General features: G+C 37.3%; 5 protein-coding genes, 2 long non-coding RNA genes and 1 pseudogene across 14 annotated transcripts in view; 4 read left to right on the top strand and 4 right to left on the bottom strand.

The window, feature by feature from the left end:
- The window catches only part of LOC114318290 (uncharacterized), a 13,604-nt gene extending 7,429 nt beyond the window's left edge, over nucleotides 1–6,175 (bottom strand). The window contains exons 1-7 of one of the 2 annotated variants that reach the window (XR_014364795.1): nucleotides 5,806–6,046; nucleotides 5,555–5,698; nucleotides 5,303–5,390; nucleotides 3,991–4,090; nucleotides 3,825–3,898; nucleotides 3,402–3,473; nucleotides 3,109–3,186 (exon numbers count right to left, since the gene is read on the bottom strand). Coding sequence is in view for 1 of the 2 variants with exons in the window: in XM_028265144.2 (XP_028120945.2) it covers nucleotides 3,109–3,186; nucleotides 3,402–3,473; nucleotides 3,825–3,898; nucleotides 3,991–4,090; nucleotides 5,303–5,390; nucleotides 5,555–5,640 (498 nt within the window). In the remaining variant the exon portion in view is untranslated. Of the gene's footprint in view, nucleotides 1–3,108; nucleotides 3,187–3,401; nucleotides 3,474–3,824; nucleotides 3,899–3,990; nucleotides 4,091–5,302; nucleotides 5,391–5,554; nucleotides 5,699–5,805 lie in introns of both variants that reach the window. The other variant, XM_028265144.2, reaches the window with a different exon arrangement.
- On the top strand, nucleotides 6,167–10,059 carry LOC114318293 (uncharacterized). The gene is made up of 3 exons (XR_003648973.2): nucleotides 6,167–6,341; nucleotides 9,482–9,646; nucleotides 9,740–10,059. It is a non-coding gene; the product is annotated as an uncharacterized LOC114318293 (long non-coding RNA).
- Nucleotides 10,060–15,273: 5,214 nt separating this feature from the next.
- LOC114257339 (uncharacterized) lies at nucleotides 15,274–48,353 on the bottom strand. 3 transcript variants are annotated; one of them, XR_014364801.1, is made up of 5 exons: nucleotides 48,073–48,353; nucleotides 47,710–47,986; nucleotides 47,181–47,212; nucleotides 31,330–31,448; nucleotides 15,274–15,603 (listed from the first exon to the last, which is right to left on the bottom strand). XR_014364801.1 is itself a non-coding variant. In XM_082921526.1 (3 exons), exons 1-3 carry the CDS (start codon nucleotides 43,972–43,974, stop codon nucleotides 15,490–15,492), a joined length of 378 nt encoding a protein of 125 aa, XP_082777652.1. In that variant the 5' UTR covers nucleotides 43,975–44,110; the 3' UTR covers nucleotides 15,274–15,489. The 3 variants fall into 3 exon arrangements, 1 of the variants encoding a protein (XP_082777652.1); XR_014364802.1 differs by lacking the exons at nucleotides 47,710–47,986; nucleotides 48,073–48,353 and having other exon boundaries at nucleotides 47,181–47,291; XM_082921526.1 differs by lacking the exons at nucleotides 47,181–47,212; nucleotides 47,710–47,986; nucleotides 48,073–48,353 and adding an exon at nucleotides 43,830–44,110.
- Nucleotides 48,354–52,858: 4,505 nt separating this feature from the next.
- On the top strand, nucleotides 52,859–57,436 carry LOC114259456 (protein SIEVE ELEMENT OCCLUSION C). 2 transcript variants are annotated; one of them, XM_082921522.1, is made up of 5 exons: nucleotides 52,859–53,769; nucleotides 54,395–55,182; nucleotides 55,486–55,613; nucleotides 55,915–56,404; nucleotides 57,044–57,436. In XM_082921522.1, the coding sequence occupies exons 1-2, from the start codon at nucleotides 53,605–53,607 to the stop codon at nucleotides 54,908–54,910; spliced, it is 681 nt and encodes a 226-aa protein (XP_082777648.1). In that variant the 5' UTR covers nucleotides 52,859–53,604; the 3' UTR covers nucleotides 54,911–55,182; nucleotides 55,486–55,613; nucleotides 55,915–56,404; nucleotides 57,044–57,436. The 2 variants fall into 2 exon arrangements, with proteins under 2 accessions (XP_082777648.1, XP_082777650.1); XM_082921524.1 differs by having other exon boundaries at nucleotides 55,915–56,400.
- Nucleotides 57,437–78,034: 20,598 nt separating this feature from the next.
- On the top strand, nucleotides 78,035–93,622 carry LOC114318254 (glycosyl hydrolase 5 family protein-like; annotated as a pseudogene). Its single transcript, XR_014363366.1, has 6 exons — nucleotides 78,035–78,318; nucleotides 78,525–78,662; nucleotides 81,033–81,569; nucleotides 85,092–85,339; nucleotides 91,568–92,088; nucleotides 92,960–93,622. The product of XR_014363366.1 is annotated as a glycosyl hydrolase 5 family protein-like (transcript).
- Nucleotides 93,623–98,291: 4,669 nt separating this feature from the next.
- On the bottom strand, nucleotides 98,292–101,169 carry LOC114318296 (uncharacterized). Of its 2 annotated transcripts, XR_003648975.2 has the most exons (3): nucleotides 100,998–101,169; nucleotides 99,105–99,173; nucleotides 98,292–98,562 (listed from the first exon to the last, which is right to left on the bottom strand). It is a non-coding gene; the product is annotated as an uncharacterized LOC114318296 (long non-coding RNA). The 2 variants fall into 2 exon arrangements; XR_014364805.1 differs by lacking the exon at nucleotides 99,105–99,173.
- Nucleotides 101,170–103,542: 2,373 nt separating this feature from the next.
- Nucleotides 103,543–105,790, top strand: LOC114318255 (glycosyl hydrolase 5 family protein-like). Its single transcript, XM_082918628.1, has 3 exons — nucleotides 103,543–103,816; nucleotides 104,073–104,240; nucleotides 105,002–105,790. Exons 1-3 carry the CDS (start codon nucleotides 103,543–103,545, stop codon nucleotides 105,535–105,537), a joined length of 978 nt encoding a protein of 325 aa, XP_082774754.1. The 3' UTR covers nucleotides 105,538–105,790.
- Nucleotides 105,791–106,822: 1,032 nt separating this feature from the next.
- LOC114318295 (proteasome subunit beta type-7-A) lies at nucleotides 106,823–119,992 on the bottom strand. Of its 2 annotated transcripts, XM_028265150.2 has the most exons (10): nucleotides 119,767–119,992; nucleotides 119,592–119,640; nucleotides 115,299–115,465; nucleotides 111,020–111,161; nucleotides 110,813–110,909; nucleotides 110,647–110,716; nucleotides 110,455–110,559; nucleotides 107,777–107,875; nucleotides 107,564–107,651; nucleotides 106,823–107,085 (listed from the first exon to the last, which is right to left on the bottom strand). In XM_028265150.2, exons 3-10 carry the CDS (start codon nucleotides 115,440–115,442, stop codon nucleotides 107,009–107,011), a joined length of 822 nt encoding a protein of 273 aa, XP_028120951.2. In that variant the 5' UTR covers nucleotides 115,443–115,465; nucleotides 119,592–119,640; nucleotides 119,767–119,992; the 3' UTR covers nucleotides 106,823–107,008. The 2 variants fall into 2 exon arrangements, with proteins under 2 accessions (XP_028120951.2, XP_028120952.2); XM_028265151.2 differs by lacking the exon at nucleotides 119,592–119,640 and having other exon boundaries at nucleotides 119,767–119,943.
- Nucleotides 119,993–122,774: the final 2,782 nt, after the last annotated feature.

Below are 122,774 nucleotides of genomic sequence, written 5' to 3' on the forward strand. Positions count from 1 at the left end.
TCTTTCTTTCTTCGCTTCGTTCTCTTTTTATTTTCGTTGGATTGAAACGTCCAGGAATGGTTTCCTTGTTCTTATTTCGTTCGGTGTTGAATTTCAGTTGTTCTGGAGGGTGTGCGGGGTGAGTCCGGGGTGCCCGGGGGTGAGGTTGAATTTTTGGGCTGTTGGGCCAGGGCCACACGTGCGGGGCCCTAGGCCGCACGTGCGGAATTGGCCCGCTCGTGCACTGGGAGGGGCCGCACGAGCGGTGGAGGCTGCTACCTAGAAATTGCATATTGTCTAAAGGCGCTCGAGCGGAGGAAGGTGGCCGCACGAGCGGCGGAGGTGGGCGCTTGAGCGGTGGGGAAGGCCGCACGAGCGGCCAACTGGGCAGTTCGTGCCCTGTTTTCTTATAACGTTTTGGTCCGAATATACCACCCATTATACACATCTCACTCTTACTCTAAACCCAATATTTCTCCCCCTTCTCTCTAGAAAAACACCTCGAACATCCAAAACACTTTGATTTTGCTAATCTTGAGTCAAGATCTTCATCTTCTCTCTCAAGATCTTGAAGATCCAAAGCTAGGGTTTCATTTGGTGGAGGCAAATCCAAGGCTCTCTCTCATCTTCTAACTCTAGGGTTTCATCTTGTTCCTTCTCAAACATTTGAGGTAGGGTTTTCTTGAGTCATATATACAAGTTTTACTAGATTAATGTTGATTTAAAAAGGGTTTTGAAGTTTTGTATTGATTTCTTTGATTTTGATTTCAAAATGAAGAGGGTCTTGAATGTGAGTTTGTATTTCAACCTTTTATTATTATTTTGTGGGTTTTCCTCTATTAAACTCATGGAAAATGGTGTGATGGAGTTTCTATTAGAAAATGATGAAAGTTTGTCATTGATGAAAACCCTAAAAATGGGGGATTTTTGGTAAAATGGAAAATGTCTTGAAATTTCTTATTTTCTTGTGTTAAAATGATGAATGAGAGGGTTTTTATCAATGTTTACCAAGATGGCAAATTTACTTGATGTATGAGAAGAAAGTGTTATTTAAATGTTATTGCTAATACTTAAATAATGCAAGTTTGTGTGTGATAAATTGTTGGATATCATAAATGGTGGGAAAATTGTAAATATTGGGGATTTGTGTTTGAAATATGTCACTTGTAGCCATGGAGAGACTAACTTGTTATGGCATATGAAATGAGAATTGTGGCAAGATGTTGATGATACATGTTAATTTTGTGGATGAATATTGAAAGGAGAATATGAGAATGTGAAAGTTGACATTGTTGTAGAGATATTTAAAATGGAGAAATGTTATGAGGTATGAAAAATATCTTTGCATTGCATGTTGCTTCATTGATCATTGTGCGTTGTGAACTTAAATCAAAGAGACTTACATCATGAAGAAAGGTATTATTGTAATGTGAACTATGAAATTGTGTAAGGGGTAAATACGGTGGTAAGTCCGGTTAAGGGATGTAGATGAATTTGTTAAGTTGGCCTGAGTGTTCATGGTGAAAGACCAGAAAACCGCGTGGATAGGTGTCGAACCTTTCGGTTAATACTGGTAAAAATGACAGTTTGGTAGTACTTGTAGAGTTTACTTGCAGACACCAGCCTAGGGATTACCAGTGTCGTATTTACCGCCGCTATTGAATTAATAGAAGTTTGAAATTGTTGAGATTACAAGATATTATTGAGAACATGGTGATTTTGAAATAGAGCATTGAAATGAATATTTTTTCCTCATTGATTAGCTTGGGCATGGCATTGCATTTATTTATTTTATGTTAAGGGAAATGCATAATTGTATATACTTTGTGACAATTCTCTACTTGGCTTTATGCTCACCCCTATGGGATTTGATGGAGGTAAAGATGTGGTGATCCGCTAAGTTGATGGCGTGGACGTGATTGTGAAGAGTATTTTGCTCTTATATTTTTGTGTAAAATTTTTGTAAAGCCAATGGCTAATGTGTATGGATCCGAGAGACCATTTTGTGTAACCGGACTATTGCCTTGGAATTTGTAAGCCCTTGAGGGCCTTATTCATTTTGATCTGATGATGTTACATGCTATAGATTCATGTACTAGTTTATCAATGAATGTATAACCGCATGTGAGATTATTTTTGTAAAACATTTGATCTTATGTAAAGGGTTCTGGTTGATATCCTATTTTGGAAGTGAGTTGATGTAATAGTTATGTGGGTAGTTCATGTCGAATTATTTCGGGGCGTTAAAATATTTTTGTACAATGATCTGAAGTCAGGATAATGGTATTGTATATTCATCTCATATAATTTTAGTAATAAGTTAATAACCATATGAATATGATATAGCTACCTCTTTGGAATAACAACGCAACCATCTTCCGCAAGCTTTTCTTTAATGTGTTGAATTTTGAACTGTATTGTTACTAAGGTGAATTACTTTGTAGTTCCTATATAACACCATCAAAGGGGCCAACAAAATGAAAGATGGAAAAGATATGCATAGAATACAAAAGTTACTGAAAAACAATGCATGAGTTGATCATACAGCTCTTTACAGATTGGAGTCTAGGAGTCGCAGAACAAATTTGGGCTACTAACCCCAAATAGTTATAAACTTAGAACAAGGTCCCCTGAAAACTAAACATTAATCCCAAAGGTAGACAAGATAGCCTGGATCCCATCTCAGGCAGCAGGAGTTAGTTCAACTCATCCCTTCAGGGCTACCTCAGGGGAGTTTTTTTTTTTGGGTGAATACCTCAGGGGAGTTATCCAGGCAATTAGTTGGTGCAAATGGAACAGGGGACTACATGTGTTCTAGGAGACAATTGTATGCCCTTTGAGGCCCAAATTCCTTGATGGCAAGGAAAAAAATAGAGAGAGAATGCAGAACATCATATAGATAGTTCACTTCACCTCTTAAAAACAAAGTGGAGTATTTGAAAACTAAAACCAATGGATGACCAACATCAAGTTCCAAAAGGCATTCAGATTCATATTCAATTAGATACACTTGATTAACAACAGCAGCACTAGAAAATTTGTCAATCTTATTAAAACATGACAAGCTACAGAAACAATGAAGTGATAACATATTATACTTGTAGAGTAACCACTCCTTAAAGGGCTTACCCGACGTTGTGGGAACAACTTGCATATCTGTTTGATAATAACTGACTGTTTGTGAAGACGTTCGGAGGTAATTGCCATCTGCAGTTCATAAATATCCTAAGCATCAAATACAATAAAACATTAAAGACAACAACAAATTACAAATACATCCCTACACAATATCTTTTGACCAGTTGAAGAATATAATGTTTTGGTCAGGGTCAGCCTCCAGTGGAGCACAACTCATATGATAAATATCACAGATAAGAGAAGTAACCAAAACATAAAATCTGACAATGAAAAACGATACTCACGTGCCCCAAGCTCTGCGTATAGATGAGATTAGGGTAGAACTTTTCCAGTTGTTCGACACGATTTCTTTCCAACTGTAACACGAAGTTCAAGACAACTAACATCACTAATGATCAAGGAATAGAATAACAACAAAAATAATATACCACAACCTTAACAATATGGATATATTGACAGATATCCCACAATATCGATATTGATTCACATAAATTGGAGAAATTAATAAAGTATCATAAAATATTGTGGATGATATCGACGTCTTGAAAATATGGATATGCCAATGGAATTATGAATACATTGCAAATATCATAGAAATTTTACACTATGTTTTTAATAGCAAAGAAAATTCACATCATGAGATAGAGAATAGTACTTATATTTTAATTAACCATATAATTACATAAATCGAATGAAAAATCTGTTACCGTAGTCCTGGCTGATTCAAGCAACTCATATTTGACTTTTAGATCATACGACATCTTCTCCACCTTACCCTTCCCTAAAAAAACATCAATTAGTCTAACAAGCTCAGAACGTAAAATCTGGGCACTGCTCAACCTAAATTGCAAGCAACAGTGCAAGGCAACCAACCTTGTGAATATTGTTCTCTGCTAGATTGGAGCTTCTCCCTCAATCCTGCAAGTTTCTCATTTTGAAGCACTCTCCAACTAAGCTGATCCTCTGCCTTACCCTGATGAAGGTTAAGAAATCAAACTTGAGAAGTAAGCATGTTAACCAGGGATGCACTGGACCAGAATGCGAAAGAATTTAGATTAATTGTGCATGCCATTTTATTATAATGCCAATGGAAAAAGCAGCAACAATGGAATGAACAAAATCAAACTAGAATAAAAATCAAAGACACCATATCTAAAAGGAAGCCATTGAATACGAGATGATCAAATAGAAGGAGCTACACATAAGGGTTAGATTTTTCCATTTGGGCTTTTAAAGCATATGAGATGATCAAGTAGCATTTACAATAACCCATTTGTTTGTACCCTCATTGTCCACATTGTGGGTAACTCTCTAGAGGACAACGAAGACCAATGTAGGCAGAGATAGTAAGGAAATACACGTTAACACATGGTTCAACTAAAATTATGGCCCTTGATTGAGCATAATGGCAAAATAGGATACATTTAGCTAACCTTAAATAACGCTTTGTTGAGTAGGCAAGTATCAATCTCAATTTAGATATATTGATAAATCCATTTTAAGCAAACACTTTGACTTACAACACCTTTCTCTAGTCTCCTAAAATGAGCCAAGTAGTCAACCATCTTAATTCAGTGAGCCCCTATTTCAAGTATTTGAAGCTGCAGCTATTTAGATTGTGGACTAAGGGTTCGCTTCGTATGTGAGAATTTTAGCCAAAAAACCAAAAAAAATATACAAAAAAGACAAAGATTCAATCCCATTCTCTCTACTTTTTGCACGTTTTTCCATGCGAAGCCAAAAAGCCATTCCCAAACATTTCAGTTTTTTCCACCTCATATTTTAGCCAAAAAGCTGAAAATCACTAAAAAAACCACTTCCCAAACGAACCCCTAAATGAGAGAACTCCCATATCCTTCAAAGGTTTTTGTAAGTCTTCCATGGAATCAATTATTGGATTTACTTTTTCATGATATCCACAGTTGTACATCTTATACATACCTTATGTTTCAAAGACAATGATCATACTTCCTCACAAAGAAAAATACATGAGACAGAAAACCGAATTAAACAGATTCACTAAAACTGACATTTCAATGACCAAAAGCCTCAAATATAAGTTATCACTGGATAAGTTCATATCCCAATGGTTATTGCACACGACGGAACAAGATAACCCACTGATATTGAAACAAACATAACAAGAGGAAATAATCTAACAAGTTCAAAAGGGACAGAATCAGACCTTTGCCACAAGCACTTCACTCAATCTCAAATAAAGTAAATCCCGTCGGCTCCTCAATGACTTCAAAGTAGTGCTATACTCATTTAATCTGTATATAACAAACAGCATACAAAATACCTCATAATTCGCCGGCCCATTGCACAAATGCTATGACTATGTTGGGAATAGTACCCAATTAAGAAAATTTTATGCTGTTTTGCAACTGAGCTCAACAAGATTATAGAATTTTGATATTGAATTTGGAGAAATCACCTGTAATTTACACAAAGGGCGCAAATGGAAGCAAGATTTGAGGTCTCGCAGACAGCACAGCTGCTGCTAGTTTTTCTCGTCATCATCTAACGAAAAATTCACAAACCCTTATTGACACCGTAACCAAACTCAGTCCCCAAATCGCTGTATAATCCAATAAATAAATAAATTACTCAGATTTTATTCAGGTTTCAGAAACTTTCAAGTTCAAAAGAAATTGAATCAAAAATTCTGAATTTGCTAAAACTCACTGGAGATTGTCGGAGATCACCGGCGGTGGTACACCATGTGCGATGTTGTGAATGTTGATGGATTTGTTAAGCGTTTTCTTCTTCAAACGTAAGATAGGGTTTGCAGAGACGTGGCCTTTTTGGTTTTTGATTTATAATAATTTTACTTAGTTTGTAAATTTAACCAAAAAAAATTAAACTGAAAATATGTGTTTTCAGTGGTTTATAAGAGTCCGGATCCTCTCATTGACGAGGTCATCCTGCTTGCAACGGCTCATGTGTTGGTCATCTAACGGTTGAGATTAAAAAAAAAAAAAATTAAAAGTAAAATGTTTTCGACTTTCCGCCCAAGTAAAACAACGGCACAGCTTAGGAGGAATTCATTTTCACTCTCACACAGCACTCTCACTCTCACACAGCACTCTCCTCAGTCGAACCCGTCCTCATCCTCATCGGCGAACCCATCCTCACCGACGGCGAACTCCTTAGAACCTAAGACATCTTCTGCCGCCAAAGCTTTCGACTGATGCTCTTTACAAATTACAGTCGACACTAAGGTCAGAAATCGAATACGAGTTTTCATTAATTGGTGTGTTTTACCTCTTTATGATTTCTTTAACTTTTCTCTAAGGTTCTGCTATTTGATTAATACACTGTAAATTGGATAAATTCAATAAATAAATAAATTCTCAGTTGGTATGTTTTACCTCTTTTGTTTTATTATTCAATCAATAAATTCTCTTTGTTTTACCTTTTATTAGAAATAGTAAACCAATATAGCACTAAGCTATGACTTCGAATCATAACCCAGCAAAACAAACAATAGAATTCAATTTTGATCTTTACATTAGAATCCATAAATAGTTGGTGTGTTTTTACCTCTTTTGTTGCTCATCTGATTGTTATTGTGATGTTTTGTTAAAATGCTCGTAAATTATCTCAGTTTTGCCATAATAGGGTAATGTTATGGGCCTTATCACAGTATGTCTCCTGGTTTTTGTAGACATGGCAGTCTCATGGGTCATGTAATTATTAACAGATGTCTAGATGTGTTATATTGAATCTCATGAATAATTAAATGAAGCAATATCTATCTATATTAATTTAATCTGGTTTTTAATAATTCAATTTCCTTAATTCCAGTAATTTTCCTTATATGACATATGGTCCTATCTATAAACCAGATAAATTTTATCTATAAACCAATTTCAATTCATTTTCTTGGCACTACAACCTAAGCAACCCTGCAATCTTATTAAGAAGCTCAACTATCATTAACTTAAGATTTTATTTATATGGGTTTTCAGTTGCATTTTGATATCGATATGGAACTTGAGAATGACTGTGATTGGAAGCCAAAACAAGGAATGATATTTGATTCTGAACAATGTGCGTATGATTTTTATAATACATATGGAGGAAGAATGGGGTTTAGCATAATAAGAGATTATTGTAGGAAGGACAAGTTCACTAATCAACTTATTCATAGACTTTTGGTTTGCAACATGAAGGGATTTCGAAAGGTTGACAAGCGAGACCCATTGTCAAAAAACTCTAGAGCTGAAACTAGGACTAGGTGTGAGGCTCGACTTTATATTAAATTACATGAGGGTACTGAAAAATATGTTGTGACTGATTTCAAAGAAAAACACAACCATGATCTTGTATTACCCGAGTATGCCCACATGTTGCCGTCACAAAGAAAGATATCCACGACCAAAGCAATTCAGTTAGATTTAGCGGCACAATCTGGTCTTCGTTTAGGCCAGTCTTTTGAACTCATGGGTAGGGAAGCTGGTGGAAGGCAATGTCTTGGTTTTACGAAATTAGATTCTAAAAATTATTTGAGAACCAAAAGACAACAAAGTTTAGCAAATGGAGAAGTAGGCAATGTGTTGCAATACTTTAAAGAAAAATCTTTGCAGAATCCTTCATTCTTCTATGCCGTTCAATTAGATAATGAGGAGCAAATAACCAATATGTTTTGGGCCGATGCACAAATGATCATGGATTATGCCCAATTTGTTGATGTTGTCACATTTGATACGACTTACAAGTTAAATAAAGAACATAGACCCTTCGCATCTTTTCTGGGATTCAACCATCATAGGGAAATAGTTATATTTGGTGCAACATTGTTGTATGATGAGATCGCCGAATCGTTTGTATGGTTGTTTGAAAACTTTCTAGTGGCTATGTCAAGGAAGGCACCAAAAACTTTGTTCACCGATCAAGATGCTGCAATGGCTAAAGCCATACCCATCGTTATGCCTGACACAAGTCATCGATTATGTACTTGGCATTTGATGCAAAATGCATTAAAACATGTTAACTGTTTGTTCCAAGATAAGGGGGTGAAGGGTGTACTAAATAAATTCTTCTTTCACATTGAAGATGCAAATCAATGGAAGTTAGAGTGGGCGGAAATGCTTGATAAATATGATGCGCGTGAAAATCATTGGTTGAAATTGACTTTAACAGTGAAAGAAATATGGGGATGGCCTTATGTTAGATCAACATGGGCTGCGGGAATGAGTACCACACAACTTAGTGAATCTTTTAATGCTTTTTTGAAGGATTACATTCGTTCTGATTTCAACTTAAATGAATTCTTCATGCATTTCGAAAGGGTACTTTATGAGAAGCGATACAAGAAGTTAGAAGCAGGCTATGCTTTGTGCCAAAGGTTGCCAAAGGTCAAAGCAACAATAAGAATGTTAATTCAAATGGGTAACGTTTACACAAAAAAGATCTTTGAGGAATTTCAAAACGAGTACTTTCAATCCATTGAATCGGACATAGAAGCAATTAAATATGGCGAGGCTAGTACCATTTACACAGTTGTTGATGTTGGTAACAAACATGCAAGGAAAGTGAAGATGGAGAGAGATGGCTCTTTGGATTGTAATTGTACAAAGTTTGAAAGGGAAGGAATCTTGTGTTGTCACTCATTGAAGGTCTTTAGAGACATATTGAAGATAAAAGAGGTTCCTCCACAATACATTCTAAAGAGGTGGACCAAACAAGCAAGAGCCGAAACTATGCAGCACATTAAGGAAAATGACATTGAAGTAGATGTGAAATTCCAACAAGCCTCGCAGTATAAGACATTGATGACCGCATTTAGAGCAGTAGCAAGTAGAGCTGCTGAAACTGAAGAAACTTATGATTTTTGTATTGCACACCTTGCTACATTAGGTGCAAATGTTGAAGGCAAGTTAAGTGCTCATTTGGTGTTGGAAATGAAGTACGTAATGATGATGACACCCAAAGCTTTGAAGTGGAATGCGAAGATGTGAATCATGTTGTGCAACCAAAAAGATTGAAGAAAAATGTGGCAACTAGTAAGGGCAAAAGGAGGGTCAAAGGTGGATTCGAAGCAGCGTTGGTAGCGAACTCCAAAAAAAAATCCCGTGCTAACAGCTTGGCTTCGTCACAATCTATTGCAAGTTCAACGGTTGCACCTTTTCCATTATCTGTTGGAGGAGATATATATGTTCGTGAACATGTTCCTCCGCTTCAACCTCTTCCTCCCTTTCATCCTCTTCCTCGATCTTTGCCCATGGGTGGTAATTACATTCCTCCACCATTGATGTATCCCACATATCATATAAGTCTTACTTTAACATTGTATTTTTTGTGTGGATATAATATGTGACTCAAACCATAACTGAAAGCATATATGACATTGTTGTAGGCGAACAATTTGTGGGAGATGTATGTGGTGCCAAATTATTTGCCAACTTCAATGGCTCAACGGCATTCTGCTCGACCAACATTCCAGTCACTACTACAAGGTTCATGTGGATATGACATTAGGTTTCGATATTCTCAAGAATCAACTACTCCAATGTGTAGTGAGGTTCGTCCTTGATGTATTTTTAGTTTATAGTTGCTAAAAATTCTGTGATATCATGTATTTATAGTTGCTTAAAAATTCTGTCTTTTTTTTTAGGCTATGGACAACCATCAACAGAACCAAACTAATGCTGAAATTGGGTTGCAACGTGAAGTCATGGCCTCTGAAATTGTGAAGCAAACTGCTGCTGGAAAGTGATGTTAAAGTACCAATGTGTCAATTTTTAAGGACCAATGTATTAATTTAGATGTTAAAGTTGTACTGGTTGATGTTCATTTACAGTTGATTTTAATTTATATGTTAAACCCAAGTGAACTGGTTATTGTTAATGTTCATTTAGCTTGGTTGATGTTGGTTGATGTTGGTTATTGTTAAAGTTGTACTGATTCTGTTATTGCTAATGTTTTTTTTTTTAATTTATGTGTTGGTTGGTTGGTTGATGTTCATGTTCATGTTCATGCTCATTTAAATTGGTGTCCATGTTGGTTGCTTGATGTTCATGTTCAGATTCAGGAAACTGGTATTGAACATGCTGTATTGAACATAACAAATAAGTCATGCTGTGTTGAACACTGGTTCTGAAACTGGTTCTGATGTTGAAACTGGTATGCTACTGAAGAAACTGGTTCTGAAATTGATCTGCATGTTGTGAAACTGGTTGTGATGTTCTGAAATGGATCTGCATGTTCTGAAATGGTTCTGATGTTCTGAAAATGGTTCTGAAAGACTGAGGTTGATTTCTGATCAGCTTTCAGTTCACTAGCATCTTTTGGCTTTGGAATTTCCATTGGGGAAGACTGAGGTTGATTTTCATCTGTACCAGTCCTACTCTCTAGTATTTCAAGTGTTTCTTTAGGTGCAGAAGAATCATTATCGGCCATAGCTGTATCTGCATTTTCTTTGACACTAGCATCCTTTCCATCATCACAGTCCATAAAAGAATCATCAATTGGCATTTGAACAAAATGCAAAATACATTGAGCTTTTGTTTTTGTAGCAACATGCTCAGCAACCTCATTCCAGTTCTCATTATAAAGTTCCAATGCTTCAAGGAGGAGAAGGGTCTCCTGATCTGTCCACTTCCCACCACTTACACCAGCAGCCTCAGCAGGCTCCATGAGAATGAAATCCGTCGGGGACCATCCAGAGTCAAGTTTCCCATTATTGAAGCATTCAGTACATAAATCATAATTTGCCTGTGCAACAAGAATAGAATCAGCAGACAAAATACCTTTCATGGTTCTGCACACAGCTGAAGCATTCATGTTGACCTCATATATTATAGTTACATAACATAACATTCCATCATTCATTCCAAAATTCCATCATTCATCATTCATTCCAACATTCCAAAATGAGATTGGCATACTGATTCCATAATTCATTCCAAAATTCCATCATTCATTCCATAACAGATAAGAAGTTTAATGTTTCCCAAAATTCATTCCATAACAGATAATAGATAACAAGTTGGAGTACATAAAACCCAAAAGGATACAAACTTCCATTAAGTTTCCCAAAAATACAATAAAGTCGAAAAGTTACATCATAAAGTACAAAATGATACAAAATACAATGAAGTACACCATCTTTTTGATATTATTTTCCATCATTTGCAGCCTTCGACCATAGTCATTTTCCATGTAATGAAGCCTCATCCTTACATCGTTCAAGTCTTCTATTGTTATACCAGCAGAATCTGTACTGTTGGAACGGATTCTGGACGTAACGTCTTCATCATCTTCAGACACGAACTTGAAGTAATTGCAATGGTGAATGGGAGTGTTACTCTGCAATGCTTGCGAATACATTAGTTTAATAAGACAAATATTAATGTGACTAATAAAGGAAGAAAATAGCTAGAATTACCAACTTACATATTTCGATGGGCAAACAAAGAACAAACGCCCTTCATTTCCATTCTCGTTGGTTCTTACAATATATATGGCAACCGTTCTTCCACAATTGCACATCCTCGGTACTAATCTTATGTCGCTAATGTTAGCAGAAGAACCCATTTTTTAAATCTGCATACATGAGGAGAGGAACAGAGTGTGAAGGCTAATGGAAGTTGTTCTAATGGAAGTTGGTGCTAATGGACAGAGTGTGAAGGCTAATGAGAGTTGGTGCTAATGGTGCTAATGGAAGTTGGTTCTAATAATATGTCCTATAGGAACAACTTGAAGACATTGTTACAGATACAAACGGGTTCTGATGTTAACAGATGCAAACATGGATATTAACAGATGCAATTGTATGGACTATGGATTGGTTACATAACAGATACAGATGCAAACTGCTATGCTTCTGACTCTGCATGGTTCTGCTTTGGTTACATAACAGATACAAACAGATTGAAGACATTGTTCCATGCAAACTGGTTCTGATGTTACAGAAGCAAACAGATTGAAGACATTGTTAATAACAGATGTAAACTGGTTCTGATGTTACAGATGCAAACTGGTTCTCATAGACATGGTTATTAACAGATGTAATTGTATGGACTATGGGTTGGTTATATAACATCAGAACTGTGGGTTGGTTACATGGCAAATGCAAACTGGTTTTGATGTTAACAGATGCAAACAAGACCAATATAGAAAATGACTTCTTTCACTCCATCTTTGACCAGAAATAAAAGAACTAAAGCAATATTGACTAGAAAAATTTTCAACTTATTTTACCCAAAAAAAGGGCTTATACCATACCTGCAGTGAGATATATTGAACAAAATGATGTATTCTATTCACTCAATCTTTTACCATGAATTTTTAAATAGATGGTCTGTAATCAGAGAGAACATTTTTTTTTTTTTCACAATAAATCTCAACTATTCACAAGCATCAAGTCAAATCAAAGCATAGAAAAAATAAATCAAGAATATGCCGGAGAAAAATGATTTCACTCAATGCTTATCAGGAAAACTCTAGATGGTCAGACCTATGAATACAATGTTAGCATACTATCTCAGAAAACACTACATTTTTTCAAATTCGTAATTAAAAGGTTCAAGAAAATAAAGTTTTACTGGAAAAGAATTCCATGAAAAGACCAATTGGATGAGCTTCAATTTTCATACATGAACAAAATTTTCAGTCATAGATGAACAAAGCACAGAGTCATAGATGAACAAAGCATAGTCTCAAAGCTATGAAATTACAAGATGACCATTTATTAGCATTCTCTTAAACAATCATCAGTCTTAGATGAACAATACAGAGAGTCTGAAAATGCTTTAAAAAAATCATTACCAAATCATCCTCAAATTGAAAAAAATTTCAGACGTTAAAAGCCCTAAATTTTTAGCCGTTCAAATAGAAATTCAAAGCCGTAATTTTCAAATTTTAAAAGCCCTAATTTTTCAAAACCCAAATCCCTAATTCTAAAATTCCTAATTTTTGTAAAATCCCTAATCCCTACTTCTGAAATTCCTAATTTTTCTAAAAGCCCTAATCCCTAATTTTTCAAAACCCAAAATTCCTAGTTTTTCAAAACCCAAATCCCTAATTTTTTAAATCCCTAATTTTGAAATTATAAAATCCCTAATTCTGAAAGCCCTAACTTGTCCATATCAATTCCAAACCCAAATCTCAATCTCAATCTCAGACGTTGGAAAACAAAAGATCTTTGTTCGAAGACCAACCTGGTTCGTGAAGAAGAGATCTTTGCTCAACCGATGGTGGTCGTCGCGGTGGAGTTCACGAAGCGTAGAGGCTGGAGCGGTGGAGTTCGCCGTCGGTGAGGATGCGTTCACCGGTGAGGATGAGGATGGGTTCGACGGAGGAGAGTGCTGTGTGAGAGTGAAAATGAATCCCTCCTGAGCTGTGTTGTTGTTTTGTTTGGGCGGGAAGTCGAAAACATTTCATTTTTTGATTTTTTTATTATTTTTATTTTTATAATCTCAGCCGTTGGATGACCAACAGCCGTTGCAAGCAGGAAATGAAGGATCCTCCTCAAGGTGAGAATCCGAACTCGGTTTATAAACTCAAAAACGGAAGTCACTGTAGCGGAGCTACAGTAATTAAAAGTAGGCAAACCGACAACGGTTCGAATCTTCAGAGGACCCAATTCATTCAATTTATTTTCTCCTAAAACTTGTATATAACCTTATCTTCTTCCTTTGCTTATGTTGAACAAATCATCAGGTTAGTCTCTCTCTTCTCTCTCTCTTCTTTCTTTCCCCTCTCTTCTCTGTGTTTCACCGAGCTTGATGGATTTTTTTTTTTCTAAAACAACAAATCTGTTGCAAATTTGCAAATATTTTGCAAATTTCCAAACCAAACTGATCTCAGGCCAGTCTCTCTCTCTTCCCTCTCTTCTCTCTCGGTCTTTGTTTCACAGAGAGCTTGAGCTTCCTTCTTTTTTTATTTTTATAACAACATATCTGCTGTTTTTTTTAATATCTATATAAATATTGTTGGGTTGTTTGTAGATCTATTATTGATCTGTGCTAGATCCCGTGTTTCCAAGAGAAAAGTGGGGCAAGTTTGATGATAGAAAGCTAAGGACCAGGTTTCACAAGAGTATAACTAAATAATGTTGTGATTGAGATACAATGTTGTCTCTATTGAGGTTATTTTGTAATATATCTCGTGATATTATTATGGTTTGTAAGTTGTTATGAACATTACAATTATAGTTATTTATGGTTGGTATTATATCAATATGGTTATTATAGATGTTTATTATAATGTGTATAATTTCATCGTCAAAAATTAAAAAATAAATAATTTTGGCCTTATCAAACATGTTTTTAGTTTATGTTTTTAAAATTTTTCAAACATTTTGTCTAAATCGAACGCGTTTATTATTTATGTTTTTCTAAAAATAAATAAAAACCAGTTTATAAAATTTTTGTAAATATAAACTAAAAATATAAACGTTACCAAACGCCACTATATATAGATACATATATAGTTGATCTTTTGAAGAAGTAAGAATTTCAAATGATGATTATAGTACATATAATTAGCCCTTTTATTTATTTATTCATGTACTTGTAATTAGCAACTCTTGGCCGATACAATAAATATTATTTCTTAAGAATTTTTTCATTGTTGGACACATTGTTGTTATGATTGTTCTGTTTAAAATAAATAAATAAATAAATCATAATTCTCATTCTTTAAAAGTTATGTTTTAATTTTGAATTTGTAGAATTTAATTGAAAAAGAAAAAGAAAAAGAAAAAACGAGAACAGAGAGAGAGAGAGAGAGAGTATTATTAATTAGTTTATACAGTCTCCCATGAATGATACATCATCATAAATTTTTAAAAGCCAGTGGTACATCATCATAAAATGTGAACTTCCATATAGCCAAACGACTAGCATTCCATGTCATACATAACAAAAGAAAGCCCTAATATACATTAATACTGTGCTTAGTTGGGAGATTTAGCAATAGATTTGGAAAGGCAAAGGAAAAAAGTGTATGACATTAGGTGAAATACATATATATTTTATTCACATTCTATCTACATTTTCCCTTTCTCTTTCCAAATCTCTCAACCAAAATGTCACGACCCAAGCTCGCCTCTATAAGTTTGGCACTGTAACCAGCCAATAATCTTGAGATTACCAAAAGCTTCTGAACAGATTAACACATAACAAGGGGTTGCGAAAGCAGATGTATAAAACATATAAAGTCCATTGAGTTGTGTAGACGTATATGGGACAGAAATTTCAAACCTTATACACAGACATGTGACGTCAGAATTATATTAGTCGTACATCACCTTCATATATAGAGATAAAACAAATGTGGAACTTAGCCCAGTACACAGATAAACAGACACTTGTTCATATTCCAAAAAAAAAAAAAAAAAAAAAAAGTCTTAAACTTGGTTCACAAAACTCGACCACTTGACTCATTCCGAAACCTTTTTAGGAGGCACAAAGCTTGGTCAACAAAACAGAAGTCCAGGCGATCATCACTAAGGCTGGTCATGTACCTGATCACCTACATACATAAATAATAGAATGAGCTAGAGCCCAGTGAATAATAACAGAGTAAAGGATTTAATGAGTGTTGTCTTTAACAAATACAAAAAACAGAATCCAATATTCATAATCAGAATTACAGTTAATCATACGTGGTACATCTATTAGTACTAGCAGAAATAGTTGACTTATAAAAAGACGGCCATAAAGGCATACAGTTGACTCACGTGCATGGAGACGGTACAATTAGCTCATGAGACGTACAATTGGCCCATAATTGGCACATAATAGAATAGATAACAGATGTCATCTGAAACTAAGGATGCCACAAATACATTTTAGAAACTTGGACAATTATTCATTCACACAAAGCATAGCATTTCAGAAAAACTGATCATTTCATATCATCAGAAAATAATTAAAGTTAAACATAACTTTACAGAGTTATTACTCACGATTGGCTCTAATAGCAGATAGACAGAATAGATAACCGGAGGCTCGTGACCTACACAAACACGGAACATATACACATTGAAACACATGCTTGGAATTCAATTAATTTATTTATTTCTTGTTTGGGTGTGTTTCAAATCCTTATCCTCACTATTATGTTTTAATTAGGGCTTAAGGAATGTCTAAAATGCAATGAGGATGCCAAAATGTGCTTTGAAACACTTAGCCAAATTTTCAAAATTAGGGCATTCTGTTCGAGCGCAACTTCTGCCGCTCGAGCGGTCTGTAAAGTCTGCATGAATTTTTCGCTCGACGGTCGTTCGAGCGTAAGACTGAGCAGACAAGGTCTTTGCTCAAGCTTAACTATTGTCGCTCGAGTACTCTGCAAAATTTTGTAAAACTTTTGAGAGCATGAATTTTACACCCGAACTTAGGCTTATTTGCTTGAGTGGATGTACAAAACACAAGGTAATCGCTCGAGCACAACTTTGGTTGATTGAGCGGAGATACAGAATTCTAGAATTTTTCAGATTGTTGTTCATGATGCAAAACTTAAATTCAAAGCCTCAAAACACGTCTTTTGAGCCCAAAACTTGATAAAGCACTTGTAAACTTACAAAACATCATGAATTAAAGATCATTACACAAAATCAAGGCCTAAAATCAAGTGAATTATTCAAAAACAACCTTGAATTATATGTATACATATCATGCATGTGTTGTTATGAACTCAACCTTTCAAAACATGTACAAATTGAGTGTTAAAGTGCAAAATCACAATGAGCTCCCATAATAGAACAAAAATAAGTCGTTGCATGTAAGAATTTCTTGAAATCAATACTCAAAATCCATGAATTATACATGCATGCATGGTATGCTCTTCCTCTCTATTTACCAAGCTCAATTCTCATGCTCAAACACCTAAACCTCTTGAATCTATGCATTAGTTGGTTCAATTTCATAACTAAAGACTTAAACTCTTACCTTAGCTACTCAATTGTGTTCTAAAATGCTAAACTCTTGGAGCTAGGAGGCCAAATTTCCAAGGTTCCTTCCAAATACTTTCTATCCTCTCTGGAGTTCAATGTGTTCTTCATTCTCTCTTCTCATTTATGTTTTGCTCTCAAAAAGTTAAAGAATGAGTAGGAATGGCAACGGGGCTAGGCAGGGCCAGGGATCACCCTCCCCGTCCCCGATGGTAAAAAATTCCCCGGCCCGGCCCCGATCCCCGACGGGGAACCTGTCACTGTCCCAATCCCTGCCCCCTAATGGGGATCGGGTTTCCCCGATCTCGAAAATTCTCCGTCCAAATCTATTTTAACATCATCAACAACTTTTAACATCAACAAAATCATCAAGAAAATCATCAAAAAAAAATCATGAGATCTGTGTGTGCATCATGCGATGGTGAACAGATCTGAGTGTGTGCATCATCAATCAAGAACATCATCAACATGCATCAACTACCAAAAAAAATAAATAGACAAATAGAGATAGATCTCGGTGGCTGCGACGAAGGTGGACCACGGTGGCTGTGATCGGCGATGGTGGCTGCAATTGGCGGTGGTGACTACGACAAAGGTAGACGACGATGGCTGCGATGGACGACAGCGATGGACGAAGGCGATGAACGACGGAGGTAGACGACGGTGGCTGCGATGAACAACGGAGGAGGACGGCGGTGCGAGGCGACAGATGTGGTGGCACTGAAGGGGAGGAGAGGTACGAGAGTGAGAGAGAGAGAGAGAGACTCTGAGTGAGTGAGAGGGAGGGAGAGAGATGAGAGGCTGTGAGAGGATGAGAACGAGAGAGAGAGAGAATAGATAGAAGAGAGAGAGAGTGTGCAAATGAAAGAGAAAGAAAGAGACAGAAACAAAATATATAAAAAGTATATTTTATATATATATACTAAGTCGGGGACAAACGGCCCGGGGCTGGGGATTCGGCATTAATCACCGTCCTCGGCCCGAAATTAATCGGGGATTAATTTTTAAATACCATCCCCTCCCCGTCGGGGGTATTTTTCGGAAAAAAACCGATCAAATCGGGATCGGGGGATCGGGTCCCTGTCGGGCCGGTTTCAAATTGCCATCCCTAAGAATAAGGCCTCTAGAAGTTATATAGGCGTTATATAGGCTTCTTTAGCACTCACTAATTAGGGATGGTTAAAACTAATCAAGTTATCTTAATTTAAGAAATTTTATTTTAATTATTTGGTTCTGAAGCGAATTTCAATTAAACTTACCATAATATTCTAAAAATTCCAAATGACACATAAATCAAGTCAATTTCATGATCAGATGCCGATAAGGCCTTCAATTCCCTGAACAGAAACATAGACAGATATTTCTATGGCAGACAGATATAAATGCAAACAACATATTACACATGCAATGAATATAGAATTTCATCTTAATTACTTATTAGGCATCCTTAATTACGAATTATAAGATAATTATAGGTCGGGATTGTTACACGAACACAGCGTAACACAAAACATAAACCTCTCAATAGATACAGTAAAAAAAAAAAAACTAAAATTATCATGCTATTGTATCTCAGTATGCAGTATTTCCAGCAAAGGTAAATTGAACATGTGCAACCTTTTTAGAGTTGACATTTAAACTTGGAACTTGAAGAAACTGACATGTATAAGCCCATAAAGGCCATGAATCACCTATAGCCCATCACTTGAAGCCCAGTGTATAACCCAGCTGACGAGGTCCAGGACAGCTGGAGTCCAACATGGCATAAAGAGCCAATGACATTCAGACACACGGCAAGGGAAGGACGAACCACATCAGCAGACAAACATCTGCAAAGTTATTACCACTGCATATCACTGTTAATGCAGCCCATCACAGCATTTATTACGACAATACCTCTCCGCCGGAACAGAACCCCCTTACCCTGAGCAAGGTAAGCTACAACATAGGCTTTCGGCAAGGAGAGCAGGTCAGAAGGGACATCGAAATGATTGTCAAAGGATATAAGCGAACGTTGTAGACAAGAAAAAGGTTAAGCTTTCTATCTCTAATCTTCTCCCACATACTCTACTTCTCTTCCTAACTTGCTCGTCGGAGGGTTCACTGGGGGACTACCCCGTTCCCCGTTGAACTTGTTTGCAGGTTATCCGGTGGGCTCGATCATTTGGGCTTGGGCTTGAGGAGCTTGGACCAGTTCGCTCTATTCACTGGGATAAACTGTATCAACAGTTAGCGCCGTCTGTGGGAACGCTTTACTCCTCGCGCCAGTTGTGTTCACTGTCGCCGAAGGCCCCGTTCCAACAACCTTTTTCTCCTACCCGTCAAAGTGCATGGTCACGACTAGATCTATGGCTTCTCACAATAATGCCGCCGACCATCAAGCCGCCCCCCCAATCCAAACAACCCACCACAGTATTTTATCGAGCTTACCAACAGCATTAACCGCATGGCCGAGCAAAACCAGGCCTTGATAAATGCTTTACTCCAAAGGAACCTTCCAATGCCTCCTCCCCCACCTCCAGATATTCCTCCCAACCAAGAAAGAGCCTCGAGCCATACTGCTCCATAACTCCATCCACCCAACTTGGAAGGTTTGCAATCTCCCCACCCACATATAAATCCACCACCACCCCCACACCCGTCGGTCGTAGCACCAGCCCCTGAAGGGGAGGCTAGCAGCGTCCAGCCTCCATTGACTGACCATGGTGACCACGTTCCCCTTTGGGACGCTGAGCTCCACGCAATGAAGCTCCAACTCCAAGGGGTCATGCAGAATATTCAGTATAAACCCTCTACCACGACAAATTCACCATTTGTTGCCTTCATCCGGGACAAACCCTTGTCTGCCAAGTTTAAGATGCCCACCATTGACTCATTTGACGGTACGACGGACCCAGTTGACCATCTGGAAACCTACCGTACCCTCATGATCCTCCATGCCTTCCCCGACGAGATCATGCGTTGGGCTTTCCCCGTGACACTGAAGGGGTCAGCTCGACTGTGGTTCAGTCAGTTACCAGTGGACTCTATCTCCACTTTCCAGCATCTCAGCGACTCCTTCCTCAGCCATTTCATTAGAGCCCAACGCCAACGCCAACGCCGCCCTACAACCCAACTCCTCAATATCCGTCAGACTGAAGGGGAGTCGCTGCGCAGCTTCGTTACCCGTTTCAACACCGAAGCCCTACAAGTAGCGGAGAATGACGATAAGGTCATCCTCACGGCTTTCATGGCCGGGCTACGGTCATCTTATTTCTTTTTCTCCCTCTCCAAAAATCCCCCGATCTCCATGGCAGCCCTATTATCCAAGGCCCAGAAGTATATGAATGCCGAAGATTCACTAGCTGTTCGGCAGGATCCAATATCCAAAAACCCGACCCCCAGAGAAAAGAGAAAAGACTCGGAACCCAGAAACACCCAGTATAATAGCCAAACACCCCAATATACCGATCGACCTCCTCGCGTCGAAAGGTCGGCACCAGCCCGACCTCCTGGTCAGTTTGAGCGGTACACGCCCCTTAATTCTCCCATGGAACAAGTCCTCCACCAGATCCAACGGGATTACCCCCTCAAATGGCCCCTGCCCTCACGAACCCCTTCCAACCGAAAAGACCAGTCCAAATATTGTCGTTTCCACCAGGATCATGGCCACAACACTGATGACTGCGTCAACCTCAAGGATCAGGTCGAGACCCTCATTTGCCAAGGGCGTCTCAGCCGGTTCACGGACACCCGCCCGCAACAGAGGCAAAGAACCGAGCTCCCTAGAAACAACCGCCGGCGTACCCTACCCTAGCAGCCAGCCCAACTTAACCAAGGCCGTGACTGGCCCCCACAACAGCCTCGGCCCCCAGGTAATCCCCCTCCACCAGTTGGGGAAATCCGAGTCATTTCTGGTGGCCTTGCTTGTGGCAGACCATCCCGCTCAGCTCAGAGGACAGAGCTTAGGAAGATAAGGCAAGGCTCGGACAGAGCAGTGGACATGGTAGACCGACCTTCCAAACATCCCAAGTAGTGGACAGAACCCATCACTTTCACGGACGCCAACTGTACTGGCATCCGTTATCCTCATGATGACCCTCTCGTCATTTCTGCCCTTCTCTCCAACTATCAGGTCAGACGGGTTCTCATCGACAACGGCAGTTCTTCAGACATCATATTCTTCAGCTGCTTCTGCCAGCTCAAAATTGGAGAGGAAAGCCTGTCCCCCCTTCAAACCCCTTTGGTCGGTTTCACTGGAGACTGGGTGACCTCCATCGGTTCCATCGACCTCCCCATCACCATCGGCGAATACCCACGGCAGACTACCAAGTTGCTCACTTTCCTTGTGGTCGACTGTTCCTCTGCCTACAACATCATCCTTGGTCGCACCGCCCTCAACGCCTTTCAAGCTGTAACTTCAACCTACCACCTCACCATAAAATTTCCCACCGACCAGGGGGTCGGGACAGTACGGGGGAGCAGACCATAGCCAGGAAATGTTATGTCGCCTCACTCAAGGAAGTCAAGCTGAAGGAGGCCATAATCATTGAAGGACTTGACGCCCGAGATGAGGACGAGCTGGTCAGAGGCGAACCGGTGGAGGACCTCGTTGAGATTCCCATCGATCCCACCAACCCAACGAAAACTGCTAAGATCGGCAGCTAGCTATCCCCCCAAGCTAAGGCCGACCTTACTGCCCTTCTGACCGAGCACAATGATGTATTCGCCTGGATTCACTCAGATATGCCAGGCATCGACCCTTCTTTCATAACTCATCGCTTCAGCATTGAACCTCATTTTTGACCTTACCGCCAGAAGTAGCGCGTCTCTCATCCAGAGCGCAATACTCTTATAGCCGCAGAGGTCGACAAACTCCTTGAGGCCCAATTCATCAAAAATGTCAACTACCCTAAATGGCAAATGGCGACTCTGTGTCGATTACTCTGACCTGAACTGAGCTTGCCCCAAAGACAGCTATCCTCTGCCCCGCATAGATCTGCTGGTCGATGCCACGGCCGGTCATCAAATGCTCAGCTTCATGGATGCTTTCTCTGGCTACAACCAAATCCTGATGCACCCGTCCGATCGGGAACATACATCCTTCATCACCGACCGAGGCACCTACCATTACCAAGTAATGCCATTCAGATTGAAGAACGCTGGGACCACCTACCAACAGTTGGTCAATGCCGTCTTCCATCACCAAATAGGTCAGAATATGGAAGTATACGTCGATGACATGCTGGCCAAGAGCAAACTCTCCACTGATCACCTGATCAACCTGCGGGAGACCTTCGCCACGCTACGCAAGTACTAAATGAAGCTCAACCCAGAGAAATGCGCCTTCGGCGTAGGATCTGGGAAGTTTCTGGGTTTTATGGTCAGTCAGCGGGGCATTGAAGCTAACCCTGAAAATATCAAGGCCTTGATTGAGATGCAGTCTCCCAGGACGGTCAAGGAGGTTCAAAGACTCACTGGCCGAGTTGCAGCCCTCAACCGTTTCATTTCCCACGCAACAGATAAGTGCCTACCGTTTTTCAAAGTTCTTTGGCAAACTTTTGAATGGACAACTGAATCTGAAGAAGCTTTTCAGCAGTTAAAGCAATGCATGGCCAATCCACCCCTCATTTTACAAGCGATTACGGGCGAGTCCCTCTTCTTCTATTTAGCCGTCTCAAGCACCGCAGTCAGTGCAGCTCTTATCAGGGAAGATGACTCTGTCCAACGACCGGTATACTACATCAGTCGCGCTCTCAGGGGAGCACAACAGAATTACCCCCTGCTAGAAAAATTATCCTTGGCCTTGGTCACCGCCTCTAGACGACTTCGTCCTTACTTCCAACCCCATTTCATAGTGGTCCTCACCGACCAACCCTTGAAGAAGGTCATACAGCAATCAGAACTTTCCGGCAGACTTATGCAGTGGTCAGTGGAACTTAGCCAGTTTGACATCTCTTACCGGCCTCGAACAGCAATTAAGGGACAGACTATCGCTGACTTCATCTTGGAATTCACTAATCCTACCCCAACCACTGCCTTTCCACCCCTGCCAGCTCCCATCGAGCTAGAAGACCCTCACTCTTGGACTCTCAACGTCGACGGATCATCTCGCAGGCAAGGTAGTGGGGCTGGCCTCATTCTCACCAGCCCTGAGGGTGGTTATTTCAAATGTGCGCTCCGCTTCTTGTTTGAGGCCAGTAACAATGAGGCCGAATATGAGGCACTGATAGCGGGCCTTCGCCTAGCCAGGGACATTGGTGTCAGCCACATCCGAGTGCTCAGCGACTCTCAGCTCATCGTCGGACAGATCACAGGCGAATTCGACGCCAAGGAGGGCACAATGCGGACTTACAGGGATCTTGCACTTCCCCTTGTTCGCCTTTTTAATACCTTCCACATCAAGCACATTCCTCGGGCGGAGAACTCTAAGGCAGATGAGATGGCCCAGTTGGCTTCCGCAGACCAGTCCGCCCTCAACAGTGGTGTCCGCCTCGAATACCTATCCCATCCCTCCATTTCCCCCGATCAGTATGAAGTACAATTTCTCCAAAATGAGCCATCCCTTGGGCGTCGGACATCTTTCGATTTCTGACAGCGGGGGAACTTCCAGATGACAACCAGCAAGCCGCCAAAGTCAGGGCATGATCGTCCAATTACATCCTTGTCGACGGCATCTTGTACAAACGTGGTTTCTCACGCCCCTATCTGCGGTGCCTCAATCCGACTCAAGCAACTTATGTGATGCAAGAAATTCATGAGGGGATCTGCGGCAATCACTCGGGCGGCAAGTCCCTGGCCCACAAGATACTCCGTACTGGTTATTTCTGGCCTACTCTTAATCGTGATGCGACCGATTTCGTGCTCAAATGTGATAAGTGTCAACGTTTTGCCAACATCCCCCATGTACTCCCTACAGAGTTGATCACACTTTGCAGCCTTTATCTGTTCGCCAAATGGGGGATTGACTTGGTCGGTCCACTCCCTACTGGCCGAGGCCAGACCAAGTTCACGATCGTCGCCATTGATTACTTCACCAAGTGGGTAGAGGCAGAACCCCTTGCCACCATCACCGAGCGGAACACAACCAAGTTCATCTGGCAGTCGATCGTTTGCAGGTTTGGCATTCCTCAGGCCATCATCTCCGACAACGGTAAACAATTTGACAACGCCAAGTACAGGAAGTTTTGTGCCGACCTCCAGATTCAACCTTGTTTCTTATCCCCTGGCCATCTCCAGGCCAATGGCCAAGTTGAGGTCACCAACCGCTCTCTCCTGAAGATCATCAAAACTAAGCTAGAAGCTGCTAAGGGACTTTGGGCTGAGGAGCTACCGAATGTACTCTGGGCTTATCGAACTACAGCTCGGACTCCCACTGGGGAAACCCCTTTTTGCTTAACATACGGCGCTGAGGCGGTTATCCCAGTAGAAGTCGGTTTGCCTACTCCCAGGGTTTCACATCCGGATCCAGCACTAACCAAAGAACTCCGTCGGGCTGACCTCGACCTAATTGAAGAACTCAGAGAGACCACCGCTGTCCGACTGGCCTCATACCAACAGAAAATGAGAACACACTACAACCGCAAGGTCCGACCGAGGGAGTTCGCTGTAGGGGATCTTGTCTTGAGAGAAGCAACTCTTGCTACCAAAAATCCGACTGAGGGTAAATTGGAAGCCAAGTGGGAGGGACCTTACATTGTGAAAGCCCGACCCCGACCAGGCACTTACCGACTTCAGGACATGGAAGGTCGAGACCTCCCCCACCCATGGAACGCCGAACACCTTAAACGTTACTTTCAATAAGCTCCTATTTTTGTATTGCTCAGTTATTGTATTTTCTTTTCGGGAAATTCACACATTCCTGATATTCCCCTACGCAATGTAACTTCTTGATTATATATCTCAGTTATCTATATGTTGTCTCAGTAACATTCTTATTTGCAGCATTAAAAGCCTCAACCAGACTGAGTACTAAAAGCCTCTGCCAAACAGAGCACTTAAAGCCTCAGCCAGACTGAGCACTAAAAGCCTCTGCCAGACAGAGCACTTAAAGCCTCTGCCAGACTGAGCACTTAAAGCCTCAGCCAGACCGAGCACTTAAAGCCTCAGCCAGACCGAGCATGTGCCGCCTCGGGCAGTCCGACCGTTAACACCCTTTGCCGGACCGAGCGCTAAAAGCTCTATCCAGACTGAGCGTGAAGCACTCGTCCAGACCTAACATGTAGGGCTCGGTCAAAACCACCCATGCAAAACTTCATACTTGTGGAATTAACTAACACACTTAGTCACAATTCCAGGTCCAAGTCTTCACACCATTCTTTGCTTAGTCAAATTCTAAAGACGTTCTTATCATTTTATTACATTTCCAATTTCACTCTGCATTGTGGAGTTCTTAAATTTCATTATCATTTTGTTACATTTAACTTTCTCAGGCCTATCATTTTATTACATTTCAAATTTCACTCTGCCTTGTGGAGTTCTTAAATTTTATTATCATTTTATTACATTTAACTTTCTCAGGCCTATCATTTTATTACATTTCAAATTTTACTCTGCCTTGTGGAGTTCTTAAATTTCACTATCATTTTATTACATTTAACTTTCTCAGGCCTATCATTTTATTACATTTTAAATTTCACTCTGCATTGTGGAATTCTTAACTTCACTCTGCATTGAGTCCTTATTATAAGCTTCAATTTCACTATTCTTAACAAGGAGTTCTACACACACTTCGCCCACGCCTCATTTATCTAAGATCCATAAGCAGAAATAATCAAATAACAAGCACAACTGAAATTTTATTCGTTCACAACTTTGTACAAAAGTCATTATAGCAATTCATGTACAAAAGTTCATTATAGCAATTCAAAAAAAAAAAAAAAAAACAACAACAATGTATCCCTTTCTCCTTCCTCCTCAGTTACTCCTCCTCACTGGAGAGGAGGTCTTCTTCTTCAATGCCCTCATCCAGGGGGGTTTGGGCCACATCATCTTCGCCAATCGTTACACTACTAAGGTCTAAGTTTGGGAACAACTCTTCAGCTCTACGTTTGAACATCTTCCAGCCACTGTCCCAGTGCTCAGCCATTTCGTGCTTATAAAAGTCTGACTGCTGGAAGCTCTCAATAACTTCTGCGTCAGTTCTGCCTCCAGCGGTCGTCCTCGATGGGCCCGCCCCCTCAGATTCTTGCCTAGCCAGGCTACTCGCGACCGCGGCATCAACCGCCGTCTGAAATTTGGCAGACCCTTTGAATTGCTCCACTGTTGCGACGCACAGATCGGGATAAGCCGCCCTTTCAGAGGCTGCCTTTGCCCTCTCTTCGTCCAGCTCTTTCTGTAGGGTCGCCCTTTCCGACGCCGCCTTTGCCTTCTCCGCCTCCAATTCCTTCTTCAGGCTTTCCTTCTCCGCCATTGCCTGCACTCTCTCTGCTTCTAACTCCCTCAGAAGCCTCCCTTTCTCCTCCACTGCCTTGGCGTGCTCGCCCTCCAATTCCCTCTGGAGATCGCCCGCTTTGCCATTAGCCTCATCTTTTTGCCTCACCAACTCTTCATTACTACTCATAACCTCTTCATGTCGCTCGACCGCGACGGCGTAGGCTCTTTGGGCCTCGTCCAACTTCTTCTGCTCGCCAGCAAGTTGGAACTCGAGCGACACAACCTGGCGGCGTGTGTCCTCCAACTCCGCCATAACCGCTGGCAGCTCAGTGTGGGCACTCTCCTAACTTTCACTCTTCTTCTTTAATTTTGCAAGCTGAGCCTTGGCCTCATCTGCCTTGAGTTTGGCAGCCTCCGCCTTCCTCAGCAAGGCCCCTGCTAAGGTGGTTACCTCCATTTGAGCGGAGTATAACCCCCTTAGCAGTTCAGCCTCGTTGAATCTGGAGGCCGAGCGCAGGGCTGGCTCTTCTACAATCCCTACAAGACGGTCTGTCCCTGCCCTAGCTGGGCCTTCTTCTCCCTCCAGCCGCCCCACCACCGCACGAGCATGGTAGATCGCCGTGGTCGCACCGATTCCTCTTTCTTGAGGTGCAAGCCCCCCCTGGGGCTGTTCCTCTCTCCTTGGCCTTGAGCCAGCAGCCTCGTCCTCCACTTGCCTTTCGGGGGCGGCCTTTGCAACCCCGGCGGTAATCGCCGCCACCACTGGCACCACCTCCATACCCTCTGAGGCAACATCCACCACTTCTGGGCCACCTACCTTTCCTGGGGCCCCCTCCACTTCTCCCCCTTCAGCCCCCTCGGCCACACTGGTTTCCTTCACACTTGCCTCCCTCATCATCTTCTGGGCAGGCACTTCCTCACTCCGACTCACTCTCTTCTTCTTCTTCTCCACGCCCAACGCCTCCATCTCCTTCAAGGACCTCTCCTTCAAAGGGTCTGTTGGGGACGGCCCCGGCACAAAATCACCCAAGTTTTTCTCTCCCAAGGGTTTGGGGCGAGGTCGAATCCTCTCCCTCGCAACCGGTTTTGGTGGTCGGTCGGCCTGGGACTCTTTGAATTGTTGGGCTTTGGCAAGAATGGCCTGATCCTCCGCCTCTTGAACCCTTCTCCTCGCCTCCAACTCCGCTCGGTCGAGGTCCCCACTACTTGGCTTTTGGCCCCAACCCCACCTCAAACAATGCCGACGGCTGAACGAGCTTGTCCCATTTGGCATTTTCTCTCTCCCTCCACTCCTTCACCCTTTTCATCCTCCCCTCCGCAGCTGCCCCCAGTTTCGGCTCCACCGACCTGATGGGTACTTTCCAAACGGTGCGCACTCCAAGCCCCCCATTGGCAGACACGTAGAACCATCGTGGTCGCCACCCCTTGATCGACGATGATAGCCCCGCCACCAACCCTCTCCCCACTGATGCCTGCAGAGTGACCCACGTCTCCTGCTGCCCCGAGGCCTTATAACATGCAAAGAATTCGTCTACTGTCATGGCCTCCCCTCCATTCGCTTTCGGCCATGCACTTGCGCAGGCCAGTAGGATCTTCCATGCGTTGGGCATTAGTTGCCCCGGTGCTACCTCCAGACGGTTGAGCACATCCACCACCACTTGCGGTAGTGGTAACCTCAGTCCACCCTTCAGAGCTTCCTCATAAAGAGAAAACTCTCCTGGCCTGGCGTCAGACGGCCTTTCCGTTGATGTCGGCAGCAATAGCTCCACTTCCCCAAGGATCTGGTACTTTTCGCGGATAGCCTCCAACTCCGCCCCAGTAATCGTGGATTTGTCAGCCTTCGTATGCCAATGATCTGGTTTCGCCTGGCTGATTGGCTTTAGAGCTGCTATCATGGTGGAACCGTGGGGTCGTACCACTGACTCCTCCACCCTCTCTGTCCTATACTACGCCGCTAGCTCCACAGCATCATCATCTCCAAGCGGGTCCACCCTGACAATCGCACTCCCTTCTTCGGCCATTTTTGTGGTATGTTTGCGAATCGTTTCGGCGGCAGGAACAAGGAAATTGAAAAAGTGTTGCAGAGGTGTATTGTGAGCAACAAAGGAATTTACACTTGGAATATTTTGATTTTTCGTAAACAGGTAGGTAAATCGAATAATGCCAAAAGCCCACGGTTTGCCCGTATTCCAAGGATCCCAATTAATTTCTGCCAGTTTGAAAACTTTTCAAAATCATCCGCCAAAACTGTCTCCTCAACACCCATAATGACTTACCGTTTCATTTCTGATCCAACGCCTAATCTTCCCCCCTTACGGGATGTTGCCCTGTGTACGTCCATGATCCACTGTCCCCTCCCTTTACCATGTCTTTTCCACTTCAACTCACCACGTGACCCGCCGCGTCTCGAGCCCCACGCCCCTCCACCTCACCCTTCACGGTCGGCCCTCCTTGCGGTCGACCCTCCCGTTCGACCAAACGCCGCGGCCGGCCCTCCCCGCAGTCAGCCCTCCTGCTCGGCCAAACACCGCGGTTGGCCCTCATCGTGGTCGGCCCTCCCAGTCGGCCCTCCTCGTGGTCAGCCCTCCCGCTCGGCCAAATGTCGCGGTTGGCCCTCCTCGTGGTCAGCCCTCCCTCTCGGCCAACATCGCGGTCAGCCCTCCTGCTCGGCCAAACGCCGCGGTCGGCCCTCCTCACGGTTGGCCCTTCCAGTCGGCCCACATTGCGGTCGGCCCTCCTCGTGGTCAGCCCTCCCACTCGGCCAACACCGCAGTCGGCCCTCATTGCGGTCAGCCCTCCCGTTCGGCCAAACGCCGCGGTCGGCCCTCCCAGTCGGCCCACATCGCGGTCGGCCCTCCTCGTGGTCAGCCCTCCCACTCGGCCAACACCGCGGTCGGCCCTCCTAGTGGTCGGCCCTCCCGCTCGGCCAACCACCGCGGTCGGCCCAATCCCTAACACACTCATCTATGTCACTAATATTCCCTTCGTTGGACTGAAGCTGCACTTGGGAATGGGGGACTACTGACATGTATAAGCCCATAAAGGCCATGAATCACCTATGGCCCATCACTTGAAGCCCAGTGCATAACCCAGCTGACGAGGTCCAGGACAGCTGGAGTCCAACATGGCATAAAGAGCCAATGACATTCAGACACACGGCAAGAGAAGGACGAACCACATCAACAGACAAAGATCTGCAAAGTTATTGCCACTGCACATCACCATTAATGCAGCCCATCACAACATTTATTACGACAATACCTCTCCGCCGAAATAGGACCCCCTTACCTTGAGCAAGGCAAGTTACAGCATAGGCTTTCGGCAAGGAGAGCAGGTCGGAAGGGACAGCGAAATGATTGCCAAAGGATATAAGCGAATGTTGTAGACAAGAAAAAGGTTAAGCTTTCTATCTCTAATCTTCTCCCACATACTCTATTTCTCTTCCTAACTTGCTCGTCGGAGGGTTCACTAGGGTACTACCCCATTCCCCGTTGAACTTGTTTGCAGATTATCCGGTGGGCTCGATCATTTGGGCTTGGGCTTGAGGAGCTTGGACCAGTTCGCTCCATTCACTGGGATAAACTGTATCAACAGAAACCAAAATAAAGGTTGAGGATTTTCTCATCAAGGAACAGAAGGAAAGCTCTTACGGAGTATGGCTAAAAGTTACATGAATTTGTCTTGGACTAGCTTCTTCAACTCTTCGAGTCTTTTTATGATCTTTGGGTTCATCAAATCCCTAGCTTCCTTTATAAGGGTGCCTTCTTTGCTGAAATGATGTGCATCTACTACGGCTTTAATCTAGGTATGCAGCTTCTTGGGTGTCCTGTTAGTACTACCATCCCTTTTCAAATTCAAAAAGTACATGAAAAGGACCCAAATTAAAGGGAACAAAACAAGAACCAAGAGATTAATAGCCCTCAGCACAGATTCAATTAACACAAGAGAATGGATTATTGATTTCGTGATGGATTATTCTGTGATAAAATAAATTTAAGATAACCTGCCATATGATGGGCCTTCAAGAAAATCTATGATTTGATGGCATTTAATTTCAAAACGAAACAATAAATTAATGCAAAAATGTTTCAATTCACATACGTGTATAGGCAGTCTACATCCTTCCCTTCAAGTTCTTCTCTAGGGCTAAATGCATCCTTTACGCTGTGTTTGGTTGGGGGATTTGGAGAGGAATTTAAAAAGGAAAAGAGAAAAAGTGTATGAAACTATGTGAAATGTAGGCATATTTTTTTCACATTTCACTTATCTTTTCCATTTCTCTTTCCATATCCCTCCTCAAATTTCTCAACCAAACACAGTTAGGGTACACAATTGCTCCTCGGGATCCTCAATTGTGAGAAGATATTTAACTATCCTAATCTCTTTTGGCATAAGTCTCTAAAGGTTACCTCGTGCAGTCATGTACAAATGATATAATATATCTTTTACTTGTGACATAACAAATACAAAATTATGAGGGTTAAAGCAACATTTGAGTGTAATCCCGATGTGCGTTTGAAATCAGTCGTTGCACAATTTTATTTTCCACCAAAACATTGGAATAATTTTACTAGCATATGCGCTATTCTTTAAGATTTCTTTCCACAGAACTAGTTCTGTTTTACGGTTTATCATCTTTTTTCATGATGAGTTCATTTAAATGATATAACCTTCAATGAAAAAAATGAAAAGAATTAATGAAAAAATTTAACTTTCAATGGAACTTGAGAAAAAATGAAACACAATGCAGATAATTAATACACAGATTCCAAAATGAAGCTAGTTCAAAAAACAATTCTACAAGAAACACCCCCCACTTCCAACCCCCCAAACCCTGATGCATAAAAGAAAGTATTAATGGAAAGATGAAAAAAACAAAAGAAGACCGAGGGAGAGAGAGGGCTATCCCATTTCTAGAGATACCACTTTCTTAAGAAAAACAGTCAATTTACCTCATCTTTCATCATGTTTGACTCCTTGCCGGCTGACCAAGCTTTTGTGATCATGAGCACCAATGCCGAATCAAGTTGATTTTTCTCAGCCAAATTGTCTATCTTCTGGCAAGCATCATCTACAGAAGAAGAATTCATTATGTCTTGAAATTTCAACTCTGCATCATTCAATGCTTCAATACTTTCAGATGCAGTATCATAAGCTTGTACAGCAACCAAGCAAATGCTTCTAATTTTAGCAATAGCTAGTCGTATAGGAAAACGGAGATAAAATTAGTGTCATATATCTTGATCTAATAACCATCGATTACAACAAAAGTTAAACTAATTTGTGATCACTCAACAAAAACTCTAAAAACTAATAAATCCACCTAGAAGGGCTGTAATAATCTGACCCTCGTATCTGTTTCTGGAATATTTTCAATCCCTTATTATGAGCATTTAAATGCTTACGGTAAAATTTTATGTGAAATTGAATTTAATTCAGTGAATGTTATGGTTATGGATGCATATCTGTTTAATAAGAGAAAAATATGTCACAATTATAATGTTTGAATCAGAAATTGGAAGCCTTAGAGACTTAATTATCTGAAATTGATTTTACATTTGGGATCGGCATAATTTTTAAGTCATAATATGATTTTCTGTGAAATTTTAATTTGGAACGATTAAACGATTGATTTTTGTCTTATTCACATATTATATCTATCTATGTCCTCTTTACCATTTGACTTAGAAATTATCCTGGAGAGAGTGAGAGGAGAAGAAATTTGAGAGTGAGAAGAGAGTCCCACAAGGCAGAGATTAGGAAAGAAATTAAGAGGGTTTATAGAGAATTCAACTCAAGGTATGCTTAATCTATTCTAATTGATCCCTCTCTTTGATTTGAAAAGGAATTCCTCCATGTTATGTAAGTTAGGGTTTATAATATGGGTCAAGCATGTATTAAGTGATTAATTGGAGTGATGTCTCTTATGTTTGATGGATTTGGAATTATTTTGACCCATTTAGTGAGAATTTACATTTTATTTCTTTAAATAGTCATTTGCGATCATCTATGTAAACAAATGGCTAAGTGTATGTATGTTTATGGAAGGAAGTTGGAAACTCCATGGAATTGGATTGTGAATCATGAATTCAAAGTGATTAAGAATCTAAGTTGATTTATGATTGATTTTTCATGTGATTTTGAGCTTTAAACTTGTGTTAAATTGAGCTATTTTGAGCCTTGCTATGTATTCTCTAAGTTGGGTTTTGTGTGAGTTTCGGACTGCCAAAACAGGGGCTCGGCCGCACGTGTGGAGGTCATGGCCGCACGTGCGGGCAAGAGAAAAAAATGAGATTTTGCATTCTGCCTATGGCTGCTCGTGCGGTGAGGAGGGACCGCACGTGCAGTACATGTCCGCATGTGCAGTGGGGACGGCCGCACGTGCGGCCCATGCCGGGAAATCTCGTCTGCTTCGTTTTACGTGCTTGACCCTCTGATATGCTTGAAATCAGTATTTGATGCTTTTTGATGTTTGTAAACTTATTCGAAGTAAAACGAGTCAGGAAATAGTTTAAAAATGAAACGAACTAATTCTTGGGTGGCATGCATATGTAGGGCACCTACTGGGAGGGATTATCGCTCCATCCACGCATTGTGAGTAATAGTACGACAAATGTACATTTTACTTACCGTTAATGACTGTGGTTACTAACGCTCTGTTCTGTGTAAATGATTACATTAACATTTATATCGGTTGAGAATCAGTGTGAACTTGTATAAATGCTGGAAGATTTGCATACATCGGTATGACCTTGGCACCTTTCTGCTCTGTCACTAACGAACATTAACGCTTTGTTATCGATAAGCAAACTACGTCATTCTTAAGAAATAAATGGAACTTATGTTCATCCAGAAAGGATGGTACTTGTGTGAATCGAAGATTATTCGGTTGTATAATACATGAATCTAAGGTTATTCAGGACCTATAATATGAACACAAAGGTCTACCACCATTATATGACCCACGTTCTTATATGAATTATTTTGTCTCTATTGACCATACCGTCATGATACATGCGTCTTCTGTTACTAAATGTTATTGATACTCTATTATCTGCAAGCTAGCTATATTGATTCACAACGAATAAATGGAATGTATGTGCATTATGGACCTATGGTATCTCTGTATCTCTGGAATGTGTTACCTTTTGCTAACAATTATCAGTAATGTTCTGTTAAACCTATATTACCGATGGTAATTCATGTGAATAATGGGAAGAATGTATGTACTTTCTGTATGATGCTGAAGTTAATCTGTTCCGATGATTTCTGGTATGGAGCAAAGTGTTGTACGGAACTAAGTGCTACACTTTGGTGGGAGCCATCTCTAGAATCCGTACGAGCCACCTCTTGAGTCCATACACATGTTATTTCTGGGCCGCTAGGCCGTTCTGTTATTTCTGGGCCGAAAGGCTGTTCTGTTATTTTTGGGCTGAAAAGCTGTTCTGTATATTTCTGGGCCAAAAGGTTGTTCTGTATATATTTCTGGGCCGAAAGGTTGTTCTGTATATTTCTGGGCCGAAAGCCTGTTTTGTATATATTTCTGGGTCGAAAGGCTGTTCTGGATATATATTTCTGGGCCGAAAGGCTGTTCTGTATATTTCTGAGCCGAAAGACTGTTCTGTATATATTTCTGGGCCGAAAGGCTGTTCCGTATATATTTCTGGGCTGAAAGGCTGTTCCGTTATTTCTGGGCCTATGGCTGTTTTGTATCTGAAGACCCATGGCTATTCTGGAAGTAATTACAGAATGTAGTTAATCATATGCCTCTGCAATTATATGCTTTATGACTCAAGTTAAACATTACATTATTTATGTACTATTATTCACTAAGTTTCACTCATCCTGTATTTCGTCTGTTTCTGTAGGTAATCAACTAGGAGACCAGTCCTAACCCTTAAGGCTCGTCTCTCTCTTGTCAACCTCGGTGTGTCTAGGCACTTAGCTGAAGCCCGTACATTTGTAAAGTGTTATTAGTTTTTTTGGCTTATGCTTTGGTGGTCTTTCATTAATATTTTTGTTATACGCCCAATTGTGGGGCTAAGTCGAGGTATATGTGTGTAAGTTTTTTTGTATATTATTTACCTAATGTGATGTGTGGTCCTGGCATAATAGTGGTAGCTCAATGGAATAGATTTTTGTTATCAAGTGCTTCCGTTCAGGCCCCATACGTTACATATATCGGTTTTATGTCCGTTTCTGATGTAGTCATGCCCAAAACTTTTAGGGGCGGTTTTGGGTTGTGACAAGGGCAATAAAGACTTGAGTGAAAAATAATTGAACAACCTAACAGGGAGAATCAAGATGTAGTTAATCTACCATTTTGCTTCGTTGGATTGTCGTAATAAGATTCTATTACATTGTGAAGATGCATAAAGAATTCTTTTGTAAAATCTTGACGACACCGATCTCAAATGGTGCCCCCTTGATCACTTCAAGAAGTTCATTATGTCTTTGGACATCATTATCAAACTGGGGAAAATATGTTTCAAGTGAATTCCCCAATAAACACAAACTCAAATTAAACCTAACATGGTCACACCAGACTCAGCATGGTTGATTCATAACGTAGATTAAAACTAGTAGTACTGTTAGCCAAGGAGAACGTGAAATTGCATAATCAAACATCTTCAATGCACACAAATTCATTTTGAGGAGAGTATGGCATCTGATGCTCACAGGCGAAGGGCAACTTCATGCCATTTTAGTACAGTGTAGGCATTGAGATCAAGAACAAACAAATTACAGCATCAACTTGCTCTCAAATAACTGTTCTTAATCCAGTGAATAGGAAACAACCAATATCATATTATTGTTCCACACTTTGATTGACCTTAAGATACATGTATGTACATATTTATATGTTTATAAAAGGACACCTCTTTCAGCTTCCTTCCAAGCCGTAATAGCATGTGTTTCATACCAGGATCATTCTCACTATCTGTCGGTCATGACCACGCTTGTAGAAGTGAGGTCGGATATTGTCCCATTCCTTGCTAAAAGCTATTAACGTTCTCCAGTTTGTTGTATTGGGCTTGTTAACCATAAAAACGTCAATTAGCTTGTCACAAATTCGAGTCATTTTATGGTCATCCAAAGCCTCAATATCATCATTTCCATCACACTCGTCACTATTTTTTTTCCAGCACTCCATGATTAGATGAGGGATTAGATTCCTCAAAAAATGACACATTTGGTACTACAGTTGTATCACCAACTACAGCTGTGAGAGAAGACCGCTGCACGCTAACCGGATTACTTAGCAAGTAATAACCTAGTATAAGAAAACCACAATCAATCACAACTGGCTTCTACGTACGTCTTAATTAACCTTGTCATTCAATTAGATTTATTTTATGGAGGTAAGAGAAACAATCAAAAAGAATTTTATGAGCATGAAGAAGCACTTTGTTAGTAATGGGCGCCCATGTGGCATGACCATTTGAATTTGAATTTGGAATCCTATCCAAATAGGTTTTGAAATTGAATTCAAACCTATTTAGGATAACCACTCAAGATACAGATATTATCAGTTTTAACTGATATGGATAGATATAATAATATATTATATATCTGATATATGGTTATGGGTAACCAAGAGAGAAACAACGTATGATCTGTTTCTAACCATATACTGACTCTCTCCCAAAAACAACGATCAAGTCATTTGCACTGTGATTTGTGTGGGTGATATTCAATCTGTGATATCACTTCACTGCTGGGTTGGTTTATCAGACTCTGGAAGCACGTGATTTATCCACGAGGTTCTATCATCAAAGAGGTATGATCTAAACATTTTATCCGCTGCATGTTTTGTACTTTGATTTACATTGGTATCAGAGCCATTGATGGATATTTTCGTGTTTCTTTTTAATCATGTGTATATTTTTACATGTGTATGTTTACATTATATACATGAATGTTTGTAAAAGAAAAAAAAAATCTACTTTGATTAGATTAAGAGCATAAATATTTTTTTATGTTCATTAATGTCTTTTTTCATACCATAAACGGTTTTATTTTGAAAAAAGAAGTCCGGCAGTATAAAAATCGGACCAGTCAGTACCCTGGAAGGCGGCGCATGGTATGCACGCGCCATCACGCCGCAGCCACGCGCGCCCACGCGCTGCCATGCGTCCACACGCGCCAGACGCCCCTGCATGCGCCATCACGCGCGCGTCAGCGGCGCTGTCCACGCGCACGCCGTCCGCGCCTCGCACGCGCGCCGCGTGTTGGAGCCCCGCTCCGAGCTGCGCCAAGCCGCCCCTTAAGCCGACTTGCGCCGAGTTGCGCTGAGCGGCGCCGAGCCGAGCCGAGCCGAGCCGTTTTTCCCGCCTGGCTTGGCTCTAAGGCTCTGTTTGTTTGTTTTTAATTCTGAATTGCGTTAATTGGCCATAATTTATTCGTTATAGCTTTGTTTTAAGCATGGTTGGTATCGTTAGACTCAGAATTAATTTTTCTACATTTTGTAAAATTTTGAAAATTTTATGAAAATAAAAAATATTTTTCCTGAAATAATAATGCATTATTTTTGCTTTAAAATGCATATGGTGTTGCATGATTAAATTTCTGGGGCTGAATTTTTTATTGTAGACTATTGATATAGTTTACTATTTACTGGTATAGTTATAGCATTTTATCAGATTCTGGAATATTTATTTCTGATTTTATGTGTGTTTATTAGTTATTTAAAATTCCAGAAAATACCAGAAAATACCAGAAAATTCTAGAAAATTTCAGGATGATGTACTTTCTGTTATGGCATAATTTAAATATTTAATACAGCATATTTTTTTTTTAGAGTTTGTAATATGTTTTTTTTAGAGTTTGTAATATGTTGTAATTAGAGGAGCATGATTATTTATTTATTAGAATTCCATTATTAAATGAATATAGCATGAGTTATTTGTAAATTTACATTAAGATGCTATTGTATGGAATTTATCATGCTTTGTATATGCCATAGTCAGTGGGAGGTTATTCGGTTGAGAGAAATCTTTGTAGATTAACTCCCGAAAACCAATATTTTGCGCATAAATTAAATTAAATTTTGGATAATTGTCACCTGTGGCGCAAGAGATGATTACGAGCATAGCGGATTTTCGATCTTGCGACTTGTGTAATATTGTCACTATTTAATTTAGATTTTTGCGGCAAAATTATATTATGCTAATCAAATTAATCCCAATGCGAATTTCTCTCTAAATTGATTTAACTTATGGAAGTTAATTTGATTGACCTAGACTTAGTAGAGTTGTTCAAATGTGAACAAACTAATCCCATTCTTTAGATGAGCAAAAGTCTTGGAGACTTTAGGTCAAACCTTAATTGAGCCAAAGTAAGGAAATATGACTCAAAGTCGCCGTGGTTTTGGTGCCTTGTTTGGCACAATAAAAACTAATGTGTGCGCTATGGTTAGCGGCATACTACGTAGTTTTGGTTGGCGAGTTTTGGAGTTATGAAATTAGTAAGCCCTCAATAGATCAGTATATGATCTTGACTAATGAGCTGCGCGGATTGACTTTGTAATTTGATTTGTAAATAATGTTACATCATTGGATGAAGTAACATTCAAGAGTCACGTCATCCTAGAAATGCGAGCTTAAATAAATTAGCCATTAAGTGTAAGACGAGTAGCCAGTATGAGCAGTGTTTTGCTCTCTACCCAATTATTGGGAGTTGGATGGAGCAAAATTTCATGCACTATAATAGTGTGCATTGAAATATCACGTGAAGTTAAAAGATTAGCGCTTAGAAGTTGCAAAATCTATTAACACTAAGTGAAAAGATTAGCGCTTAGTAGCTGCAAAATCTATTAACACTAAGTGAAAAGATTAGCGCTTAGTGGCTGCAAAATCTATTAGCATTGCCAACTTGTCTAAGTCTGGACACTTACTGTTTCCACACTTGAGTGTGAGACATGAGGAGGGGCTTCTTTGTATAATTCCTTAGCTAGGCTAACGATTTTTTTTAATAACGTTTAACACTAAGCGCAAACGTTGCGGCATAGTGATGAAAAGGTCAAGGCCGACAAAGTTGTTATGACTCTAAGAATTTGACGCATCACTTGTGAGAGCATTGTGTTGAATTAGACTCTTTAGCCTAATTCGCGCTTAAGTTACTTTGGAGCTGTCATAGTTGATAGCTTATTCTCTCCTTCTTGTGGATAGTAGAATTAATTGCAAGTAACTATGAAGCGAGAAATAGATATGGCAAGATGAGTATCGTCATCTTTCAACTAGATGCAGTAAAGTGTATGGAGAATAAAATTGACTTGAAGGTGCAGGGGATTAGCACTTACTAGTTAAATTTGCGACTTAGGCGCACTTGATATCTCCATGACATCCCTTTTATGATCTAGTGAATATGACTTTGTCGTGAGTCATTACCTAGTTGGGCCTAAACCTTTAAAACTTGTCTTTGAGAACTCACACATTAAGATGATTGGAATTAGTTTATGACATTGGTCATGAACCAGTGGCTTATTATACTTAATCACATTAATGAGATGATGACACGATGGTTTGAGTAGGCCTTCTCGAACCCACTCGCTTATGACATCCTGCTCTCATGTGAATGTGTAACTTTGTTCGCAATGGGTGCGCACAAGTAAGTAGGAAAGCCGTAGAAGGTCATTTGTATTGGCGCATTTAGTCCACTATGATATTTGTGACTAGATATGTGTGAGGGTATGATAGCTAAGCCTCAATCTCGACACATTTATAGATTACGATACGCATCTGAGTCAAGACTATTTGATCTCCCATAAGTCAAAAGTTTTGAGATGATTTTTGACATTGCACATATGAGGTTGAGATCAATTAGATAACAGCTTTCATGCTTTTAGTTTTGACCAAGGTGGCGAATATTTATTTGAGTTATTTTTTAGAAAACTCTGTGAAGAGAGATGGGTGCTTAGAAAATTGATTATTCCTAGTACTCAACAACACAATTGTGTAGTAGAGATAAGGAATTAAATATTGTTAATGATAGGTGGATAATGGAGGAAAATGTTTCCCAATTGGAAATTGCACTAGTTTGTTGCCTATATCCCTAACTAAGTGCCCTCCATATCAGATTTTACACTCCATTTGAGTAATGGGTTAGCGGAGAGCCATCTATGGGCGATCTGTAACCGTTAAGCAGCTTATCTTTATTTTACTTCTCATAAGATTGCGAAGTTCAGACCTAGGGTTCTATAGCGCATTATTGTATGCGGTCATGCAAACCCTTCGGGTCATGTGCATATAGGTAAGCAGCTTTGTGGTAGTGTAACTAAGTCACATAAAGTTTTATTAGTAAAGGTGACGTGAACAGAGTTTTTGGAACTCTACAAGATAGAGAATTCCAAGCATAACGCTCTATGTAGCCAAGTTGAGAATGGAAAGAAATTTCTAATATCCTAGGGACAGTAGGAGCGATGTGCCTACTAATGGATTACTCCATTAGAGCAGAATACTCTACATTCTTAGTTGCGTGGTAGCAAATGTGAAAATTTTCCACGTCATCACTGGGTGATTGAGAGGGAAACATTCATGATTGCTCCGCAAGATGATAAAGAGCCTAGGATAATGCCAAAGGCTCTAGTCCCCTGTTTTTAGAAAGTGGATCAATGTTGCGCAGTTTAAGACAAAGTCTTTGAGGATTAACTATTTTTTATAATTTGGTTGACTTTCCATTATGACGCAAAACTGTTATAAAGTTATGCGTAATTTGGATAGTCATTGTTGAGGCATAAGGCTCGCTAGATACCGAATGGTCGCACCATTGAGGAAAGTGTAGACCATGAGAAGACTTCCTCCTGGGGAGTGAGGTTATTTTGACTTAGGCTATGATTGACATAAGTTCGGAACATTGATTTGTGGACATTGTGACCCGATTTTTCATTAGAGAATTGGATAAGTAGATCCGTAAGGATTTACCTTCTGCTTTTATGGTGAAAAGTTAGGAGCGCAAAAAGGTTGCTGGTTCCAATAAATCTTTTACAACCTAAAGCAGTTATCCAAACAGTGGTTCTTAGATTTCGTCAAGCCATGATAGGCCAACGATGATCAATGAAGACCACTGAGGCATGATCAATGGTCCAAAAGAAGTTTTTTCCTTACTTAGTCATTATAAGCCAGGAATTTAAAAGGTTGTCGCCACCTAGGGTGGGCAGTCCTCCATTTTAGATATGATGGACATGGGTGATGTAATTCATATGCTCGGATGTACGATCCTTAGGGATTGTTTTAGGAAAATTCTCGGTTTGTCTTCGATGACTTACATAAGGAATATCCTAGAACGATTCTAGATGCAAAATTGCAAACCCATTGACTTACCTATCGGTAAAAGCCAGAGCCTTAGCTATTGAGTGAATCCTCAGATTGTCTTTGGGAGAAACAGATGACCTATATTCCTTGATCTTTTCTTTGTTGTGGGAGCCTAAAGTACGCTATGTGGGCGTATTCGGCATGATAAGTGTTATCTTTGATAAATGGTTAACTGAGTTGTTTAGACATTGACCTTGCTCATTAGACTGTGGATAAAATGCTTTACTAGAAGCATATTAATTTGCTCCTTGTAAGATTCAATGCGCTAGTTGGGCGCATCTGCGCTAGTTGGGCGCATTAAGAATGAACGCAAATTGGTCACAAAAAATATCTTTAGAGAGGTTATTGCGCAAGAGGTAGTGATCTTAAATCATTTCATGTGAGGCGCACATGGTAGATTCCGTTGTATATACTTATCGCAAGAGGTGCTGATATGGCTTATGTTTGGAATCTATAATTGCGCAAGCTGTGGTCATTTTCTTTTAAATCGATCACTTATTTTGAGATGATGGGATGTTGACACTATTATGGTTTGTGTCATAATGATTAGCAAATGATGATGTCAGCAGGCAAGATTGGCTCACTCACACGAGCAATCGCCCTTGGCGCTTAGGAGCGAGCAAGGTTGAGACTAGTGGCTTATTTTTATTTGGAGCCAAGAGAGGCTTAAATAATCCACTATGCATGTCGCCTTGGTTACAACCAAGATGAGGTCGTGTTAAGGACCAAACATGGATGATAGTACCCACTTTCCATGTTGTACCTGTTATGATTAGCCAGATGCGAGATCTCATTTGGCGCCTAGAAGGCAAGCAAATAGAGAATTCGGGTTAGGCGCTAGAAAGCGACTAGACTAATATCTGTACGGTGTATTGAGTATGACATCACTCTTTATGGAAGAGTTACTCCACCGTAGCATGTATTCATACTATATATGCTTGGCGACCGAGTAATGAGGTGAGAGAATGGATCCCTGCTTCCTCACCGTGTGAGTCTTACATGTCATTATTGATATGACTTTCATTTATGTACCCTTTTGTGACTTTTGACTATGTCATAAGGTAAGGGGTTGATGTTCTGCTACTTTGGTATGTTGCCTGCGGTCATGCATGATTCGGCCTTAAGGGACATCACTGGGAAAGCGGTCAATCCTAAACTAAATGGCATGAGTGCAAAGGGAAGATCATCTAGTATTACACCACTGTTGTATATTCACTGCCGGCAACTCATATCGCTCTGTATGAGAGGCGAATTGAGTGTGAATATATTGCAAGAATTAAGAGGGTCAAACATGCTCTTTTTGAGGGATTAGAGATTTTTTTTTGGATCGGTGTAATTAGATGGGTTTGGGGTATATGAGACACTATTTCTGTTCTTTTTGGGTTGATGTCTCTATGCTGGCTCATTTTGAGTTTCTAGTATAGAGCTCCTACATGCAGGTATTCTTAGCAGTCGCACGGTGCAGTGGCTAGTATGAGATTGTTTATTTTTTGGGAGATTGAGATAGAGATGTGGCAGTGTCATGCCAACTCATGTGCGAGTGGGAGATGTTAGTAATGGGCGCCCATGTGGCATGACCATTTGAATTTGAATTTGGAATCCTATCCAAATAGGTTTTGAAATTGAATTCAAACCTATTTAGGATAACCACTCAAGATACAGATATTATCAGTTTTAACTGATATGGATAGATATAATAATATATTATATATCTGATATATGGTTATGGGTAACCAAGAGAGAAACAACGTATGATCTGTTTCTAACCATATACTGACTCTCTCCAAAAAACAACGATCAAGTCATTTGCACTGTGATTTGTGTGGGTGATATTCAATCTGTGATATCACTTCACTGCTGGGTTGGTTTATCAGACTCTGGAAGTACGTGATTTATCCACGAGGTTCTATCATCAAAGAGGTATGATCTAAACATTTTATCCGCTGCATGTTTTGTACTTTGATTTACACACTTGAATGGGGCCATGAGTTGGACTCAATTGAAGATAGATTCATTTGATGAGTAACAAGATAAGACATGCTTACTGAGCAGTAAAGGCTCTATAAACTTGTTATAAAAATATAAAAAGGGGTAATTACAGGGAAAAAAAAACCCCAAAGTTCTTAGAAACAAAATAAATAAATCTTGAAATTTTAATTTCATCAATTCAAACTTAATCTTTTGATTTATTTTCAATATAAACCATTGGCTTATGGCCGTCAAGTAAAACTGACAAAAAAAAGAAGAGTAGTTTAGCCTTTAAACTCAATGTTAGTATATACAAAATGTCTAAAATATCCTTCTTCATTGAGTTTAATACTAAAATACCTCTATTTTATTGGTTTTACTTAAAAATAGACATATGTTTTAGATTGAAAATAAATCAAAAGATTAGTGTTTAAAATGACAAAATTAAAACCTATGGTTTATTCTGTTACAAGAATCAAACCTGAATTTTTTTTTTTTCAAAAAAAAAAAACAGTGCCAACCAAAAAAACCAGAAAAAATCAAAAAATAAAGGCTGTACATGTGCAGTGTGCACAAAATACTAATTACAAATCAATGCCCAACCAATGTCTAATTTTCAGAAAGGTTGGGAAAGACTAGTGAAACCACTAGGATTACCAAACAGGTTACACATTTACAAAGAGTTATAATGGGAATAAGTAATACAATAATTAACAAAAGCAACAGGAAGAAGATGAGAAAAAAATAAAAAGGTTAAGAAGAAGAACAATATCAATTCAGCTATCAGCCATCACAAATATCCTTTTATTTTCTTTTTTCCTCGTCAAAATTTTATTCCTCTATAACATTTTTTGCAAACAATACTGCAATTATAGCAAAAGTGACCTTCTTTTTCAACTATCAATTGACATACGGTTTCAATTCTGTTTTCAAAAGTTGATTAAAACATATACAGCATGAGCACATGTCAATTCTAATAAGTTTCAATAGAATATTTGTTTATTTCTCTAGATAATTGAGGAAAATGAAAGTAAACCAAGTTCAACAACATTGTTTCCATGTATATCATGAAAATTTATTCTTTGATATATTATATATTTTGCTACACTTTCTCAGTAACCAAACAACGGAGCATAAAATGATGAAGCTCACATGAAGGACGATATACTTGCCTTCAAATTTAGAAGCGAAAGTTTGTGGCCTTTGACTTGAAAAACCGATAAAAGAGAGAGAAGGAAGATATTCTCTTGAAGTAGTTGTCGGCAAGCTTACTGGGAAACAACAAGATCTGCTTTGCATCGCAGAAACCAGCTCCATAGATACGAAACTTTCTCGAGAAAATATGTGCAACAAAAACTTTCTCGAGAATTTTTTTTGGGTTTTAGTATGTTTCTAGAAGCAGGACGAGAGGATGAAACGAGAAAGACCAAGGATACAAGACATTTTTATTGCTAATATTATATAATAACCTATTATAATATGTTATTCAAATGTTAATGTACAATTGGGACGTCTGTTTTAACTTTTCAGAATCAATTTATGACTTTTAACTTTGAAAAAATTATTTTGAATTGTTTGGTTAAACTTATTTCAAACAACTTCTCATTTTAACAGTTTATTTTAACTCAAAAAAATTAATTCTGAGAAGCTGCTCACCCCTTACTTCTGATTATCAGTTTCTGCTAATTTATGGTTATATTCTTAAATTTTTTTATTTTTTATTTTTTTAAAAATAGAAAAAGACTTAAATGGACTATAGATTATTATTATTATTATTTATGAGAAATGTAGACAAACAAAAAATAAAAATTAATTGAAAAAGCTATTTCACAGCTTATTTAACAAACGCTACTCAGCAACTTAAATCTATAAACCAACAGCTGCACCAAACAGATTAATAACTTTTGATTAAAGTCATAATCTATAATCTGTTAAGCTATAATCTATAAGCTGTTTTAACAGCTACACCAAACGGGGCCATTATATAATAGGTTATTATAATATGTTAGTACTAGCATATCCCCGTGCCTGAAGGCACGGTGTAAATAATGTTCGGATCAAAATGTAATTGTAATTTATACATATCATGTTGAAATTTGTGAAGGACAAAATTTAAATAAAATAAAACAACAAAAACATCTAATAATTTATTTTATATAATAAACTCAAACACAATAGGTTCTTGTGAAGGACAAATTAATATGTCTACACTAAATAACAGAAGACAATTTTGGAAGTAAACAATTTTTCTTACCTTTCCCTCACAGGAAACAATAACAGATTTTCTATAAACTAATAAACTGAAGTGATAAACTAATATAGGGAAGTAATAAACTGATAAACTGAAACACACAGGGAAGTAATAAACTGAAGCACCCAAGAATTCCATGACTAAACCTTTGGATCATATAGGGAAGTAAAAAAAAAATTTGTTTTCCCCCCTATTGTATGTAGTGATTGAACAAATTTGTGGTGCTTTCTTTTTTGTTTGTCTGGTTAGTTTTTTTGTTCGTTTCGTTATTTTGTTTTGCTTCAACTAAGCTTTGTATATTTTTAGGTCCTGGTATATGTCCCTTGTATTTGGGGTATGCCCCAAGAATTCCAAGACTAAACATAATCAACAGTGACTGAGAAAAAAATACTAAACTTACCAACTGAGTGCGAGTTCGAAGGGAGCAGCATCAATACTATAGTTTGTGAAGTTTGTGAAGGACAAAATTTAAATAAAATAAAACAACAAAAACATCTAATAAATTATTTAATAAACTCAAGCACAATAGGTTCTTGTGAAGGACAAATTAATATGTAGCAAAATAGGTTATTGTGAAGGACAAATTAATATGTCTGCACTAAATAACAGAAAACAATTTTGGGAAGTAAACAATTTTTCCTACCTTTTCCTCACAGCAAACAATAACAGATTTTCTATAAACTGATAAACTGAAGCAAAAAACTGATACAGGGAAGTAATAAACTGATAAATTGAAGCACACAGGGAAGTAATTGTTGGAAATAATGGTTTATAGGCTTATTTTGGGCTAACTTTGAGCCCAATTTTGAGTAGGCCCTAAACATCTTTTGGGATGGGTCCGAATAAGTGACGTGTTCCTTGCCGCATAGCAAGTCACACGGTGAAGACGGTTCATCAAAACCATTTATGAGTGAATGGGAACTTGACGTCGTTTTCGGGTTCGTAAAATGGACATTTAAAGAATTAAATGTGGGTTTCCTTGAAATGAGTTGTCCCACATTGAAACTTTAAAAGAGCTTTGTTGAGTATATAAGCTCTAAATTACAACACTTGGGTTGGGCCCCAAAGGGCACCCCAAGTTTGTAGAAGGAAAGAGTTATGGACAAAGTGAACCTTAGCCCAAACCACCACACGCGCCGCCGTCTGTCCTGCTGAGCTGGGTGCAGGTGTAGGTCGGGTCGATTCTAATATTAATATTTTTGAGAAATTTATTTGAACTTTTTCCAAAAAACTTATCGAAATTAATTCATTTATGAATTTAATTTTTCTGTCCATTTGTTACTTTTTCAGTCCAATTTTTTAAACAAATTAAACCGTTCAAACAGTTTTTCGGATCTGTTGACAACTAGACAAATTCAAATTGCAGTTTACAGGTTCAACTGAGACCAAATCTGTTCAAAATTCTAAACTGCATCTGTTCGGCTGTTTTCATACCTGTTCAGATTTTCTGGACAGGTTTATTACTGCTAAGTTTCAAACAGATTGGAAAATAAAACTACCAGCAGTTCTGGATAGTTTTATAACTGTTGCAGTTGTAGATCTGTTTGAATTTTGACTCATATCTATTCAAAACAGTTTCACACATGTTCACTTCCTTTTAGCATCTATTCGGGTCAGTTTGGATTGCCTATAAATTCAGACCATTTCCAGCAGTCTTGGGGATCCGAAATCAGTCTGAAAATCATCTAGAAAATTTTTGTTCTCCTCATTTTCTTGCTTTATTTGCACAAATTCTTTATATTAATTTTTAGGGAAATTAAAGAGAGTATAGAACACTAGGTTCTAGTTCGCTGGACAAATTTATTTGAAGTGCTACTACAAATTTGTGAAGATCATTGTATTCCGGGAGATAGACGCCACATAACCGTAAGCACCGTAACGGGGCGAATCTGTCTTAAGGACAGAGTGTCACATACTCGACTTGGTCTTTTATTTTTCATTCGGTTCGATAAAATAAATTCTATAAGTTATTTATTTTATTTTGTTTGATTTAGTTTCAATTTATTTTATTTACACAGAAGATTGTTCTAGCAGTAATAAACTGAAGCACCCAAGAATTCCATGACTAAACCTTGGGATGATATAGGGAAGTAAAAAACAATTTTGTTTTCCCTCACAGAAAACAAACCCAGCCATATCCAACACAGCCAAAAACAAAAACAGCTATAATCAACAGCCAAGTTCAAAGGGTTATAAGGAAAGAAGGAAGAGAGAAACAACATAATAAATATAATCAACAGCGACTGAAAAAAAAAATACTAAAATTACTAACCGAGTGCGAGTTCGAAGGGAGCAGCGTCGGTACTGAAACAACATAATCAACAGATTGGCAGTGAGTGTCTTCAAATAAAGTTAACAGAAGAAGAAGACACATCAATGTAATTTACACCATTTCTCAAAAAAATGTAATTTACATCAAGCAAGAAAATAAGACTTGTTTGCACTCTAGTTCTGCTTACAGTACATTGATCAAATCTGACTTAGTATGGTATAATCACTGAAAATGTAAAGAAATTAAACAAAAATCAAATTCAGTTCCACACAAACAGACCTTTATTTCATGGTTATGTCAAAGCACAACAGAAATGTACATATAATTCAACAAATAACATCCTTGCCATCTTTAAGTATGAACATTACATTACATATACGATACTACATAAATCTTTAAATCACTATGAACAATTCCCCGTCTTTATGGTCAGAAATAACAGGAAACTTAGAAACCATGAAAATGGCCAGACCCAAATCGTTATATCTTTACAATTACAAAGAATATGACAATCAGAGTCTCCTCTTACCTTTCTTTTCCATGTCCTCAGCTATCAAGTCCATTCCTCTGTTTCCACTTTAGACTAACAATTAGTCAATAGCTACATATCTCTTCAATCAGAAACTCTATAACCTCATTACGTTTCTTTTTATTCAAAAATTAAAAAATTAATGTACAGGTAAACTAATTTCTTATTCAATGGGTTTAATTAATTGTAAATATTAAAACAGACACAGCCACAAAAACAAAAACGTAGAGAAAAGATGAGAGGCTTCAATCTTACCTTGCAAGGATGAGTGTCGATGCTGAACAAAAAAACAAACAATCAAAACAACAATGATTTCGTAAATTCTGATTCCAAAATAACAAAAATCAAAACAAACAATCTTACCTTGCCAGTTCGAAGGAAAGCATGAAACGATGACTGAAGTGATGAACGAGGATGAGGAAAGATGGAGGAGGATAGGAAATAGGGGGTTCGAGCTTGGGTCTCCGGCAATAGCGGTGGTCGTCACAAGGAGAGGTGGTTTTTGTTGTTTACTGATTTTCCTCTTCAGTGGTGAGTGGCGTCGAAAGAGAGAGGATTATACAGTTTTTTTAGCGATCGGAGGAGTATTGGATGATCATAGACGATTGGCGATGGTCGTGGGTAAATGGAATTTGACTGTAGATGGGAGGAATATGGGATGAGTAATCCTAGGATCATAAAAAAAATATCATGAAGATGATCATAAAAGATTCTCCGTCTTTAGATTACACTTACAATAAAACATCACACACTAACCAAATGATGAAAAATTTTCATGATACATTTCATAATATTTTTTTCATGATCCCTAATATTATTCATACCGGATGGATAATTCATTACGCCATCTCCAACGGTGAACCAAATTCACCATCAGATTTGAATTTGGTGAAAAATTATCATTTTTATGACTCCAATGGTTTCACCAAATGGATATCAAATTGAGAATTCACCAAAAGATTCACCAAAATGAGAATGTGCTGGGTCTTTCACCAAAACACTATTCATTACTGTTGTATTTTTACTACTGGATGACCCATCGGATGACCAATTTTCGCAAAATTTTGTATAGATTTTACACTGGGAGGTCGACCCCCCGGATGACCCTTAAGCTTGAAAATTCAACTACAGAATTGTACAGATTTTACTCTTTTCGATCAACCGGCCGGTCATCCCCCCGAACGTCTAGTGCGTTTTGATGAAAGTTATAATATACCATTGGAGTGATTGATATTAAATTGAGCCAAACGTTTTTTTTTTTACTCAAATTTAGTGAAAAATTTATTCAACCGTTGGAGATGCCCTTAATTCATGAAAAGTAAACTAGCTCTAATAATAAAGGATGATTAGGCAAAAAGAAAATCTTTATTTAGGCCTAGTTTGACATCTCTAAAAAAATTTAAAAAGTCAAAAAGTCACTAAAAAAGTTAAAAAGTTATCACTATTCACAAATTAAAACCATAAAAAAATTAATTTATTACATATTTTAATACAAAGACGTGACTGGTACTGAAAATTGATGGAAAGGTTGTCAACGGGGAAAAAAAATAGGTATATATATTTATTAAATTGGAGGGTAATGTTAAGCAGTGAGGGCCCACCACGGGTCCCGTTTTGATAATCCGAACCATTTGTGTAGAACTCGTCGAGTACTATATGCTTGTAAAAAATCACGTTAATCGGATATGGATAGCTACATGATTAAATCAGTTTTGTATAAAAAATAGATGGTGTTATAGTTAACGGTTGACAAAAAACTAACACGATCAGATAGCTATCAATATCTGATAAACGTGATTTTTTACAAACATATAGTACTCGACGAGTTTTACATATTAAACGTTTCCGATTAGCAAAATGGGACCAGTGGTGGGCCCACACGGGCTGAACAACACCGTCCAATTCAAACCCGAAAAGGAGGCAACCGTTTTCCACCTCTAACCAGCCACCTACACTGCTTAGGTACTGCACGGGCTACTCAATAACTTCTCCTATACACTTATTTATATAATTTTTTAATACACATTTTTTCATAAAAAGTCTAAAAGTTAACCCAAACATCCATCTTTTTTTCCTCAACTTTTTTGTCTAAAAAGACAAAAAGTGCACTTACTTAGGACACTCCAAACAAATTATTATTTTTTTCTTCATCAGCATACAAATACAACTTCCACGATAGAAAATTTAGATTCTCCAAAATTATTTTGTAGTCTCGAAGTATGTGTATGTGATGTTTCTAATCAATAAAGTCGTGCAAAAAAGAAAGAGATAGGGCTAACTGGTTACATCAGCTCTACCCATACTATCACTATTGCTTTTGTTCAAGAACACAACTAGGCCCTGTTTGTTTGGGGTTATAGAGAGAAAATTGTGATTGATAGCGAGGTGAGACCCACTATATATTACGTTTGTTTTGAGAAATAGAGAGGGGACTTCTTTTCCATTGGAATTAGGATAGGCCTTGGAAGGGAGATTGTGATAGAAGAGGTGAATGTGGTATTAGAAAAATAGTCCACTGAATTATTTTTTTATTTATTTTGTACATGTTAGGCATTTTTTTTTGAACATTAATGTTTAATTTTTTATATTTTTTGTTAAGTAAAAATCATTGTTTTATTTGTTTTACTTTTTTTTTCTAGAAATTTTTTATTTTTTATTTTATTTTTTACATGTTGGGCATTTTTTTTTAACATTAATGTTTAATGATTTTATATTTTTTTATTTGTTTTATTATTTTATAGAAAAATAATTTAACAATTCTTACACCAACAACTCTTATTAAAATAAACACAATTTTACTTAATCCCCTCACTAACAATCCTCTCACTATTAATCCTCTCATTATAAATTTTCCCATTTTACCTCTAAAAATAAACAGAGCCTAGTGTATAAAGACTAGGACATTGAAAAAAGGTAGAGTTTCAGATATTCATATCTGTGATCACCCAATTTCTTAAGCTGTGAGGGGATTGGTCTTGAATTTAAATATTTATTTATTTTTTAAAAATTTTATGGAGAATTGAAATGTTGCTTTGCTTTTGGCATGGTGGCAATGGAAAAAGTAATCAATATAAAAGAAAATGGAATATAATATAAGGTCCCCCAGAATCTCATTTGCTCTTATAACCATTTAAGTTTGTCTTCAAGGTCACGATGGACTTCACGGTCAAGATTTTAAAGCAACTTGATATGCTTTTAATCGTGAACTGTATTAGCTCTTTGCGGCTTTTAAGTACGTGATTCTTTACTCCTAGTTGGCATCGAAAAAGTTATTTAGGCCTTGCTTGAGAACAGGTTAATTTAGTTATTTTTTAGTTATTTGACTAAAATATGAACTAAAAAAAATTAGTATGTTTGGAATGACTTTTTGACTTTTTATGAAAAGATGTGCAAAAAGTAGATAGAAAAGAGAATCTTTGACTTTTTTATATGAGTTGTTGGCTTTTTGACTTTTTAGCAACTTTTTTACTAAACCGGTTTGTTGCCAAACGAGACCTTATTTAAAAAAAAATAAAATCTTGAAAAGTAACCGAGATATAAAATAAATTTATTTAACACATTTTATTTTTGAAATACTTTTTCTAGGTGCATAATATTGTCCATTGGAGCAAATGATAGTGAAACTTCTAAGAGACTTTTTTCTCCTTTTCGCCTCTTACCTTTGCTTTTGTCGACCTCTCGAATTACATGCCAAGAAGATTGGACAACAATCTTTACCCCTTTTTTTCCTCAGAAATTTGGGTTAATGGAAATGAGATTGTGGTATTGCTCTTCTGATTACAGCGTGCTTTTATAAGTCAAGAAATAGAAATACTATATACTTAAAAAAATTATTTAAAAAAATACTCAAAATTTAAATGTGTGATGTAGATTTAAATTTGATGTGATATGGGTCACATTTTTAATATGATCAACATTTCAAATTTAGACATTTTTTTGGGTAACATTGCTGCCCAATAAATAGTACAGGATCCACTTGAAATGATTATTTGGCCTTTATTCCTCATGTGTTGTCTAGTAAAATGTGAAAGACAAAGCATAAAATCTCAAGTACCTTCTTAGTTTTTCACTAGAATTATTGTGGTACTATTGTGAACAATAATGCTTTATACAAACGATCAACTTTTATAAATTTTTACTACATGTCATATTATTTTAATGATTTCCATTTCAAATTCTAAAGTTTATTTGCGAGTAGGAAATTTTTTAAAATTTTATTAATTTGCACAGCATTTTCCGGCCTGAAATATGATTCAATCATTCAACTCTACTTTTGAAAGTCTCGGCATACCAACATCTTCAGCTGTTGACTGTTAGAGGTTGGCACAGCTACTGTTTGACGGAGAGAATATGAGAATATGATTTGTCTAAGCAAAGTATGCGAACGTGTTGTGGTTTTTGAGCTATAAAGCAAAAGGAGATGTTCAGAAGGCCATTAACTTCTCAACCAAGTCTATATGCTTATACTTTCTTTGGCCATGAACTTCCTAGCGAGTGAAAACCAGCCGTTGCATTCCTCAACTTCTCCAGATGAAGATTTAATAAAGCAGATTCTGCTCACCCACGACCCTGATGGTCGTCACCTTGATTCTGAGCTTTTGCTTCGTGCAATGGAGAACATCATGTCTTATGCTAAATCTGAAGTATTAATTCAACCCTCTTCCTCTGCCATGGCCTTGTAATTTTTTTAAATTCATCTATATATATATATATATATATTGTCTTTAATGATTTATATGTCAATGATCTTGATAAATCATTTTGTGGTGCTTAATTAGGAACAAGAAAATTTTTCAGTAGGCTCTGTTGATGATGTGAAAGACTAAAGTAAACTGGGCTGCTCAATGCGAGTCAAGATCCTCCCATTGCACTCCCTCGTTGCAGGGCTTTCGGGCCCACTTTTATGCCCAATTTTGATAATCCGAAACGTTCATATTTTAAGATTTATTCAGTATGTCATACCTGTAAAAAATCAAGTTGATCGAATATTAGAAAGCATGTGCTCGGAAAAATCAAACTAAAAACTATTTTTTTAAAGAATTTAATAAACAGTTTTCCGAACACATGCTTTCTGATATCCGATCAACTTGATTTTTTACAGGTATGATATACTGAATAAATCTTAAAATATGAACGATTTGGATTATCAAAATTGGGCCTAAAAGTGGGCTCAAAGGCCCTGCAAGGAGGGAGTGCAAGGGGAGGATCCCAATTCACTCAATGCATGAGGCTCCTGCTAAAATTGGATCTGGAGAGGGCAATATGTATACAGCCTTACCGATGTGTATGGTATTTGATGATTTATATGTCAATGGTCTTGCACACTAACATAAATCATATAGTAGTGGTTAATTAGACATTATAAAATTTAGTTTTCAGTAACCTCTGTTGATGATCTGGAAAACTAAAAAGGGTCCAGGTGACTCAGTACACGAGGGTCTCGCTAACATGGGCTTTGGAGTGGGCATACATTGCCTTTCCTCCATTTCTAGTGAGGTTGTTTCAGTGTATTGAACTGCATCACCAGAAATGCCAACGGCAAGACATATGTGAGGGTCCAAGAGTTACTGTTCCATTCAAGGGTTCAGTGCCTTAATAAAGTATATTGCACCGTGATACGGATCATGAACTTCAGAGACACGAGAGTAGATTGAAGAACTACTGACGTTAACAAAGAAAACGAGAATAAGTCTATGGTTTTTCATTTGACTTAAAGAAAGGAGGATTGACAGTTTCTGAATTTGTAATGGTTTGCCTGTTTAATCAGTCTGAATTGGTAGGTCACGATTAATCAAAGTTGTTAACCATCAAGGCTTACATTGCAGGCCCACTGTTACTAACTAACGTCACAAAACTCAGCATTCAAATATTCTACACATTACTAAGCACAATTGAATGGATAGCTTAAAGTCCACTTTGAATGTTTACTTAGCACCAAAGACCTTGCTTCAAGTTTCCGATGCACATGATGGTGCCATTGCAAAGAGTGGCATATGCAACGTTGAGGTGGTTGGATCAGAAGAAACATTGGGACACACCATCTATAAAGTCTCACACGGGGTAATTTCTTCCCTCTCTCCCTCTCTTATGTATATGTATTGGAATTCTATGTACCCAGAAAAAATATTCAGAAAAGTGCCCAAAATTTGAATCTATGGCTCACACACAATAAATCTGATACACATTTAAAATTCTGGACATATTTTTGGAGTATTTGCAGGGTACATAGTGTTGTTGGGATTTAGATCGTTCCATTACATGATTATAATGGAGATCTCCATTACAATGCATAAGGTTGCAACATGTCATTAAAAGTCAAATCAACAGTATGTAATTGTAATGTTATTTTGAATTTTTGATTCTCCTGAACTGTTTTTTGAATGAAATAAAGGTATCTTGATGTGACTCTTTCACAATCATTGATGATGCAATGAAGAGGATCAAGATCGGTATTTTTGTTGTATGTATATATAAAATTGGCTAAGGATTTTCTACCTCCAAATCTCTGTTTCCTTGTCTGAAAACACCCACAAATATTGTATCATATGAGAATCTCAAGATGCGGAAATCCTGAAACATGATCCAATAGTTATGAGTATTTTGGAATAGGAGAAAAGGAAAATTTGAAACAGAGGATTCTGTGTCGTATAGAATCATGGATGCATAATACCAATTTTGACTGCAGATACTCTTCAACTACTCCATGGGTGGGAATCCACACGCAAAGGCAATGGTCTTGTTTGACAAGCTAAGGCATTACAAATGGGATGCAAAAGCAGTTTTAGTGCTATCAGCTTTTGCAACAAACTATGGTGAATTTTGGCTCATAATACAGCTTTACCCTTGCAATCCCTTGGCAGCATCTATTGCATTGCTAAAGCAGTTGCCCAAGGACTTGTGCTTGTTGAAGCATCTTTTTAAGGTCTTGAATGTGTTGATGAAAATGATTGTAGATTTGACAAAGTGCATCATTGAGTTCGAAGAATTGCCGGTGAATCATGTGATCCTGGATTGTGAGGCAATTGGCACTACAAACTCTCAGATCTACATGGCTACTTACTGGATCATTAGAAGTGCCTTGATATGCTCTTCCCAAATCAAAGACTTGAGAGCCATGGAAAATGTGCAAGTGCATGTTCTTTCTCTTCAATCTAGTCACCACATGTTGAATTCTGTTGTTTACTTTTATCGTTTCTATTGAATATTCAAGGGATCACAAGATAATTATGAATGTGATGAATTCAATTTATTTCCAATGAAGAATATTAATTTTTGTGACTGGTATTTTGTATGCTATAATGAAGTAATATGTTTTTTTTTTTTTTTTTTTTTTTTTTTTTTTTTTTTTTTTTTTTTACAGGAATTCAAATTCAGTAACCATTGCTTCATGGGACCTCTCAAGCTTGGTGGGTAGGTTGAGCACCATAAGCAGTCACCTCAGGCGGTAGGTGGATGCTTGTTATAAGCTGATAGGTAAATGTTCTTCAAAACCTATGGAAGCCTTTCAATGTTGAAATGAACTACTTGTTGGAAAATCTGGAACATGATAAGTATTGGACACTAACCCCGAATTTTGAAATATGGGTATTTACTCACTTGTGATCTATAGCCTAATTTTGGGGTGAACCACAAAAATCTTGTGTGTGCATGTGATTTACAATCCTTGTTTATTTGTTCTTCTTTGTTTTTGTATCTCACCGATCTTGATTAGGTGTTCTTCAATTCCTAACACTATCAACTTTGAATTTCATATTTTCACCCTTATGTGTCTTATAGAGACAAAGATGCATAACAAGCTCTTGGATCTCTCTAAGGAGAGCCACATTGATAACCAAGAGGTGCTTGAGATGTTGTTTGCTTTGAAGGATAGCTTGCCTCTGAAGGATTCTTCCTCCCAAGCAAAGGTAGGTTTTCTCTAGAAATTTCTAGTATCGTTCACAGTTGATTGTCCTGCTTTAGCTAAAACCATTTTTGCTTTAATGCATTGTCACTCCTGGCACGTCAAGTCGCACTTTTTCCTATATAACCAATCGTGAGTGGTCGGGATCAAAGTTGACATGGTGGTTGTGGCCCCAGAGGCTCATTTGCAATTTTTGTTGTATACAATAGAACTATATATTTGGGATGTCGAAAACAGAAACATTCTAATCCTTCATTAGCCATTTACTTCACTAAATAACAATGAGCTTTGGATTTATTTGACAGCTTGCGTTGTCTGAACTGAAAAGCAAGGTAGTGATACTCTTGGTCTCAAGGCCAGAGCTCCTCCCTATAGAAGTGTTACTCTTGTTGGTGAAACAGATGTTTGATCATCCTCACTGGGTGAATTTACAAGAAAGCTATGAAATTGTATGGGTTCCCATTCCATCATCGGATACGTGGACTGATGTAGAAGAACAGAATTTTGGTTTTTTATCAAACTCATTACCATGGTTTTCAATTCGGTGACCATGGTTACTCAGCTCACTAGTGGTGAAATCCATTAAACAAGCATGGGATTTCAAAGAGAAGCCCTTAATGGTAGTATTGGATACACAAGGTATGGTTACAAACTTAAATGCAATTTGACATGGCCTTGATCGGGGGTGCCATGGCCTTTCCCTTTTCTACTTCAAGAGAAAATGAGCTATGGGAAGAAGAAACTTGGAATCTCCAACTATTACTTGACGGAATTGATCCTCTGGTAGCAAAGTGGGTATGCTTTCGATTCAACTTTTATATTGAGGCATCCTTAATTCAAACAAGGGTTAATTTCACTTTTTTCTACTATACTATGGCTTACTTTTCTATTTCATCCTTAAACTATCAATTTAATCTATTTATTCCCTAGAGTTTCTAATATTAGGTGATGTGGTCCAATTGGTGACAGTTGTCTAAATTAGTAACCGTTAAAGCCTAATTTGATAGGCAAAAAAGTCATTTCAAAATTTGACTAACTCAAACCATTTAACCATATACTCACTTTTCTTACTCACTATTTTGAAATGAGAGGTGGAAAAGAAGGTGAGTGTTTGGTTGTAGGATGTAAGTAGTCAAATAAAATGTGAGTAAGAAGATGTGTGTTTGGTTGTCTAATTTAAGTTATCCAAATTGTAAAATTACTTTTTGCTCATTAAGTTAGGTTTGTTTCCATTATTAATTTAGACGGACCGTCTCCAATTGGATTCTATGAATTGATATAAGAAATTGTAATAGACGAAATCTATAGTTTAGTAATGAAATAGAAAAAATAGCAGCAGATTATGAAATAAAAGTAAAATCAACACTTCGAACAAAGATTTGATTTATTCAAGATTTTTTTTGTAATTTTGTACCAATCACACATTAATTTTAGGTAGAAGAGGACCAAAACCTTTGCATTTATGGAAGCAACAACATAGATTGGATTAGAGAATTCAATGCTAAGATGAGGAACATGACAAGTGCAGGACTGCAACTTAAGATGGTCTATGTTGGCAAGAAAAATTCAAGTGATGATCACATGAAAAACATTTTAGCTACCATGTATGAGGAAAAGCTGACAAGTTCTTTAACTTGCACGAAGATTTATTTCTTTTGGCTTCGGTTGGAGAGCATGAGAAGATCAAAACTCCGATTAGGACATACAGATGATCATAAAGATGAGATTCTAAAATAGTTGTCGGAGTTACTAGACACCAATGATGAGAGTGAAAAAGGTTGGGTACTACTGGGAAAAGGGTCTTCGACAGAGACTTTGAAGCTTCAAGGGAGAAAAATTATGGAATGCTTGGATCTTTTTCCAATGTGGGGAGAAAATGTGGCCATGTTAGGGTTAGTGGGTGCGATTACAACTGCAATCGAACCACCTCTTCTTGTTGAGCCTTGCAGTCACTCTAATATTATACAGTTTGTTGAAGGATTGAAAGACACAATAATTTGTGATAAATGTAAGTGCCTCTTGGAGAAATTTGTGGTCTACAAATGTGATGAAACTGAGTAGGGTGCCCTATCCGAGCCTTATGAGACTTAGACTCAAAATTTGTGGTCTACAAATATGTATAAGAGCCTTATGAGACTTAGGCTCAACACAACTCAAAATATCTCCTGGAGAGAGAGCTTCTAGAGGAAGGAAGAAGAGAAAAGAGAGAGAGAGCAGAGGAGAACTCAACCTACAGCTTGGGGTTGAGGAATTGAAAGGGGAAAATCAAGATTATAGCTCAAGGCAAGTGTAAATCAACTAGAATACTCTAAATCTTGCTTCAATTGGCTAAAATCAAGACTTAAAATGAAGTTTTGACACTCATAAAAGTTAGAGTTTATGGATTATGATCTTGATTGAACACATCTCATAAAAATGAACATGCAATCTTTGGGTTGTGTGATTAAAGAGTTAATTCCTTTATTTTTAGTTTGATTTCGGTTGGATTGTGAGAAATTGTGATTTAATCTCGAGTCTTTGCATGCTTTGAACTCATGCAAGCATATATGTAAGCATATACAAGTATAACATGAAACGATGAAGGAAATTAAGGAAATATGGAAATTAGGGTTCTATATATCAAATTAAAGTAAGTTATGATCTCTTTGAGCTTGAGTTTCATGCTTATTATGTTTATATGTCATGTGTTTGAAGTGAAAGTGCTTGAATTGGGCCTTAGAAATGCCTTTGGAAGGCTTGAATTAGTTGGATTTTCAGACTGCACAAACAGAGCCCAGAATCGCACGTACGGGGCTCACAGCTGCATGTGCGGGATACACAACTGCACGTGCAGGACTCACAGCCGCACGTGCGGCACTCACAACCACATGTGCGGAAAATAGGGCAAGCAAGTTGAACATTCTGAAATAAAAGCACATACGGGCCGCACGTGCGGCACATCTTTCCGCACGTGCAGGAAACAGGAAGGGAAATTGATGTATTTTGTTTATCTTTTCGACCCTCTGAATCTGTTAATGTGTGTATGTAAGCCCCCTCGAAATGCTTAAAGATGAATAGAAATTGAACGAAACGAAAAAATGAGTAAAAAGAAGAAGCTAAGAAAAGAATGAATCACTTATCAAGTTGTGTGTGTGTAATATGTAGGTCACTCGCCAGAAGAGACCGTTGCACGACCGAATCACAGTGAGTAATTGTATTGTAAAGATCTGTTCTTATTTAATTTTCTATTTTATTTTGATATGAACGATGTGGCTAATTGCTATTTTGGAACGATTGAATGATATATATATATATATATATATATATATATATATATATATATATGACATTGGATTATGATATAAATGCGCTACGAACGTTATAGAATGCCTTATTACAAATGGTAAAGGATGTTTGACGAATGTTAACGAACAAATAAAATGTGGACCTAAAGTCATTCTGTTCGTGTTATAAGTGATGGGTCTGAGCCGTTATGTTTGATATGGATTGCTTATAAATTATGAGCCTAAGGCCGTGGGAAATGGAGACATGTCGATATTCCATCTTCTCTTTGATAAGATATGTTTGGACTCAAGGTCGTTTAGAACAGCTGTTACTATGCTGGGCCTGAGGCCGTTCCGTATTATATTAGGCCTAAGGCCGTTCTGTTCTATGTGAGAGATGGAGACATGTTGATGTTCCATCTTCTTTATGATAAGATATGTTTGGACTTGAAGTCATTCTGAACAACTGATATCATGTGATTGGGCCTAAGGTCGTTCTGTTACATGTGGGTCCGAGGCCGTTCCGCAATAAATGGGCCTGAGGCTGTTCTGAAAATGTGATTATGAATAACGTTATGCTTAACATGACTATGGTGGATACTCTGAATGTTGCACTTTGGACAAATATTGGGTTTACATCACATGCCTTCATTAAATTTACTTTACTATTATTCATTGAGCTTCGCCCACTCTGTATTTATATATATTTATGTAGGTGTTCAACTCGGAGGTCAACCCTAGGTCAGCTTCAGGAGTCTTTTTGGTGGACCTGCTTTGATAAACCTCCCAAACCTTTTGTCTTTTGGGATTTTCTGTGATGGCAAATTTTATCAAGTCTTTGGTAACTTTTGTTTGGACACCTTGTTAACATGTAATTTTTGGATTGCTAACTCCTTGTATATACCTGCATGACTCGTATTTGTATGTATGAACTATGTATGTGAACTTTCTGTCTATGACATGATGTTTAAAATCCTAGCATATAAGCAATACTTAATGGACGTTCTGTTATTTTATTTACTTCCGCTTAGGCCCCGTTATTATAAATTCTCTGTAATCTGTCTAAGGCCGTAAGTAATCAAGAAGTTACTAGTCGGTCATGATCCAAACTTTTAAGGGCGGGTTTGGCTCGTGACAGGTCCGACAATTTGCCTACATCCACTTCTAGCCTCCATGTCGGCATTAATCCACTATTCAAACAGGTTTTGACTAGGGCAACCTAAAACCTTTATAAATACTGCTTCAAAGATTTTCACCAGGTTACACTCCAAACCTCTTCCACAATAATATAGCGGGTTTATGCCCACCAAAAACTGCAACCTCCAAATCAAAAACCGAACATTTACTAGATTTACAAAAGCTAGAACATGGATTTCAAAGAGGAAAACCAATACCCTTAAGCCCAAACAAAGTCTTGTAGGTGAGAGATTTGTAGTGTGTCAACAATAGTGTATAAACTACACTAATGGGATGATGTTTATGCCTTTCACAAGTTAAGAACTTGGAAGATTCCCATGGAGTAAACTCTTGGAAGCACTTGTGTAAGGAATGAAGGCTACAACCTCTATCTAAGGTTGGATTCACACTCAAAATGTGCATGAAATTTTATAAAAGTTGAGGTATATATAGCCGAGCTACCAACGGCTAGTTAATGATATTTTAAATTTTTTTTTTTTTGAAAGTGTATACTTTGTTCTCCAACTTCCACCAACTCCACGATTTGGTGATATGCATTTAATTACATCACTATCATGCCAAATCTAATGATTTTAAAAGTTGGTAATGGTCCAATAAAATTGTTCTAAAATTTCAATACTAAGTAAATAAATATCTGCTTCACATGAATGATATAGTTCTATAAATAAATAAAAAATTCTGGATCACATGAACTGTGGTGTAGATGCCCATGATTCCCACTTATAAGGCATGAATCCTGCATATAATAGATTCAGTTCACCTCACAGAACTAATGATGATTTCGATTAACAAAACATTATTTAATTACTATAAAATCAACTCAAAGGTTATGGGAACAAGTTTCACAATTTCCCAATAATCTGCTATGACAACTAAAATCTATCAGATTATACACCTCGCCACAGTGAAATTCGAATCAAATCAAACCTGGAAAATAAGTCCGACGATAGTAGTGCCGGTCTTGAGAAAAGACGGAGATTGAAGGCCTTTCTTTATGAGCATTTCATTCCTTCTACAAAGGTCGAAGCTAAACCCACCCTTCATCGGAACATCTATAGCTACCTTAGACATTTTCGAATATGCATTACACCAGCCTACTCATACGGAATACATAAACAAATTTATTGATCAGATTAACCTAATTTGCATCATAAATCGCGTAATTGCACTGTTAATACACCATCATTAGGGAAAATGAAGTTCTTAAAACAAAATAAAACAAGTTTATAGAGAAATTTGCAGTAAAAAAAAAAAAAACACTGACTTAGGGCTGTTTGAAGCTTGAATTTGGTATGAAGATTAAGAACATATATGTAGATATACATGTATATAATCAAATGAATCTGAAACTCACGGTGATTGAGGATGCGAAGATTGTCGAAAAGATCGATGAATCGAAAAGACGAAGATTTGCGAGAGCGAGAACCGAACGGCGAAGAATAAAATAGCCGAGTCTTGGGGCCAAAGAAAAGGGTTTTGTGGGCGATTGTATATCGTTTGCAATAATTACTAACTGACCACACTAGAAAGAAGTATTTTCAAATAGTGTAATTTATTGCAATCCTCTTACGATAAGATCCTAAATTTTACATGCTTTGGCATTATTACCTAGGGTGTTCGCAGTTCAGTTACAGTTAGAAAACCTCTAATCTGTCATTTGTTTGCTGGATAGGTGGATTAGAAAAACTCAATCCGCATCTGTCAATTTAACAAATGGATGTGCATGAGCTCAATTCGCAGTTCAGTTCCAGTGCATGAGCTTTAGAGGCCGAATAGGACTAGTTCGCAAAATGATCCGATCGGCATCGAGCCTAGAAGCTTGGCCGATCAGCTTAATAAATCTGCCCTTACCCCAGCCAGTGCATGAGCTTCAGATGCCGAATAGGACTAGTTCGCAGAATGATCCGATCGGCATCGGGCCTAGATGCTTGGCCGATCAGCTTAATAAATCTGCCATTGCCTCAGCCAGTGCACGAGCTTTAGAAGCCGAATAGGACTAATTCATGGAATGACTGCGGCATAAATCGATCGGCATTGGGTTTAGATACTTGGCCGATCAGATTAATAAATCTGCCATTACCCGTTGTTGATATTAAGATTAAGAACACATATTTAGATTAAGAACATATATTTAGACCCAATGTGGAAGAGGATTGCAATAAATTGCACTATTTGAAAATACTTCTTTCTAGTGTGGTCAGTTAGTAATTATTGTAAAAGATATACAATCGCCCACAAAACTCTTTTCTTTGGCCCCAAGACTCGACTATTTTATTCTTCGCCCTTCGGTTCTCGCTCTCGGAGATCTTTGTCTCTTCGATTCATCGATCTCTTCAATAATCTTCGCATCCTCAATCACCGTGAGTTTTAGATTCATTTGATTATATATGGGTATATCTAAATATATGTTCTTAATCTTCATACCAAATTCAAGCTTCAACGGGCAAGGGCAGATTTATTAATCTGATCGGCCAAGTATCTAAACCCAATGCCGATCGATTTATGCTGCAGCCATTCCATGAACTAATCTATTCGGCCTCTGAAGCTCATGCACTGGCTGAGGCATGGGCAGATTTATTAAGCTGATCGGCCAAGCATCTAAGCCCGATGCCGATCTGATCATTCTGCGAACTAGTCTTATTCAGCCTCTGAAGCTCATGCACTGGCTGGGGCAAAAGCAGATTTATTATGCTGATCGGCCAAGCTTCTAGGCCCGATGCCGATTAGGTCATTCTGTGAACTAATTCTATTCGGCCTTTGAAGCTCATGCACTGGCTGAGGTAAGGGCAGATTTATTAATCTGATCGACCAAGAATCTAAACCCAATGCCGATCGATTTACGCCACAGCCATTCCATGAACTAGTCTTATTCAGCTTCTAAAGCTCGTGCACTGGCTGGGGCAAAGGCAGATTTATTAAGCTGATCGACCAAGCATCTAGCCCGATGCCGATCGGATCATTTTGCGAACTAGTCCTATTCGGCCTCTGAAGCTCATGCACTGGCTGAGGTAAAGGCAGATTTATTAATCTGATCGGCCAAGTATCTAAACCCAATGCCGATCGATTTATGCCGTAGCCATTTCATGAACTAGTCCTATTCGGCTTCTGAAGCTCGTGCACTGGCTGGGGCAAGGGCAGATTTATTAAGCTGATCGGCCAAGCATCTAGGCCCGATGCCGATCGGATCATTCTGCGAACTAGTCCTATTCGACCTCTGAAGCTCATGCACTGGCTGAGGCAAGAGCAGATTTATTAATCTGATCGGCCAAGTATCTAAACCTAATGTCGATCGATTTATGCCGCAGTCATTCCATGAACTAGTCCTATTCGACTTCTAAAGCTCGTGCACTGGCTATTCGACTTCTAAAGCTCGTGCACTGGCTGAGGCAATGGCAGATTTATTAAGCTGATCGGCCAAGCATCTAGGCTCGATGCCGATCGGATCATTCTGCGAACTAGTCCTATTCGGCCTTTGAAGCTCATGCACTGGCTAGGGTAAGGGCAGATTTATTAAGCTGATCGGCAAGCTTCTAGGCCCGATGCCGATCGGATCATTCTACGAACTAGTCCTATTCGGCCTTTGAAACTCATGCACTGGAACTGAACTGTGAATTGAGCTCATGCACATCCGTCTGTTGAATTGACAGATGCGGATTGAGTTTTTCTAATCCACCTATCCAGCAAACAGATGACAGATTAGAGGTTTTCTAACTGCAACTGAACTGCGAACACCCTAGGTAATAATGCCAAAGCATGTAAAATTTAGGATCTTATCGTAAGAGGATTGCAATAAATTGCACTATTTGAAAATACTTCTTTCTAGTGTGGTCAGTTAGTAATTATTGCAAAAGATATACAATCGCCCACAAAACATTTTTCTTTGGCCCCAAGACTCGGCTATTTATTCTTCGCCCTTCGGTTCTCGCTCTCGCAGATCTTCGTCTCTTCGATTCATCGATCTCTTCGACAATCTTCGCATCCTCAATCACCATGAGTTTTAGATTCATTTGATTATATATGTGTATATCTAAATATATGTTCTTAATCTTCATACCAAATTCAAGCTTCAAACAGCCCTAAGTCAGTGTTTTTTTTTTTTACTACAAATTTCTCTATAAACTTGTTTTATTTTGTTTCAAGAAGTTCATTTGCCCTAATGATGGTGTATTAACAGTGCAATTATGCAATTTGTGATGCAAATTAGGTTAATCTGATCAATAAATTTGTTTATGTATTCCGTATGAGTAGGCTGGTGTGGTGCATATTCGAAAATGTCTAAGGTAGCTGTAGATGTTCCGATGAAGGGTGGGTTTAGCTTCGACCTTTGTAGAAGGAATGAAATGCTCATAAAGAAATGCCTTCAATCTCCGTCTTTTCTCAAGACCGGCACTACTATCGTCGGACTTATTTTCCAGGTTTGATTTGATTTGAATTTCACTGTTGCGAGGTGTATAATCTGATAGATTTTAGTTGTCATAGCAGATTATTGGGAAATTGTGAAACTTGTTCCCATAACCTTTGAGTTGATTTTATAGTAATTAAATAATGTTTTGTTAATCGAAATCATCATTAGTTCTGTGAGGTGAACTGAATCTACTATATGAGGGATTCATGCCTTATAAGTGGGAATCATGGGCATCTACATCACAGCTCATGTGATCCAGAATTTTTTTATTTATTTATAGAACTATATCATTCATGTGAAGTAGATATTTATTTACTCAGTATTGAAATTTTAGAACAATTTTATTGGACCATTTCCAACTTTTAAAATCATTAGATTTGGCATGATAGTGATGTAATTAAATGCATATCACCAAATCGTGGAGTTGGTGGAAGTTGGAGAACAAAGTATACACTTTCAAAAAAAAAAAAATTAAAAATATCATTAACTAGCCGTTGGTAGCTCGGCTATATATACCTCAACTTTTATAAAATTTCATGCACATTTTGAGTGTGATTCCAACCTTAGATAGAGGTTGTAGCCTTCATTCCTTACACAAGTGCTTCCAAGAGTTTACTCCATAGGAATCTTCCAAGTTCTTAACTTGTGAAAGGCATAAACATCATCCCATTAGTGTAGTTTATACACTATTGTTGACACACTACAAATCTCTCACCTACAAGACTTTGTTTGGGCTTAAGGGTATTGGTTTTCCTCTTTGAAATCCATGTTCTAGCTTTTGTAAATCTAGTAAATGTTCGGTTTTTGATTTGGAGGTTGCAGTTTTTGGTGGGCATAAACCCGCTATATTATTGTGGAAGAGGTTTGGAGTGTAACCTGGTGAAAATCTTTGAAGCAGTATTTATAAAGGTTTTGGGTTGCCCTAGTCAAAACCTGTTTGAATAGTGGATTAATGCCGACATGGAGGCTAGAAGTGGATGTAGGCAAGTTGTCGGACCCGTCATGAGCCAAACCCGCCCTTAAAAGTTTGGATCATGACCGACTAGTAACTTCTTGATTACTTACAGCCTTAGACAGATTACAGAGAATTTATAATAACGGGGCCTAAGCGGAAGTAAATAAAATAACAGAACGTCTATTAAGTAGTGCTTATATGCTAGGATTTTAAACATCATGTCATATACAGAAAGTTCACGTACACAGTTCATACATACAAATACGAGTCATGCAGGTATATACAAGGAGTTAGCAATCCAAAAATTACATGTTAACAAGGTGTCCAAACAAAAGTTACCAAAGACTTGATAAAATTTGCCATCACAGAAAATCCCAAAAGACAAAAGGTTTGGGAGGCTTATCAAAGCAGGTCCACCAAAAAGACTCCTGAAGCTGACCTAGGGTTGACCTCCGAGTTGAACACCTACATTAATATATATAAATACAGAGTGGGCGAAGCTCAATGAATAATAGTAAAGTAAATTTAATGAAGGCATGTGATGTAAACCCAATATTTGTCCAAAGTGCAACATTCAAAGTATCCACCATAGTCACGTTAAGCATAACGTTATTCATAATCACATTTTCAGAACGGCCTCAGACCCATTTATTGCGGAATGGCCTTGGACCCACATGTAACAGAATGACCTTAGGCCCAATCACATGATATTAGTTGTTCAGAATGACTTCAGGTCCAAACATATCTTATCATAAATAAGATGGAACATCGACATGTCTTCATCTCTCACATAGAACAGAACGGCCTTAGGCCTAATATAATGCGGAATGGCCTCAGGCCCAACATAGTAACAGCTGTTCTAAACGACCTTGAGTCCAAACATATCTTATCATAGAGAAGATGAAATATCGACATGTCTCCATTTCCCACGGCCTTAGGCTCATAATTTATAAGCAATCCATATCAAACATAACGGCCTCAGACCCATCACTTATAACAGGAACAGAATGACTTTAGGTCTACATTTTATTTATAAGCAATCCATATCAAACCTAGGGTTGGCTTCGATTCCTCGGTGGTTGACAATGTAACCTAAGAATTTGCCAGAGCCGATACCAAACGCACATTTGGAAGCATTCAGCTTCATTTCATACTTGCGTAGGATGCCGAATGTCTCTTCCAGATCGGCTATATGATTCTGCTCTTCCTTGGACTTGACCACCATATCATCAATGTACACTTCCATAGTGTGGCCGAGTTGCTCTTTGAACATGGTGGTGACTTGTCTCTGGTAAGTTGTCCCTGCATTCTTCAGCCCAAAAGGCATAACCTTATGGCAATAGGTTCCTCTTGGGGTGAGGAATGCAGTTTTGTCTTGGTAGCTATTGGATGATAGCCTCTGTAGGCATCGAGAAAGCTCATACACTGATAACGCGCCGTAGTATCTATAAGTTGGTCTATCTTGGGGAGAGGAAAACAGTCTTTGGGGCAGGCTTTGTTTAGGTCTGTGAAATCGATGCAGACTCGCCCAGTCCCATTTTTCTTCTTCACAACCACAGTATTAGAGAGCCATTTAGGGTAGGTCACTTCCCTGATTGCTTCGGCATCAAGCAACCGGTCAACCTCTTCAATGACGGCGGCAGTGTGCTCTGCAGCTGATCGCCGACTCTTCTGAATGATCGGCTTGCATTTAGGGTCAACATTCAAACGGTGCTGCGAAACAGATGGGTCTACACCCGGCATCTCATATAGAGTCCACGCAAATACATCAAGATTGTCGAGCATGAAGGGTATTAGCTGCTGTCTGTTGGCTTGATTCAGGAAGGCGCCGACCATGAAGAACCTGTCTGGGTTTCCGTTGATTTCAACTCGATCTAGGGCTTCTATGGCCTTTTCATTAGGGAGCCGCCTAACATCGTCGAGTCTCTCCTGATCCATTACTTCAATAGAGTTCACTTGCAGCTCCTTTGGCGCTTTTTCAGAAAGGAGATAACATGCTTATGCCGATTGCTGGGAGCCACGGATTTGCTTAATGCCGTGTTCTGTCGGGAAGCGTAGCAGCTGATGATAGGTACTTGGCGCGGCCTGCATAGTATGCAACCAAGTTCGCCCCATGATGAGATTATACGGCGAAGGAAGCTTGACGACCAAGAATTCCACATCCACTGTTCGGGAGCCCACTCGAACGGGTAGTGTGATTTTCCCCAATGGGTACTCTGGATTTGCGTTGAAGCCGAATAATGGATAAGGAGCCAGAGACAAGTCTGATTCATTGAAGTCGAGTTTGATAAAGGTCTTGTAATACATAACCTCTGAAGTACTCCCCTGGTCTATGAGAACACGTTCAACGGTAAATCAGTTTACACGTAGTTCAATGACCAATGGATCAATGAAGGGGAGTGTTATGCTGATCAGACCAGAATCGTCGAAGATAATATTCGGAGCTTCATGGGGATGTTTTGTTGGTGTAAGTTACTTTTGGGGGACTGGATATGACTGAATTGCATGCATGGTTGGGGGCGTTGGCAGACTGTAGATCATATGAATGACGCCGAGCGGAGGTGAATCTTGCCGAAGGGCAACTGTTTTGGTTGCGCTCTTTTGGACATGTTGCTTGAGTCGACCATCTTGCACCAACTCCTCAAGGTGGTCTTTCAAAGCATAGCAACTGTCAGTATCACGATCGTGATCTTTGTGATATTCACACTGCCTATCCTGTCTTCTCGTGTTGGGAGGTCCCATCATTTTGGATGGCCATTTGAAGAACGAAAGGTGTTGGACTTTGGACATAACTGAGCTGATTGGCTCTGACAACTCCGTATATTTCTCTTCGGTGTGCTTTGTGCACCTACTATCGACTTGCAGTTGTTCATTTGCTCAGTGAGAGCATTGATCACTTGATCGTCGAGAATCCCGTCGCTTGTCTCGTTTAGTCCACTGCCGCAGTTCAGGGCTCTGAGGTGGTGCGGAACTTATCGGCTGGACAATTTCAGGAGGGGCTATTTTGTTGGCCATGAGTCCGGCTTTAACCCGCAAGGCGTCATCTTCCACTTTGCAATATTCCTTCACTTTCTTCATCAACGCCCAGACTGTTTTGGGGGGTCTTCTAGTTAGGGAACTGCAGAGGGCACTGTATGGATGTAGCCCTATTTTGAAGGCGGTGATGGCCATGGAGTCATTGTAAGCATCATCTACCAGATTGAAACATTCCCAATACCGTGCCGAGTAAGCACGTAGGGTTTCACCCGGTTGAATCTGCATTTCCCACATAGAATCGGCTTGCTTTGGTTGGACCTCATTAGTGATGAACCTTGCCCTGACGGATTTTTGGAGTTGGTGGAAGCTTTTGATCAAAGCCGGCTCCAGTTTATAATACCACTTGATAGCCAATGGTCCTAAACAGCTGGGAAATATTCGGCACATCAGGGCCTCGTCGTCTGCATGTAATGTCATGGCTTGCTTGTAGTGACGGATGTGATTGGTGGGGTCTAACTTTCCATCATAGAGAGTGAATGACGGAGCTTTGAACTTTTTGGGAAGAGTCGCCCTTGCGATCTGTCGCACAAAGGGGTTATGTTGATCCTCATTGTCCGAGTCATCTCGTCTTCGTTTAGACCTTGGATATGGGCTCCCTTCGGAAGAACTGGAGACTGCTACTCATCCCTTCTTTTTGGAATCTGGGGAGGACGAGTCAGAATCACTGCTACTGTCTTGTTTCCGAATTCGGGATCGTCGACCACCTGCCTTCAGGGATCGTTCCGGATCCTGGTGTACAGCTTGTTTGGACTTTGCCACTTCCAAAGCCAAATCCTGACGGAGACGTTCGTTCTCAGCGATCATGTTCTCCAACCTCTGGTCGTTTTGCTTTGCTTGCTCCATAAGCGCTTGCATTGCATCATGTGCTGATGTCGAGGGTGAACCGAAGTTCAAGGCCCTTCTTGCGAAATTGTTGTTTGGCCTAAGCATATTGCTTGGAGTGGTTTTATCTTAGGTCGTAGGGTCTATAGCAACTACCGGAGGATCTTCCGTTACGCCCGCCATGGATGTGCTTGAGTATTCCTACAGACGACGCCAATTGTGGGGATACGGTTTGGAAATACTCTTCTGATCCTGGGGCACGCTCGTGATCCTCTTCAAGTCACCTAAAAAAGAATAAACACTCCGGTCGGGGGTGCCGGGATTAGCACTCTGACAGACAAGTCAGTCTCTGCACTTAGGATTACTTGTATTTTAAGTTAAGCGTAATGGTTCTCACATACCTCTTTCTGACTGATGTTCTTCTATTTATATCTTTTCTTTCTTGGGCCTCAGGATTGGACCCATCTTCAATTCGGCATTCGGCCTCTTTCGTAGCAAACCGCCTTTCACTCGACCCCTCGCTCAACCGGCTATTTGGCCGAGTAGGGTTGGATCTGAGCGTACGAGACGATGCCGAGTGCTATGTATTCCGACTCTCTTAGTTCAACTGTTCGGCCTCTTCACGACTCCCAATATTCGGCCCCCACAATTATATGTCAGTGTGAAGAGATTTCCTCATTTTATAGAGGTTTTCTTCTCACTGTATGGATGTTTATTTTTTTCCTTGTGTGAAAATTAGAATCCTTCTTGTATAGATGTTCTATTTAGATTTTTTGAAATCTATTTTATATTTTAATTTATTTTGTCAAAAGATTTTTTATCGAGTGTACACTATATTAATAGTGGTGCTTTCTTATAAAAAATTATCTTGATTTCAAAACATAGATAAGGTCACAATAATCATTATAATTTAAAATTAACTATTTATAATTATTACATTAATTCATCATGACATCGACATCTCCAAATATGGTTAGCTGAGCCAGGAATCAATCATCTAACTTTGTTTATATCGAAAGTAAACAAACAATAAAAAAATAAAATCAAATAAAAAGATAAAGAAAGAACTTGTGGGGATATATTTTTGAGTACCAACACGTGGCAAGGTGACGCCGATGTATCAGCCGAGGTGCCACGTGTCTTGGTCGTAACGTCGAGATGATCTCGGCGTGGCCGAGGTTATCTCCGAAGATATCGGAATCCGAGATAAGCGGATAAGGGACAAGAGTCCTAGAATGAGGAAAGACTTTAAGATGGATAAAGATAATGTTCTTAGGAAGTCTATCCTTATCTCTTGAGGAGTCCAAAGTAAGCACTGAATGGGAGTCCATAGAAGTTAGGCTTCTATCAGGACTATGATTGAGTTAACGATAAAAGAGAGGCACCCCCGTGGGTCTAAGGTACGCAATTTATATTCTGAATAGTGAGTTTGCACTACTGATTATGTATGAGAGATATACTGACTTGATCGTCAGAGTGCCTGGGTGGACGAACCACCACCGGAATCTTCTCTTTCTGTTGTAGGATAGACAGGTGTCATCTATTCTGTCAGTGCTCTCCAACTGAATACTAAGTTGGCAGTGTGGTTAGATTTTCACCCACACAATTTGGCGCCGTCTATGGGAAAGAAAGTAGAATAGATGACCAGTAACGGACAAAAGGAAAAGATTGGGGATGACACTCCTGCTGGGAGTGGGAGACCTATTGACCTTGATGTCGAAGGAGACAGGTCCAAAGCAGAAACTTATGAGCAAACTCACAGAGTAAAAGACGTCAGCCAGACCGGCGACGTACCAAAGAAACCTGATTGAAGCGGGTACTACAACGAAGGCGACCTCCAGGTATGGAAGGACAGGTGCCTACGAAGGGACGAAGAGGTGAAAAAGATGGCAAACAAATTGGCAGACCTACAATCGGTCGTCAATTTTATGATGCAAAATAACGTCATGCAGCCACCATACCCACTGTAGGACACGACGATTCCAACGGCCAATGCCCAGAAGGGAGGGCAGAAAGCAATCCCAAAAGCCCCCCAACACACCAGGAGCAAAAGACACTCTCACCGGCCTTTAAGGGAGGTCGGAAGAGGGGAGTCACGGAAGGAAGAGTCACAAAGGACACAACGCACCAAGAAGGCCGATCCTAAAGAACATCGGCATGTTCAAGGGCGGGCACTATGCTTCGACACAACTCATGGAGAAAGATCGAAAAGGGCTCACCACGAGGCCGAGAGTAGTATACCGAAAAGACTGAAGTCGAAAGATAGCTGAGCTCCTCGGCGGAGCAAAGAAGACTTGAGAGATTACCTCAAGAGGAAGCAACAGAACGCCGATGCTGAGGTAACTTCACCTGTTAAGCCGAGAACACCATTCTCGGTGAAATTAGACAAATTCGAGGCACCAAAGAGATTCAGTATGCCGAGGTTCCAAATATACGATGGTAAGTCAGACCCTAACTTCCACGTTGGATTATACTTGAACTCAATGGCATTGTATAGTGGGAACAAACCGTTGCTCTGCAAAGTGTTCCCCTCGTCCTTCGGGGAGATTGCATCAGATTGGTTTCACAAACTACCAAAGGGAAGTGTGAAGACCTGGGAAGGCCTGGCCGAGATGTTTGTGGCCAGGTTCGTGACAAACAAACTCTAGCCATTAAGAGTGGACGCATTGATGGCTTTGAAGATCAGAAAAGATGAAAGCCTTAGGGCCTACGCCAAAAGATACTATGAGGTGTTCAACCGAATACCTGAATGTAATTAAGAGGTGGCAGTCGTATCTTTCAAGAACGGCCTAAAAGATGACTGTCCACTACGAAAGTCATTGGCAAAGACATTGCCAAAAAGTATGGAGGAACTTATGGCCAGAATCGAGAAGTATGCCAGAGCCGAGGAAGATACGTCGGGGAATAAGGAGACAAAGCACGAGAAAGGAAACGGCTCGCCGAAGCGAGGCCGTGGTAACAGCGGATCCTTCAAACAAGAGGCAGAACTGAGGGCTGTGCAGGCAGTGACAACTGTGTTCTGAATCCCAATTCACAAAGTCCTAGATCAAATTCGGAACCGGCCCTATTTCAGAACGCCAGAGAGGACTCCAGGAGAGTTCATGGGAAGAAACATTTGCAGGCATTGTGCCTACCACAATGAAGATGGGTATACAACTCAGGGTTGTAGAGCCCTGAAAACACACTTGGAAGACCTAGTGAGACAAGGACATCTGAGAGACCTTGTCGATGAGACCAGGACAAGGGAAGAACGGGCAAGATTCCCTCAGGCACCAGCAGCCCCACCTTCCCCAGCACAGCAGCCGCAGGCAGGAGGACCTCGGTTAGTCAACGTAATCCACTCGAAGGTCAACGAAAACGAAATCCGAGGAGAGACCCAGAAGGTAAAACACCTATAACATGTTTACCAAGTCGGGGAGAAAAGACATCGGGCAGAAGAGTGCTAGGGACCAATGATAACCTTTAATGAAGCCGATCTAGAGATGGTCCAGCATCCGCATAATGATGCCTTGGTAGTATCCCTCCAGGTTGGGGAGTGCCAAGTGAAACGCATCCTGATTGACCGAGGCAGCTCTTGTGACATCATGTACGTCCGATGTTACAAGGAGCTTGGCCTTCACCCAGATGATATGGAACAATCCAATGGTCCAATGGTTGGGTTCAATGGAACGCCGACATAGCCACTGGGAGGAGTAAGCTTGGAGGTGCAGGCTGGCACCAGGAAGATCAAGACAGAATTCACCATCATCGACACACCCTCCCCTTACAACATCATCTTGGGAAGGCCATGGTTGCATGCGATGGGGGCATTTCCCTCAACATTGCATCAACTATTGCGATTCTCAACAGAGCATGGGATAGAGGAAGTCAGAGGCGATCAGCTGCAGGCGAAGAATTGCTCCATGGCAGCAATGAAATCTACCTGCAGCATACGAGAGCCAGAAAAGACAGAAATTGAAGATGAGGGCGTGGAAGTCCTAGAAGACGTCGGCAAGGAGCCAGTCGAGAAGAGCGAAGAAGCACTAAAGAAAATCCTCGTCCAGGATGGGAATGAAGAACGCTTCTTTCTTCTCAGCTCGGGCTTAGCCGAAGAAGAGGAAAAAGAGTTGGAAGCTTTTTTGAGAGCAAATATTGAGGTGTTTGCTTGGATACCTTACGAAATACCTGGCATTGACCCCAAGGTCACTTGCCACAAACTGAATGTTGATAGGTCGGCCAAACCTGTAATTCAATGAGCCAGAAGACCGACGTTGATGCATGTCGAAGCAAAGAAGTAAACAGACTTCTAGAGGCCAGGGCCATTAGAGAAGTTCACTACCCGACATGGCTATCCAATACAGTGATGGTAAAGAAGAAGAACAGTAAATGGAGGGTCTGCGTAGACTTTACCAGCCTCAACAAAGCCTATCCCAAAGACAGCTTTCCTCTACCCAAGATTGACCAGCTAGTAGATGCCACTTCAGGGCATAGAAGAATGAGCTTCCTAGATGCCTACAGGAGGTACCACCAGATAGCCATGTACTCCCCAGACGAAGAGAAGACCGCGTTCGTCACCCCAAAAGGCCTGTACTGTTACAGAGTAATGCCTTTCGGGTTGAAAAACGCAAGAGCAACTTACCAAAGGTTGGTAACCAAAATGTTCAAGGAGCCTGAGGGTTATCTCGCCAATCTAAAAGCAGTCTTTGAAATCCTTAAAACATATCGGCTCCGACTCAATACATCGAAGTGTGCATTTGGAGTTGGATTTGGTAAGTTTTTAGGATACCTGGTGAACAGAAGGGGCATTAAGGCTAGCCCAGATCAGATCAAGGCCATCTTAGAGTTGAAGAGCCCGACGTCGGCAAAACAGGTGCAGATGCTAACTGGAAGGGCTGCAGCCCTGAACAAGTTCATAAGCAGAAGCTCAGACAAGTGCAAACCTTTCTTCAACTTAGTGAAGAAAGCCACGGACTTTTTTTGGACAGAGGAGTGCGAAGAAGCATTAGCCGATCTGAAGAAGTACCTGACCACAGCTCCAGTTCTTTTGAATCCAGAACCTAGGAAGGAGCTGTTCCTGTACTGGCAGTTTCAGAACATACGATAAGTGTAGTACTAATCCAAGAAGAAAAATGGGAGCAAAGGGCTATTTATTATGTGAGCAAAACCCTAGCTGACGCAGAAACGAGGTATCTACCCTTAGAGAAATTGGCACTGGCTTTAGTAATGGCTTCAAAGAAGTTGAACCATTACTTCTAGGCCCATAAAATTGTGGTACCGACAGAACATCCATTGAAGTCCCTATTGCAGCAGGGAGATTTAACAGGAAGAATAGCCAGATGGGTAGTCGCCCTAGGCCAATATGATCTGGAGTACAGGCCTAGAATAGCAATCAAAGGCTAGGTTTTGGCCGACTTCGTGGCCGAGTTCACGCCAGAATCCATCGAACATTGGGCTCCGTTGAGCCAAGATAAACAATGTCCAAACAAGCAAGGAGAAGCCCATCCAAAGACAAAAGAGCAAAGGAAATAGGACAAACTCAGACCCTGAAGCATTTACATCGGTGACTCTTTTCGACTGTTTGTTGATGGGAATTCAAACCGACAAGGAGCGGGGGCAGGAGTAGTACTAATATCCCTAGATGGGCAGGTATTAGAACAATCAATTCATTTGGGGTTCAAGGCTTCAAACAATGAAGCAGAATACGAAGCACTCATTGCAGGACTAAAACTGGCAGCAGCAGTACAAGCAGATGAGGTAATAGTTTTTTGTGATTCACAATTGATAGTCAATCAGGCAACAGGAGAATATGCAGCCCGAGATGAAAGAATGTCGGCATATGCAAAGGAGGTCATCAGGTTGCCGGCCTTATTCCAGAACTGCAGACTACTCCAGGTAAACCGAGATGATAACAGCCACACCGATGCGTTGGCCAACCTAGCTAGTGCAGTACAACCTGGAAAAGCAAGGACAATAATGATCGACTACTTGTCGGGCCCGAGCATTGAACCAGTAACCACAGAGCGGGAAGCAATGTGCGTAGACATGGGATCAAGCTGGATGGACGCAATTGTTGCGTTCCTAAAAGAAAGAAAGCTGCCAGATGACCGCAATGAGGCACACAAGATCAAATTGAAATCGACAAGATTCAGTCTAACAGCAGAAGGACATCTCTACAGAAGGTCCTTCACTGGACCCCTTTTAAGGTGCGTACACCCTTTACAAGTCAAAGATTTTTTATATGAAATACATGAAGGAATTTGTGGAAGCCACGCTGAGGGCAGATCACTCGCTCATAGGGCCATCACCCAGGGGTACTGGTGGCCTTACATGCAGAAAGATGCAGAAGCCTATGTAAAGAAGTGTGAACAAGGCCAAAGGTTTGCACCTCTGATACACCAGCCAATAGCAGACCTGAACCCTGTATCCAGTCCTTGGCCATTTGCCTAATGGGGCATGGATCTCGTCAGGCAGCTGCCCCGAGCAACTGGACAAATGAAGTACTTGCTGGTAGCATCAGATTACTTCACTAAATGGATAGAAGCTGAACCTCTTGCCAAGATCCGAGATGTGGATGTGAAGAACTTCATTTGGAAGAACATTATCACCAGGTTCGGGATTCCAAGAGCAATTGTTGCAGACAATCGAACTCAATTTGACAATAAGCTAATCAAGAACTTCTGTGCAAAGTTCAAGATCAAGAACTACTTTTCAACCCTAAGCTTTCCACAAAGCAATGGACAAGCAAAAGCATCCAACAAAGTAATTCTGGATGGGATAAAGAAGAGGCTGCAGGCAGCAAAAGGAAAGTGGGTAGACGAATTGCCTAATGTACTCTGGGCATATCGGACTACGCCGAGAAGATCAACAGGGGAATCCCCTTTGCCATGGCTTATGGCACAAAAGCAGTCATTCCGCTGGAGGTCGGCATCCCTGGGATCAGAACCCAAGGGGTAGAGAATGGGACTAATGATGTATTCTTAGCCCGAGAGCTAGATCTTCTAGAAGAACGAAGGGAGAAAGCTGCAATTCAGCTCGCAACATACCAGCAACAGCTTGCCAGAGCTTACAACAAGAAGGTTAACCCAAGGGAATTTCAGATTGGTGACCTCATCTTAAGAAAAGTCGTCGGCAACAAGAAGGATCCCAGAGAGGGCAAGCTTGGCCCAAATTGGGAAGGACCCTATAGAATCATCTCGGTGATGGGTAATGGGGCATATCGGCTTGAAGATAATGAGGGCAAAGAGTTGCCAAGGCCTTGGAACACTTGCAATTTGAAATTTTTCTATCATTAGAATTTCTTTGTTCCTTTGCCATTTGCCGAAGTAAATAAATAAAGATTCAGCTAGTTCTCTTTTCAAGATACTTGACATTGTCTCAAGAATATATGCATAATGAGAACCCAAGTGGAACTCAGGTTCACATTAAAGGGCAGAGAGAAGAAGAATATGTTTAACACTTGTTGAAATTTGTGGACAATTTACAAGTTGAAGTTAAACCGAAATAATTGTTTAACACTTGTTGAAATTTGTGGACAATTTACAAGTTAAAGTTAAACCGAAATCATTGTTTAACATTTGTTGAAATTTGTGGACAATTTACAAGTTAAAGTTAAACCGAAATCATTGTTTAACACTTGTTGAAATTTGTGGACAATTTACAAGATTGAAGACTAAGGTTAAACACTTGTTGAAATCTTATATTTACAAGGTGAAACCAAGATTACGCCGAGAAAGGTAGTTAGGTACTTGCCGAGATAAATCATCAGTTTGTACAACCGAGGTGTGTCACCCCGAGAAGGTTGCACAAGGATTGAAGTGTATACGGAAGATATGCAAAATATTCTAAGTATGAAAGCATATAAGGTAAACATGCAAGCATTCAAAAGTAAAAGAGTTGTATTAAGAAAACGTCGACAATGTAAAGAGTTTTACATTACTTCAGAAAGAAAAAAAAAAAAAAACAAAACAAAACATAAAACTAAGGCTCCTCAGCAGTAGTAGTTGGTTGAGTTTGAAGTTTAGACGATTGTTGAGAGGATGCCTCGGCAGCCTTTTCCGCCGCGAGCTTGGCATCAATTTGGGCAAGGGTTTTGTCAAGGCTCTTGCTGCAAAGGTGACGTCGGCTGATGTCTTCTCAGGAGTAGCATCTTTGAGAACCTCATCACCCTCTTCATCTTGAGTCAAGTCTAGGACTTGCTTACTCTAAGAAGGGGACTTGACCCCATCAGCATCTTTTGGCTTTCTTACCAAGGTCTCCTCCTCAGATTTGGAGTCACCATCAGATTGAGCTGGAGTTGGAGTTGGAGGGAATGGAAGAGGAATGGCGTCGGCGTTTCTCAAAGGCGAGTCCTCAGGGACATTAAGCTTTTTTAGAAGGGACATCTAACCAAGGGTGAAACCCTTGTTGCATGCCTCCTTCACTTGCTTTTTGTAGGCCTCCGTGACATCGGCCATGCCCTGGGCATATGCTTTCTCGTCGGCATCCTTGATTTTAGCCTCTTTGGTAGCCAAGGCCTCCTGCAGCTCTTTTTGGGCCTGGGCCATCTTCTCCTCGGCCTCTCTTTTTTGGGACTCAGCAACCTTCCTTATGGCCTCAGCAGAATCAACCTTCTCTTCGGCATCAGTCTGAGCCTTGATGGCAGCTTCGACCTGGTCCTCTAACTTCTTCATTTTCGATTAAAGGCTTTTGTTGGCTTTTTGAAGAGTAGAGAACTCCCTCTTCATCTCGGTCAACTTCTTCCGATTTTCAAAAGATTGAACAGAGAAAGAATGGGCATGCTGGATGGCCTGAAAAAACACAAGACAAAAGTTATTGCAAAATCTTCTAAAGTACAGGAAAGGAAAAAATTGCCAGGTAAGGACACTCACTTGAACAGAACGCTGGAGCATCAGAGCATAATTTTCATATTCGCTCAACTCGGCATTCCAATCAAGATCGCCGGGCAGAAGGAAAGCAATATTGAGCGCTACGCCGATGTTGATGTCATCGGCACTATCGGTAGCCAAGACTGGCTTATCCTGCAGAGTGATTTTTGGGGCCCAGGGGGCAGCATGTTTTTGAGACCCCGAGGTTGCTGCAGAAGATGACCTCGGCTTTTTTGATTTTGGCGATTCGGATGGTTAGGCCTCAGAGCCTCTTCCCAGCAGAGGGTTGAGATTTGTCACTCTCAGCCAACTTGGAGATCGGCAAAGTATCCTCAGACTCAATCTGAGTAACTTTAGCCTTTGGCTGAATCTTTTTTATTCTTTTTGGCTTTAGAGGCTGGGTTGGAATTGGTTGGGCATCAACATCAGTTGGAATGTTAGCCACGAGATCTTTGGCAACTGGTTTGGGGCGACCCATCTCGGCAGAAGAAACTGTTCAGCGTCAACGACGGCGTTGGGATATTGGAATCAAGTATGGAGTCGAGATTGACGGTTGCTCAGCTGGATCAGAGGTTGATCCTTGGTCATTCCGAGATGTGGACGCGGTTTGTGGAGTTGTGGCAGAGGGTGGAGAAAGGCTTTTCTTTTTCCTCCTTGGGACGTTGGGCAGAGCTGGCTTGTATGTTGGAATAAAATTAAGAAGCAGAGGCACCTTCCGTTTATGGATTGGCAAGTCCAAAAGTTTCTTCAAATCCTTGCTGGGAATGAAGGATTGGCGAAAGTTTTTTGGTGGCTTAGGAATAGCTGCAAAAAAAGCAGACATTAAGAAATAGATAAAGTATAAAGGACTTTAAAAAACAAGTAGGTATGAATGCAAGGCTCTTACCATTGCCCTCTACAAAGACTGATCGAGAGAGAGGGAAGAGATAGAGGTCTTCATCTAGGGCGAACTCCCAGTTCCCCGAAGTAATGAAATAATCGTCCCCAGCTCCCTTGTTGGAGTCAGGGAGGTTGGCAACGATTTTGTATTCAGTGGACCTCGGCTTGAGGTAGTAAACGTAGTCGGTGTCTTTTTTGAGGCCACACATAGTGTAGCAATATTGGATGTCGGCTAATGTGATCCTAGCGTTTTCTTGTTTGGCTAAGGCTATGATACCATTGATGGTTCGATAGGAATTAATGGAAAGTTGCATTGGGTTCAACTTGTAATAATAAAGTATTTCGCGGAAAAGGGTGTTGAGTGGGAGCCGAAGTCCACACTCAATGAAGGCTACCACAGGGAAAGGCATGGAGTCATCAGTAGGCATGATGGAATCATTATCCCCAGCCAACCTCAGATGGACGTCGGCTGGGATTTCAAACTCTTGTCTAAAGAATTCTAGTTTGGATGGGGTGTCTACCCTATGTTTCCACATACCCATGATATCAGCTTAATCAAAGGGGTTGGATTTCAGAAGATGTTTTGAAAGGGTTATTGGGACCTCGGCAATCACTTAGGTAAATGCAGGTTTTAGTTTTTTCCTAAATTGTGGGTTCTACAGACAAATCCCAAACCTAAGTCTATGGAAACAAAGATTGAAGGCACAAATCTGGAAAAGACACAAAAAACAGAAAATAAGAACGAGTTTCAGAATCAAGAACAAAGATGGACTATCAAGAACATAGTGAGTACAAGGGGTACAAGGTCAAGAACAGTGGCAAAAGTGCAAGAAAATGGTGAACAATGCGTGTATTCAAGACATGGGCAAGGGCAAAATCGTGGAATAAACACACTTAGATATGAGATTCACAAATCGAATGTTTAAACAAAGCAGTAATGGCAACAAGTAGTAAAGAGCATCAGTGAATTGAAAACGAAAGGAACAGTGGCTTACCAGAAAAAGTGAAACCGGTATGAAGATCGCCGAAGTCAGGTGACGGTTACAGAAGTAATAAAACGGCGAAAGCTTCACCAAGAGGGAGAAATGAAGGCAGTTGCAGAGCTTGAAGTCTGGAACAATGGTGGATTCAAGAGAAAAAAGTAAGAGAGAGAAAAAGCAAGAGTATCGAATGAAAAGTGAAGAAATGAAAGAAGAGGGAAAAGTTTTTGTTAAAACTTGAAACAACGGCAAAAAAGGGCAGTTAATGCGCCTAGAGCAGCAAATGCGTCAGACGGCGCACGCAGGAGCAAGACGGCTTACAGGCGCGTCACAGGCACGATCCAATAAGGATAAGACGCGTGAATGAAACGATTGAATAGTGATGCATGACAGCTCATACGAGTGAAGGAATTCACTAGAATTCTTGTTCTTTAAGGGAGACATGTCGGCCTCAAACAATGATCTCGACTAAAATGATTTAAGCTGACGTACTGGAAGGAGGTACCGATATAGGTTCCATCACCTCAGAATGCCGAGGTAATAGAACCTAGGGGGCAGTTGTGGGGATATATTTTTGAGTACCAGCATGTGGCAATGTGACGTCGATGTATCACCCGAGGTGCCACGTGTTCTGGTCGTAATGCCGAGATGATCTCGGCGTGGCCGAGGTTATCTCCGAAGATATTAGAATCCGAGATAAGCGGATAAGGGACAAGAGTCCTAGAATGAGGAAAGACTTCAAGATGGATAAAGATAATGTTCTTAGGAAGTCTATCCTTATCTCTTGAAGAGTCCAAAGTAAGCACTGATGGGAGCCCATAGAAGTCAGGCTTCTATCGGGACTAGGATTGAGTTAATTATAAAAGAGAGGCACCCCCGTGGGTCTAAGGTATGCAATTTATATTCTGAATAATGAGTTTGTACTATTGATTATCTGTGAGAGATATACTGACTTGATCGTCGGAATGCCCCCGGGTGGACAAACCACTGCCGGAATCTTCTCTTTCTGTTGTAGGTTAGACAGGTGTCATCTATTCTGCCAGTGCTCTCCAACTGAATACTAAGTTGGCAGTGTGGTCAGATTTTCACCCATACAGAACTAAACAAGCCCTTGATATAAATAAGACTTGGAACAGAGCAATATATCCAAATCAAAAGAACTCAACATGGGTAGGTTCCCACATTTCTTCTCTCTCCTACCCATTTTCTCTCTTACAGTCATCTTCCTCAGCACCCCCACAGCCCGTGGCGGCGCTTCCACTCTCCACCGATTCGCGGTGGATCGTGGACGAAACAGGGTGGCACGTGAAACTCTCATGTGTGAATTGGGCTTCTCATCTCGATGCTGTGATGGCAGAGGGACTTAGCAAACAATCGATTGATTCAATCTCAAAGAAGATTGTGTCAATGGGATTCAACTGTGTTAGGCTCACTTGGCCTCTTTTCTTGGCAACCAATGATTCATTGGCTAACACAACTGTTAGACAGTCTTCTAGAACCTTGGTTTGATTGAATCGATTGCTGGTTTTCAAGTCAACAACCCTTCTATCATTGATCACAGCCTTATCAGTGCTTTCCAGGTAATTTTCTTTTCTTTTCTGGGAAAATTGTATATATTCACATGATGGTATACTTGGAAAGGGAATCAAAAGAAAAAGAGAGCATGAAAGAAGATTTTTTGTTTTGATTGGGTTGTTGCTTGTTTGATCATGACATTGACACCCACTATTTATGGCTGAGAGAGAGTGATCATAAAAGCCATCTCCCACGGTTGAATCACTAGTGTAGTGTTGGGTAGTAACAATTACGATTTTGGTTTATATTTATAAAGATTTTATAAATTGATTTTTTGTTTATTTTTTTGAAAAATATAAATTATAAACGTGTTTGATTTGAATAAAATGTTTAAAAAAATTTAAAAACATAAATTTAAAAATATATTTGTTCAGGCCTTAAATATTTATATTTATTTTTTATTATTTATGACAATGGGATCATACACATTATTATAATTGGAAAAAAAAAATTAATTGAAAAAAAAATTATTTAAAAAAATTAATTGAAAAAAAAAATTGATTGAAAAAAAAATTTTGTTAGTCAAATTTTTCTGTTTAAAAACCAATGTAAACTCATTTTTTGAGTTTACGTTTTTTCTTGAAATTTACAAACTGATACAACTATTTATAAACAAAAAAATTATCAAACAAGTTTTTATGAATTTTTTTTAAAATTTTGTAAATATAAACTGAAAACGAAAAGCAAACAGGTATGAGTTATTGCTAGATTTTAAGTTTTTAACAATAGATAATGATTTAAAGCTATGTTTAGTTTTGGTTTTCTGGTTAAAAAAGCATAAAATATAAAATTGATTATATAAGTCAATAAGATAAAATGTCACATCTAAACCATAATCTTTATACTTTTTCTCTCACAAAAATCAAAAAAACCAAAAATAAAAACTAAGAGAGATTAAAAAAGTCAAGCTAAAATAATTAAAAAAAATCAAAAAATCAAGTTGTTTTAGCTCTTTCCAAACAAAGACTAAGTGTCATATTTTGGTAATATATTATTTCTTCATTTTTTTAATATAAATATCAAATTGAAAAGCTATATGTCGGTCCCACCATGATAAATGTAGAATTTAGGATTGGACAAATATCTATATGATTTGTAAAAACTAAATCACTTGAATCAATCCGTCACACAAAATGGACAATTTTAATTGTCTGGGCAGGTGAATGTGTATAGATTTTTCTCAATATGTTTAAATTTAAACGGATAACAGATGAGAGATCAATCGATCGATCAATCCTCTTAAGAAAATGATATTATGCTTTTATAATTTATGCATTAAAAATAAGGTATTTTATTTAGTAATTATATTTACTATTTATGAAATATAAAAGTTGTACCTTTATTTTTGTTATAAAAAATGGAGAATAAAAAATTTTGGGCTCAAAATAATAATGAATTATTGAAAAATAGTTCAAAAAAAAAGCTTTAAACAATAAACCGCCAAACCGCCAAGAAAATGATGTTATACTTTTATAATTTGTGCATTAAAAATAAGATATTTTATTTAGTAATTATATTTGTTATTTATGAAATATAAAAGTTGTACCTATATTTTTGTTATAAAAGATGAAGAATAAAAATTTTTGGACTCAAAATAGTAAAGAATTATATTGAAAATAGTTTGAAAACAAACCTTAAACAATAAAGCTCAAACTGGTAAACCGATCTGCATTCACATGGCACACTCAATTCACATTTGTTAAGTAAACGAACGAATGCGAATTGATTTTTTCAATCCGCTTATATTGTCAGGGAGAGAAAAAAAATTGAAATGCCTGTTGTATTTTAGTAATAAATAAGAAATTACAAAATAAACTTCGGTTATTTATGTCTGTGAGCTACCTAGTACAGTGACTCAATATTATTGCCCATTGTAAAGATTTCACTATTTTACTGCTTATTATGAGTAATATATAGCAACACTATAAAATATTCTGACTCTTTAATATTCCGAGTGTTAGGTTGTGTTTGATTAAAAAATTTATAAACAGATTTAAAAAGGAAAAAAAATGTATAAAATTAAATACAGTATAAATATATTTTATTTAAATTTTAATTACTTTTTTCGTTTCTTTTTTTAAATTTCTTTTTAAATTTTCTAACCAAACACTGTCTTAAAAGTCCAACTTTGCTGAGACTTTTGGACATTAACCTTGTTGTTGGATCTTGGATGTGAATAAATGATGTAATTGATTGGATAATTATTTGAAAGGACCAAAAGTTTTTAATTTTTTTTTTATAAAAATTTTAATATGGATGACCTTGGTTTGACGTTTGAAAATCCCCCCCCAAAAAAAAAAATAAAATTAAATCTTCAACCTTGACAAATAATGATGATGGGTGATGACAATGACATACAACGATCTTATGGATAATATTCTTCCACGCTACTTGAAATTATAATGTTAAATGCTCCCATATGCACCGTATATAATTCTATGTAAAATAATATAAACTTTTATTACTTTACATAAATAATATTATAAAAATATGTAAATAAAATATAAATTCACATAATCGCATAATTTTTTATAAATTTATAATAATTTATATTTAATTTACATAAATATGCATTGCATACCGAAAAAATTTCCTTGTATAATATATTATGAATAATTTAAAGGCAAAATTTTATTTTATTCTTTTGTAGTTTGAGGTCGAGTATCTTGTTTTTATAGTTTGAATATAATTAGAAAGTTTCCTATGTAATTTTAAATTAAAATGTTACCGTTAGGTCTTTTAATCCAAACTAATGAAATATATATCCCACACTATTTTTTAGGATGAATTTAATTTTTTGAAAAAATAAAGTAAAATTAATATGATAAAAATTAAATTAATATGTTAATTAAAATATAAAACAGTTAAGAAATTCATTGCAAAAAATGACGTGGCCCGAATTTAGAGTTTGTACAATAAGGATGCATACTTAAAATAAATCTCAAGTGCATAATATTTTTTAGTGAAAAGAAGTGGACTAAACCAACTATAAAAATCTAGAAAAATGGTAAAGAAATTTATCGCAAAAAATGATTATACAGCAAGATCCATACATAAAATGAATTTCAAATGTATAATATTTTCTTTTCAAGATATGTTTTTGAATAAATTTTCTAAATCGTTAGCATTGCTGTATATGTGAAAAGAAGGAGACCAAACAAACAACCATCTTATAATTTTGAATAAATTATAAATATACGTTTTTAGATTTACTTAAAATATAAATTATCTCATTTGATTTTGAAAATTATAAATATTCTATTTTGAGAATTTGTCATTTAACAAAAAATAAAATTTATAACTATTCTCTTATATAATAATGAAATTATTAGAACTGTTAATTAAAATATATTATTGACATCATAATAAAAAGTAATTAAAAATTTTAAGAGACATTATGTACCTTTCAAAACTACAAAGAGACAAATCAATATTTTTTAGGTAAATTTGAGAAAGTGTAATTATAATTAACTCTATAACTTTGTGCAACATGTTTGATTGAGTGTTTGGATTGTTGAATTTCTCAGGCAGTGGTATCAAGCCTTGGGGATAACAATGTAATGGTGATATTGGACAATCACATCAGCAAGCCTGGTTGGTGTTGCAGCAAATTCGACGGCAGTGGATTCTTTGGAGACCGGTACTTCAATCCTGACCTTTGGATTAAAGGCCTAACCATGATGGCCTCTTTGTTTAAGGGCACCCCCAATGTTGTTGGGATGAGCTTGAGGAATGAACTTCGTGGCCCCAAAGAAAATGTCAATGATTGGTACAGGTAATAAATAGTAAATTACAAATATACTCTCTCACTCAGTGGTTTAAAATATAGATTATCTCATATATTTTTTAAAATTACATTTTATTTTTTTAAGGGTAAATTATATTAACGGTCCTTATAGTTTGGGGCTTATGTCATTTTGATCTTGACTTTTTAATTGTGACACATTCGACTATAAATTTTGAATCTTATTTCAAATAAGGACAATTGAAGATACTATTGCTTAATTTCAAAGGCAAAATAGTCAATTTGATAAAATATAAAACTAATTTGACAAAAATAAATGTCAAAAAATTATTTTTGAATTTTTAAAAATTATTTCTACCCACTAAAGATAAAATTATGTAATCTTGATAAATCTTTTAGACATTTATTTATTTATTTATTTATTTATTTTACCAAATTTATTTTTATTATATGTTTGGATGATGGGTGGTTATTTTTATTTTTATTTTTATTAAATTAATTTTTATTTTTATAAAAGCCAAATATGGAGACAATTTTGATATTATTATTAAACCAATCCATTAAATCAAAAAATCCAAAACTAAAAACATTTTATATATCAATTACACATTACATCCTAACAAGCACCCATTACATGATCATCATCCAAATACATATTAAAAATTAATTTAGTAAAAAAAATGTTTAAAAGATTTATCAATTTTACATAATTTTATCTTTAGTGGGTAGAAATAATTTTTAAAAAATATAAAATATTTTTTTTGACATTTATTTTTGTCAAATTAGTTTATATTTTATCAAATTAACTATTTTGCCCTTGAAATTAAGTAATGGTATCTTCAATTGTCCTGATTTGAAACAAGATTCAAAATTCAGGGTCAAATGTGTCACAATTGAAAAGTTAGAGACCAAAGTGACAGGAGCTCCAAACTATAGGGACTGTTAGTGTAATTCGCCCTTTTTTTAAATTTCTAATCGCATATGAGAAATTGTCTTTTTTATTAATAAATCATAAAATTTATTAATAATATTTAATTATATCATGAATATATTTTAATTAATAATTAATATAATTTTATTGTATTATAGAAGAGTAGTTATGAATTTTATTTTTTTTATTAATTTTGTTAAATAAAAAAATTTTAAAAAAAAATATTTATAGTTTTTAAAATTACAGGAAACAAATTGTATTTTAAACAAATTTTAGAAGGTGTATTTATAATTTATTCTAAATAAGAATATTCTATTACTCCAATAAAAGGCAAAATTACATTTAAAAAAAAAAAGAAAAAAATTTAGGGTTTGAACCTTACAATAAAATAAATTTTGAATTTTTAGTTTTGTCAATTTAAATCTTAATCTTTTAATTTATTTTCAATCTAACTATTTTCGTAAAGTAAAATCGATAAAAAAGAATATTTTACTCATAAACTTAATGTAGGTATATATAAAATATTTAAAATATCATTTTCGTTGAGCTTAATGACTAAATTATTATTTTCTTCATAGATTTTATTTAATAAAAATAGACAATTAATTTAGATTGAAAATAAATTAAAAAATTAGGGTTTAATTTGGCAAAATTTAAAAATAAATGTTTATTTTGCTATAGGGTCAAATCCTTAATTTATTTTTTTTTTGTAATTTCTCAAAAAAAATTCAAAAAACTATCATATGGCAATTACCTATGGGACAAGGGGTACCTGCTAAGCACAGCAGGGTGTGCCGTGCATGCAAAAACGACAGAGATTTTTTTTTTTTTTTTTTTTTTAAAAGTAACAAAACACACCAAAATTGTGCCGTTTTGCCGCACGGCAGTACCTGCTGTACAGCAGCACCCCTTTCCCTTACCTTACGTGGTCTTCTAGGAAAATAAAGAATGACGAAATACAATAAGTCAGTCTCATTGGATTCTCAATTACTTAACAGTCAACATTATCAGATTGTGAATTTTTTCCCTGTGTCATTGGCATAGAGCACTACGTGGACAATGCCATACCTGAAAACTCTATCAATTGAACGAAGAAGTACTTGTCACCGAATGAATCATCAACACTGCGTACTCAAAAAATATCTAAAAATAGTTGAGAATTTAAAATGGATTGATTGTACTAATTCTAGGTGCAACGTTTAAATAAAGTTAAAATTTATATTATAAATTAAAATTTTAAATAATTTTTTAAATATTATGAATTTTGAAATTATTTTCACTTCTCCATCTACACAATAAAGAAGTATGTATGTAAAACCTATGGTTATTTTTGGGATATAGTAATTCAGTCCCGATTTGTAGCTCAAAAGAGTGTGGCTCGACACCAAAATGACGTCGTTTTGGTATTTTTGTTTTTTTTCCTTTCTTCACGTTTTTTTGAAGAAGAAGAAGAAGAAGAAAAAGAAGAAGAGAAGAAGAAGAAGAAGGAACTGGGTTTGCTGTGCTGCCGGCTTCATCAACATCAACAACAACAAAAAAAAAAATTGTTGATCAACATGAACAAATTTTTTTCTAAACAAATTTTTTTTTGTTCATCAACATCAACAAGATCTGGGTCTGCAGATCCAGATCAACATCATCAACATCATCAACATCTTCATCAACCAATTTTTTTTTTTCTTTTTTTTTTTTCCTTCATCTTCAGATTTTGAACATCATCATCATCTTCATTAACAAAAAAAAAAAAAATTCCCTTTCATCTTTAAATCCAGATCTACTGGAAAGGGGACCGCCATCATCGATCGATCACCGCCATCATCGACCGCCATCACCGAGAGAGAGACCACCATCACTGCTGTAACAACCCTCATACTGTTTACTGATTAATGACTGATTGATTACCGATAATCACCGATTACTGTTAAACGGAACTGATAATGACTGATAACTGACTGAGAATTGAACTGATTAAAGTACTGAACTGACTGACCGAAATTGAAACTGAATTGAGTGAATACATCTGTTTGAATTGCATTTTATCTGTTGACTGTTTGTTTGATCTGTTCGTGTTTTATGTTTAAACTATTAATTGAAGGCCTTATCGGCGGCCGAACCGGAAATGGGTTAGTGTATTATGATCGTCATATTTAATATGATTTTATGGTATAATTATCTGAAAACTGATTAGGTATGATTAAATTAGATTAAATATTGATCAATTGCAGAGTTGGCCTTATTTACCGAACTACCCCTAGTGGACCACTATCTCACACACACACTTGAGCCTTATACATTGAATCAAACATTTCTTTGGCCTATTTGTGAGACCCTTAGCCGACCATAGAGAGAGAGAGAGACTTGAGGAGTTGAGTTCATCTCGATATTGCTTGGAAATTGAAGAATTGTTGAAGGGTAGATTGCATATTTGAGCTCCCTTCTTGAACTACAAGACTAAAGGTAGCTCCATTGTCTTCTTGTTCATGTTTTAAGTTGATTCTTGCATGGTTCATGTCATATTGATGGAGTGTAGAGCCAAAACATGGTTTAGATGTTGAATTATGGCTTAATTGTTGCATGCATGTACATATATTGAAGTTTTGAGGTTGTAGTCCACGTTTCCTCACATGCATGTCCATCTTTTGGTCATACTCCATGAGTTCATCTTGTTTTTGAAGGTTTGAGCTCTTTTGAAACAGCATTAAAGCTTTGAAAAGGATTTAAGATCATGCATGTTTGCATGTTCTCCATGTTCTTGGAAAATGGTTTGAAATTGGATTTGAATTAAACACCCTTGGGCTTTGATTTCTCAAACTGAGCTTTGAACCATGTTATTCTATGTGTTTATAAATGTTTTCTGGAAATTCAGCCCAAGAGGATCGGTTTTGATGCATTTAAACTTGAGTTTGAGCTTGGAGGTGCAATCTGGGTTTTCCAGATTTCGCACTTCTGCTCGAGCGGGGAAAGTTACGCTCGAGCGTGGAATCCGAGCAACCAGCATCTCTCTGCACTGTTTTACAGTCCGCTCGAGCGGAGGATAGGGCGCTCGAGCGGAGTCATGTCTCAAGCTCGAGCGGGCGTCGAGCGGAGATTTCACCCATCCAGTACTTTTACAGTATGCTCGAGCGGGAAAGTTTACGCTCGAGCGTGTACCTTTGTTGCATTACCGCTCGAGCGGGGAAACCTGCGCTCGAGCGGAACTCTGTTTTTCTGAAAATGCTTTTAAATGTGCATCTTTGCATCCTCATCTCATTCTAGGCATTCTTAGGCCTAGTTGTAGACATCTTGTTGAGGATATAGATGTAGAACGCACCGAGGCATTAGGGATTAAGTTGTTATATTTCCCAACTGCGTAGCTTAGTGTGTTCAATCTGTTAACTATGTAGGGTTGGCGACTGGGGAGACACGCTCTAGCTTACTGTAGCCCGAACTCTGTGAGTAACAATTGTGTAAAGATATGTTCAAATGATTATCTTCTGAATACTGAACTGAACTGTTTCCTGAACTGATATTGTTTACTGAATGAATGTATGTCCTATCTTCTGAACTGTATTGTGGCATCCTTAGCACCTACTGTTTACTGTTACTGTTACAGAGATCTCTGTCGGTTCCCTCGTGGAACCACTACTGTTTACTGACTGATGGCCATCATTACTGTTCGGTCTTTAAGACCTACTGTTTACTGCTATGCTAATGGATGTACCACATATGACTGAATAACTGTTCTGACTGAAAGACTGAAGTATTGTTTAATGAACTGATTTCATTACTGTAAGGACATTTCATTCATAACCCCTTTACGCATTATGTTATTCACTGGGCTTTAGCTCACTGTTTATATATATATATATATATGTAGGTGCACAGGCACCGAATTGAAGCTAGAGGCGTCAGGGTTACTCCAGTTTTGTCAAGCCAGCCTTTGTGCCTCACTGCGAGGTTCCAAGCCTAACGTGTTAGGGCTTAGGGGTGTTTTACAATTCTCCCTTTTGTACTGTTTCACTGTTTTGTATAGACTGAATGTTTACCGTACTGTTATCTAGGGTTGAGTCCCTAGTCTGAATGATTGTAAATATTGTGCATACCGTTCTGTACTGTTTACGTATAAATGTATGAAAAATCTTTTCATATAGACTGTCGCAGCTCATTGGGCATTGTTTATTTACTGTTTTGGCTTCCGCCAGGCCCTGTACTCTGTTTTACTGTATTACTGTCCTGCAGGCCTTCGGTAATCTCGGATTACTGGCCGGTTACGGTGCTAAACCCATAGGGCCGGGTTTGGGTCGTGACAACTGCCGATCTTCCTTCTCCTCTTCTCTCTTCTCTCTCTCTCTCCCCTCGTCTCTTCCCTCTGTATTTGAACGCACCGAGAAAGAAAGAAAGAAAAGGAAGAAAATGTAATTTTGTGTGAGAAATAGTAAAATGTATTTAGTGATGCATAGTATTTGTTACATTATTATTTTTGTCTTTTTTCATTAACTGTTCATGAATTTTGTTCAAGGGTTAATTACATCAAGACCCCTTCCTTCCACTATTTGTTAATATCATTTTGGCCCCACAATTATAAATCCATGCATTTTGACTCTCTTAATTATAAAATTGTATCACTTTCACTTTTTTAAACCATATTTAAAAGGGGTGTATTAGTACGGTGTCATAATTGAGGATGCTAATATGTACAGATTTATAAATGAAAAGGTTAACAATTGAGGGAGTCTGGGTGTAATTAACTCTTTTGTTTAAACTCATTACTAATGGGCTTGGTCTAAACTGTACTGAGGTTTTGTTGCTATTTTAGCACATTATCATATTTGGGTCACAATCATCTTGTTTGGGTTATATTACTTCTCTACCACATCATTTCAAACCAAACTCATATTTTATGTTTTTAAATAAAAAGTCAAAAAATATACTAATCTACTACTTTCCAAACAACTCCCGAATGTACCTTGGGCTGACTTTGACTTAGCACCACAAATGATGTTGTGGCCTTAGGCCTAAAGTTGAAATTGGTCCCCAACAAGTTAGTTTAGTTCACTATAACAATCACAATAATATGGTAGTACAAAAAATAATCTTGATTATACACAATGGATTCGTTTGGAATATAAGTTGACTTTTTAGTTTTTCGATTTTTTAACTATTTTAGCCTAGGGCTAAAAAGTTTCGTTTGGGATGAACTTTTTAATTTTTTTGACTTTTGTGGAAAAAAAAAATGACTATAGTTTTGATGTGACATTTTATCTTATTGACTTTTTAGCCTATTTTGTCTTTTTATGACCATTTTAGTCCTGTAACTTTATGCCAAACGAATGTGATGCTTAATTTAGGTACATGTAGAAAGGAGCAGAAGTGGTTCATGCAGTAAACCCTGATGTTCTCGTCATTCTCTCTGGATTGAGTTTCGACAAAGATTTATCCTTCCTCCTCAACCGCCCAATGAACCTAACGTTCATCGGAAAGCTAGTATTTGAGGTGCATTGGTATGGGTTTTCTGATGGGTCGGCATGGAAAACGGGCAACCCAAACCTGGTTTGTGGGCAAATGGTAGATCAAATGATGAGGAAGGCAGGGTTTGTGTTGGACCAAGGGTACCCCTTGTTTATGAGTGAATTTGGGGTGGACCTAAGGGGTACAAATGACAACGACAATAGGTACCTAAATTGTTTCCTGGGTGTGGCTGCTGAACTTGACTTGGATTGGGCTTTGTGGACACCTGCTAGGAGTTATTATTTGAGAGAAGGGGTGGTTGGGTTAGAGGAGTTTTATGGGGTGTTCAATTGGAATTGGTGTGAGGCTAGGAATTCAAGCTTCTTGGAAAGGATCTCTGCCATTCAATCACCCTTTCAAGGTATTGAATTCATAAAATTCAATTTTATGCCTTTTTTTTTTGTGAAAAATATTCAATATTCACTATCGTAATACGTCGACCTAACTTAATTCACTTTTGTCAGTTGGATGGGAGACAAGGTCATCTCATTTGTCTTTTATCTCGTTGGTCCTCCAGCACTTTTTTCATCTAGCCATCATCATCCATCAATTGATCTAAAGGTCACAATTCAATTTTACAACTAATCATTACCATAGCTTATCCAAATATCACAATTTAATTTAACAGCGAGTCAATATACTAGACTTGGCCTTTGAATCAACTGTTAAATAATGATTGAATAAAAAAATTGTTGGACCTTTCCCTACATTCGTGACTAGTGCTCTTATTAATTTGAAAGTGTCATATTAGCCTATTGAGTTGGTATTTCTGAAGTACTTCAAAAAAGACAATAAATTTTGTACTAGGAAGACAAAATATAAGAAAAGACAAAATACGAACATAATCGAAATGGACAAGGATAAATGGAGATAATGCCCCTCCCAAAAAGTTTCGAAAATCTCCATATTATAGTAGTATTAATTAAGAATATTTTCAAATTATATAATTTAGGCCTTGAGTATATATATATATTTAAAAAAAAAAAAACTTGACAGTTACAATTTTATTTGGAAAATATTAGAATATTAGTGGTACCAATGAATTTTTAGTTTTCACATCTATATTCTCCCCCAAGTTGGAATTATGCATCCAGTCTAAACATATTCCAATTTGAGTTTGAGAGTTCAGTCTTAACTTGTATGCCTATAAAGTTTTGATGTGTGCCTTAAAAACACACGTTAACAATCATCTATATATAAACGGTTTTGTTTATGCTTTGTTTGGCATGCAGGGCCAGCCCAACAAGGAGCCAAACAACACAAAGTAATCTTCCACCCACTAACTGGTCAGTGTATCCATAGAAAATCACTATTGGAGCCACTGAAGCTAGGTCCATGCACAGACTCTGAGGCTTGGTCCTACAACACACAACAAAAGACACTAACCATAAAAGGAACCTATTTTTGCTTACAAGCAGATGGGCTAAACAAAACAGCAAAACTTGGTGTGATTTGCAGTGACTCAACTTCAAAATGAGAGCCCATCTCAGACTCTAAAATGCACCTCTCATCCAAGCTCGCCACCGATGGCACCGTCGTTTGCTTGGATGTGGACCCCAGTAGCAATATTATCGTCACGAATAATTGTAAATGCTTAAATAGGGATAATATGTGCGACCCGGGAAGTCCGTGGTTCAAAATTGTTAATAGTACTAGAAGTTCGAGTGTGACCACACCTTTCTTTGGATTCAACTCAGTGTTCGATTTCTTGAGAAACAACATGCTTGGGAGTTTGGTGGATTCAGCATGAGAAAGAGAAGATAGTGATGTATTTAGACATTGAAGAAATTTGTGAAAAGAACAGTGCGTACAAGAAATCATTTATTGAAGAAGTTTAATCAAGTTTCATATTGTTGAAGCAATAAATCATGGGCAAATTACATCAATAGTCCTTATATTTTGATTTTTGTGTCCTTTTAGTTCTTAAAATTCTAGTTGGCTTGATTCTGACTATGAATTTATAATATTGTCTCAATTTTGTCAATTGATTACAATTGTTAGCATTTTTTTTTTATAGAAAATACGAAAATAAGTTGCATGTGTCATACTTTTAGGTGGCAAAATTAACGATTTTATCAATTAGATCAAATTGACACGAAATCTAAAATTAAGGGTCAAAATTAAAACAATTAAAAATATAGGAATCAAAATGACATAAGAGACAAAACATAGAGACTATCGATGTAATTTTCCCATAAATCATTTTATTGGAGTATTTTTTAACTCTTCTCATATTTGCTTCACAATCTTTTCATTAAGTTACTCAAATATGACTGCATTTTTAGCTTGTTAAAAATATATTTAAGAAACAAATCAAGCTTTTATATATTTTAAAGGGTAAATTACAGCAGTAATCCCTGTACTTTACATTTTTTCATTTTGGTCCCTATTGTTTTAATTTACTCAATTTTACCCCTTAATTTTACGAATTGTGTCATATTAGTCCAATAAATAACGACGATTAAGTTTGATGGACGGGAAATTAAATGATGCTTCAATTTGGTCCTTGTAATGTGTCAATTTGGTCACTGTTGTTTTGATTTTCATATAAACTATAGGGACTAAATTAACACATCCTATAAACTATCGGAACCAAATTGAAACATCATTTGATTTTTCGTCCATCAAACTTAACCGCCGTTATTTATTGGACTAATATGACACAATCTGTAAAATTAAGGGACAAAATTGATCAAATTAAAACAAAGGGGACCAAAATGAAAAAACCGGGTAAACTACAGGAACCATTTACATAATTTATCCTATTTTAAAATTTGTTAAATTTTAAAACTAAATTTGAACTACTCTTATTTGGCTCAACTCACTTTTATGCACTATAAAAAATCAAATTACTAAAGTTTGGCTCGTTTAAACTCCTTTGAGATTGCCTCGAAAGATAAACAAAGCAAACTTAAATAAATTTTATGGCAAATTTCATTTTATTCCCTTGTAATTTGGGCCATGTGCAATTTATTCCCATAACGTTTAGAAATTATTACATAATTCCCATGTGATTTGTAAATTAAAATGCATACTAACTGTAAGATAAATTGATAGAGAGAGAATAAATTATGTATATATTGATGTATTGAATGTTGTATATTACAAATGGTGAGGGGCTCCTTATATAGGAGAAGATACAATCCTTACAGACAATGGACAATGATGGCTCATGATGAAAAGAGCCGAAAACAATCCAAAAGCAATACGTTGTATTACGTATTATATTAGCCGAAAGTTGCACTATATTTAGGCACTATATTATATTACTAACAGCCCCCCTCAAATTCAAGGAGGATAGGAACCAACCAACTTGAGTTTGAAGAGAGTAACAAAACATGAAAATAAACTGACAAATAAAATAAAATACAATAGGAGACACTGTATGGTCGTGTCAGACCGTTGTAAGAGATAACCGGAATCAATGTCGGGACAGTTTACGGGGTCATGCCGGACCGATGTAAAAACTGACCGGAATCAATGTCGAGACAGTTTACGGGGTCATGCCGGACCGATGTAGAAACTGACCGGAATCAATGTCGGGACAGTTTACGGGGTCATGCCGGACCGTTGTAGAAGCTGACCGAAATCAATGTCGGGACAGTTTATGGGGTCATGCCGGACCGTTGTAAAAGATTATGGTGGTGCACCAAGGGGGCGACTTAGGGAGTGAGCCATGGGGTGGCTTGGGTGGTTCCCATGGTATATAACCATGCTCATTAGCCTGGGTGGTTCGCATGGTGTGTAACCATGCTCACCATGATATATGTATAACCCCCCCTCAAACTCAAATAGGTGTGAAGATAGAAACCTATTTGAGGTTGAAATAAAGGGATTGATAAAGTGGAGCAAAACAACTCAACACAAAGTGAAGATGTTAAAAAAAAAATGAGAGAAAGGTTTTTTTTTGTTTGTTTGTTTGTTTGTTTGTTTGTTTTTTTTTTTTTTTTTGATTACGAAAAAAGGAAGATAAAATAAAATAAATAAAAGGAAAGTGGGGGTAGTGTGAATCAGCAAGAGTTTTTGAAAAAAAAAAGATGGTGAAAAGTGAGACAGCTCATGGTATTAAAGCATAGAATAAATTAAGTAATGAAAAAAAAAAGTGTTGTTGGTTGTTGGAATAAAAAAAAAATATATATATATATATATATATATATATATATATATGAAAAAGGAAAAGGATAAATATGGGAATAAGAGGAAGGAAAAGAAAAATAGTTTGTCAAAAGCAAAGGGACATGCCCATGTGGGTGTCATGATAAGAAAAGCAAAAAGAAAGAAAGAGAAGAGAATGCAGAAAGTATCCATGTCTTTAAAACTTGTAAGGATTTTTTTTTTTTTTATGTTACGTTTATTCTTTGATTGGTAGCTTTGTCTTCGAGAAAAGGGTATGCGTGAAGGAGAGATTAGAGGACCCACAGATGATAAAGAAAGAAATAAAATAAAATAAAAAAGAAGAAGAATGGGTTTGTGGAGGAGCTGTAAGCGGCGATGAGTCCAATGCCTTGGTTGTTTTGTAAACCGATGAAAGCAAGGAAGAGTCCGATTCCAGCGATGGAGGAGATTCGAACTGGTTTTGAAAAAAGTTGAGCAAGTGTTGTGCGCAACCCAAATGATGAAATGAAGAGGAAGATCAACCCTTCAGTGAACACAACCCTTCGGTGAACACGGCTGCAAGAGCTCCATTATAGGAGAGATGGCCGGAGCCATGGACACCCACTAGAGTGTAAGCAAAGTAAACATTGCTCCCCCTGAAATTTTGATGCAAATGAAGGGCCCTGATTTGCTGCAGGCCTTCTTGAAGAAATCCACATCGGGCATACGAAAGACTATCGAGACAGCAGGCGGTATCAGCCATCGGATCAACGACAAGAGAGAGCAAGGGGCTCTAGCAGATTGCCTGGAGTTGATGGAACTGTCAATGGATAGAGTGATGGACTCTGTGGTGGCAATTGAGAAAAGGACAGCCGAGTATGCCCATTCATGGCTCAGTAGTGTTCTCACCAACCATGTTACTTGCCTAGACGGGTTAACCGGATCGGCCCGGTCCATGATGGAGCCTGAGCTCGAAGACATGGTGGTAAGATCTAGAGCTTGTCTGGCCTGTGTTGGGCTTAACCCTGAAACCATAGAAGGTGGACTATGAGCAGAATTTGTGGCAGCGGAGTGAAGGTATGTGTAAAGGTCCGGCGGGCGGCCAAGGCGAGGCTGCCGCCCGCTGGTGAAGCGGAATTACTAAGTTGTTAACCTAGCTCTGATACCATGTAAGATAAATTGATAGAGAGAGAATAAATTATGTATATATTGATGTATTGAATGTTGTATATTACAAATGGTGAGGGGCTCCTTATATAGGAGAAGATACAATCCTTACAGACAATGGACAATGATCGCTCATGATGAAAAGAGCCGAAAACAATCCAAAAGCAATGCGCTGTATTACATATTATATTAGCCGAAAGTTGCACTATATTTAGGCACTATATTATATTACTAACACTAACTTCTGTTAAACTTACTACTCTATTTGACTATGCAAACACAGCCTTAGAGCATCTTCAACCTGTATGCCAAATCCTACATGGCACACCAACAATCAAATTTGACCTTAAATTTTTGCTCCATCCATATGTCAACATGACATGCTCCTTAGCTCATGTCAAATTTTTAATTATAGTATTTTTTTAAATAAAATAATATTTTCATTTATCTTTTAATTATAAAATAATAAAATTTGGCATACAGGTTGAAGTGTTTTAAGAGATGTCAAATTCACAAATGCCAACTTACCGTTCAAGTTTTTAATTTTATTTAACATACCAAAATTTAATATATAAGTTGGAGATGTTCCTAGAGATCAAATACAACAGTGGCTCAAAACAAACTTGAGAAAAATCTCTTTTTAAATGTCTTTTTAATTTTAAAATAAAAATATATTAACGCCACTCATGAATCGACATCCCCGAATATGGCTAGCTCAGCTAGGAATCCATCATCTAACTTTCTTTGTGTCAAAAGTAGACAAACAATAAAAAAATCAAATTAAATAAAAAGACAAAAGAAACAACCAAACAAGCCCTTCATATAAATATAATACTTAGAAGCAATACATTACATCCAATTCAAAGTACTCAACATGGGAAGGTTCCCTTTTTTCTTGTCTCTCCTACCCTTTCTCTCTCTTACTGTCATCTTCCTCAGCACCACCATAACACCACCAAACCCCGCGGCGGCGCTTCCACTCTCCACCGATTCATGGTGGATCGTCGATGAAATAGGGCGGCGCGTGAAGCTCTCATGTGTGAGTTGGCCTTCGCATCTCGAGGCCGTGGTGGCAGAGGGACTTAGCAAACAACCCATTAATTCAATCTCAAAGAAGATTGTGTCAATGGGATTCAACTGTGTTAGTGTCACGACCCAAAACCTGCCCCTATAGGTTTAGCATCGTAACCGGCCAGTAATCCTGGGATTACCGAAGGCCTCTGAGACAAATTAACATAATATTAGGGGCTAACGGAAGCAAATAAGAAATATACAACGTCCATTGAGCTGTGCAGACTTATATGAGACAGAAAAATTTTAAACTTTTTATATACATATATACACATTATCTTTAAGTCATCATATATATACAGATTAGACAAAAAAGGACTTAGCCCTATTCGCAAAATACACAAGACTTGTTTAACCAAAAAAAAAGAAAACTGAACTTAAACTTTAAATTACTTAGCAATAATTACTTGACATATCCGGAACCTCCACGGGAGGCACATAGGTTGGCTGACAAAACAGATTCTAGGCAGATGCCTCTAAGCATGGTCACGCGCCTGATCACCTACATACATAAATAATACAGTGAGCTAAAACCCAGTGAATAATAACAAAGTAAAGGGTTTTATGAATGATGTCTAGCACAAGTTAAGATCCAGTATTTAAATTAGAACATATTCAGACTTCAAAATAGAAATAGATTTAGATACATACTCATGTTCATATTCAGATTTTGCATAAGATCATACGTGGTACACCCATTAGCTATTAGATCAGATTGGTCCAGAGACCTACATACATAGTTGGTACCAACGACCATAAGGTCCATATCTTGCACGCAAGTAGCCATGGTATTGTTACCCCCAGGCAAGGGCCACGTGCAGATTGGTCGTGGTATTGTTACCCCCGAACGAGGGCTACATGCAGATTGGCAGCGGTATTGTTACCCCCGGGCGAGGGCCACGTGAACTAAGGGTACCACAAATACTTTTCAGAAAATTGGACATTCATTCATAATTCGTAAGATAGCATTTCAGAAAAACAGATTATACCATACCAGTCAGAAAATACTTAGGTTAAACATAACTTTACAGAGTTATTACTCACAGATGGCTGCAGAAGCAAATCAGACAGACTAGACATATCAGATAAATCAGGCAGACAATGGCGCGTGACCTATACAAGCACATAATATATACACATTGAAATACAATATTACTCCCTTGATCAAACTTGACTTTTCTAGTCTTTTTCTGTCTAAATAGTCCGAAGTTCTACTACACTTATTCTTTCTCATTCAAATAGACCGGATTCTTATTTCACATATTCTTTCATTACTAAGCCCTTCTTTTCCAAATAGATTGATATTTTACTTGACTTCTTAAACAATTACAACTAGATCAAAGATTCATTCTTTAACTAACTAGTTTATATTGATTGGTAGCTTATTAATCTTTATTGAGTCATAAATCATGTCTAGAATGCCTTGGAAAGAGATGAGAATAAAAATGTGAAGTAAATGCAATTTTTCCAAAATATGCTGAAAAGGGGTCTTTGCTCGAGCGCCATTTTGGTCGCTCGAGCGGACTGTAAAATTTGGAAAACTACTGGCAGCTCGATTTTCACGCTCGAGCGAGACTTCTCTCGCTTGAACGGACAACGCAAATTCTAAAATTCCAAAATTGTAATTGAAGTTCAAATTTGGTATTCAAAGCCTCAAAACATGTACTTTTGGTACACAAAAATAAAAAACCATTGTATAATTAAATAAACACTTTCAATTAGAAATCATTCATTCAAAATCATGTTCCAATTGCCCAAATTTAGTTTTATTTCATCTTATTAATATCAACCCACAACTCTAAGATATAATTTAGGCTTCCCAACCTCTTGAAATTCCATGATGTATGCAATACAAATAGATCCAATTTTATTATTAATAACAAAATCAACTTAACTACGAATTACACAAATCAATTTCTTAGAAATTCACCTTAACTCAATTTCTAACCAAAAACTTAATCTATAATCATGAGTGTTCTAAAATGTATCTAAATTGAATAGAATTCTTAAATTACATCACATGCATGGTTTAAATAAAGATCTAATTATAAAATCAAAACTTTAGGATTAATTCCAAATTTCCATAAACTTGGTTTTCTTAAAACATTTCCTTTGTTTCTTCAAAATATGGACTTGAATGGCCCAATTCTCTTAAAACTCATGTATTACAAGAAAATACTACAAAATCAAATTAAAACAATTAATTTTTCAAATTAATTTCCACAACTATGAGTCTACTTAATTTCTTACTTAAAACCTTATTTCTTACAAAATCCATGAGACAAATCCCATAACTTTCTTAATTCATGATGCATGGAGGATTATCTAAAACATGAAATTAAAGTTATAAGACTCTTAGAAAATATTTGCATGTGTGAAATTAGAGTCAAAATTCAAACCAATTACATCCAAAATTCCTTTAATTCAATATTAAATTCAAAATGTTCATGAATTCATAATTCCCCAAAACTTGCTCTTCTTAAACCAAAACATGGAATTAATTCTTCAAATCTTTTAAACATCTATGATGCATGTATAAAACACTTATCAAATCCAACCAATTTTACATTATCAAGCTCAATTTATAATTTGACTTCTTAATTTATATCACAATTTAATCTCAAGCTCATAAACTTTAAAATATGGATTAAATTATAAAATCTTGCAAATTTACCATGCATGCAATGATAAACTTCAAATATGTGAAGATTGAAGAAAATCAAACCCAAATATTAAATCACAACATCAATTTCTTAATTATTAAGCTTAACTCAAATTTTCTACATTCTTTTCTTATGTCATGAAATTAAACCCAATTTCCATCAATTTATATAATTGATCCCCAAATCCTCATTTTTAATCCTCTTAAAATTCATCTTAAATCAATTTATGTCTAGATTATTTAAACAATACTAAGAAGAGAATGAAATTTCTTACTTGAAGATGAATTTCTCACAATTTTTAAGCTTGAATCTTGGTATTCCACAAGACTTCCTTCTTTTCCCCCTTTTTTTTTTTTTTTTTCTCTCCTTCCTCCCAGTTCTCCCTCTCAGCCGACCTCTCTCTTCCTTCCTCTTTTCTAACTCTGCTTCAGCAGGGTGAAAGGCACCATTTGATATCATTTGCCATCTCTTATTATTTTATTTTTTCTTTATTCATTAGTGGGACACTTGTCCACGTAATATGAACCCATATTTCATTAGTTTAGCACACTAATCACATTTTAGTTTAATTCAACATCACTTAGTCTTGATTAATCATAATTAGCACATAAGTTAATTAATCATAACTAATTACAATTTCTTACATGATTTAATTAGCCGAATTAATCTTTGGTTAAGGCCCAATTAATCAGATTTTTAGTCGGACTCTCAAAAGGCTCCAAATATTAAATTAAACTTATTATCATTATAAATTTTGATTTCTCCAACCATTTAGGTCTTCAATTTCCAATCAGACTTCAAATTTCCATCCATAATTTACACATTCAAATTGAACACCTCATAAATAAATTTAATTCGTAATAATCACAATTCTCAAACTTCATAATTTAATCAACTCCAATTAGGGCCTAATTACTCGAATCTCAATTTCACTAAACTAAATCGAATATTTAATTAAACTCCTAAATGGGTCCATAATTAAGATTAAATTGATTCAACTTCTCAACTTTACTTCCTTAAGCCATTTGAACCCTCAATTTCTAATTCCAAAATAAATCTTTAATAGAATCATATACGAGTCAGATCCCACAATCCTCATAAATCCCAAATTAAATTATAATACTCGGTAATTAAATTTCAAATCCTCGTAATTAATCAAGTACTAATCATTATACGTGATGGGATCGTGACAGTTAGGCCACTTGGCCTATTTTCTTGGCAACCAATGATTCATTGGCTAGCACAACTGTTAGACACTCTTTTATGAACCTTGGGTTGATTGATTCCATTGCTGGTTTTCAAGCCAACAGCCCTTCTATCATTGATCTCAGCCTTATTAATGCTTACCAGGTAATTTTCTTTTCTTTTCTTTTCTGGGAAAATTTTATGTATTATCTACATGTGGGAAGTTGGGGTGGGAATCAAATGAGAGAGAGAGAGAGAGCATGAAAGATGACTTTGTTGCCTGTTAGGTATTGACCCACTATTGTACCATGAATAGCAATAAAATAATTTATTTTAGTAAAATTATTCCAACAATACAAAAGTAATTTATTTATTTTGGTTTCATATTTTTGAAATCTGTTTTCAATTTTTATTTTTTATTTTTTTTGTGAAAAATAGAAATTAGTTTGACGAAATTAAATAATTAAAAGATATTCTCAAAATTTTTAAAAATTATTTCTACTTGTCAAAAAAATAATAAAGTTATGTGAAAATGATGAGTATTTTTTATATTATATTAATTTTTTATTTTTTAGAAAATTGATTCTAAATATCAAACCAAGCAAATACTCCAGAAGTTCTGTCAAAAGAGAAATGTATTAGGTAGTTGTTATGTGACCTTATCAATTGATGTTTCTAACAAATAAATAATTACAAAATACACCGTGAGTTATTTAGTGTCTGTTTGATAACCATTCCGTTTTTAATTTTTAGTTTATATTTACAAAAATTTTAAAAATTGTCATAAAAACTTATTTGATAATTTTTTTTGATTTATAAATAGTTGTCCCAGTTTATAAATTTGAGGAAAAAATGTAAACTCAAAAAATAAGTTTACGTTTTCAGTTTTCAATTTTCAATTTTCAATTTTTTTTTTCAAATAAATTTTTTTCAATTAATTATTTTTTCGAATAATTTTTTTTTCAATTATTTTTTTCAGTTAATTTTTTTTTCAATTAATTTTTTTTCCCATTTAATTTTTAGTTAAATTATTTTTTTTCAATTATAATGTGTGTGATCCCATTGTCATAAATAATAAAAATAAATATAAATATTTTAGGCCTGAACAAACATATTTTTTTATTTATGTTTTTAAAATTTTTTAAACATTTTGTTCATACTAAACGCATTTATAATTTATGTTTTTATAAAAATAAACAAAAACCAGTTAATAAAATTTTTGTAAACATAAACTAAAAACGTAAACCTTACCAAACGCTACCATGGTATTTCAAAAAAATAAATAATCACGAAATATATAGGTTATTCTCAAGTCATATTCATAGTTTTTTTGCTATCTCACTAGTATAAAGTACTATATGGAGAATGCCATATCTATATGATATTCTAAAACTATCGAATAATTATTTTAAAAAATCTATCAATTGAACAAAATTGTACTTGTTACCAGATAAATCATCAACATTACATGTTCAAAAAAAATATTTTAAAAAAAATTGAGAATTTAAAATGGGTAGATCATATTAATTCTAGGTGTAAGTATAGAACACAAAATCAACCATAAAAAAATAATTTTGATCATACACAATGCTTAATTTAACTTGTAAATAATCTATATCAAACATGCTAGGTACATGCAAAAAGGAGCAGAAGCAGTTCATGCAATAAACCCAGATGTTCTTGTCATTCTCTCTAGATTGACTTTCGACAAATATTTATCCTTTCTCATCAAACATCCGGTAAGCCTATCGTTCACCGGAAAGCTAGTATTCGAGGTGCATTGGTATGGGTTTTCTGATGGATTGCCATGGAAAAGGGGCAACCCAAACCACGTTTGTGGGCGAGTCATGCATCAATTTATGAGGAAGGCGGGGTTTGTGTTGGAGCAAGGGTACCCCTTGTTTCTGAGTGAGTTTGGGGTAGACCTAAGGGGTACAGATGTCATTGACAATAGGTACCTAAATGAGTGGTGATTCATCCCACTAATTTTTAGACCACTAATAGCTCTAATGAGCTTAAAAAAAAAAAAAAAAACAAACTCAAGCCAAAACATCACATCACTTTGGTGGGGGCCACTGTGCCACATCATTAGTGATGCTCTAGAGCTCCCAATTTAGTGCTCTAAAACATTATTCGTACCTAAATTGTTTGTTGCGTGTGGCAGCTAAACTTGACTTTGACTGCGCTTTGTGGACTCTTGCTGGGAGTTACTATTTGAAAGAAGAGGTGAGTGAGTTCGACGAGGTTTATGGGTTGTTCAATTGGAATTGGTCTGAGGCTAGGAATTCAAGCTTCTTGGACAGGATCTCTGGCATCCAATTACCCTTTCAAGGTATTGAATTCATGACTTTTTTTAGAAATATATATATTATTTTTGGAGCACCACAGTGTTCTTGATTGATAGAATATGAGATAGATAGACTGACTTTGTCTTCACTGTGAGTATCACATCAGCATATTAAGTTGGTATTTCAAAAATACTTCATAAAAAATAACAAATTTGGTGAGTCTAAGAAGCCTTCACTTATTTGACAAACTCAACAAACTCATTTCCTGCTAAAAAAAAACTTACTTAAGTCACTCGAAGTCCAAGAAGTCAAAAAGCTAGAAATATGACAAACAATTTTTTCTAGAAACTAATTTTTTAAATAATTCGTGAAGGAAGCCTAGTGTATAATTTATTTTTTTAATTTCATTTATTATTTTCACCAAGAAAGATTTATGCGCATCCCTTACAAACATATACCAACTTTAATTTGAGAGCTTGGAATTGAATATCATCTACATATGTATTTTTTGTTAACCTGTATCCTTCGAGTACATATTAAGAAACTTAAATGATTATATATTATATACATAAGTGAGTACAATAAAAAATTGTACACTTTTTTTTAAATCTCTTTACATGTAAATTGAATACTTGAGCTTTTTTGAGTGAATAAATACTGGAGTTGGTATTAACACAAAATGTCGTATTTTGTACTTTCTGAAAATGCTCTTCTGTAACTGCAAGGGAAAACTTTAACTGTTAAATTCAATCATATTACAGATTTGTAATTGCCTATATATAAATTTGTTTATGCTCTGTTTGGCATGCAGGACCAATACAACAACCAGGCCAACCAGGAGCCAAACAACATAAAGTAATATTCCACCCACTAACCGGTCAATGTCTCCAAAGAAAATCACTATTGGAGCCATTGAATCTAGATCCATGCACAGACTCTGAGGCTTGGATCTACAACACACAGCAAAAAACAATAACCATAAAAGGAACTTATTTCTGTTTACAAGCAGATGGGCTAAACAAACCAGTCAAGCTTGGTGTGATTTGGAGTGGCTCAACTTCAAAATGGGAGCCCATCTCAGACTCTAATATGCACCTCTCATCCAAGCTTGCCCGCCACGGCGCCCACGTGTGCTTGGATGTGGACCTCAATAACAATACTATCGTCACGAATACTTGTAAATGCTTAAAAATACGTCATAAGTGCGACCCAGCAAGTCAGTGGTTCAAAATTGTTAATATTACTAGAAGTTTGAATCTGACCACGCCTTTCCCTCGATTCAACTCAGTGTTGGACTTCTTCAGAAAGAACATGCTTGGGAGTCTCGTAGTTTTAGCATGAGATAGAGAAGATAGTGATGTATTTATACATACGTAAGAAATATGTGAAAAGAATAAGAGTATTGTTATTCGGGTCTCGTTTGGGAACATGCTAATTTAGTAACTTTTTGGCTATTTAGCTAAAATATGAGCCTAAAAAAACTAGTATGTTTGGAATGACTTTTGACTTTTTACGAAAAGATGTGCAAAAAGTAGAGAGAAGAGAATCTTTGACTTTTTGGTATGATTGTTGGCTTTTTGACTAATTTAGTAACTTTTTGACTTTTTGGCTAAAAGGGAGGGTTCCCAAACAAGGCCTCAGTCTCAAAAGTTAGACTTACTTTTTAGACTCAGTGATGTGTCAAGAAAATAATTGGTTGACACATCACTAAGTCAAAAAAATAAACTTGTATATCATTTTTTTAAGAACAAACATATAAGAAACCATTTAGACTGTATTTAAATCATGAATTTGACTACAGATTTGAGAAGACAAAAAGAAAAAATATTTGAAATGCGAATGAAATATAATAATATTTTACTCATCACCTTTTTTTTTCTTTTCTTTTTTTTCCAAATCGTTACGCAAATTCATCGTCTAAATACAAACTTATTAAAGAAGTTTAATGAAGTTCCAGGTACTTTTAGTTTGTTTAAGCAATAAAATCATTTTATTGTGGTCTTTCTTTAGTCTTCTAATATTTGCTTCGCAATGAGTTTCAACTAGAGTTGCAAGACAAATCAAACTACTTGAGCTCACTCTTATTTGGCTTGCTAAAAACATGTTTGAGTTTCAATACATTTTAAAACTTGTTAAGTTTTTAAACTAAACTTAAAACAATCTTTACTTGACTTGACTCAGTTACATGCATTATAAAAAATAAAACTAATCAACCCTCATTAAAACTCTTCTGAGATTGGCTCAAAAGATAAACAAGCAAAACTTAAACACATTTTCAAACTCCATAAGTTTACGAGCCAAATTTAAATAACTTATTACTCTAATTGACTCTGCTCATTTAGATGCTGGGATTCAGAAATTTAATCTTAAAACAGGGAATGGCATTTCATAAGAGATTTTGATTGAAGCTTCTCTATCCTCGTATAGGGGAAAAAAATGATGTTTCCAAATATCACTAGACCTTGTTCTGCATTTTCATCATTTTCAGCAGCATCCACATAACCACAAAAGAGACGAGATAATTTAAACAGTGTTCGTTTTGTGCATGAAATAGAGAAAAACCAAAAAAAAAAAAAAAAAAAAAAAAAAAAAAAAAAAACAACAACAACAACAACAACAACAACAGTGGCTCAAAATGATCCTTCTCAGAAATTGTCACTCCTAAATCTCCAGTATTCACATGAGATTCCATACCACCACAAAGATCGCATTTAAATTTTTAATGTCACACCTGATACAATAGGAGAGTAAACAGTGTCATAAATGGCAAGAATTCAATACAAAATACCAAGCATGGTTCAACCACAGTAACTCATTCTTCCATCGCATCTCCTGCTTCAGTCACCTCCACCATCTGTTTCAACGGTGTAATCCTTGTCAACAAAACGTCTGCAATCACAACCAAATGTTACCGTGAGGTTACAAATATTTCCCTACAATCCAAGAAATATAGACTTGGCCATAGCATCAGACTTAAGTTTTCGGCATGAATTGTTGCCCATATATATATATACATTTATCCATTGACCATCACAATATTAATTATCCATATTAGAATAAGCAGAAGACAAAAATCACCAGTCTCATAATATTCTAGCATTATAGTTTAAGAAGTGAGTCCAGTACAAGGTCAGTTGGCAGATAAATGCTAAAATGCTCAATAAATAATGTTATCGTGATAACAATCTCAAAATCAAACAAGATAAGCCTTCATTTTTCTTTTTCTTTTTTTTTTTTCTTTTTAATTTAAGTATAAAAATAATAGTACAAAGCCCTGAAACAACAAAAAGAAGACAGTTCTAAGAGTTATATGAAGCAAAATTGTAAATACCAACATGAAGGTAATGTTTAGGACAGAATTACTGACCAGTCTTCTTTGGGAATGAATAGCCTCTTTCATTGATGTAAGTGCGAGGATTGGGCAACTGGTGGTTTCTCAGGTACTCTGTTTGCCCCTGTACAAGCAAACATTGACAAAAGGAGTCTAGAAAGCCATGCCACGTGAAAAGTATCAAGACTACATACGGAAAAAGTGAAACCTTTTATTCTTTTCAAGGAATGTCAGTGTGAATCAACAAACCTTGGTTATTACGCAAACATCAACATTGCTTCCACTTCCCAAGTCATTGAATATGCCAGAGCAAATAGCCTCGGTCACCAACTTCACTCCTTCATCCCTCTACAAATATGTATTTTAACACTTAGAACTCTCAAAAGCATATTGATGGATCATGGCCTTACACGGAATTGGGTAAAACTCAACCCAAAAAACTAACTATTGATGTGAGGGTAACCTCATGTTTTATACTACGTATTACTTTAGTAGCCAAGCGATGTGGGATTTCACTTCACATATGGAGGTAACATTCTCCACGACTGGTTTTAAGGCATGCTTGGTTTGCAAAAATGGAACATAATAGGAATGAGATGCAATCATGCCACAAAGCATGGAATAAACTTTTTTGATGCGTATATCTTTTTCGTACAAAGATTGCACCCTTTGGGCACTTTATAATGAATTTACTTATCAAAAATAAATAAATAAAACTTGACAGGAAAAGTAAGGCAGCCATTTATTTGTTTGGTATAAATCTTTGTATTAAAAAATTGCAAATTTAAAAAATGAGGTTCTACAAATAATACATATTACCTATTTTCTTTTTCTTTTTTTTAATTTTCAATATTAATTCTTTCTTTAAGTTGTATTAAAAGTTTCCATTACACAATGTTATGTTGATCATATGTAGGCTCCTTGTTTTAGAAAATTTTCAAGATACACTAGCGTGAACCCCGTTTGCAAGAATATTGAACATAAGTTACGCAACTCCTATTAGGACAATTGTTACATGTGTTGTTTTAGGATGTATCTAACCACAAAGTGTTCAAACGTAAGAAATTGCACTTTCAAATTAGAATCCGTGCAAGAAATGCTAGTGCTATTTAGAGATAAATACATAACTTTACAAAACATATAATGTCATATAACCTTTTCTTTTTTCTTTTTTTTGTGTGGTAAATATGATACTCCCTCCGTCCCAAAATATTAGTCCCTTATTTCATTTTTCATTGTCCCAAAATATTAGTCCCTCTTCAAAAATCAAGTACAAAAATAATATAAATTTCCTATTTTGCCCTTCTTTTAAATTAATAAACAATATAAAAAGTACAATTTTGCCATTGATATTCCCAAAAAATGTACTATCAAAAGGATAATTTTGGAAAATTAACTTTTTTCAAATGTAATAATTGTACTACCAAAAAAAGTTGGATTCCCCAAAAGGGACCATTATTTTGGGACGGAGGGAGTATAACTGTACCTTTGTAAAGTCAATTACTTTTTACTACTTTATTTTAAATCTTTTAATGCAGTACGATTTTATTATATTTCATATTATGTGTTTGTATAAACCATTAAGACATCTTAGGGTGTAGTGTTATCATATTGTCAGACTCCTTTTCATGGGAATGAAACCCTAATCCCACCTTAAGTTGGCAACAATATTTCCTTAATTCTGGTGTTCATCTAGATTTGCATTTCCATTATCAACATAGCATGCCAAATGCTTTAATGGGATTCCAAAAAAGTTTGCATGCTTGAATCTCATTCCTATACCTATGATACAATGGGACCTAAAGTCGTGTTTGGTTCATGAATTTGATGAGGAAGGAGAAAAAGAAAATGCAATGAAAACCATTACTCCTTATTTGGTTACAATAGAAAACAAGGAAAAGAAATGCAACTAATGTATGAGAGAAATTTTTAGCTCTAATAAAATTTCTCATCCTTTTTCATGATTTATTCTCATTTCATCAATATATATATATACTCCCTATTTTTTTAAGTAGGAATGAAACACGAAAGAAAACAATATTCCAAAGTAACACAAATTAATCCAAGTTGACTGTATTATATAGACCAATGATAATCTAATAACCCTAAGACACATGATAAAATTTAACTCTAATATAATTTCTCATCCTTTTTCATGATTTATTCTCATTTCATCAAAAAAAAATATATATATATGTATATATATACTCCCTATTTTTTTAAGTAGGAATGAAAACACGAAGGAAAACAATATTCCAAAGTAACACAAGTTAATTATATTTAATATTATGTGTTTGTATAAACCATTAAGACATCTTAGGGTGCAGTGTTATCATATTTTCAAGACTCCTTTCCATGGGAATGAAACCCTAACCCCACCTTAAGTTGGGAACAATATTTCCTTAATTCTGGAGTGTTCATCTAGATTTGCATTTCCATTATCAACATAGCATACCAAATGCTTTAATGGGATTCCAAGAAAGTTTGCATTCTTGAATCTCATTCCTATACCTATGATACAATGGGACCTAAGGTCGTGTTTGGTTCATGAATTTGATGAGGAAGGAGAAAAAGAAAATGCAATGAAAACCATTACTCCTTATTTGGTTACAATAGAAAACAAGGAAAAGAAATGCAACTAATGTATGAGAGAAATTTTTAGCTCTAATATAATTTATCATCCTTTTTCATGATTTATTCTCATTTCATCAAAAAATATATATATGTATATATATACTCCCTATTTTTTTAAGTAGGAATGAAAACACGAAGGAAAACAATATTCCAAAGTAACACAAATTAATCCAAGTTGACTGTATTATATAGACCAATGATAATCTAAGAATTCTAAGAAACATGATAAAATTTAAAATCAATTTAACTTGTACATTCTAAACACTTCTACCAATCAGAATACACCAACTTACAGTTAGCCCTTCACGGTATTTTGATTCAAAAACAGACATTGCAGCAAGGGAACCAGAACCCATAGTAGCAAATGGCAGAGTGTCTGTTGATCCATGTGGGTAGATCTGTGCAATGATTCAATAAACAGTTAGTACCTTAGTATGACACAAAACACGATACCCTTCAGATGCCTATTAGTAAAAATCACTTACAGTGTGCAAATGTGGTCCAGTCACATCAACTCCACCAAGCACCAAAGCAGCTGAGACATGACCTTGGTAGCTGGTTCAGTCAAAACAATCAAACCTTGAATTCTAATATGCTAACAGAAAGTACTCGCATATCTAAGAACACCAACCTTGAACTATGTATCCTTACCTAAAAAGATGAGACTTCAAAAGGGTAAGGGCTGTCACAACCCTTGATTCCTGACCAGTATGATACCTGTGTAGCTGCAACTGGGAACTGACCATGTCTAGAAAGACAATATTGTCAAAACTTAGCTTATAAAAGGCGTGTCTATTGTTGTAATAGCATAACCCTAACTACCAATATTCTGACATAGAACATAAAAATTGAAATTACCTGTCACAGCCTCTGTATCAGCAGCAGTCCCTGCTCCACAGCAATAAATGTTAGGTGCCATAAAGTGGATTTTCTCACAATTCTTATCAGCAACAATGGGCCCTTCGGTAGCTCTTGTATCCGCTCCAAGGATGACCCCATCCTGAATATGAAATGAAAATATCATTATAGATGGAGAGTATAAGAAGCATCTACACAAACAAACCAGTCCGAAGAATCTATGAAATAAAGAAGAGTGGCATACAAAAACACAATGTTAGTAAGCAAATGTGAAAGTGTCCTAGTGTGTATATGACAACCTAAATTTTTTGCGTAATGTCAACCTAAATTTTTTGTGAGGGGGAGAATATGACAACCTAACATTTTTGTGAACCTAAATTACTTTTATTGCGTTGAATTGAACCTATGTCATTTTTTGTGTAATGTCAACTTTGAACAACTCAAGCACTTGGTTGTATACTTTGTTACAATTTAAAAGTCCTAACCTCGGTCAATTCAAACTATGAATAACTGTTAAACCCATCAAACTCCCTTTCAATTTGTTAGGTTGCACAAAAATCATTCTCTCAAAAATCATTCTCTCAATTTCGATGAAGCAAAACCTAATTATTGGAGAAGTACTCTCTATTCTCTCGTGATTTAACTTTTTAATAAGAGTACAATTAGTCAATCATGCATTTCTAAATTTGTCCAGCTCAATACAAAACATGAAACACATTCATCTCACAAGGCAATACAAATTATATATCAAATTAAGTCTCAAAATAAAAGAGATGAACACAAGATTTTATAGTGGTCCTATAACAACCCGACTCTCTTATATGCTTTAATTCTCTCATTATATGTGTGATTATATGTGTGCTTAATGTGAAATTCCATATTTAAATGTGTGAATTACATGTTTCTAAACTTGTATCTGTCGGTTATGAGAAAATTTGTTGAAATTCCAACCTTTGGACTGGAAATTGAAAGCCTTAGAGGCGCGATAAACCGAAATTGACTTTACAGTTATGATTAGCATGATTTTTAGGACACAATATGAAGTTTTGTAAAAATTTGATTCGCAATGAAGTAATTGGATTCATTTGGCTAAATTCTTAATTGAGCCCAATTAGATTCAATAAGCTTAAGTGACATAGGACATGTGTAAGAGCCTTATGAGACTTAGACTCAACACAACTCAAAATATCTCCTGAAGAGAGAGCTTCTAGAGGAAGGAAGAAGAGAAAAGAAAGAGAGCAAAGGAGAACTCAACCTAGAGCTTGAGATTGAGGAATTGAAAGGGAAAAATCAAGATTATAGCTCAAGGCAAGTGTAAATCAACTAGAATACTCTAAATCTTGCTTCAATTGGTTAAAATCAAGACTTAAAATGAAGCTTTGACACTCATAAAAGTTAGGGATTATGGATTATGATCTTGATTGAACACATTTCATGAAAATGAACATGTAATCTTTGGGTTGTGTGATTAAAGAGTTAATTCCTTTATTTTTAGTTTGATTTGGGTTGGATAGTGAGAAATTGTGATTTAATCTTGAGTCTTTGCATGCTTTGAACTCATGTAAATACAAGTATAACATGAAACGATGAAGGAAATTAAGGACATATGGAAATTAGTGTTCTATATATCAAATTAAAGTAAGTTATGATCGCTGAGTTTCATGCTTATTATGTTTATATGTCATGTGTTTGAAGTGAAAGTGCTTGAAATGGGCCTTAGAAATACATTTGGAAGGCTTGAATTTGTTAGATTTTCGGACTTTACAAACAGAGCCCAAAACCGCACGTGGAAAACAGAGCAAGCAAGTAGAACATTCTGAAATAAAAGCACGTGCGGGCCACAAGTGTGGCACACTTTTCCGCACGTGCGGTGGGGCTTCCACACGTGTGAGAAATAGGGAGGAAAATTAATGCATTTTGTTTATCTTTTCGACCCTCTGAATCTATTAATGTGTGTATGTAAGCCCTCCCGAAATGCTTAAAGATGAATAGAAATTGATCGAAACGGAAAAATAAGTAAAGAGAAGAAGCTAAGAAAAGAATGAATTGCTTATCAAGTTGCGTGTGTGTAATGCATAGGTCACTCGCCGGAAGGGACCGTTACACGACCGAATCACAGTGAGTAATAGTATTGTAAATATCTGTTCTTATTTAATTCTCTATTTTATTTTGATATGAATGATGTGGCTAATTGCTATTTTGGAAAGATTGAATGATATATATATGACATTGGATTATGATATAAATGCGCTACGAACGTTATAGAATGCCTTGTTATGAATGGTAAAGGATGCTTGACGAATGTTAACGAACGAAAGAAATGTGGACCTAAAGTCATTCTGTTCCTGTTATAAGTGATGGGTCCGAGGCTGTTATGGGCCTAAGGCTGTAGGGAATGGAGACATGTCGATATTCCATCTTCTCTATGATAAGATATGTTTGGACCTGAGGTTGTTCAGAATAACTGTTACTATGTTGGGTCTGAGGCCGTTCTGCATTATGTTGGGCTCAAGGCCATTCTGTTCTATGTGAGAGATGAAGACATGTCAATGTTCCATCTTCTTTATGATAAGATATGTTTGGACCTGAAGTCGTTCTGAACAATTGATATCATGTGATTGGGCCCGAGGTCGTTTTGTTACATGTGAGCCCGAGACTGTTCCGCAATAAATGGGCCTGAGGCCATTCTGAAAATGTGATTATGAATAACGTTATGCTTAGCGTGACTATGATAGATACTCTGAATATTGCACTTTGGAAAAATAATGGTTTACATCACATGCCTTCATTTAATTTACTTTACTATTATTCACTGAGCTTCGCCCACTCGGTATTTATATATATTTATGTAGGTGTGCAACTCGGATGTCAGTCCTAGGTCAGCTTCAAGAGTCTTTTTGGTGGACCTTCTTTGATAAGCCTCCAAAAAGGAGCCTTTTGTCTTTTGGGATTTTTCTCTGATGGCAAATTTTGTTTAAGTCTTTCGTAACTTTTGTTTGGACACCTTGTTAACATGTAATTTTTTAATTGCTAACTCCTTGTATATACCTGCATGACTCGTACTTGAATGTATGAATTGTGTATGTGAACTTTCTCTATATGACATGATGTTTAAAATACTGACATATAAGCACTGCTCAATGGGCGTTCTGTTATTTTATTTACTTCCGCTTAGGCCCCATTATTATAAATTCTCTGTAATCTGTCTGAGGCCGTAAGTAATCAAGAGGTCACTGGCCGGTCATGATCCAAACTTTTAGGAGCGGGTTTGGGTCGTGACAAGTCCAGCAACTTGCCTACATCCACTCCAGCCTCCATGTCGGCATTAATCCACTATTCAAACAGGTTTTCACTAGGGCAACCCAAAACCTTTGCAAATACTCCTTCAAAGATTTTCACTAGGTTACACTCTAAACCTCTTCCACAACACTACAGTGGGTTTACGCCCACCAAAAACTACAACCTCCAAATCAAAAACCGAAAAATCACTAGATTTACAAAAGCTAGAACATGGACTTCAAGAAGGAAAACCAATACCCTTAAGCCCAAACAAAGTCTTATAGGTGAGAGGTTTGTGGTGTGTCAACAATAGTGTATAAACTACACTAATGGAATGATGTTTATGCCTTTCACAAGTTAAGAACTTGGAAGATTCCCTTGGAGTAAACTCTTGGAAGCACTTGTGTAAGGAATGGAGGCTACAACCTCTATCTAAGGTCGGATTCAAAAATGTGCATGAAATTTTATAAAAGTTGAGGTATATAGAGCCAAGCTACCAACGGCTAGTTAACGATATTTCTAAATTTTTTTAATTTTTTTTTGAAAGTGTATACTTTGTTCTCCAACTTCCACCAACTCCACGATTTGGTGATATGCATTTAATTACATCACTATCATGCCAAATCTAATGATTTTAAAAGTTGGAAATGGTTCAATAAAATTGTTCTAAAATTTCAATATTGAGTAAATAAATATCTACTTCACATGAATGATAAAGTTCTATAAATAAATAAATAAAAAATTCTAGATCACATGAACTGTGGTGTAGATGCCCATGATTCCTACTTATAAGGCATGAATCCCTCATATAGTAGACTCAGTTCCCCTCACAGAACTAATGATGATTTCAATTAACAAAATATCATTTATTATTTAATTACTATAAAATCAACTCAAAGGTTATGGGAACAAATATCACAATTTCCCAATAATCTGCTATGACAACTTAAATCTATCAGATTATACACCTCGCCATAGTGAAATTTGAATCAAATCAAACCTGGAAAATAAGTCCGACGATAGTAGTGCCGGTCTTGAGAAAAGACGGAGATTGAAGGCCTTTCTTTATGAGCATTTCATTCCTTCTACAAAGGTCGAAGCTAAACCCACCATTCATCGGAACATCTATAGCTGCCTGAGACATTTTCGAATATGCACCACACCAGCCTACTCATACGGAATACATAAACAAATTTATTGATCAGATTAACCTAATTTGCATCACAAATCGCATAATTGCATTGTTACTACACCATCATTAGCGCAAATGAAGTTCTTGAAAGAAAATAAAACAAGTTCATAGAGAAATTTGCATTAAAAAAATACACTTAGGGCGGTTTGAAGCTTGAATTTGGTATGAAGATTAAGAACATATATTTATTAGGGGTGTCCGCGGATCGGTTTTGTGCGGTTTGCAGTTCGGTTTTGACCCGCCCACACCTGTGCAGTTTGGGAAAAAATCAAACCGCAACCGCCCATAGTGCGGTTTGCGGTTTGTGCGGATAGGGTTTGCGGATGTGCGGGCAGTTGCAAGCGGTTTGTGGTTTGCGGTTTGAATTTTTCCCTTTAAAAATTAGTTCATTAAAACTTACAAATCATTCAAAATCAATTTTCTAAAATGCTTCAAAATCAATTCCTAAAATTACAAATTCAATTTCAATAATTCCAAATAGAAATGCAATCACCATTGAAACAAATCACCATTGAAATCACAAATTTAAAAATGAATAGATTTAATTCCAATCACCATTGAAACAAATCTTAGTCACACAATAACAGATTTAATTCCAATCTCAGAGATCTGTTGCTACCAAAAAATAAAAAAAATAAAAAAATCTGATTGAATAAACAGATCTAATTGCCTAACATAATTTACATTTCAAAAAATTCTAATCGCATAAACATAATGTGATTGCATAATTTACATAACAAAGACGGATTGGTTTGGAATTCAAGCCTGACAACCCTCTTGCAAATTCAAGTAATCACTGACACTTCTCTGGATCACCAAAGAAAATAAATGATTGTGATATGCGAGAAAAAGAAAAGAAATTGTATTTTTTAATTAAGATTAATTATACTTTATTCCATTGTGATTTAGTCCAAAAATACAGTATCTTATGATTTAAAAATATATATATATATATATAATCGTATAATTTAAAAATATACACATAATTCCTTGCTTTTTGGAATATAATGTAAAAATAACCAATTCTATTACATTTAACAGCAACAGCAAAGCACGCACCAAATTAAGTGTGTGACAAGTCTCAAACATGTTTGGCCAAAATAACTAGGAACTTTTATTTTTGCCCTTCTAATTTTTCCTTCTTTATTTTACTGTTTCTTTTTTTCTTTTCAATCCTCTTCTTCCTCCACCTTTTCACTGTTAACAGCAATGATCGAACCATTCTCTTCTTCCTTTTTCTTTTCACCACTGCACATAATCTCCTCCTCCTCATCTCCCTATCTTTTTTCCTTGCTTCAACAACCCAAGGTCACCATGGGACCACCTCACACTACAGCACACAAATATACACACACACTAAAATGGGTTATTAATTTGGAATAATTTATGTTTTATAGATATCATAATAAGTGATACCTCTGATGAGAACGAGCTAAGACATGAACCATTCCCAAATACCTCCCAATGTATCATATACCTTAGACAGTTGTTTTCGATGGAGATAGTTTCGGATGATTTGAGCTCCGATTGAGTCAGCAATGGAATGTTTGTAATAGCTTGTGAATGGATTGGTAGCTTTTGCTACTATTTCTCAAGAATTTTTTTTTTTTTTTTGAACAGAGTATTTCTTAAGAAATTAAAATTTATTTTCTCTCTACTTTGTTGTGGGCTTTAAGAAACAGATTTTTTGGGAGCAAATAAATATAGAAAAATACTTTGGAGCTTTAATTATTGAGCTGTAAAACCAATTCTAATGAGTTGGCAATGGGTCCCTACACACTATTAGAGCATCAAAATTAGTGTTATAAATCATTGCTGATAAATATATGTGTTTATATTATTATATATATATCGAGGTCTCTGGATTTGGTCCGAGCTGCAAAAGTTACATTTTCGAAAGGAAAAAAATTGACGTCGTAGGGTGGGTGGTCTGCCATGGTATAAGAAAGAAAGGAGAGAAGAAGAAAACGGTAAAAACAGAGAAAAGTGGAAGACAATGGAGTCTCATTCATTTTATTTTATTTATTTTTTAAACTATAAAATGGAGTCGGGTTGATAATGGCACTAAGAAAAAAATTAAACAAAAAGATAAGTGTTATATAGGCTTTTTACAGAAAATATTAACGGAGTTGGACTTTGCAGTTTACTCCATACTATAAGGGAGTTATGTGTATATTAGAGTTAATTATCTAAAAATTCTATTTATAAATGTTATGATAACTCAGATCTTATTTAAGATTTTTTGAATCAGTGAGTTCTATTTAGTAAAACTGAGAATATTATCAATTTTTCTATATTTTTAAAACGAAGAACATTATCAATTTTGAATAGTAATATTTCAGATAATTGTTTCACTAACTGGGAAAAAAAATAGATCATGAGATTAAACGTTTTTACCCATCTACTTATTACTATCCAATATAATCAAAAACATTATCAATTTTTTCAATTTTAAAACTGAGAATATTATCAGTTTTTTCAAACTTTTTTTTTTCAGTTTTGCATATTAATGTTCCATCATCATGCTCCTTTATAGACACAATTTTCAATTTTGCACAAAAAATAATTCACTTTTTTTCTATTTTGCACATATATATATATATATATATATATATATATTTCCAATTTGAAAGTTTTGAAAATCAAAATAAATGTCAAATCATCATGTTCCGTTATAGATAATCATAATGATGAACAATTATTGTTTGAAGGGCAATTCGGACTATTAAAAATTTAATGAGATTTGAAGGTCAAAAAAATCTTAATTAAAACTTAATGAAGTATAAATTCATAAATTAAGATTTGTGTGTAAATGTCTCATTTCTTAATCACAAGAGGTAACGTGTTTTTGAGTTAAACCATAAGGATAAGGAGTAAAATGTAATTAACCTTTTTAATTATCATGTTTGGATGACTAAAAATAAATAAATAATATAAGAGTAGTGAGATTTTTTTTCTTTCTTTGTATTTTATATCTAATCAATTTATTTCTTACCAAATCATCCCATACAAACTAGGGGTGTCCGCGGTTCGGTTTGGGACGGTTTGCGGTTCTATTTGGACCTGCCCGCATCTTTGTGGTTTGGAGAAAAGTCAACCCGTAACCGCCCGCAATGCGGTTTGCGCAGATAGGGTTCGCGGACGTGCAGGCGGTTTGCGGATTGAACTTTTTTTTCAAAAATTTATTTTTTTCAATTTTACAGATTTAATTCAAAAAATTAAATTAAATACAGATTCAATTTCACAGATTCAAGTTAACAGATTGAATCAAATTAAATCAAAAATTAATTCCAAAAAACAGATTTACTGTTAATAACAGATTGAATTCCAAAAAAAAACATCTGAATTCCAAATTGAATTCAGATTGAATAACAAAAAACTTTTAATTCAAAACCACAGATTGAATACTATTTTAATAACAGATTCCCAAAAAACTTTTAATAACAGATTGAATACTATTTTAATTTTAATAACAGATTCATCACAGATTGAATTCAATACAGATTCATCACAGATTTAATTCAATCCAATACCACAGATTTAATTCAAAAAACACAGATCTGTTGCAACAGACAAAAAAATGAAAATAAAAATAAACATAGACAGATCTATGAATTCCAAAATTATACAGCCACAGATAGATTTAATTCCAAAAATTAAATAACAGATTTAAATAACTGACAGATTTAATAACAGATTTAATTCCAAAAGTTAACAGATTGAATCAAATTAAATCAAAAATTAATTCCAAAAAACAGATTTAATACAGATTCAATACAGATTGAATTCCCAAAAAAATAGATTCCATACAGATTCAAAACAGATTCCAAAAAAATAACAGATTGAATTCCCAAAAAAAACATCTGATTCAATACAGATTCAACACATTTTAATTTAAATTTTAATAACAGATTCATCACAGATTGAATTCAATACAGATTCATCACAGATTTAATTCATTCCAAAAACACAGATCTGTTGCAACAAACCAAAAATAAATAAATAAATAAACACAGACAGATCTATGAACTGCTACTCCAAACACAGACAGATCAAAGATCGGGGAGAGTGAGAGAAAGAGAGACAGAGAGAGAGGCTTACTTTACTTGTGAGGTCGATCGGTGTAGATGCAAAACCAGAGAGTGAGAGACTGTGAGATGAGAGAGTGAGGGAGGGAAACAGATCAGAGACACAAAGATCTGATATGTTGGAAAAAAAACCAAAGATCCGGGAGAGAGACACACAGACAGAGACTGAAATTCAGAGAGGAGCTTACCTGTGAGGTGTGCGATGAGGTCGATCCGTTGATCGGTCGATTAGTCCATCTTGCGACGAGAGAGAGAGTCGATCAGTGGGTGTAGGCTGTGGAGATGAAAATCGCGAGAGTGAGAGTGAGAGTGAGAGACGGAATGAGATAGATAGCGTGAGAGATAGATAAGATTGATTAGGTTTTCTTTTTTGAACGGTCAGATTTGAAGGAAAAAAAAAAGAAAAATGCTTGGGAGCACTAATTAGTGCTCCCACTAATTAGGTGGCAGTGGGTCCCGCCATTAATGATGTGATGTTTTGGTCTTGGAGTTGTATTTTTTATTTTTATTTTTTATTTTTTTAATGCATTAGTGCTATTAGTGGTGATATTTTTAGTGGGATGAATCATTCTTGAAAAAAAAAAAAAGAGAGGAGTGAGCGTGAGAATGAGAGAGAACGAGATAGACAGAGGGCAAGATAGGTAAGATTGAAAAGGGTTTTCTAAAGAACTTAAAAAACTATTTTTTTTTTGAAGAATTTAATAAATAGTTTTTTGAACATATATTTTTTTGATATTCGATCAATTTAGTTTTTTACAGATATGATATATTGAATAATTCTTAAAATATGAACAATTCAGATTATCAAAATTGAGCCTAAAAGTGGGCCCGATGGCCCTGCAAGAAGGGAGTGCAAAGGGAGGATCCCAATTTACTCAATGCATTAGGCTCCTGCTAAAATAGGATTTGGAGAGGGCAATATGTATACAGCCTTACCGATGTGTATGGTATTTGATGATTTATATGTTAATGGTCTTGCACACTAACATAAATCATTACGTAGTGGTTAATTAGACATTATAAAATTTAGTTTTCAGTAACCTCTGTTGATGATCTGGAAAACTAAAAAGGGTCCAGGTGACTCAGTGCACAAGGGTCTCGCTAACATGGGCTTTAGAGTGGGCATTGTAACAACCCTCATACTGTTTACTGATTAAGGACTGATTGATTACCGATAATCACCGATTACTGCTAAACGGAACTGATAACTGACTGACTGAAATTAAAACTGAATTGACTGAGTATATGTTAGTTAATTGCATTCTATCTGTTTGATTGTCTGATTATCTGTTCATGTTTATATGTTTGAACTGCTAATTGAAGGCCTTATCGGCGGCCGAATTCGAAACCGATTAGTGTTCCGTGACCCTCATATTTAATGTGATTTTATGGTGTATTTACCTGAAAATTGATTAGGTATGATTAAATTAGATTAAATAAGCTAATTAAGGAGTTGGACTTAATTACCGTTTTGCCCTTGAGTGGGCCACTATCTCAAATACATACACTTGAGCCAAAGACAACATTTCCTCAGCCATTTCCCCTCTCATTGCCGACCTTAGAGAGAGAGAAAAACTAGAGGAGTGGAGTTCATCTCAATTTTGCTTGTAAATTGCTTGGTAATTGAAGAATTGTTGAAGTGGTTGCATATTTGAGCTCCCTTCTTGAAATACAAGACTAAAGGTAGCTCCATTGTCTTCTTGTTCATGTTTTGAGTTGATTCTTGCATAGTTCATGTTAATTTGTAGAGCTAAGTCATGATTTGGTCCATTAATGGTGGATTGAAGCTCATCTCTTGCATGCATGTTTGTATTGTTGCATTTTGAGGTTGATTACATGGACATTAGTGCATGCATGCTCATATTGTTGTTATAGACCATATTTCATCTGGTTTTGAAAAGAAATGAGTCCATTTGGACAAGCTTTGAAGTTTGAATTTGGTTTAAGAACATGCATGTTGCATGTTCATATTGTTCATGAAATTGGTTTGAAATTGGGTTTGAATAAAACACCCTTGGGCCTTGATTTCTCAAATTGAGTTTTGAATCATGTTTAAATATGAGTTTACATGTGTTTTCTGGAAATTTAGCCCAAGAGGTTGAGTTTTGATGCTTTTGAACTTGGTTTTGAGCTTGGGGGTGCAATCTGGGTTTTCCAGATTTCGCACTTCCGCTCGAGCGGGGGAAGTGCCGCTCGAGCGTGGAATCCGAGCACCCAGCATCTCTGCACTGTTTTGCAGTCCGCTCGAGCGGAGGATTGGGCGCTCGAGCGGAGTCATGTCTCACGCTCGAGCGGGCGTCGAGCGGAGATTTCACCCATCCAGTACTTTTACAGTACGCTCGAGCGGGAAAGTTTACGCTCGAGCGTGTACCTTTGTTGCATTGACGCTCGAGCGGGGAACCCTGCGCTCGAGCGGGACTCTGTTTTTCTGAAAATGCTTTTAAATGTACATCTTTGCATCCTCATTCCATTCTAGGCATTCTTAGGCCTAGTTTAAGGCATCTTATTGAGGATATAGATGTAGAACACACCAAGGCAAATTAGGGATTAAGTTATGAGTTTTCCCAACTGTGTAGCTTAGTGTGTTCAACCTGTGAACTGTGTAGGGTTGGCGACTGGGGAGACACGCTCTAGCATACTGTAGCCCAGAACTCTGTGAGTAACGAATGTGTAAAGATATGTTCACAAATGATTATTTTCTGAACAACTGAACTGTACTGTTTTCTGAACTGATTACTATTAACTGAATGAATGTATGTCCTATATTCTGAACTGTATTGTGGCATCCTTGGCACCTACTGCTTACTGTTACTGTGACAGAATTCTCTGTCGGTTCCCTCGTTGGAACCACTACTGTTTACTGACTGATGGCCATCATTACTGTTCGGTCTTTTAAGACCTACTGTTACTGTTATGCTAATGGATGTACCACATATGACTGTTTACTGTACTGAGCAACTGAAATTCTGATTGAAATGAACTGTTTTCATTACTGTAAGGACATTCATTCTAAACCCCTTTACGCTTTATGTTATTCACTGGGCTTTAGCTCACTGCTCATATATATATGTAGGTGTACAGGCACCAGACCGCAGCTAGAGGCGTCAGGGTTACTCCAGTTTTGTCAAGCCAGCCTTTGTGCCTCACTGCGAGGTTCCGAGTTGCCATGCTATGGCTTGGGGGTGTTTTGTCTGTT

Source organism: Camellia sinensis, chromosome 3 (assembly GCF_055761805.1).
Source record: "Camellia sinensis isolate YWXY chromosome 3, ASM5576180v1, whole genome shotgun sequence".
NCBI lineage: Eukaryota > Viridiplantae > Streptophyta > Magnoliopsida > Ericales > Theaceae > Camellia > Camellia sinensis.

What these genes read in the sequence shown, in the direction of transcription:
- LOC114257339 (XM_082921526.1), bottom strand. Translation starts at nt 43,974, where the DNA reads ATGGAGCTGGTTTCTGCGATGCAAAGCAGATCTTGTTGTTTCCCAGTA. An exon ending in TTTCGCTTCTAAATTTGAAG is followed by an intron (nt 31,449 to 43,829) that starts GCAAGTATATCG and finishes CTTCTTCTGTAG; the next exon opens with ATGATGCTTGCCAGAAGATA. An exon ending in CAAACATGATGAAAGATGAG is followed by an intron (nt 15,604 to 31,329) that starts GTAAATTGACTG and finishes TTATGTATGTAG; the next exon opens with GTGATCAGGTACATGACCAG.
- LOC114259456 (XM_082921522.1), top strand. Translation starts at nt 53,605, where the DNA reads ATGGATAGCTTAAAGTCCACTTTGAATGTTTACTTAGCACCAAAGACC. An exon ending in TCTATAAAGTCTCACACGGG is followed by an intron (nt 53,770 to 54,394) that starts GTAATTTCTTCC and finishes TTTTGACTGCAG; the next exon opens with ATACTCTTCAACTACTCCAT.
- LOC114318255 (XM_082918628.1), top strand. Translation starts at nt 103,543, where the DNA reads ATGCAAAAAGGAGCAGAAGCAGTTCATGCAATAAACCCAGATGTTCTT. An exon ending in AGGGTACCCCTTGTTTCTGA is followed by an intron (nt 103,817 to 104,072) that starts GTGAGTTTGGGG and finishes TGCGTGTGGCAG; the next exon opens with CTAAACTTGACTTTGACTGC. An exon ending in CATCCAATTACCCTTTCAAG is followed by an intron (nt 104,241 to 105,001) that starts GTATTGAATTCA and finishes GCTCTGTTTGGC; the next exon opens with ATGCAGGACCAATACAACAA.
- LOC114318295 (XM_028265150.2), bottom strand. Translation starts at nt 115,442, where the DNA reads ATGTCTCAGGCAGCTATAGATGTTCCGATGAATGGTGGGTTTAGCTTC. An exon ending in ATGTTTGCGTAATAACCAAG is followed by an intron (nt 107,652 to 107,776) that starts GTTTGTTGATTC and finishes TTGCTTGTACAG; the next exon opens with GGGCAAACAGAGTACCTGAG. An exon ending in TTCATTCCCAAAGAAGACTG is followed by an intron (nt 107,086 to 107,563) that starts GTCAGTAATTCT and finishes TTGTGATTGCAG; the next exon opens with ACGTTTTGTTGACAAGGATT.